This window comes from Prionailurus viverrinus, chromosome B1 (assembly GCF_022837055.1).
Source record: "Prionailurus viverrinus isolate Anna chromosome B1, UM_Priviv_1.0, whole genome shotgun sequence".
Taxonomy (NCBI): Eukaryota; Metazoa; Chordata; class Mammalia; order Carnivora; family Felidae; genus Prionailurus; species Prionailurus viverrinus.
In genome coordinates, this window is record NC_062564.1 from 35381596 (window position 1) to 35492853 (window position 111258).

Below are 111258 nucleotides of genomic sequence, written 5' to 3' on the forward strand. Positions count from 1 at the left end.
CGCCGCCCCGCGACCCTCCCTGCAGCCGCCCGGGCCCCTCCCGCGCCCAGCCGGGCTCACACTGCCGCCCACGCCCCCGGGCCGGCCGCTCGCCCCCCTAGGGAGGGAGCCGGGGGCGGGAGGCGCTGCATGCCCTGATTCCGGCCGGAGCCGGGGACCGCTGCAGAGCCCTCTCCCTCCCAGCGCCGCGCAGGCGGAGGAGAGCCCGGGGGCGCAGTGCCTCCCCTGTATAGGTGTGGGGAGCCAGGCGGGAGCGGCGGCAGGGGCGGGGTGAGGGGCTCGCGGGCGGCGGGAATCCCTCCTTTCCTAAGAATCGGAGAAGATCCGGGGGAGGCCGGGCCCTCCCACCCCCAGTTCTCCGCCGAGCGAAGGGGAGGGGAGCGAGGTTGTCATCCACCCCCACCGCAATGTGCAGCTCGGGAGTTCCTCCCACACGTCCCCGGCCCGCGTGGCCCTCCCACGGAGTGAGGCCCGGGGATCCTCTCTTCCTCCTTGTCAGCACTCCCACTCCCCCTGAGAAATGCACCTTCCCCCAACCCCGACTCCCCAGTCGGGGGGGGGGGGCGGGGGGGACACGGGATTCACCGCGCCCACACGGCCACCGAGGAGGGAATCCTCCCACGCCAAGCCGGTGCCGGTGTGATTCGGGGTCGCTCCCCCACGCTCCCTTTCTCTCCTCCCGCTCTCCCGCGGCCCGGCCGGAGCAGGCCTTTGGGGAACGTAGCAGCCGCCCCCGGAATCTGCTGCCGCTCCGGGAGGTGACAGCGTTCCGGTCGGCAAACTGTAGGCCCTTGACTGCGGGGCGCCGGCAGGCAGCAAAGGGGACAGCCCTGTGGAAGGCGAGGGGGAGGGTAGAGAGAGACTAGAGGAGGTGGTTCAGAGACTGTGGGTTCGGCAGGCTCCTGCTGCAACTCAGTGGCGGGCCCTTCGCAGGCAGCAATAGACAGGGACTGTGCCTGGGCCTGCTGGGCCCTCCTGCCATCCCGTGGCCAAAGGGGGTGTTTTGGAACCGTTAGAGAATTATCAGGGGTTTGGTGCACGTGTTTCCTGTTCCCTCAACTCCATTCCTACTTCTCCACCACCCAAACCGCACATCCTCGACCCCAAAAGTGCGGGTTTCTCGCCTCCCGCGCAGCCGCTCTGCAGCTACGAAGCTCGCGGCCACCGCGCTCAGCTAGGAGTCAGCGCAGGGTCAGGGGCCCGGGGAGCCGCGGGGTGTGGGCGGAGAATCAGAGTGAGGGCAGCTCGAAAGTGCTCGGGATGCTGGATCAGCGATCCCTGACACGCTGGAATCCTCCTCAAAGGGACGCGCTCTCTTTCTCTCAGTCTCGGGCAGGGTCCTAGATACGAGACTCTAATGCGGCGGGAGCCGGGTCGAAGCGCACACCTTCCGGGTTCCCCAGAAGTTCCCAGGTTGCAAAGGGACCTCGCCCGGTGTTTCCAACTCCCCTTCTCCCTGCTTGGGGTGTTGGGGGCCACTTGCAAACAACTCCATCCCACCGCCCCGCGCGGTATCAGAGCGCTCTCCTAGAGCGCACCTAAAATAAACACACTGGCGGCTATTGCTTTTTCCACCCTGCGCTGCGCGCTTTACGCTTTGCGTTCAGTTGCTTCCCTCCTTCCTCTCTCCTCTCGAATTTTCCTTCTTTCTTCTCTTCTATTTCTCTCTTTCTCTCATTTTTTTTAAGATCCGCGAGCGTTGCGGGCGCCGCACGTTGGCTGCGGCCCGCTTCCTGCTTTCTAATGTTCCATTGTGAGGAGCTTCCATTGTGACGTCGCGCCCCTTCGGCTGGGCTTTGTCTGTCCATATATGGGCAGCTACGTCACGGAGCTTTCCCGGGGCTCAGATAAATAGGCTGGTGGAGTTCCCTGGCTGGGAGCTTTTGGGCAGCAGTGAGCTTGCTAGGAAGCGGCGGGGCTGGTGGTGGTGGTAGCAGCGGCAGCAGCAGCGGCAGAGGCGGCGGCGGCGGCAGTGGCGGCGGTGGCGGTGGCGGATCGGGGGGCGGGGGGGCCGCCGGCGCGCATCTGTTTGTGAGATCAATACTGAGGCCGCTTCCAACCCCTCGGGCCGAGATTCCCCCAGCCCAGGCCCACCCCCACCCCCCGCACACGCCCCCCCCCCAGCTTCTTTAAGGCACCAGCTGAGGCACCCAAGAGGATTACCCCCCTTTGCCCTCTCTCCCACCCACCCCAAAAAGAGAAGATCCCCTCCCCTGGCCCACCCCTTCCCCTCTTCCCTCCCCCTCCCCCCGAACTTTCCCTCTCGCATGCTTTTCCCCTGCACCACGGATCGCCTCTCCGATGCCGCTTGCCTGGAAGCTGCGTTAGGAGCGAGCGGCGGCGGTGGCGGCGGTGGCGGCGGCGGCAGCTCGGGAGTGCTATGACCGGCAAACTCGCCGAGAAGCTGCCGGTGACCATGAGCAGTTTGCTAAACCAACTGCCTGACAATCTGTACCCCGAGGAGATCCCCAGCGCGCTCAACCTCTTCTCTGGCAGCAGCGACTCGGTAGCCCATTACAATCAGATGGCTACAGGTAAGGGCGGCGGGGAGGCGGCGGCGAAGCAGCGAGGAAGGAGAGGGAGAGAGAAGAGGAGGAGGGAACGAGCTATCGATGGATGGATGGATGGGTGGATGGATGGATGGTGGATGGATGGATGGATGGAGAGATGGGGGGCGCGCTCGGAATTTTCCAGGGGGCGAGTTGCTTTTCCCACCCACTCCTCCCGCCCTCCCCGATCGGGAAGGCTCGGTTGGCGACGCCACGATAGAGGCTTCGGTTCTCCCGGGTGGGGGCAGCCGCCGACCAGAGGGAGGTAGGTGCGAGCGGCTCTGGGGTTCTCCACTTAAGGGGCGCGATCGCCAGGCTGCGCGCAAGGCGTGGTGCTATCGCCCCCTTTCCCGGGAGGAGCCCAGCGTCCCTTTCACCCGCGCTCCCCCCCCCTCCTTACTCCCTCAGCCTCCCACCCGGGATGGAGCCATGTGCGGCGTGGAGTCCCCGCGGTGGGAGAGGTACTGCGACGCTGCCTTTCCGGGGCGTTCAGCAACGCCGTGGGGGTGTGGGGACGGCGGGGAGAAGGAGGGGGTCCACCGGCGCGGGGGCCGTGACGGGGGGCGATCCCTTGGCCGTAGAGCTTGGGAAGAGTGGCCACTCCCGCCATAGAGGCACGGGCCGGTTTTCCGCCGCCCTCCACCCTCACTAGCCGAGGCTGGGCTTTCTCCCCCCCCCCCAGCAAGAGCCGAAAGCTCCTTCGGGCCTGGAGAAGGCTGGGGCCCTGGAAGGCTGCGGGAGAGCTCCCTTTGCGGGCAGAACCCCTCTACGCGCCGAGGACAAAGCGTCGGAGCGCTCCGGGTCAGCGACCCGGGCGCGGTGCGCACTGGGGGCTTCGTCGGGGCAGGAAAGGCGCGGCGTCCCGGCGCGGACAGGGCTAGGGGAAGAGGCCGAGTTGTGTGCGCTAGAGAGCGAGAGCCCAGCGCGCTCCGGGTCTGAAACTACCTGTAGCTGCAGCTACCTGCCCGCCCCACCTCGGAAACAACAACAATGCTTCTCGCGCGCGCGCGTGTGTGCGTGTGGTACGTGAGTGTGTGCGCGGCGTGTGCGGTGTGTGTGCGGCAGCCACTCCACACCCCGATCCGTAGTATTTTGCTGTATCCAGGTTGCGCCCGGGAGCGCGGCACCGCCCGCTTTGCGCCGGGGCGCAGCTGTCCTCCTACCCCATGCGCTGTTCACTCCACCCGGCCGCACCCTCCACACCTGAGCAAGGACCCGCGCGCCCCGGTCCGGGAGCCGGCTCGGCTTCACTCACCCCTCCCCTCTCTTCCCCGCTCTCCGCAGAGAATGTGATGGACATCGGTCTGACCAACGAGAAGCCCAACCCGGAACTCTCTTATTCGGGCTCCTTCCAGCCAGCCCCCGGCAACAAGACCGTGACCTACTTGGGAAAGTTCGCCTTCGACTCCCCTTCCAACTGGTGTCAGGACAACATCATTAGCCTCATGAGCGCCGGCATCTTGGGAGTGCCCCCGGCCTCAGGGGCACTCAGCACGCAGACCTCCACGGCCAGCATGGTGCAGCCACCGCAGGGCGACGTGGAGGCCATGTATCCGGCGCTGCCCCCCTATTCTAACTGCAGTGATCTCTACTCGGAGCCTGTGTCTTTCCACGACCCCCAGGGCAACCCTGGGCTCGCCTATTCCCCCCAGGATTACCAATCGGCCAAGCCGGCCTTGGACAGCAACCTCTTCCCCATGATTCCTGACTACAACCTATACCACCATCCCAACGACATGGGCTCCATTCCGGAGCACAAGCCCTTCCAGGGCATGGACCCCATCCGGGTCAATCCGCCCCCTATTACCCCTCTGGAGACCATCAAGGCATTCAAAGACAAGCAGATACACCCGGGCTTTGGCAGCCTGCCCCAGCCGCCGCTCACGCTCAAGCCCATCCGGCCCCGCAAGTATCCCAACCGACCCAGCAAGACCCCGCTCCACGAGCGGCCCCACGCGTGCCCGGCGGAGGGCTGCGACCGCCGTTTCAGCCGCTCGGACGAGCTGACCCGGCACCTGCGCATCCACACGGGCCACAAGCCCTTCCAATGCCGGATTTGCATGAGGAGCTTCAGTCGCAGCGACCACCTTACCACTCACATCCGCACGCATACGGGCGAGAAGCCCTTTGCCTGCGAGTTCTGCGGGCGCAAGTTTGCGCGCAGCGACGAGCGCAAGCGCCACGCCAAGATCCACCTCAAGCAAAAGGAGAAGAAGGCGGAGAAGGGGGGTGCGCCCTCTGCGTCCTCGGCGCCCCCCGTGTCCCTGGCCCCTGTGGTCACCACCTGCGCCTGAGGCTTCGGCCCCCAGATCCCCACTTTTCCCCTCCAGTGTCTCCCAGCTGCTCGCCTGAAAGCAGCAGGAAAGCTAGCCACGGAGGCGCAGGGGCCGCGCCCTGGCCTCTCCATGGACGTAAGGTCCCTTGTTCCCCTTCGATGTCCCCCGTTTCCACCCTTTCACACCGGCCAACGGTCGGGGGCCAGGGCAGGAGGCGCCCTCCCTTCGCTGCCCCCCCCCCCCCCCACCAAGGCATGGGGGCGGAAAGGTGGCGTCTAGCCCGCTTTGTTCAGTTCGGATCGTCTTGATCCTGGGGCCGCTGGGCCGCGCCAAGGACCTGCGGGGGACTGAAGGCGGGGCCCGTCCAAGCCTCGCCCGACCCAAGCACCTCACGGTTCCCCCCACGTCTCCCTCGGTTCCCCCTCGAAGACCCGAGAGGGGGAGGGGGTAAGGAGCGCACCAAAGCGCAGAGCTTGCTGCCCGCCGCACGCACGCGCGCCTGCGTGCGGGGATGCGCGCGAGTGTGCGTGCTCGCGTGAGTGTTCTGTGTGTGCGTGTGTGTGCGCGCGCGCGCACACACGTGTGTGTGTGTGTGTGTGTGTGTGTGTGTGTGTGTGTGTGTGACTCTTGAGCTGAGCTGGGCTGTGTCCACCCCAAACTCTTCCCCACATCGGGTCCCCAGGCCGCTGGGGGAATGTCCCAGGTTGGGGGCCTGCACGTGGCCGGATGAGACGGTCTTCCATCTGCTCGGAAATAATGTTTCTTACAGAAATGCCTCGGATGCCGCCGCCGCGGTGCTGCTACCGCCGTTTAGGGTTTGGCCTCTCAGCACCCCTCCTTTTCCGAGCGCTTCCCTCTTAGGCCTCAGGGCAGTTTGATCTGCGGGGAGAAGGAGCGGCCATCACTAAGCCTGCCTTTTAACCAACAGATTTCCTCAACCCCACTTTTTAAACTCTACGTTCCTGAGTTTGCCCTCTGCCCTTTCTCCCGCTCTACTCCCTTCTCTCTAAGCCTTCTCCCATCTCTTTCAAAATCTTCTTCCGGAAAGGCAGGCCTCAACCAGCCACCTTTTACCATCTTTTTGTTTTCTCTCACTCATACCCATTTCTCCTCCTCCCCCCCCCCCACCCTGATGGGAAAGCAGGCTCGTGTTTTATCCTTTGCCATCCCCAACACAACAGGTAGAATTCAGATCTATGTACTTGGGGTGTGTGTGTATGTATGTAGGTGTATATACACACATATATACATATATGCAACATACATACACACAATAAAATCTCTAAGGTACTTGGCTATCCAGTGCAGTGCACCGGCATAAAGAGAATTTGTAGGTATATAAGCTTTAAATGATTTATTTTTTATGAAAAACGTAACTGATGAGATTGTATCTACATAGGTGTGTGTATGTATACATGCACATATATATGTATGTATGTATACCCACATATACACACAGGCACTCATCTCTGTCCAAATTTTCGTCAAAGATATGGGTATTTTTGCATTAATCCATATTGCTGAATGAGGCATATCTTTTCCATACCCCAGTCTCACCTACTCCCCGCCCTACCTCACCTCTTCTCAGGCACCCCCTCCTCCCCAGCACTTCCCCCCCACACAGGGGTGACTCTTTTGGAGTAGTAGGGAAGGTTGCTCTCTGACACAGCTTCCAGCACAGTCTTGACTGAATGTACTGTTCCCTCTTAGCGTGTGGTCACTGAGCTGCCCAGAGAGAAGGAACAAAGGTCTGGAGTTTACAGAATGTCTGTTTTTAAAGTCACTTTATGCGTTTCCCACTTTTTTTTTTTTTTTAAGAAAAAAAAAAGCACCGGGTTTTTGTTTTGTTTTGTTTTGTTTTGTTTTGTTTGTTTTTTGGGTTTGTTTTTGTTTTTTTGGTTTTTGTTTTCTTTGGTGGTGGATAAATAATACTAAAAGGAGTCTAGTGAAAGGGACAAAAAAAAAAATCAAAGAGCAGGGGGCTTGTGAATTTCCAGGTACTTGGACTTTTTGTAGAAGGAAAGAGAAGAGGACGAAGTTTGCCAGGAGGGCCCATATTTTTTCAGCTGAAGGGTAAAATCTTTCTTTGCAGAGACAGTATTTTGCTGAATACTTTTTATAATGTGATGATTATTAAAAACAAAATTTTTGGTCACTTCAAAGCTGGAAGGAGGAATCAAATATCCTTTAATATTTTTTCCTTGCTCCTTCTGGTTTATGCATGCCACTGCATGATCATCTGAGTTTTCCTTTGTTTTAATAAAACTGTTCTCAGACATTTAAGCTTAAACTAAGAGAAAAATAACTTTGTTGCCAAAAGGTTGTGCTATCCAGATTTTTTATATGTCTGCATGTTTTAAAAAACAACAAAAGAAAATGCACTCTAACTTATGTGAACTGAGAGAAAAAAAATCAGGTTTTAAACAGGAAAACCTACGGGGAATGATATTTTTTGAAAGACTTTTGTATAAAGTTGAGTACTTAGAAAAAGACAAACCAGATGTAATATATTTTGTGGATGTTTTTATTTCTTGGATTTATAGTACCTTATACTAAGGTTAACAAAATATGCTTGATATTGTGAAAAGGTGAAATTCTTCACCAATATTTCATTTGCTCCTTTGTCACATTGTTATGCCAATATAATATAGTTAATGAAAACAGCATTTTTAAAAACCGAAATATTGAAATGGTGTAATGTTGTACCATTTGCACTGTGAGCAAATGCTAATACAGTAAATATATTGTGTTTGCTGACAATCAGCCGGCCTATAAATCTCCTTATTTTATTTCTTGTTTTCATAGTATAAAGTTTTGGTTTGGCCTGTTTTTTGTCTCGTTTTGTTTTTGGCTGATGGTTGGCTCGGTAGCTTCCTATGCCTGGTTTTGCTGTGATTGCTCTGTAAATTCAATGTAAAACAAGGAATTTGGCAATGTTAGAAGGTGGTCAGAATTTTGCGCGCTCCGGTGTTTCAAATCCAGTGTTGAGTGTTTACTGTGGTTCTAGGAGGATAGGATTCTCCTCCACCCTTCTGGGAGTCTCACACCGCCAGAGAGATTAGGCAGATCAGATAAACTCATGGGAATCAGGACTAGTGACTGGAAACTTCTAGAACCTTTCTTCCTGGTTTCTAATGGGTATTGAGGGTGGAAGGGAGGGGATCTTCTGGCTTATGAACTATCTCTCTCGAGGTAACAGGGGCACCAGAACAGGACCCTATAGAGTCACTACAGCCACACTGAGTAGTGCTCTTGCTAAAGGTTTTGAAGCCTGAAAAACAGGTGGAGACTTGACAGGGGATCTTCAAGGTTGGCAAGATAACCAGAGAGATTGGAGGCTCTGTTGTGGTCAGATAATTGGGGAAAATCAGATTTAAAAATTATACAACTTCAATCCCACTTGGACAGGACTCTCAAGGCCTCACTGTAGCTGCCTGAGAAAGATGGTCTTGGCTGAAAAAGCTGCTCTTATGAACTACCCAGGGATCCGATGCTTCTGAGAGAAGAAAGAACATTTGGGATTTGGAGAACATACAGGGAATATTTTATATAGCATTAACCCCTTGCATCATACAACTTCTATCTCCCATAAAAGTGATGCTTCCCTTACTCTATGAGCTTTCTTGCCCAGAACGTTCCCCTTTCATAACTGAGTTTATTTGCCAGCCCTAGAGCTTTCGCTCGTTCTCTGAAAGAGATACATACCCTCCACTTTCTTCATGTGCCCCCGTCTCCATCCTGCTCCCTCACCTTATTTCCCTTTAGGTTTTAGAATCCTCTATCCTCCTGAGACTTGTTCTAGAACAGTCTTTGGATGGATCAGTCCTATCTTCTCCCTTTCTTCCTACCTGCCCTCTAAAACACTCACTCACTTGGGCTTCTGTGTCATGTATTTCGCATATCATCTGCCTCATTGAAGCTTAGGGGCTTGGTGTCTGATCCTGGGCTATGTAAATGTAGCACCACGTTGCAACTGGGGGACAGTGTCTCCATGCCTGAAGAAACCATACAGTGACAGGAACTTCTCTTGCCGCCCCAGTCAGGCCCATGACACTGAAAAATGTGGGTGGTATTTCTGTTTGGCTGTAGTTACCAAGAAGTTGAGGGCAGACCAGGGTGGAGGTGGTGGGCTGTGGCCTTAGAAAAGAATGTTTTTGAAGTGAGAGATCAATAAAGAGAATGCAGTATGGAATCTTAAATTTTCTCACCCACACAATTCCAGGTCACTGGCTGCCATCTTGAATTCCCTTCTCTCACCTCATGAAACTTTCAGAATTCCAAACAACCACAGCCCCAAGGAGGTATCCTTTGTTAACAAAGGGCATCCAAGATGGCTGAAAAGTCCTAATGATTGAGCATATAATCCACCTCTATGCTAAACTAGACATTTTCTTTCCAGATTTCTATGTGTTTTTCAAGTGCATATTATCAGAGGAAGATAGCGTCACTGGGTGTCTTCATAGTTAGCATCCAGCCCCACCTGCACCTTCTCTAATCACATCAGGCCTTCAGAGTTACACTTTCGTCAACAGTGTACTATGCTGCATGATTAATAAACTCACTTCCCATTGGTGCATATTACTCAACCCAACCTGGTTCAACCACTGGGTTACTTGACAATATGGCAGCCCGCCTGGCTGGCACCAGCCCTGTGTGGTGTAATCTCTGATTCATACTTTATAGCTAGATAAGACTGTCCCAGATAGCATCATACCAGCAACCCAACCTGCCTGGGTTTTGTAAATATGGGGAGAGGAAACTCAACACTCAACCTTAGGGATGAAGTGGGGAGATGGCAGAGGGAAAGCCTTGGCTTGGATGGAGCTATCATGAGAAAGGATCAATGTAAGCTTTGCCTGAAGCAAAATCAAGCATAAAAGTGTAGAAGAGGTAGAGGCACAGCTCCGTCTGAAGCAACCTGTAAGGTGTTGAGGGGTGAAATGGAAAGATCTCTCTCTCTCTCTCTCTCTCTCTCTCACACACACACACACACACACACACACACACACACCTCTGGAGCAGCTTACTGAAGGCAATGACTCTGCAAAATTTTACTCAGCGAAAGAGGGTTGGGTACAAATGAGATACTTTGTGACAAGTGAGGGCAAAGAATGGAGTATGTTTTTAAATGGTGGTGGCAGTAGTGATGAGTGTGTATAAGTGTGTGTCTGTGTATTGTTCTCAAGTATATCAAAAGGAAAGCAAGGTGGATTCTGACTATAGCAAAGTGGTAGCTTATGGCCAGTCGCTACTAACCCCCTTTTACTAATCTAGAATTTGCCTGCCATAGGTGAGAGGGTTGTGAGCTGCCCTTTCCTGGCCTTGATTGGCTCCCTTGGTGTCGTGGGATAATAAGCAGAGGGAAAGTAGGAGGCCTCTGTGTGTCCCAAAGACTGGGAGTCATACTGGCAAAATCTTAATGACCGGGGGAAAATTACTTTCTAAAAGGTGCCATGAGGTTTTCAAAATAGGTCATAATCCTAAATCTATCCTAAGTGGTCCTTTTTTAGAAAACCCATTCTTTGTGCACAGAGAGGAATGAAGTCTCCAGAGGAAGAGGAAAGAGCCAAGTGAATCTCAGAGCCCCTTGGCCACACCAGCCCCTGGGATGATGCTACGAACAGTCACTGCTCCATCAGTCATCCACAGAGGCCAGAAACATGTCTGGTCTTGTCAGCTTCTCCCAACATCCCAGCTTTTGAAACTTCACCATTCATTTTGCTTGAAGGTTCCTTCCTGCCCCATCTCTCATATTTTCAACAATTGATCATTTTCACAGCCTCTGAAAGAATAGAGGTGGGCCAGGTTTGGGGGCAGTGTGACGAGGCTTTCCCCAACTTGCACTAAAGTCTCTGACATGTCCATGCCAAGGCAGGAAGGGACCAGACCCTGACTCGCTTGCCTAGGATCCTCATTCCCCATCCTCAACATGGCTGCTTCGTCTGGCTCCTGGAATTGGGACACCGCCACCTGCCACCACCTCTGCTGGCCACCGGGGGCACAGTGCTCTTCTGCCCACTGACCTGGGTGTGAAAACATTATTTCTACCCTTCCAGAAAACATGCAGATGGCTAGAAGAAAGGTTTCTGGGCAATCTTACTAAGGAACTAATGCAAACAGAACATGGCCCAAAGCCACGACCAAGAAGAATTAGAGAATACGAGGTTCTAGACGGTGCTGGCTACTGAACAAAACGTTTTCACTTCTAGGTTGGGTGGGAGTTTGGCCACCATATGGTTTCTTTAATGTTGCCTATCCTGCTTCTTGGACTTGTCTCCAGGAAAGCTTCTAGCACATTCTTGTAGGACCAAGACATGGGGCTTCCCTGGTTTACCGATATCCTCCTCTACTCTCAAGGTCCTGGACAAAGGACAAAGGAAGTCACTCTCTGGGCCTCAGAATGCCTCTCATGGACCTCAGGCAGCCCACCCTCTGCCTACAGTCTCCTCCTTCAGGAGGGCCTCTAAGACTCTGCAAGTGTCCCATCCTATCATTTCCCCCAATGATGTTCTCTGGGCCCCGCTCATTCTGCATGGAGCGTGATCACTAATCCTTCAGGCTGGCTCTCCCTGTGAGGCCTGCCCAGGGCCCGCAGCCATCTTTACCTTGGGCCTTTCACAGCGGCATCATGACCTAACCAGAAACAGACTGCCTTTTCTGATGCAGTAAACAGCTGAATGGAGTTCCTATTTGAGTTACCCACTGAGTTCCTACTTACAGTCTTAGGAACGCTCCCATTCTTCAACTCCCTAGAGGAAAAGACTTGTTTGACACTACTGAGGCTGGGGACACCCCAACCCTCCTCAGGGAAAGTTACCCTTGTCTGTGGGCCTGTATTCCCTGGGGTGGCTGCCCACCCAGATACATCAGGTCCCTGTCTCCACCAAAGAGAGATTAGTGACCAGAACAGAACTGGGCCTCCAGGCACATTGGCTTCTTCTCAAGCACACACTGCAAGAGTTCTAGCACTTTCTGCTCCTCAATGTTTTGCCCCTCCAGGTTGTCTAGGTACCTAAAGTTCTTCCATTTCTCCTTGTTCCCTTCTCCTCACTGCTTAGGAAGGTCAGGCCATCTAGGCAGGAAAGCAGAAAACTTCCAGTGCCTGTGTGACCCAAGAGCACTAAGGAAAGTCTCCTTTGAGGCAATTGTTCCTTACTCAGGTTTCCATCCTGAAAATTGAGAGGTGCTGTGATAACCCAGCAGCTACTTGGCTTTTCCCTTGGGGCCCTGAGCCCGCTTTGGAATCTCCACCTCCATCTTAGATCTGAATCTCAGCTCTGCCACTTGCTTACAGTGTGACCTTTGACAAGTTTCTTAGTCTCTCTAAACCTCAGTTTCCTCCTGTCTTAGCTTTGCTGTTATAGAGTCAAATGAGGCAATGTGTATGATGCCTGGTTCATTGTGGGTGCTCCACAAATGTTACTTATCTTCCTTGTCCCTTACCCTGTCCCCTTTCCCCATCCTCCAAACACAGATGCAAGAAAGAAGGCTCTGTCTCCACCAAGGGTCTGTACCCAAACTCAAATACAGTCAAGGGAACCTACGTGTCTTCACCACCCGCCTCCAACTCCAGCCCTCCACTGGACATCTGTATTCTGAAAATGGATCCTCTCGACCCCACCCCAATCCGCCCAGAGGACACAAGTCCTGTCCACTCCCGGCCGCAGCTGCTGTTCATTGTTGCCATTTCCTGGCTGGCTCCTGACCCCATCCGAGGTCCTCTTGTCTCTCTCACTTAGATGGGTGGATGTAACACCTTCCTGATGCAGTATCATCTGCAAAGTTAATTAATGTGTCATTGGGCTGTTGCCTGCTTCCTGATCCTTATCAGGGATTTAAATAAAACACAGCAGCCCCAGTTCCTCCCGTCTGTCCCTCTCTCTGGATCTGAGGCTTGTTCTTAGTCATCCATCCTTGACCTCAGCCTTCTGGCCAGTTCTCAGCTTCCAGCCTCAGGGCTGATGGAACTGCCCCTGCCCAACCCTAGTTTAGGAGAAGAAGCGCCATCCAGAGCTTTAATGGCAGTGATGTTCTATGAGAGAATCATGGACATCAGGGCCCTTACCTCATCCCATCCCCTTAGGTGGGTTCCCCTGCATTTGTAGAGTCATAAGGGACCTTAAGAGGCCACTGAGTCTAACACCCTCTTTTCCAAGTAAAAAAAAAAAAGTGGAGCGGGGGGAGGCCTCCAGAGGTTCTGTGACTTTTCCAAGATCACATCCAATAAAGGAAGAGCCAGGATCTCAGATTCAGACTATCAGTGGGAGGTCCCATGGAAAGCTGCTGATTGCTTCATTTATTTAGTAACTATTCGTTGAGGGATATAGTAGTGAACAAAGAATCCTTCCATTCACAAAGCTTCCCTTCTCCAGGGCAGAAGCAGGTAAAAAACAAACACGTATGTTGGATTGTGATATGTGCTATAGAGGAAAAATACTGCAGAGCAATCGGAATGAGAAGTGCTGGGGAGGGGGTTACAGTGATGTAGGGTGTTCTAGGGTGGCCTCACTGGGAGGGGGCCTTTGTACAGATGCAGGAAGTGCCAGAGGTGGCCATGTGGGCATCTGGGCAAGAAGGGACAGCAAGTATAAGGTCCTGGTGGTGGTATTCTTGAACTATTCAAGGAGCTGCATGGGGCCAGAGTGGCTAGAAAGAAGAGAGGAAAGGGGTCAGCCACAGGAAGAAGGGGAGAAAGCAGGGTCTATGTGAGGCTGCCAGGCCCTCTCCCTCTGCCCAGGCTGCCTCTCCTCTCTGGCCTCAACACTCCCCCTCCCTGCACCGATCCCTGCGGCGATCTTCTTAACCTTACTTTTACATCCTCTCAGAGGCCAGTGATGATTCCTAAACCCTGGTTTGGCTAAGAAGAGAAAGAACTGCCTCCTTCAAGAACCCCAGCCTGAGAACCCTTTCTCTCCCTGTTGACATTTGCCCTACTGCTGAGTCCCTAATAAGACGGATGCCTCTTCCTGCTGCCCAGTCTCAGAATGGGACTCCCCCTGGGCCTCGGCTTTCAGAAATTGCTCCTGCAGAGCCAGCTTCCTCCATCTATGGCTGGACTGGCCATGTTTCTTGCCTTGGCAAAGAGCTGGCAGCTGGCCAGGTTCCTCCAATACAGTCATATTCTCATCCCTACCCCAAGCCTTGAATTTACGAGATGGGACAGCCCCCAAATCACTTGGTCCACTGTATACCTCACCATGAGCTCACTGCAAATCCTGGCGCTGTGGCATTGTATCTATAGACTTGTCCAAGAAATTTCATTTGGAAAAGAGAAATTTCTTCCCTCCTCCTTTTTTTTGATCTTCCATGTCATGTCTTTCCAAAAGCCCCCCTCAGTGTCTGTCTTTCCCCGGCAACTTGCCACCATCCAGGGCTTCTTCACATGTCATTCGCTCATCCATTAATTCAGCAAAACTGTATGGAGTCAGGTGCGTGCCTGTCCATGGGGCTAGGAGGAGTCGCAGGCAATACAAAGGTGAACATGAACAGGACACCGCCCCTGCCCTCGAGGGTCTTCCCTTCTGTCGGGGGAGAGGCAGACACATAAACAGATGGTTTCGATATCCTGTGATGGTGGTCTTTGATAGAAAGACACCTAAATCAGAGCCTGGCAGATCAAGGGTCGGGAGGAAGGAGACTTCCCAGAGGGTCTCAGAAAGTCCTCTTACGTGTCTCTCAATCATAATGAAACCACCAAGGTACTGGGCACTCACTACATGCCAAGCGCTGAGCAAAGGTCTCTTCGTAAATTATCCCATTGGACTCTAGGTAGAGTGGATCAACCCCAGGATGCTCACCTGGTGCCCTGTGGGGCTGCTCACTCTCTTATCGCTTTCCCTGAGAAGGAAAAGAAAGTCCCAGTGGCCCACGGGCCCCAGGAAGCAACACAGCAGCTTGGCATCTCTGGAGAATGCCCAGCTGGCTTGGTGGAGGTTGTCCAACCCAGAAGACACTTCCCTGTGTTATATTCTGGTAGCTTCTTCTTGCTCTAGGGCTGGGGGAGGGCATATGTTGGGAGATCCATCTTCTGATTCTCCTTGGTCTGCACAGAGCATCCCTCTGGCTGACCTCCCTGCCTGTTCCTCAGTCCAGGACCTGAGATGGTGAGCTGCAAGGAAAGGCTACCACACATCCTCTTCTCTTTGGGCAGTTAGAGTCCGACTTCCACAATTCCAAACACAAACCTCTGCTTTCTTTCCCTCAACCCATCCACCTCCTTCTCCTTTGCTATTCACTGGAGAGCTCAGACCTCTCAGCCAAAAGACCAAAGCTCTAGCTTTGGCCCCAGCATCGCTTTTCTCTCTGTGTTAACCATATCAGACCAAGAGATGTGAGATATGACCAAGTCAGTCTCATAACCTGGCCAAGCCTCTGTTCTCCCATCTGTAGAATGGGGTTAATACCCCTATTCTACATGGCTGTTGAGAGGTCTGCTGCAATGTAAAATTATGGAAGAGAGCTATCCTGTCCCAGAAGCCTGAAGAAGAGTGTTGAGGAACACTTTTCTCCTTCTACAGGTGAATATTCCAGGCAGATATTCTAGGCAGAGCTGGGAGCCAGGTCTAAACTAAAGTCACTCTTCTTACTAAGTCAGATGAGGAAACTATATAGGTTCAGATGGGTCAGAGGTGACAAGCCCAGAAATGATCCCTGCCACACTGTTAGAAACCGTACCTTCTGGGTCTGAAATCTTCCTCCAATGAGAATGCATATCATCAAACAGCTGTACATCTCTGGGACTCCTATATGGTAATCCTGCACTGCACCGGGAGTACCATGGTGCATGGTACCATGGTACCAGTCCATGGCTCCTGATCTTGACTTTGATATTTGGACAAAGCTATATGATGTTTGCAAAGCCATAGTCCCCCTCTGGGTCTTAAAGTTCCCATCAGAAAAGTGAGTGGTGCTAGGGGCGAATCCATATGGCTCTTCAAGCTTGGATGGGACCTTGGGACCTGGGACCTTGGAGGTCCCAGGACCTTGTGCACACAAGACCCACCCCTCCACCTCATAGCTGGGGGATGAGCCCCAGCCCAGCAGGGGCAGGACAAGGAAAAGGTCTCTCCTCCTGGGCCCAAACTTGGTCCTACCTGCCGCTGCTCAGAAGCTCTGACCTCTTTCCATCCCTACTGGCTTCCTGGCCTAAGCCAAATATGTATAAGATGCCATTTAGTGAGGTCCCCTGGTCTGGGACCTGTGGCCTGTGGTGCACGGATCAGCCCCGGGTCCATGGACTGGAAGGCGCCAGAGGGTGGCTGGCTCCTGAACAGAGCCACTGCCCTGGGGAGGGAACTGCGGGATTGTGGAGAACTCAGAGTTCTGCCTTTAGGCCTCCACCTTGGGAATTCTTCTAGGCATCCTCTGGGGATATTAGCCCCCAAGAGCCTCTGCCTCTCCTACAGGGGCCTCATCTCAGGAGAGGCCTCCCAAGATGTCCTGAAACCTCATTCATTCCTCCCATCCCCCAAATCCGAGCGCGCTTCCCCCCATCCTCCTCCCAAGCAGGCTGCCCGGAACACGGAACCACCGGCCCCTCCCTGCCAGCTGCCTTCTCTCCTTTATCTTGAGCATCACCCATTTATTCCATCCCTCCCCACATTGGAGCGTCTGCTGGGTTACCCAACCACCCCTAGGTCAAGCCTGTGTCGGATGGGTTGAGTCATTACCTCCATCTCCTCCCCAACCCTTCCAGGTCCCAGGGCTTGGTCTGGTTTAGCAAGCTGGGAGGGAAGGCTTCATCCCTTCCATGTGGGGAGCCTCCGAGGCCCCCACAGGCCTCTTGGGACCAGGATTTTCCTGGTATTTGGCCTAACTTTGTCTTCCCTGGAACAGTGCCTGGTGGGCACTCCTATGTCCTCAGCACTATAGTCCCCCCCCATCACCAACTACACCACCCAACAGATGCCCTGAGTTTGCTTCCCGCCCATCTCTCCACCCCAGCTCCTTCTCTGGCTAGTCATGGAAACTTGGGCCTCGGCTGACACTTCCATAAGATGGGAATAGTAACACGGCTCCCGCCTCAGACGGGACACCGGGCCAGCTGCCTTCCTGAGGCCTCCTTCCAGTTTTCTTAGGTCTGCTCACCCTCAGCTCTTTCTCACCCTTGCTCTAGAACACCTCATCTGCCACCACATGGGATTCTTAGTTCACCATGCCCCTCTTCCCCGTGTACCAGCTGTCCTCGGCTCCTACCTCTCTCCCATCCCCATCCTCCTACCTTCGGGCCTCTGCGGGCTGTCCTGTAAAGGTCTGCAAACAAGTCCAACAAAACCCCTGAGAAAAAGCTCCCAGAGAGTCAGGTCACCGCTTCCCTCTGCACCCTCCCCACATTAGCCAGGAAACCTAGAGGATACAGAGCACAGCCCAGTTTCCCCCTGGGGACAGGAAGGCACAGCCTTCTGGTGCCGGAGGGGCCCTGGGCAGTCCCCTCTGGGTGCGGCCCAGCTTGCACAGCCCCCCATCTGTGTGTGTGCCCCCTGCACAAACACACGCAGCCCCCGCTCAATTCTCCCACAGCCCAGGCTCCCCAGCTTCCCCTCCCCCTCTCCGTTCTCTTTCTGTGCTATGCTCCTGGAACACACCCTCCCGGCCCACCAATCCTACACAAGCCACTGTGCCTTACAAGCCTCAGCTCCAGAATTTCCCAGCTCTCCAGTTGCCCAGCCTGCCTTTGTGGGAAGGGTCTCTGTGGTCTGCTCCCTAAGCCTCTCATCCCTTTCCCTTCCCTAGGAGGAAAAGCAGCCCAGGCAGCCCCTTCCCAGCATCTGGTGAGGGGACAAGAAGGAGGAAGCACTGTCGGTTCTTTTCCCTGAGACTCCTAGATTTTGCACCAAAATGCAGGGTGTGCTCCTGTTTGCATTTTTTTTTTTGTTTCCTTTCTGAAAATAACCATGAAACTATCATTTCCTCCCACTGCCTTTTCCCTATCTTATTTGGATGAGCAGAGTTGCTGGGAGAGGTGGTTTGGAGCCACTGGCGGTCTCCTTCTCTGACCCGGGTCCGGAGAACTCACAGGTGGCTTTCAAGCAGGTGCTGCCAGAGGGGTGCCAGGTCCCACGGTGGGGAGGGCAGGAGCGCAGACACTGAGCACCGTGGATCCCTGTGAGTGTCTCAGGCAGAGACCTCCGGGACACCAGCTTTTTGCCCTGCCTGGTCCCAGAGTTGGCAAATACCGGGAACAACTCTGCCCTGGTTTGCCCTCAGCTATAGCTTCTGGGTGTGGGGGAGGGACCAGCAGCTCAGCCCCCTCCCTTGGCTGACTGGAGGGGAAATCACAGTGGTTGCAGACTCTCAAAGTGGGGGAGGGGGGTCAACACAGGAGAATCTATCCTTAAACAAGAAGGAAAACGGTATGCACGGCTGGGGGTATATTTCTCTTTGTCCATTTTGTTTCCATCCAGCGCCTCCTCCCATTCAGCCGTTCGAAGCATTCAGGCTGAATGCCTCCAAGAAGCAAGCCTCTAAAGATGCCAGACCCAGGTTGGGGTGGTGGATCAGAGAGGCCCGCAAAGGAACCTGCCGCTCATTGCACCTGAGTGCCTTGAGGCCCAGCCCGCTCCCCATGGCTACCTCCCCCAGCCTGTGCTGTGGAGGCACGGGCCCCACAGGTCTCAAGCCTCCCTAACACCTCAGATATGTGGCAGTGGGGAGAGCAGTTAGAAATGAAGGGGCGAGAAGCCAGGGCTCCTTGCCCTGACTACTTTCGCCAGGCACCCCATCCCAAGGGCTCAGGGCCGCCCCGCCCCCCAGGGTTCCAGTCTCCAAAGTCCACTGCTGCTTGCCTTTGTTACTGCTTGAAGACTGCCCTGAGGGAAGGGCCCTGGGGTCCTGGGGGGTGGGGGTGGGGGTGGTTACAATGTCCTCCAAGGCAGGGGAAGAGGTTGGAAGAGGGGCTAATGCCTGGGCAGCACCGAGACCTTGGCCTGGCCCTCTGAGGCAGGGGGAGTCTGTGCCCCCTCAGCCCCCGCACGCTCCACACCCTCCCTTAGCCTCTCTTCCTGGGCACTGCGAGCCTTCTTTAAGAATTCTTTCCTGATCGGTCCAGAGATAGAGCAGGCTAGGACTGGAGGTACACTGGCCTGACCTCAGTGGCACCGCTGGTTCCTCTTGCAGGGCAATGAGACCCTTTCTACATGACCCTTCTTGCTGGGCACCACCTTCTCACTGCAGCTGTACCCTCTGAAAGGCAAGAGTAGTGGTGTCCGCCCCATCCACTGACCCGCTTCTCTGGGTGGGCCTGCTACAGTGAAGACCCCATCTCTTTCTTTGAGTGTCCTCGACTGCCCAAAAGGCAGAACCCCTGATGTGATGCCCTCTCTACCCCCACGGTCCTTCCAAACACATCCTCCCCATGCACCCCTTTGGTCCTGCCCGATCTTCTCCAGCAGGACCCTTCTCCTCCCCCCTCTCCACTCCCTGTGCCAGGCTGAGCTGCTGGGCTATTTGGGGCTTTGGCTGGCCCCGCAGTGTAATCAGTGCCCAAGGATAATTGCCACCTGCCCTGCCGGTGTCTGGGGGCTGTCTCGGCCGCAGCAGCAGGGGGCGGACACTGGGCAGCCAGGCCTGGAACAAGGTCAGGCTAGGGCAGTCCTCCCCACTCCCTAGATCTGCTCTCACCGCGTGTGGGATCTGCAAGGATTCCCTAGGCAAGCCATGCTCTCCTGGGGTCTGTGCTCACCTGGAGCACCCTGTGGCTTTGGCCGAGGGTGGAGGGCTATCCCAGCCAGGGGACAAAAGTCCTAAGGCTACTGTATCACCCACAATCAGCTCAAAGCTTGTCCTCTCTGTACTGGTCTGATATCATTGGGCACCCCTCCTGGCTGCAAGCCAACCTCTGCGCGGTACCACAGCCGGAGTACGGGCTTTGCAGCAAGAAGGACTTCTGTTTGACCATCCCAGGCTCTCCTGTGACCAAGACCGACAAGTTCATTGTCCTTCTTTAGGGAGACAGCAAGGGTTAATGAGATGGTATGTGAGTGAGTCTCCTATAAATGCCAGCTCCCCCCACTGACCCCCCACTTTGCTACTTTCTTTTCTACTCCAAGGCAGTTTACATAACCTGGTTTTAAACACCTGTCATTGTCACTTGGCCAACTCTACGACCTTGGGCAATTCGTTCAGCCTTGGTTTCCTCATCTATAAAAAGGATCCTCAGAGGAGCTGTCTCATCAAGTTACTATGAAGAATACATTATCTTAGGGCGCCTGGCTAGCTCAGTCGGTAAAGCGTGGTGACTCTTGATCTTGGTGTTGTGAGTTTGAGACCCACGATGGGTATGGAGATTCTCTAAAATAAAATCTTAAAAAAAAAAAAAAGAATATATTATTGAATACATGTCACATGCTTCACCCAGCACCAGTAACACTCCACAATGATGGTTATTATTATGGAGAACTGCAAAGAGCAGAGAATGGGGGTGGGGAACACGAGGAAGCCAACTTTGCCACACTCGGAAAAGACATGCCAGGGCTGATGGGACAACCCACACAGCAACCCCAGTGCCTGGACATCCTCCACGGGAGTGAGAGGGACCTCCCTCGGGACTTCTCCTTCTTGCAACCCCGTCTGCTCTGAGGTGATGCCATATAAGCTCCTGGCGGTCATAGAATACCCAGCACCAGGGGACATTTTGGTTTTTTAAGAGAATCAGCAACAGCAAAATCAAGATGAAGTAGCTTTGATGTTGGGAAATGTAGAAATAAAATTGTTTCTTCTCCTTTACTAATATAATCCAAAGGTTATCTGTCCTCATCTTTGGGACTCTTTACATGGATACCCATGAGTGGCTGGCCAGTTGAAGGGCCATTCAGACAAATTCCTTCTTCCCAGGTGGGGAGAATGGGCCAAAGGGCTGAGCCAAAAGAACAGGATTCGCAGGGCCGTCCTGTCCCTCATACGGCCCAGCTTCAACCCTCCCTGCCTTAGTGCCTTCCCCAGAGAGGTGCAGAGCTCCCATCGCTGGCACCCAGGACAACAGGACAGACCGGGAGAGCGCTTTGGCTCCTCTGCCCCATCGGCACCAAGGCAGGAGCAAAGAAGGCCATGCAAGGTGCCCGATACTGCCGCCTTGAGGATGGAGAGGAAGGGAGAATGCTGGAGTATGGGGCATGGAAAGTGGGACTGTACCCACCTGCAGGAACTGCTCAACCCCAGGCAGAGCCCTGAGGCCCCAGCCCTAGGCAGCAACTGTCTAGCCCCACCACAGCCTGGGCCCCAGCCCTGTGTCACAGCCATCCGTGGGCTCCCTCATCCTCCTCAGCCACCAATGCCCCACCTCAGGGGCTATGTCTCCAGTGACTTCCCTCTGTCTTCCCCCTTCCAGGTGTACCCTGGACCCACCTGGAGGAACAGCCACCTGGAGCCATCTCAGACCCTGGGGAGCATGGGCTCAATGCTCCCCCTGCCAGTTCTTTCTAATGGGTGCCTCCTACTACAGGTGAAGCCATCAGGGGGCTGCCCTGGGAATGATGCCTGGGACACGTGTTGTCCAGGGGCACTGTTTCCCCTGCTGGGTGCACTCTTTCTCACTCATGTCTCCTCCTTGGCTTCTGTGAGCTAATCAGGGAGAAGGAGGGGGAGGAGGGGGATGCTGCTCGCCTTCCCCGTTATCTGCAGCAATCCACGGTGACTAATGCTCCCAGTTGGTAAAAAGGCAGTGTAATCAAAACACTTTTTTTTTTAGTCCTTAAAGTTAGTCATTCTCCCAGAGTGGAGGAAAAAAAAAGCCCACAGCAGGCACCATGAAATGCAAGCTGAGAGGCTCACGCTGCGGGTGGAACTAAAGCATTGGCCATGGGAGCTCCCTGTGGGTCTGAGGCTTGGGCTTTCTTCCTCCTGGCCCTTGGATAGCCTTCCTGCACACCCTCCTTTGTCCTTGCTTTCCTCGACATCTGGGCTGTCTGATCCCTGAAGGACTTCCGTGCCAAGTCAGGATCTGCCCTCTGCTCTCACTCACCCTGCCAGGTGCTGCCACCTGCTGGTCCTCAGCTTGCCAAGCTGGAGGAAGCATATAAAAGCGCCCAGGATGAGGCCGAGCGCCAGTCCCTTGTTAGGTGCCTGGTCTCCTGTGAGCCTGCCCTCCAGCCCCAACCCCACCATTCCATTTGTGTTTCTCCTATCTGCAGGCGTCTGCTGCTCCCTCCCACTTGGCCTTGACAGAACTATAGGTTGTCAGAAGTGGTAGGAACTTGAGGAATCACCAGTGACAGGTGATGTACCACCATGGGGAAGAGCATAAGGCTCAGGACCAGGTTGCTTGGGTCAGAATTCCATTTCCCTACTTACCAGCTGTGCTCTGTGTTGATCACAGTAATAGTACCTACTTCACAGAGTTTTTGTAAACAACTAAAACAGAACCACTCACTCACATCGTGAGAGCTCAATTATTAGCTCATAATAAAAACAGTAACAACAACAAAATAATAAAGTAGAATGCACCTTCTTAGTCACCCAAAGCAGACATTGCTAATCAATCACAGAACTTCCCCGCCAATGGCAGACTCCCCAGAAGCCTCAGTATGGCACTCCAGGCAGCCAGTAACCAGCAATTGGAGCTGGCAAGTGGGATGGCACCCATTTGCCATCCCAGATCTAACCTGGACTCTTTATATTACAGTCAAGAAAGATGAGATGCCCCCCAAGGGGGGAAGAGACTCCCTCAAGCTACGTGGAGACAGAGCCAGGGTCCAGACAGTTATTCCTGGTCCTGACTGCTTAGCTAGCGCAGCCTCTGACTTGCCACTCTACCATGACCTTTGAGCCACTGAGGTGTGCTTCCCACCACTGGAAACTCTTACCCTCATAGCTTCCATCTTCCTCCACCCTTGCTCCTCTCCCATGTCCTTGGCCCATGGCTGCCCAAGGAACTCTTGTTCTGAGGCATCTCGCTGAGCAGATACAGAGCCAAGTGGGTAGTGAAGACATATAGAAACCTGAGGGTCTCAGTCATTAATTTATGCTGCAGGAGCCTCCTGGGCACCAAAGACTTTGGGGCTGCAAGGGGGCTCAGCCCACCAATTTAGCCCCTTACCAGTCAACCCCTTGAATCTCAGCCCTTATGTTGTGATGAAACCCCTAATGGCCCGGCTCCAGTTCTGGAATCCTTGCTCTTGGCTAATTAGAGGCTGGCGTGGTGAGATAATCAAAGAGTCAGGCCTAGACCTCTGTGTGCGGAGGGCATATACGACAAGCCCAGAGAGGAGGGTCAGTGGGGGCGGGGGGGTGCTGCTTACCAATTTCTGAATGAAATGCTCCAAGAAGGAAGGGGTGTGGTGGCACAGCTGGTTCTCTGGCTGCTTTCCCTCTGGTGCACAACTTTGTCTGCCCAGGCAGATCTTTGCCACCTGAATACTCTTTGAACTTCAGGCTCAGACTCTGGGGGAGGAAGCCGTGTTCACCAGGCTTGCAGCCAGAAGCATCCACTTCTACCCAAGATCCTCCACTCTCAGCTTCCACATAGACACTGAATTTGCTCCTTTTCCACCCCTCCCCTGAAGGGGCAGGACCAGCCTGTGTGGTGCTGCTCTTTGGTTCTGAAGAAGGACATAGCTCCCACCCCTGGGTCTGGAGACCCTGCAGCTGAGTTTTCTAGGGCAGTGGGAGGTGTTTGTGCTTCCTGCTGTTCAGCTGCCCAGGGATCAATGCCACATGGCAAGTCATGATCATGGAGGGAAGCTTGTGGGTCCACAGGGCAGCAGGGGACCTGGCCATCCATCCTCAGCCTGGCACACCTCATTCAGGCTGAGCAAATGAGCCACAGATGAGAACTCAGAGCAGGGGCACTTTCCTGACAGACTCCTAGGAGGCCAGCATCCTTTCCAGTACCCTCCGAGGTCCTGCAGGCCACATTAAATAGCAGGGATTGGAGGTAAGCAGCCCTAGCTTGGCCGCAAGCTGAATCCTTCCCTTCCAGAAGATTCGTGTTTGGCTTCCTCCCAAGATGTCACTGATTCCTCAGAGCTGCTCACTTCTCTCAGCTTGCTTCTCTGTGCAGGCCCCACCCCACAGGCTTTCCCCATTTTCCTATTTCCTGAGGGCTTCTTCAGTCAACAAGACAGTCAACTTAAAACCTCAGAGTGTTGGCAACTTAGGTCATATCCAACCACTCATCTTCTAGACAAGGGGGTCAAGGCCCAGAGAGAGGATGTGATTTCCTGAGGTCAGTCCTAGTGTCAAAGACGGAACTAGAACCCAGGGCTCCTTCAGACTCTTAATCCAGAACTCATCATTCTTGTCCCATAGGATGTGTCTCCTACCCACAGCCTTGAAACAGACTTCCCCTGGGACATGGTGGTTGCCTAGGCTAATACTTTTAGAAATTATTTAACACTGGGACAATAACTAAGGGATACAGAGTGTGGGGAAAGGAAGAAGCAGGTCGGAGAGCCATCTGCAGGTATTAGAATGTCAGATGGTTCCTAAACCACAGCATCTACCACACCTTGTACACAGCAGCAGGGACTGTCCCTCCCTTTGCCCACTCTGTGCCCTGGCTGCCTTTTGGTGACTTCTCCTCATCTTTATTCTTCAAGCCTTCTCTAGTGCTCATTTTGGCCTGTTTCCTGAGGAAGAACATGGTGATGAAGCCGATCTGTGTAACACACTTGGCTGGAAAACCTCTGTTGAGTCAAACTCTAGACCCTCAAAGATGGAAACAGGAAACACAAATGAGAGACTGTCTCTTGTGGACGATCCTCTGAGCCCCCTACTCCTCCTGACCAAGCCGTCCACTCTGCCCTGGGAAGTCAGGACAAGTAACACATGTCTTCTGTTCAATGACTTAGCTGCTCTCCAAATGACCCTAAAACACTTAAGATCCATTTGAAGGAAGAGAATTCTCAGAGAGAAGGCCCTTGTGGGCCCAGCAATTAACCTGTACAGGCCTCACTGCCTGCTCCTCTCTTCTAACGCAGAGAGGTTCTTAGGGGTGAGGAGGCCAACATGGCCCTGGACCCCAGGCAGCTTCTGAGGCACTAAGGACCTGGATTCTGACTTTGGGAGACCCAAAGCGAGCCGTTTACCTGGAACTCAGTCCCCTTCTCAGCTAAGACAGGTTTCCTCTGCCTGGACCCTCTCCAGCCCTCATCTAGGATTAACCTACCTAGCCTGATGAGCCTTCAGGACTTGGATTACACATTGGTGTCTCCTAGAAGCCTTCACTAAAACCCATGGGCAGCTTGCAGGAGCCCCTTATAGGCAGCCACAGTGCCCTGTCCTTTTCCAACCTATGTTATTACTTAGTTGCCAGTTACTTCTCTCTCTAGGTAAGTAGCTCTGGGAGAGAATAAGGGCAAGATCCTTACTTCTTTTTCATGGTTGTATCCTTTAGGTTAACACAGTGCCTGACACATTGCAGGAGCTCAGTGAATATTTGTTAAATGACCAAGTAAAAAGAATGGGACCATTCACATCGTCTGGGTTCTGTAGAGGGGAGGAGAGGGAAGGACTGGGAGACATGGAGCAATCCTTACTCTTTTTTCTCTTTTGTTGGTTAAAGCTACAGAACATTTCCAACCTGAAAAGCACCTATTTATATTCAGAGCCCTATGCCATCTTACAGAAGGGAATAGATCCATTTGTTTCTTGTAACAGGTAAGGCATGTGTAGGGTACAAAATTTAAAAGATATTAAAGACCATACAGTGAATGTAAGTCTCCCCAGACTTCAGATGACCCCATGGCTCCTTCTGCCATCAACAAATACTGCTACTGTCTCTGGATTAGAAATCTCTTTACTGACAGAAAAACTGAGGCAATAACAAGGTTAAGAGGCACGTGTAGTAAGCGAATGAGAATTTTACAAGCCAGTGTCTCAGGCAGAAAACGCACCCGGGGGTTCCCACGCCGCCAGCACAGGCTGAACCCCAAGCCCCGTGAGGCAATACCCCAGGTCGCGAGCCGGGGCAAGTGCGCGGGACGCCCGCCGCCGCGGAAGGGTTAACTCCCCGCGCCCCGCCCACCCCCGCCTCTTCCGGGCACAGTGGGCGGGGTTCACGTCACATCCTGGAGACTGGCTGAATCCGGAAGTGATCCCTGAGGACCCTGTAGCGGCCGAGGACCCCGGCAGCAGGGCCAGGTTCAGGACCATGAGCTGGTGAGTGAGGCCGGGACAGCACAGCCGCTGGAGCCCCAGGCCCGCCGTGCGCCTTGCCCGCGCCCACCTGAGTCCCTTCGCCCCCGCTGCCTGCCTTGCCCACACGGACCCTCCACCCAGGGTCGTTCGAGGGCCCTTCCTCCGGTGCTTTCCCGGAGGCTCCGTCTGTCGGCAGGACTCACCGGGATATGGGGCGGGGGATCTCCTTGGCCTGGAATCCTTCGTCTGTTTCCTGACTCTTTCTCTTCCAAGCTCGTCCCGTCTTCTCCCAGCTGCTTGAAGTGAGGAACTTTCCCGTCTCCTCCTCTTGTAAATATCCGCTGAGGTGGAGTAAATGCCTTCTTTCTCCCTGTGGGCATCTTTTCACCGCTCCCGCGGCCCCAGAGCTGTAGCCCTCACTGGCAGTCTGGGCCCAGTTCACTGATCAAACAGCCACTCGCTTTCAGATGACTAGCCTTTGCACCACTTAACAGTCTTCAAAGGACAAAACTTGCTTCTCTTTTGGAAAGGTCCAGAATTGAACACCCACACCCACACTCCCAGTGTGGGATTGGACTAGTTTTAATCATTTCCAGGGCCATTACCCACTCACTGCTTTCTCTTGAAAATAGCGGTTGGTAAGCTTAAACATTATGGGGACTAGCAGGCCATGAGAAAAGATGCTAGGAGTCTCAGAGATGTAGAGTCACGACTCCAGAGTTGGAAGGTACGTTGCTATATGTGCTAGGTTCATGGTAGATACTAAATAATATTTAATGGTTGATTTATTTTGTAAGACTCAGTTTGCCCAAAGGGCCTTACCTTCAGGCCCAAGGACCTGCATATCCATAATGCGAAACCTCAGAGGATCCAGCCGTAGTTTGCTTGTCTGAATACATTGACCCCACCCCCCCCACCCCGCCCCGGGGATGTACAAGATGAATCAAACCTTTTGGAATCCAAGGTCCATTAGCATCGGGAACATGTTTGCCACTCTGTCCTCATAGTCTAGCTGTTTCTTTACAAAGTAAATGTGTGATAACTAGTCATGAATGAATGAAGATAGTAGAGTATCCTTCAGGAAGGCTCTTAACGGGCTCACATTTGACCATTAGTGGAGACTAAGCTCTGGCGACAAGCAGCTAATGTCAGTCAGTGTTCAGGACAATTCTGTACTACAAAATTTAAACCATTTCTGTCCCCTCCTCCCTCCTGTTTCTTAGACAAAGATTGATGGACAAACGTTAGACAGGTGGTGCCTGCACACGAGGGCAGCCTGGAGCAGTGCCCTAATAAGCCCCGGTAGGAACTGCTCCTTTTCCCTCCACCTTAGCTCCAGGAGGCCGATTCCGGGGCTAGAGCCTTGAAAGTTAGCTAACTTTCCCATCTTGTTATAACCTAGTTAACGATGGGCAAAGTGGCAATCCTTCAGTTCCCTTTCCTAGAGGAATTACTTCCTTAAAATGTCAGCCTGGGTCTCCCAGCCTCGTGATACAGATGTCCTCTTGCCTGCTGCACCTTGAATCGTTGGAGTTCTCTTGCTTAATTTTTCAAGGTAAGAAAGCAGGAAGTTCAGATGCTTTATATTGCTTACATTGGCATTTACAAATTTAAAAATAAATTGACCTTTTCTTCACAAATCGGGAGGAGAACAGAGCCCAGACCAGCGTAGAATATTCTCTTGGTGATCTGAGGCGTGCTGTTCCCACCCATCTTGAAGAAGCTTTTTTCTGAAAAAGTAGTAGCCTATTTCCTGAGGTCTGTCAGGCTGCAGAGAATTGAAATTGACAACTAACTGTTCAGCAAAAGCTGCGATTTTTATCCTGTAGAATTAACTTATTAGTACATGTGCAGCTTGGCACCTCTTTGGACTGAGGGTCAGAACCAAAAGGGCAGCTTTGTCCCTCAAAGCTGAGATTCCTTTTTCTTCTTCTTTAGAGGGTGACTACGTCATCTCTTACGTGGACCCTGACCCTATCTCCCTGAGAGGGGAACAGCACCGGCGCCTGGGCACACAATCACACTCAGTTCCTGGCTCAATGGCTGGCAAAGGGACCAGGGCTGGGTCCTTCTGATTCACTCCTGGAGTGGTTTTCCTGCTCCCAGAATGAATCCATCCATTCATCCAAGACTGGAATTCTCAGTGGGGGAAGAGACCAGAGTGACGTAGAGCCATCATGGGAGGCTGATGCCCAAGGTCGAGTTCACCAAGCACATGGGGTATGCCAAGCCATCATTGAATAAGGCCTAGGGGCACTCAGCCCCTGGTCCCCAGAGGGTAACCATTGTTCTGGGCTAGGCCAGGCTTTCAAAATGTCACAGTGAGAAATGTCCAATATTGATGCCCTTTGCACACTGTGGATTTTGCATGAAGAGTAAGAGGTCTTTGTTCCTCGCTTCCTCTGTGCATGCAGTCCGCCCACCCCGTTTGTTTTGTGGGTACCTGCTGCCTTCCTGTTCATCTGCCCATGCATTCACCCACTGACCACCCACGTGTCTTTAAGCCAGGCTGTCCAGTGGTGTGCCCTGCGAGGAAGGAGGCATTTTATGTTCATATGTCAGATCACTGATTCACCATTTGGGCTTAAGTCAGGTGCTTCCCTCTCCTCTCCTTCTGCTGGTCTCCTCTCTCTTCTTATGTGTATGTGTCTTTATTATTGTATGGAGGGAGAATTCAACAGAATTAAGAAGAATCTGGCTTATTTACCTGGCTTCGCTGTCTTCAGGGGTTATAGCCTTCCCTGGAACCACATGCCTTGATGCTCTTTGGGTTCAATGTCAAGGGAAAAAGTAGTCCTGGAGGAAATCTTCCTATACTAGGGATCCAGAGGTTTGACTCAGAATGAAGGAAATTAGAGTCAGTGCAGATAAATGTGGCTGGGAGGTAGAGGGCTGAGTTCAGGTTCTGGTTCCCTCCTTCACAGTGTGGCCTGGTCAGGCATTTAACCTTCCTCGGTCTTGTTTTCTCCACCTCTGACATGGAATGGATAATCCAAGCTGACGCTGCCACCCAAGCCTGTTGTGAAAAAAATGGAGACTATGCAAATATGATTGTTTTCTGACTCTTCTGGGCTCTTCTACCTCTGTCTGCCCCTTAAATACTGGTATTCCTTGGGACCTGTCCCCCCCATGTTCTCACCCTATATGCCCTCCCCATCATCTTCAGGATAAAGGCCTGACTCTGGGCCATAACTTATAAGGCCTTTCTGGATCTGGCTGTCCATGTTACTCCTGTGTCTCAGCTTTCCCTGGCCTCTCGTGCCTCTGCCCCTCGATATGCATTGTTCCTCTGCTGCAATGCCCTTTGCTCCCACCCCTCACCGCCTCATCCACCAGGCCAAGGTGCACTCATTCTTCCAGAATAAGGGCAGGCTTTGCCTCTTCTGAGGGTCTCCCCTGAACAGCCCCCCATACCCCACTAAACTGAGCCGGGTCCCCTTGCTCTGACCCTCATTAGTATCTGTACTTGAATCGTTGGTTTACTTGTCAGTGACCCCCTAGTCTGCAAGTTACTGAGAAAGGGACTGTGGCTTGGTCATCACTATATCCCTAGTAGTATTCCCAGCAATCAGTGCATGTTTACTGAATGTATGAATGAGCACTTTTTTTTTTCCATTTCCTGGCTTGCCTCAGCTCAGGAAAAGTTTTCAGATAAAAATGTGCAGAACCTATAAGCCACTTCCTCAAATGAAGAGCCTCTAAGCGTGCTGTTGTTAAATCAAAGAGGGAAGAAGTGGCCTCAGCGCCTCCCTGAGGCTGTCTCTGATTGTTCTCTCCCCTCTCCTCTCCACCCCCTCCCCAAACTATCCTCTTCTGAACTTGCATAGAACTCCTGTAGCACTTCCACATCCTTCCAGGGACCAAAAACGTGTTCCTATCCCAGACAGACTCCGTGGCGGCAGAATCTACAAGTTCTTCACGTTTGTGTATGCGCACTGTTTGCACATAGTAAGTACCTAGTCAGTAATTGTTAAATGAAATTAATGGACTATAAAGGAAAGAAGATAAACTGCTGGGTTAGTCTGAACCATCCATTCTGTTTCAAACATGTTCTCAGTGGAATCTCTTTTCCCTCTAGTATTACTCTTGCTATCATGCATTCGTATAGTGCTTTTACCTTTTCAAGTTTCCTTCCCATCCATTATCTGATTTCGTCCTCACATCTACCCTTGGCAGTATGCAGTTCGGGTCTTATTATCTCCCTTTGACAAGTTATTAGAATTCACTCACGGAGTACCTGGGAGAGCTAGAACTAAAATCTGAGTATTCTCTGTGCTTGAAAAGTGGAAGACCATTCCCAAGCTGATTGGGTCCCAAAGGACGCTATTTTACTTTGCTGGTCTGTGTGAACACTACAGGTTGGTAGTGAATTACAGGAAGTTGTCAGTTTTCACATGTGAAGTGAAGAGGAAGTCCTGTGTCCTGCAGACCTCCAGGTGTTCTGGACCATGTCAGCTTTGTGGTACTCTGAGGCCTCCCCGCCTTGGGTGGCCCTCCCACTCACTTCGGACAGGCCAGACTCCCCCCAGGCTTTTTCTTCTATACCGAGCATGGTCATGCCCAGAAGGCAGGGACCCCCTTGAAGAGTCTGTGAGACCCTGTATTTGACGTTGCTTTGGGCACAAATGTAAAACATCTCACTCTTGTTCCAGCTGTTTGTAATGAGAGGGGAAGGGGCTCTTTCCAGATTTGGGAGTAGTTGGAAAGAGGCAAGTATCTTGAATCCCACAGCTTCTTCATCAAAGATGTTTTCTTCTGTGTTACACTCTTGACGTATGTGTGTTGAAGTGGCTTTGGAGTTGGGAGTTAAGCTGTTGCTTCCCCGAACCCACTATTTTGGTAGCTAGCCCATTAAACAGGACCCAGGATAACATGTTGCACACAGATAATGCTCAATAAAATTTTTGTTGATTTAATGCTCATTGAACATTTATAATGTACTAGGGCCTGTGCTGATACTTAATACTGGTGGACAGTCAGAAGGCTGTAAGAATCGATACTTATCTTCAGCCAGTGTCTGGAAAGTGCCCGGGATTCATAGGAATGACAGCCAATAAATGTTGGTGTGGCATCGTCAAGAAAGATTTCAGAGGATGTGATTTGTTACAGTGGGGGGCGAGGGGTCCACATTAGAAGAATAGTGTAGAAAAGGTGTGTGGAGATGGAATGCATCAAGAGTATTTGGGGTGGACAGTCAGGAGACCAGCTTGGGTTTAGCAAGTAGTGATTTGGGTAGAGGCTTCGTTGATGGCAGTTGGGGCCCCACTGTCAGTACTCTGAGTGCCATGCTGAGGGACTGACATTGAGCTTAAGCTTTTGAAATTTGAAGGTTTTGAGCAAGGAAGTGGCATGGGGAAACCAGTGAGTTAATCAGATTAATTTGGCAACAGTCTGTACTTCAGGCAAGAGGAAGAATGGAGCCAGGGGGCTAACTTGGACAGTGGCTTCCAAAACTTTTTGACCACAACTTGCAGTTAGAAATACCTTTGAGGGGCTCCTGGGTGGCTCAGTCAGTTAAGCATCGACTCTTGCTCAGGTCTTGATCTCAAGGTCGTGAATTCAAGCCCCGTGTTAGGCTCTGCGCTGGGCATGAAGCCTAAAAAAAAAAAAAGGAAAAGAAAAGAAAGAAAGAAAAAAACCTTCATTATTGCAGCACACAAAAACATTTATGCTTCAAATAAAAGTTTCACATGGTATATGTGTGATGCATTCCTATATTTTCTATTATGTTCTATTTCATTTTTAAAAGAATGATGCATTTCAATTGATCCCATGTCTAATTTGGACCCGGTGTGTTGTGGGCAAACACACTGGAATAACGTATAGCGGTTTACATGATTGATGAGTGATCCCATTTAGAAACACACTGATCTAGGTGTTTATTACAAATATTCAGGCTATAAGCTAATAGCTATGACTCCGTGTTGTTGGTTTACTTAGTTGTTTTTCGTGGGTTATAATAAGAAATACGGAAGGGGCAACTATGAAGAGCACCAGCCATGTACTTTATAAGAACTTAATCCATAGATGTGAAAAACGTCATCACTTTATAGAAAAGAAAACCCAAATGGACAAAAGCCTATACCAAGATGTTGGTTTCTTAGTAATCAGGGAAAAACACATTAAAGTAACAATGAGATGCCATTTCACAGCCATCTGGCTGGCAAAAATTTTAAAGTCTGGCAATGCCAAGTATCTAAGGATGAGAATCAGGAGGAGCTCCCATCCACTGGCATCAGGTGCAGGGTGGCGTAGAGCGTGGAGGTAAAAATTGACACAATACAATCACTTTGGAGATTTCTACAGTCACCCAGAGAAACCTGAGCTCTCCTGCAGCAGGTGAGTGCAGGGGAGTATTAGTTGCTTCATTGTTTATGATGTCCAGCCTATATGTGCTGTCTTTACATAATGAAACACGTAGTCAAAATGAATGAAGTGCAGCTATATCTATCAACACGGACAAATCTCAGAAACAGAATGCTGGTCATAAAAAGTTAGTTTCAAAGTAATACATTCAATATTGTGCTATTTTTATAAAGTTCAGACCTATAAAACCATACTGTATTGTGCTCACGGATTTAAACAAATGTAGTGAAAGGGTGAGAATAATACATACTAAATTCAGGGTCGTGGTGACTGCTAAGGTCATGAGGAGAGACAAGGAAATGGAATCAGACTGCATCAACAGTATCTGTCTGAGCTGTTGCGTTGCTTAAAGAGTAAGATTTGAAGCAAGTGTGGCTCAGCATTAGAAACGCGATAACAGTAGGTGAATACAGGAGTATTTATTATGTATTCTAACTTTCTGAGTGTTGGCAATATTTTATAATACTCTCTGTTAACTTTTGTCATGCCTAGCCTGACTGCCATCACAACTAGAGCTGACCTCACCGCTCATAGCAAGGGAATTATTGCCTCCTACGGCTGGTAGGTGAGGATGTCCCAAGACAGTGGGCCTAGGAGCGAGTTTCCGAGTTTCCATCTCAGCCCTCCTCCTCCTCCTCCTCCTCCTCCTCCTCCTCCTCCGGCCTGCTTCCAAACCTTCAGCAGATAAGAGAAAAGGTAGACTGAAAGCTCTTTGTACAATCCTTCGTTGGTAAGAGACAGAAGTGAACATGAGATTAGAGCTCGTGCCTCAGAAGCTAAACAACTGGCCCGGCACTTCGCAGTCTGTGGGCATCTGAGCCACCGTGGGCCCATCAGCATGGAAAGCAGGCCCCTGAGGCTTGTCTCCGGCTTGTGGATTAAGCAGAAGACTTTCACCTCGCAATGCCTTCTGTTTCCCTTTTATAACATGGGAGAACCCATTTTCTAAAGAGCTACAAAATAAACAAACAACCTCCCTCCCTGAATTGCCTTCTTTCCTCCCTTTTCTTGACCTTTAGATGCTCCATCAGCCTCCAGACTTCTGTGACAGATCCTTTTACTACTTGGGAGGAAGTCCCCATTCATTGTTGGCAAATGGATTCACTTGGGGGGGCCTGGCAGTGGCTGAATGCCCCCCAAACAGAAAAGAATTGTTTCAGGTTTCCTAACCATACTTACCTCTGTGTAACTGAGTGTGAGCCACCCCCTTGGGCCTCAGTTTGATCTTCATCATCAAAATATCACCACCACTGCCTTTACTGCCAGTACTTACAGGCTGCTGACCTACGACAGGATCTGTTTTGAGCACTAAACTCATTTGGCCTTCACGGCGACCCCACGTGATAGCTATATTATTGTCCCAGTCTATAGACAGGGAAACTGAGAGACAGAAAGGTTAGGTAACTTGTCCGAAGCCTCACAGCTGGCGGCTGGCAGAGCAAGGACTTAAAGCCAAGCAGTGTGGCTCCAGCGCGCCCCCCTATCCAGCGCAGTGTCTCTTGTGAGGAATACAAGAGTGGACCGCTTTAAATGAGCGGATGTTTCTGAAGTACCCAGCCCAAACCAGCAATAGTAGATGCTCCATAAATGGTCACTTTAATTGGATGATTTCTGTGATCTCACGTTCTGTGAGATCACACTGACCATTCTGTGATTCATTCTGTCTAAACTTCTCAGAGGTCAGCCTGGGGAACAGTGGGGAAGAAGGGATCACAGCTGAGCTGGGGGACTGTTCTAGTCCAAGTGACAAGTCAGCCAAGTCACAGAGTCATGCCTTTTATTTTTAAACACACACATACCTCCTCGGACTGGTGGCGAGTAGGGTAGTGTGTGTTGCTCTGGTTTTAGATGTGGCTAATTTCGAGGAAGGACTGCGGTGGGGGTTGAGAGGGGGCGCTGTGGTCAGAGGTGCTGGAAATGGGTATTTTGCAGCTCAGTTCATTTCCCCTTGTGATGGGGTCTCTCACGTCCTTGCTCAGGCTGAACTTTGTGTGGCCAGTTGGCATCATGGCCAGCTGGCCCTGCAGAGGGGATGACACCCAGCAAGCAGCTGTTCTGCCGGAGCCGGCTGCCTCTCCAGAAGCCCTGTCCGGGCCCCCGGCTCTCTGTTCTCTCTCCCAGTGTCAAGGTGGCGATAGCCTTGGTGGGGCCTCAGACCAGGGAAGGCAGTGACCCAAGGACAGGGTAACAGAAGGGCCGGGACGGGGGAGGGGCTTGTCCTTCCAGCCTTCAGAAGCTGCTGCCTCTCGCCCACCTTCCTGCTCTTGCCGAGACAGTGACTCAGGCCCAGACCACTCCCCGGGGAGCCAGGATTTCAGCCACTATCAGCTGCCGCCTACTCTTTGCTCAGCCCTCCCTCCGTTCTCACCTCCCTCACCTCCTCCCTGCCCCCAAAACTGTGATCCATCAGAAAGTGTGGGGTGGCATAGACTGAATCATTTCAGGGTTCTTGCCACCCCCAAGCCAGGCCGAGGCTTATTCACATTCAGCAGAAACAATTCCAGAGGCCAAGGTGAAGACCAGGGAAGAATGTGTAGGTTTCAGCTTCTTTCCACTCATCTTTGTAATGGAAGCAGAGGACTCTCCAAAGAAGGCGGGGCTCGAGGGATCTGCTGGGGTGACCAGGGGATCCCCACCCAACTGCCATCTGGGCCTGCCTCTTGTCTCTGCCTCTGCAGCAGAGGGGGTGGGGAAGCAAAAGATTGAGAAACCTAGCAAATTGAAAATGCAAAAGAGCTGTTTTTGTAAATAGACATTACACAAGAGCAGGAGCTTTTTTGGAAACGTTTTACTGAGACAGACAGAATTAGCCAACTCGCATCGTGCTGCTAATAGAGATATTTACTGTTTGAAAAAGTGTATTTGTAGCTTTGGAGAACATCCTGTTGACTTTTCTTTATTGTGAAAGTAAATCTTTCCCCCTTTCCCTCTGTATACATAGAACTTTTTTTCTGTTTTGAGGTGGGGCATGTTGGGGGTTGGAGGAGAGTACGCTTGAGAGAACTGCTCTCTGCATTTTGTTGCTCAGACCAAAATATCCCTGCTCCTGCCCTCCGGTGCTCATATTTACGGAATGGCAAGTAGAACCAAGTAAGGAATCCTACTCCAGAGGCCGGGAGCTCAGAGCCCTCTTGATTTCTTCCAGAGCAGAGACATCCTGTGGGGAGCAGGCCCTGTCTTCTCTCCGGACCTCTGCTTACCCACCGCATGCCAAGGGGAGAGCCTAAGGAAAGCTGTGAGGAGGAGGGGAACTGAGGTCCCGAGGCCCAGTGAGCCTTCCCGGGTCCTGGAGGACTGTCAGCCTCGACCCACCACCCCAGTTGGGCCGAGGAGCCGCTGCGATGCTGTTGCTCTTGCCACACGCCTTCCAGAACAGCTGTCTGTCCCGAAGAAGTCCCTAGTGCCACAGGGGGAGATCAGGGAGGCAGTGGCAAGAAGAGGCAGAAGAGCGGCTTGAAGGGTGGCTGTTTTGCTCTTTCTACTCGCTTTCCCGTCGCCACCTTTGACTGCTTCAGTGGTGGTGGGGCACCTGCCCCAGTTTTCTGGCCCTTTCTCCGACAGAGGGGAGCATATCGACCATTTGGCAGCCTTGGAATAAGCCCAGGAGACTCTTCTCCCTTCATATTTCCTCTTAAGCTCTTTGAAATGTCGGTTTTCCCTAAACCCACACTCTGATAACGTCACCTGGCTTTACTGTGGACGCCAAAGGCCACCTCCGTTTCCTCGGTCTCCATGAGTGCACTTTCCCCTTTTTAGCTTTTGTTTGAGTCGGATAAGGACTGGGAGACCCAAAGACAGTGATATTACCTTTATTTGTTCTTTCTAAAGCCTTATATGAGAGTAATTTTTTTTCAGGAAACTTAAATTAGAGTGTGGTATTATATAGGGCCCTTGGGGCCATGTACTTGTTTATTTGTTGAATCATTTATCCAGTGTTTACTGTGTGCGCAAAACTAGACCATGAGCTCCATGAGATCAAAGAATGAGTTCGTCTTGTTCATCCTGATATTGCTAGAACCTAGCAGAGTTCTAGGCATAAAGGAGGCCCTCGATAAATATTTACCGAACATCCATTCAACGAAAGGTTGAAAATAACACTGTACCTTGTACGGTACTTACGGGAGTTGCAAAGAACCGTAACATTCAGTCCCTGCACTTGAGGGGCTTATGTGGCATAATCAGAAAGCAAGATGCATACACAGCAAAGCTAGTTAACCTGACCCTTTACCAAGCAGAATTTTCTTCAGTAAGGAAGCAGTGGCTCAGTCTTAGGAAATACGTTCGCACAGTTCATCACAGTACTGGGTCAAAGAGAGCAAACTGGTCATCTAAATGTATGCTGAAAAAGGCACTGTGATATAATTTAAAAATCCAATCTTTGTGTCTTTTAGGAAACTAGAAACAAAAAGATATTTCCTTGCTATTAGAAGTCTTTCTGAATAGAACCAGTAGCCTTCTTCCTATTTAATAGTGAAAGATCAGATTCGAACCATTCTTACTAAAGTCAGAAACATTTTTCTCCAATTTCTGGCCAATGCTATAACACACAAGGCAAGAAGTGGGTATGAAACATTGAGAAAGAAAAAGGAAATTTTACCATTATTTTCAAGTGATATGACTTGTCTATTTAGAAAATCTAATCTGGGGGTTTTTTTCCTACCTGAGTTTCTCAGGCTGTATAACTTAAGTATATAGGTGTGATGAATGGTTTCAGGGTAAATATTTAATACCCAATGGCTTTCGTGTGTACCAGGCCAATAAAATGAGAAAGAGAATTCCATTTGCAATACAACCAAAAATTAAAAATCTCGTGGAATGTACCTAAGACCTGTGTAGGGCTAAAAATTTCACATGTAAGTGTTACTTTGGGATCTTGGTATTAAACAAAATAAAAGTAGAGGACCTATATGGAAAAACTCTTAAGACTAAAAGACCGAATAAAAAGACTTGAATAAATGGAAAGAAATGTTATGGCCCTGAATGAGCAAATGTAGTATTTGTAAAAATGTAAGATCTTCAGAAGTTAATCTATAAATATAGTGCATTTTCAGTAATAAGTATCTTGATTTTGGAGGGGGGCGCACCACCTATGATTTTGAGGTTCATCTTAAAAAGTAACACAGGGGAGGGGCGCCTGGATGGCTCTGTCGGTTGAGCTTCCGACTTCAGCTCAGGTCACGATCTCATGGTTTGTAAGTTTGAGCCCCGCGTCGGGCTCTGTGCTGACAGCTCAGAGCCTGGAGCCTGCTTCGGATTCTGTGTCCCACTCTCTCTGCCCCTTCCCCACTTGTGTTCTGTTTCTCTCTGTCTCTCAAAAATAAATAAATAAATGTAAAATAAAGTTAAAAAAAAAAAAAGTAACACAGGGGCACTTGGGTGGCTCAGGAGGTTGAGCATCCAACTCTTGATTTTGGCTTAGGTCATGATCTTGCAGTTTATGAGATTGAGCCCCATGTCGGGCTCTGCACAGAGCTCTCTTGGGATTCTGTGTCTCCCTCTCTCTCTGCCCCTCCCCCCCAAATAAATAAACTTATAAATAAATATCAAGACAAATTAAAATAGCCAGTAAATTACCTGAAAATGAAATGTAATGAGAAGAGATCTGTTTGTCTAGAAATTAAGAGCTGTTATAACCCTAAATAATTAAATCTGTGTTACTGGCCAAAGAGTAGACAGGTCTGTGGTATGGAATAGAAGTATTTAACCCTAATAAAATGATTTGTCAAAGATAGTTTATTTTTTAGATTATGTTAAAATAACTAAACAACTGGCTGGCCAACATTCAAACTCTAAATGGAGTGATGATTTAAATATAAAAAATAAACCACTAAAGTTCATATGAAAATGCAAGGGACACAGAGTAGCCAAAACATTCTTGACCAAGTTGGAAGGCTCAATACTTCTCAATCTTGAAACTTACAACAAAAGTCCAATAATTAGGACATTGTGGTACTAGCATAGACATGTAGATCAATGGCATAGAATTAAGAGTCCAGAAATAAACCTTTACATTTATGGTCAGTTGATTTTTTTTTTTTTTTACAAAGATGCCAGGACAGTTCAATGGGGAAGGAATAGTCCTTTCGACAGCGTCAGGACAACTGGATATCCACATGCGAAAGAATAAAGTAGGACCCTTACTTCACACCATATACAAAAATTAACTCAAAATTGATCAAAGACCCAAATGTAAAAGCTAAAACTATGAAATCATAAAAGGAAAACATAGGGGTAAGTCTTCATGACCTTGAATTTGGCAGAGAATTCTTAGATGTGATACTAAAAGCACAAACAACAAAAAAATGGATTAGACTTCTTCAAAACCTAAAATGTTTGTGCTTCAAAGCATACCATTAAAAGAGTGAAAAAAAACCCTCAAAAATGAGAGAAAATATTTGCAAATCATATATCAGATTAGGCACTTGTACCCTAAATAAAGAACTCTTACAGCTCAACAATAAAAGAAGATGGGGCGCCTGGGTGGATTAGTCAGTTAAGTGTCCGACTTCGGCCCAGGTCAGGATCTAATGGTTCATGGGTTCAAGCCCCACATCAGGCTCTCTGCTGACAGCTCAGAGCCTGGAGCCTGCTTCAGATTCTTCCTCTCTCTCTCTGCCCCTCTCCCGCTCATGGTCTGTCTCTCAAAAATAAGCAAACATTAAAAAAAATAATAATAATAAATTTTTAAAAAGACAACCCATTTTTAAAATAGGCAAAGGGTTTGAATAGATGTTTCTCCAAAGAAGACCTACAAATGACTGCTAAGCACATGAAAAGATGTTCAACATCATTAGTCATTACAGAAATGCCAATCACACCACAGTGAAATAGCCCCCAGAGTGGCTAAGATAAAAAAGACAATGACAAGTGTTGGTGAGGATGTGGAGGAATTGGAAACTCCATACACTACTGTGGAAATGTAAAATGGCGCAGCCACTTTGGAGAAGTCTGGCAGCTCCTCAGAAGGGTAAACAGGTAAACGGGTAAACGTGGACTTACCATATGGCCCAGCAGTTTCACTCCAAGGTATATACCCAAGAACAATGAAAACATATGTCCACACAAAAATATGTACACAAATGTTCATAGCAGCAGCATTCATAATGGCCAAAAAGTAGAAACAGCCCAAGTGACCACCGCTCAATGAACGGATAAATGGATAAGTGGATGTGTGGCTAAATGTTGTGTATCCCTGCAATGGACTATTATTCTGTGATAAAAGAGGGATGAAGGACTGATACATGCCCAAAACATGGATCATCCTGGAAAACATTTTGCTGATTGAAAGAAGCCAACACAAAAAGCTACTTATTGTATAATTCCATTGATATGAAATGTCCAGAATAGGCAAATCCGTAGAGATAGTACATTACTGGTTTGCCTGTGGGCTGGAAGCAGAGGAGAAAACGGGGCATGATGCTAATAGATACAGGGTTTCTTTAGGGGTGATGAAAATGTCTTTGAAATTAGATCATGGTGATTGTTGCACAACTCTCTGAATATACCAAAAACAACCAAATTGTACACTTGATGAATGTTATGGTGTGTGGATTATACCTCAATAAAGCTCTTATTTAAAAATTAATAAACCAGCTTCGAAGCAAAGATGACAGATTGAATACGTACATGTAATTTATCTCCCTCACAAATCCCACAAAAAAAGCACAATAAAGTGATTTTTTTTTTTTTTAAGGCATAGATCTACAAATTCAGGGAGGATAGAGACATCAACAACATTTGGGAATTGGAATGCAGTTGCATGCAGTAACTGACTTAGTTCCAGGAAAGCCAGATCCTAAACTGGCATTTAGGAAAACCACAAGCCATCATGACTTACATCACAGAATCCTCAAAGGGTCAGTAATCGGTGGCACTGGGTACTTCCAGAAGCGGGGTGAAGCCGAGCTCTCGGATCAGAAGAACTGGTTGAAAGCTGTTTCTGAGTAAGTTTAGAGCCCTGCCATCTCCTCTCCAACTTCGGTGTCCCTGGGAGACTGTCCCTGCCTCACCCTAGCAAAAGAATGAAGGGGCCCCACCCCTTGGAGAGTATGAGACAGGGAGTTCCTATACTAGGCACACAAAGGTGGATTTACTATGTAAAAACTATTTAATAAAATTTAAGCTTCAGGGCCCCTTGCTGGCATGGACCTTGTCCAAGACCCAGAAGGAACCTTAGCTGTGTGTTCACATGATCCTGTGTTTTTGCAAACATCAACAATGTGTTTATACTGCATTCAGTTAAGAAAACTTCTGCCTTCACTTCCTCCTTTTGCTACTTGATACTACCCCTCATGTCAGGCAGCTTTGGAGTAGCCTAGGCCTTTTGGGATGCGACTGGAGGGTTGAATTGGAAATATGCTGTTTTAGCTGCAGTTTGTAGACATTTTTTGAAAACTTTGATAAAACTGTGAGAAATTTCAGGTTCCTGAATTGGAAATATACAGAGGGCACCTCTCTTGGTGATCTTTAAATGTATTTAAAAACTAAGGGAAAGGGGTGCCTGGCTGGTTCAGTCAGTAGAACATGCGACTTGATCTCAGGGTTATGAATTCAAATCCCACATTGGATGTAGAGCTTAATTTAAAAAAAAAAAGTTGTACGTCTTTCACAGTGTTATATAGATCCATTGTATCTCAATAAAGCTGGGGAAAAAATTTTAAAGAAGAAAAAAACTAAGGGAAAAGTTGGGTAAAAAATAACAACACAAAACAAAAGTGACACAGGTGAGCAGTTAAATCAGGAGATATTATTCTGAAATCAAAGTGCAACAAAACATTTTCAAATTGTACTCAAACCTAGTCATTCATTAAGAGAATGAGATCAGGGGTTTGCCTGGGTGGCTCAGTCGGTTAAGCATCTGACTTCAGCTCAGGTCATGATCTCGCAGCCCATGAATTCAAGCGCCGCCTCAGGTTCTGTGCTAACAGCTCAGAGCCTGGAGCCTGCTTCGGATTCTGTGTCTCCCTCCCTCTCCGCCCCTCCCTCATTTGCACTCTGTCTCTCTTTGTCTCTCAAAAATAAATAAACATTTAAAAAAAATTTTTTTAAGAATATTTCTTAAAAAAGAATGAGATCAGTTTTTTTTGTTTTTGTTTTTTTTTAAACGTTTATTTATTTTTGGGACAGAGAGAGACAGAGCATGAACGGGGGAGGGGCAGAGAGAGAGGGAGACACAGAATCGGAAACAGGCTCCAGGCTCTGAGCCATCAGCCCAGAGCCCGACGCGGGGCTCGAACTCACGGACCATGAGATCGTGACCTGGCTGAAGTCGGACGCTTAACCGACTGCGCCACCCAGGCGCCCCGAATGAGATCAGTTTTAAAGAGGAGCGATGGTTTGATAATCTAGTTAATAAAGAGGAGCAAATCATTAGAACACATTGATAAAACAATTTAAAGTTCTTAACATGAAAGATAACGAAGATGACAAAACTCATGATGGGCCCTCCTCCAGTGACATCAGGAACAGAGAAGCTGGTTGCCCCCATTAATTCAGAGAGTGGTTAAAAGTAGTCATTATACAAGAAACCTTGAAATGTGTCCTGAAATCTTACAGTTTATTTATGAAGGAAACGAGATTTTCCTAAGTTTTACAGCGAAATTTTTATTATATTTATATATTACTGGTAAGCTGGAAAAAAAAGCTTTTCTGAACTGTCAATAATAGAAAACAAGTTTCAGTCAACCATACTAGAGGAAAGGCTGAATTACCTTTCTTTTCTCTACGAAAATGATGTTACCCACTCGGTGTCACATGAAGAGGCAATCATAGACTACGCAGCCAAAAAATGCAGGGAAATGAATACAGAGGTGTGTCAGGCAGATGATTAATAAAATTTTAGGTTATTCTTGAGTTTTTGATTTCATGTTATTTGTCAGCTTTTATAACTTGTAATTTATTATGTTCTTTTCTCTGTCTAAATAAACACTCTCATGCCGATTTTAATATTTTTTAATGTTTTTAAAAGATTTTATTTTTAAGTAATCTCTACACACAGCATGGCGCCCAAACTCACAACCCTGAGATCAGGAGTCCCACGCTCCACAAACTGAGCCACCTAGGGGCCCCATCCAATTTTGATATTTGTAAATTCATTTTCTTTAAAAGGCATACAAAATCATATAAGCTTCGGGCCCACAAAACACAGATCCACTGTAAGCCCAGCTGCGGGCAGGACTGCCATCCTGAAGGCAGGAGGGTGAAGTGAAGAAATGCGTGGGGAGTGCTGAGACAACCCTTCCCCTCCCCCATGGCACCTGCACGCATGGCATGTGCTCGAGTGACCTCTTCTACTCACTGAGCTCTCGGAACAACTCTGCTGGGCCTTTACTCCCATGGCGAGAGACTGAAAAATTCTCTAGGAAATCTTACCTGCCCAGGAGTACAGATACTGACATCAGGGGCTCCCCACAACACTGCTCAGCCAGGTCACTGCACACAGTACACAGACAATATCTGAGCGCTCACAGCTTCTGATCAGTTGTCTTGTCTCCAGTCCCGTATGTGAGCAGACACCCAAGATTACCACACTCCCAAGGGGAGTGTTTGGTGTGAAAAATGGAGGCAAAAGCAGAAAACAACTTGAGGGGAAACTGAGACGGAAGGAAGGCAGAAGAAACTTTTTGTAAATCCGTCATTAAGATCATCAGAGAGAGATGGGGCGCCTGGGTGGCTCAGTCGGTTGAGCGTCCAACTTTGGCTCAGGTCATGATCTCACGGTCTGTGAGTTCAAACCCCGCGTCAGGCTCTGTGCTGACAGCTCAGAGCCTGGAGCCTGCTTTGGATTCTGTGTCTCCCTTGCTCTCTGCCCCTCCCCTGCTCATGCCCTGTCTCTCTCTGTCTCTCAAAAATAAAGAAACATTAAAAAAGAATTTTTTTAAAGATCATCAGAGAAGCCATCCATGAAATAAAACAAGATACCATAAAAAAAAAGGACATCCTGAAAAGTAAAAAGACCTCTCAGAAATTAAAAATATGTGGGGCGCCTGGGTGGCTCAGTCGGTTGAGTGTCCGACTTCGGCTCAGGTCATGATCTCACAGTTCGTGGGTTCGAGCCCCGCATCAGGCTCTGTGCTGACCGCTTGCTCAGAGCCTGGAGCCTGCTTCAGATTCTGTGTCTCCTACTCTCTCTGCCCCTCCCCCATTCACTCTTTGTCTCACTCTGTTTCTCAAAAAATAAATAAATGTAAAAAAAAATTAAAAAAAAAATTAAAAATATGATAGCAGAAATGAAAAACTTTACAAGTATTAGAAGATACGAAGTGTTGAAAAATAAACTGGAGAAGCAACCAAGTTGGGTCAGCACTGGAATTACAAGAATTTCAGAAATAAATGGGGCACCTGGGTGGCTCAGTTGGTTAAGCATCCAAGTTTGGCTCAGATCATGATCTCACTGTTCGTGGGTTCCAGCCCCGCACTGGGCTCTGTGCTGACAGCTCGGAGCCTGGAGCCTGCTTCAGATTCTGTTCCTCTCTCTCTCTCTCTCTCTCTCTCTCTCTGTTCCTCCCATGGTTGCTCTCTCTCTCTCTCCTTCAAAATAAATAAACTTTAAAAATTAAAAAAAAATGAATTTCAGAAATGAGAAACAGAGAAAATGGGGGAAGACACGAGCCACAACAAAGTTTTTTTAAGCCCAGAACGAAAGATTACAAATTGCCAAATTGAAAGAATTTGGTGCGTATCCCAGCACAGTGAGTGCAATTAGACCCACGAGGTACATCACTGTGAAAGTTTATACCACCAGGGACAAACATGATTCAAGAAGCTTGCATGAAGAATGGGTAGGTTGCCTACAAAGGATAGAAATCGGAGTGCTTTAGACTTCACCACAATAGCACTGGGAAATGAGAAGGCAGGGAAGCAAAGTCTGTGAGATTCTGAAAGAAATGAAGTCCAACCTACATTCTATACCCAGTCAGACTAACTGGTGTGAGTCAGAGCAAAGAGGTTTTGGTTATGCAAAGTCTCAAAAGGTGATTTCACACACACTTTTACTCTGCCCCAACGAGGAGTAAACCAGCAAAGAGGAAGACCCGAATTCCAGCTGTCAGAATTCCTATAGGAGGCAGGAGAAGGGCGAGCCTGGGTCTCCAGCTCTACACCAGGGGCCGAGGCTACGGGTCCTGACCGGAGCAGCTTGGAGGCTGCCTCGGACACCGCTTCAAGAAGTGAATACCTGACACGAGTGAATGTATTAAGAGTAAATTTAGACAATAAATACATAGAAAATTCAGCACGTGAAAGAAAAATGACAATTTTAGGAGCAAAAGCATGCAGTGTTATTAGTTACGTATTGCTGTGTAACAAATTCCCCCACAACTTAGCGTCTCCAAACAACAGTACCAGTTTCTGCAGGTCAGGAATTTGGGAGTGGCCTAGCTGGGAGGCTTGGCTCGGAACTCTGCAGCTTCTGAAGGTTTGGCTGAGGCTGAAAAATCTGCTGGCTGCCACATGCAGGAAGGACAAGAAATCACATTATTCTCCCAACAGTTTACTTATTGATCTGACCAAATCACGTAACTGTATTGAGAAGAAGAGGAGATTCGGATGTGCCTTTGTGTAACGGGTAGAAGCCTGCAAGAGCTTGGTCAGTTGGTTGGTTTTGTTAAATCTTCCCCTTGCAAAAGAAAAAGTCAGCAGCTAGTGCCTAAAACCTAACCAGAGATAGAAATAGACGCATTTTTATTTAGAGATGCAAAGGTACGTGCCAAAAAACCCAGCAGAGTCGAAAAGTGCTTGTCTTGGGCAAGTGAGATTAGGGCAGGGGGAGGGAGGATAGGACCTCATGTTTCACTCAACAAACCTTGTTGTCTTATTAAACCATGCACACGTGTAACTTTGATAAAAGCAAACTCAGATTAATTCCACAAAAGGGAAAGGCAAACGCTAAGCCAGAAAAAAAATCCTGATAAACAGGCCAAAGGGCTAGTGGTAAAATGTAAACCATTTCAATCTTTTAAAAAATGTAAACTGTCTCAATCTGCCTCCAGGGCAATTTGGCAAATGTATCAAAGCCTTAGACATGTATATATCCTTTGACCCAGCAATTCCAATTCTAAGAATTTATCCTATGTGACTAATCCTTGATGTACACAAAGATTTAGCTATTAGTGTTTTTAATAATAGAAGAAAAATTGGAAACAGTTGAAATGATCATTAGTAAGTGATGTGGATCACAAAAATAAAATAGGGATATATAATGAAATACTAGGTAGCTCTTAACAGGGCAGGCTGATGACAACCACATCTTGGCATATAGAAGCCTTTATGATATGTTTAGGTTTTTTAAGTTATATAAATATGCATATGTACACATGTCCATGTATTTACACACAGATTCAGGGTGTTACTGTTTCTGTGTGTGTGTGTGTGTGTGTTTCCATGTTTTCCAAGTGTTTGACACTGATCAGGTGTTATTTTTGTAGTCAAGGAAAAAAACAAGGGATTTTTTTTTAGTTTATTTGAAAAATACGGAAAGTGCAAAGAAGAAAACAGTAGTCACACTCTTACCACCCAGAATTAACCACTATTAACATTTGGCATATTTGCTTCAGATTTTTTTCTTTCTGCAAACTTTTAAAATATAATTAACACCAAAACATTAGCCTTGGTTATCTTTAGATATGAGACCGTGCACTGTTTTGGTTTTTTCCTTCTTTTCCTTCCCTTTCTCCCTCTCTCTTTCTCTTTCTCTCTCTCTGTCTCTGACTTTGCTGTATTTCCCAAGTTTTCTCTGATGAGTATGTTTTACTTTTTAAATGGGTAAACTTCAATTAATATAAAAGGTAGGCTATTTTTTAATGCCAAATGAAGTCTTAGACATTTAGAAGAAGGTAAGCAAGGTTTTGGACTTGAGGACAGCTTTGATCAAGCTGGGAGAAGGGAAGGTATTCCATGTGGGTGTAATGGCCATGTGTCCCAGTTGCCCTGGACAGTCCAGGTTCTTTACCTGTTGTCTCAAAGACATTATCAGTGACGTTTTGCACTCAGCCAACATGATACCTGGAACCTATCATTTGTTCAGACAGAGCCGGGTCAGCACAAGCCTCCTTCCTCCCGATAATGCTGCCCTCCTCATTCCTTGCATTTCCAGTCTTTTCAAGAATAGTGAGCCCCTTTGAAATTCCACAGTATTTTAAGGTTAGGTATTTTGATCAGATGATTTTCCTTAGTTCCTTCAAATAAACATAACAAATTCATGGCGAAGAATAGCAGAGAGAAAAGTGGATTGTTTACTCCTGGTTCAGTCGTGAACCAGCAGAATGACCCTGGGCTAGTCACTGGACCTTTCCAGATTGGTTTTCTCATCTACAAAATGAGAGGGTTGAACTGGAACAATTTCTATGGTAACTTGCAATTCTAAAAATACTGTGATTCCAAATTAAGATTTAGAGAGGCTGTGGCACCACAAATAATGGCATCTAAGTTCTTCATTTCTTTATAGCTAGTCTGTAGTACTAGACTCCAAGTTAGAATCATTGTGAAGACCACTCTGAGAATTCTGTAGAATTTCACCCTGCCCCCATGTTCCTGGAACAGAGATTCAGTTTAGAATTCAAGTTTCCATCTCTGTTTTAGAGTTTAAGAAATAGCTCCAGGGGCGCCTGGGCGGCTCAGTCAGTTAAGTGCTGACTTTGGCTCAGGTCATGATCTCACAGTTCATGAGTTCAAGCCCCACGTTGGGCTCTGTGCTGACAGCTCAGAGCCTGGAGCCCACTCGGGATTCTGTGTCTCCCTCTCTCTCTCTGCCCCTCCCTGCTCACGTTCGTCTCTCTCTCTCTCTCTCTCTCTCTCTCTCTCTCTCTCAAAAATAAGCATTAAAAGAATTTAAAAAAGAAAGAAAGAAAGAAAGAAAGAGAAAGAAAAAGCTCCAGAGAGACCGTGATTTGTTCGCATCACAAAACTAGTCAAAGGCAGAGATCGGTTTTCTGATTCCTGGTCCAAAGCTTATTATCCCACAACATGCTTCGTGCAGGCTCAATCTTCTCTCAATGCCACTAGGACCTCATTTGCACTGTCACCAAAATAGTCCTTGAGGGCAGTTGTTCACTGTCCAAAACCATTGTGTCAGTCAACTCCAATCCCTGATTTGGGGAAAAGTAACTGGGGACACGAGGAGGGGACTATGGCGCTCAGCTCCCTTAACCTCTGTTCTTTAGATTTGAGGAGGGGAAAGAGCAATTTCTCCCTTTCTCTTCTTTTCAGTTCCAGAACTTACCTTTCCCCTGGTAATTATATAGCCACTGATTATTTGTTTACAGAAGCCACGTGAATCAGCCAGCCCCCAAAGGGTTAACGCTCCCAAATTACCGGGCTGGGTTAACAATAAACAGGATGTCCTCCAGAAATTAAATTTAAACCACTGTGACTCAGGCTGGCCCATCCTCTCGACCGGATCGTTGTCTGGGGTTATTATCGGTGGTTAATTATACCATTGGGTTTAGCAACAGTGTTGGTCAGTTTGGGCCAAGAGAAAGCAGGCTTGGGCAGAAGGGGATGCGGAGGGAAGGGGCGGGTGCAGCGGTGGAAGCTGGAAGCGGGAGGTTTGAAAGGGAGGGACTGCAGCGTCCTGAGCACTGAGAGAAGAGTGGGAGTGGAGTTGTGCCCTGGGGACTCTCCTGCTGACTCCCTGTGCCCTGAGCTGATCCCAGGGGTGCTTCACTCACTGCTACCTTGGGGGCTCTGGGGAGCCTCTTTTTCTCCAGCAGTTGGCATGCACTGTGTTTGCTCCTAGCGGGACCACGCTTCTCAGAATTGTAGAATCAGAATTTTTCATGCCTCAAGGAAGCTTCTGAATTATCCAGTCTAACCCTGTCCTTTCACAGAGTGGGCAATGAATCCCAGGGCAGTCGTTACCTGCGAGGGGGCAGCCCGCTCCTTAGAGTGGGAGGCAGTGGGGAGCAGTGGAGGGGGGCCTAGATTTAGAGGCTAGATTCTTGACCCTCCTTCTGTTATGCCAAACTGCCTTCCATTTCCAAGTGGAGAACCTGAGGTGCAGAGGACAGACCTGGGCTAGATTCAGGTCCCTCTTTGAGTTAGCCACGTTTCACATCAGTTCTCACCAGAAATAACCCAGCCTGGCTGGGCCTTAATGCCCTGTAGTGTGTCCTTTGTCTCCAGCCACATAAGAAGTCCTCTATAGAGAAGTAGCGAAGCACCTAATACAGATGATAAGTGGTTCTCATGGTGTTTTTAAACGCTTGTTTTCAAGGATGATAGCTGCCCCAGCGAGCCTGTAATTCTGACTTTGCAGCTCCTCAGGACACAGATTTACAATGACTGTCTGTCGTGTGGTATCTCCCCTTCCCTGCCCTCCCCTTTGCAACGTGTTTCAACACCCGGCTACTAGTAGGAAAAATGCTCTGGGGCAGAAGGTGGTGCCCAGGACTTCCATCCGACACTGTCCATGGGAAGATCACCCTCCAGAGCCCAGCCTGGCTGCCGACGGCCCTAGATCCACAGGGCGTGTGGTTCGAGTGCCAGGAGCAGGCCACTGGCTCTCGTTACCCTCCAGGGAAAAGTGGCCTTGACTTCATCAGTTCTTTTCAGCTACATCCTTCCCCGTTTCTCCTAAAATCCCTCTTTGTCTCTTTCTCTCCTAGGATTCCTTTCAAGATTGGGCAGCCCAAGAAACAGATTGTCCCTAAAACAGTGAGTAACCCGATTCTTTCATTCTGAGACTCCATCTGTCTCACATGGTCTTTGCAGAGAACCAGAGGTTTGATTCAGCACCATTGTGGGGCTGGGGAGGGCAGAACCCGGGCTGCCTCATTCCCAGCCGTGTCGCTCTGGAACCTCACTTAGACTGGGGCTTGCAGAAGCCTCCTGGCCTGGGACATCTTCCTTCTGCAAATCAGGCTGGCTCGTCCCCATCCTGGGGCAGGTGGAGGTGGGTGACAGGTGGGTGACAGCCCATCTCTGTAGTCTGGCGTGGCACTCTGCACTTTCCTGAGTGGGCTCCTGAAACCTAGGCCCCTGCCAAGGACATGTCCCAGGCCTTTATCTCCAGCCACCTCAGGCTGTGTGAAGACCAGGAAGCTTCTCCAGGAGGCTCCAGGTCCCTTTCTCTCCACTGCCAAAGGAATTCTTAGCTAGGACCCAGAGTCAGGAGGGCATGATTGAATCCTACCTCCTTGAGAACCCACAATTTTTATCTCTATTAATCTCCAGAATGGGAGAGGAATCACAGATTTTTAGAAAGTTTAGAGCTGGAAGCCCTTACAGATCATCTAGTCCAACCTGATTTTCCTTACGAGAAAACCAAGGCCCACGAAGCCACCATGACTTGCTAAGGTTGTAAAAAACCGAACACTAGGGCAGCTGGGTGGCTCAATCAGTTAAGCATCCAGCTCTCAAGCAGAGCTGCTTGAGCTGCTCTCTCCCTCTTCCCCTCCCCCACTCATGAGTGCTCCTAAGACAAAAAAAAAAAAAAAATTTTTTTTTTTTTAAAACCCTAATACCGACAGAGCCGAAATTGGAACCCAAGTCGGAGTCTCTGTTCAATGCACATTCCACTGCTCTATGCTGCCTTACTCAGGCTGTGAAGGTCTGCCGAGGTTTGGGAATTCTAGTAAAGAATGGCCTCTTGAACTCCCTCACCCCCAAATCTAATCAGGCTGTTGGTTTCACCGTGGGAACCCATAACTGTACAGTATCTCTCATTGTGACAGTTCCAGCAACTGTCAGCCTGCTGGAGCCCCTGACGGTTCTCCTTGTCTTAATAACCTCGGCCCTCCTTGGCTCAGAACTCAGGACTACAGGAAAGCTCCTGCTTCATTTTGGCAGGAAGGGAAGTTCAGCACACATCTGACCAATGGCTCAGTCTTTGGAAAATCCAAAGGCAGGCCACTTAAAAGGAAATGGGCTGCGTTTCTCTTTCAAGTGAAGGCAGGCCGAGGACAGACTGAGAGTTTACCTCCCATGCAGAGGCTGACCATCTGTGGAGGCTCTCAGCTGAAGCGCAAAGAATCTGGGCGTGCAAATGTTGGGCTCTAGCCGGCTACAGGAAGTGGGAAGGTGTGGCTTTGTGTCTCCAGAGTTTAATCCAGGGCAGATCTGAAAGGGAAGTGGTTTTGAGAAGGGTCTTTTATTCCCAGAGCTCACTACCAAAAAACAAACAGGCAAACAGAAAACCCTCCCAACACCCTTACCTCTATAGAGATAGCCGTTGTTCTCTACAGAAAAGTATAGGTTAGAATTCAGTTTCTAGCTTCTTTGCCAGTTTGTTGACGGAAAGATCTCTGGGTCTTTTAATCTGAGGAGTGGCAAGGACTCCCCAGAGGAGGGACAAATGGACAATCCCAGCACCTATGGATGGCCCTACAGACAAGCCCACAGATGGGCCCGTGGCTTCCCTCTTCCCCTCCTCATGTCAGTCTTGTTTGGGATGGAACTGCAGTCCTCTGACTTCTGGAATCTGCTCCCCCAGTCAGACTGGGCACCAAGTAGTGGTTAAGAAGCCAGATGTGGTAGGTTTCCTGCCTGGATTCCCACCGGCTCCGCCACATGCTGTATGTGACCTTGAGCAAGGCCCTTTACTGTCTCTGAGCGTTGGTTTCCTCCTTCGTAAGTGAGGATCTTAGTACCTATGCCACTGATATAGTATGAGTCTTGTGTACATGAGGTCATGTGTATGAACCACTTCACACAGTGTCTAGCACATGATGAGCCCTCAATAAATATTAACTACCTTGTGGGAAGATAGTTGATTTGACTCTTTAGAAACCACCGAGGACTCAGCCTGTTCCAAGCAGCCGGATCCCCTACTACAAGGAAATGGTAGGCTGGGCCTTTGATCTGTCACAAGGAATCAAAGCCGACTTAGGCTTTGGAAGAGAGTTACTTGCTCCCTCAACTCCCCAGAGGCACCGAAGTATAGGGAGCGAGAGCCTGCCTCTTCAATCTCGTTCTCTGCCGCACAAGCCCCTCCGGGCCCCCATCATAGGCCGAGCCCGGGCAGCCGTCTCAGCGCCTCCGGCAGCTGCCCCCAGACAGTGGTGACGCGCTACCGTTCTTGCCCAGGCACCGTCAGAGGCGCAGATGTGGCTGCCTGCTGCCTGGAAGTCATGGCGCCCCCGTCATGGGAAGAAACGCTCACGTTATCTTCAGGGAGTTTCAGGAGGTTTTTGGCTCAAGGTACCCAACTGTCAGACACAAAGAAAGCATTGTGTGTTTGCTCTCACTGTTCTTCTGCACCCAGGTTATTAACACGAATTCCATTGTTGTCAAGGCTCTGGCGAGGGAATGGCATGTTCTCTGCAGGGGCTGGCCACTGGATGGAGGCGGAGGGACAAAAGCTCGCCCACCTCCCAGTCCGAACCCTCCGCACCCTCTGCTTACACCCCTCCTGCCCCACCAGTCCCATAAGGTAGCCGGAGCATCTTGGCATGGCAAAAAGCAGCCGCTTCCCCGTCCGTAATCTTCAAGGAGGGAAGAGCTCTTGGAAGCAGGGGTCACCCTGGGTCTCGCACACGAAGGAAAGCACACTCTTAGACTCCGAGCTAGGCAGGCATGCCACAGCGTCGGGACAGGGGAGCATCCTGCCACACGGAGCCCCCACTTGAGGACAGTCTCCACTTGCAAAGTGGAGAGCCTCTCAGCCTCATTTGATCATGTGGTAACACATGATCCACCAAAGGGAGGCTGCTTTCCGCTCCTAGCACCCCTCCAAGAGGGGGCTTCCGAGATCACCCAGTGTGCCCTCTGCCTCAGCTCTGATCCGACACGGCTTAGCTCCGGGGCTAGAGCCGGAGCCCTGCCTGCCGGTCTCCTTCTTCACTTCACCCCGAGCGTCCGTTTGGGTGAGACCTCAGCCCACTCATTCATTTAATGAATATTGACTCCTGGTCCATGCCAGCCTGACCCTAGGCGCGGGGGTAGAGCGCTGAGCAGCACAGTCTCACCCCTCCACCTTGAGCCTTTGCAAATGCCCAGAGCAGCGGGCCGTCTGGTGCTCATTCTCCCTTCGCTAACCTCACCGCCCGGCCCGGCCCGCCCTGACCCGCTGACAGCCGTGCACATGTGTTTGCACTTGCATTGTTGACTGGGGGCTAATCGCCTTTTTGGCAAAAGCATCAAGCGTTCAGAGATGTTCAGATCTTCCGTGTTTGGCTGTTTCCCTCGGAATGGAGATACCTTGCACTAGGACTCCAGTGTGTCTCCTTATTCCCTTATCCATTATCCGAGGGGCCAGAATCCTGGTGGTGTTGCCTCGGATCTTTCCCCAAGGGAGGAGAGCGATCTTGAGAGCAACCCACACCTGGCTGCCAGAGGCAGAAGGGGGACACGTTCATGAACATCTCAGGCTCTCACGTGGCCATGAGCAGCAGCAGAAGGATCGAACTCCACCCTGACATACTTCTCAGCTGCCGGGGTAAGACCTCAAGCGGCTCCCCAACCAGAATGTTCCAGCCCAGTTGGAAACCCGCAGTCGCTCGCTCTCCGTGCAAGTCCAAGCATTCCCAGCCAGGGGGACCAGGTGCTCTCTGACATCCCACACACGCACCGGCACACTTGGGGATTGCAAAAGAGAGCGCCAGGAGCCAAGGCCAGAGCTCTCTGCGCCCGCCTCCCTCTGGGAGCACCCACTGCATGTTCTTCATCTTTAGAAAAGCTGGAGTCTGACCAGAACATCCTTGACTTTGTCTTTTTGGAAAAGAATACTTTTAATACGTAAAGACTCTGCTTAGCCGTCACATCCTACAAAATAAGAGGGGTGATATGTCCAGTTAAGGGAGGCCCAGGTGTAACCCCCGGGCACAGGATCCTGGCTTAGCCCAAATCAGCGTTCATCCCAGCTATCAACTGACCCCGTGCTTTGCCAAAGGGCCACAGACCAGTCTGCACCCCCAGACTTCTCTGGGCACCCCCAGCACCCCAGTGCATGGGAGAAGAACAAGGAAACCCTATCCACAGGCCAGGCACCGAGCTCTGTGCTCTACACAGACGGTTCGGTGATCCTCTAAGCAAGCCAACAAGACGGACACTGCTACCCCGTTTCCTTGGCAGCCACTGAAAATCTTCCCAGGGGAAGGCCGAATGGAGTTATCCCATTCCTCTAGAAAAGTACGTGAGACTCAAAATGTTAGGTAGTGTTTTTAATACTGCACAGCTGGTATCAGAGTCCATCTGTCATCTGTCTCTGCTCGTTCCTGTCCACCACCTTCCTCGACGGTGTTGGTGGAGAAAGGGCTGGACCGTCCCAGCGCGGGCTTGCTGGGCCCGGGCGAGGCCTCGCTACCCCAGAACAAATCTCCCGCCTGCATCCCGCCAGACGCTCTTCCGGCCTTTGGCTGAGACTTTGATTCCTGCCCAGCTACACATCCCCTGGGACAGGTAGCACTTTAAGCTTTTTTCAGGAGCATACACTTTAGTGGGAGCGAAGTTTGAGCTTCCCCTTAAGAGCAGCTTTTGATGGATCATAGGAAGGTGATGATGAAAACATTGGGTTCCTGGATGGAAAAACAGGGGGTCTGTTGAAAAGAGGGCAAAGACTGTAGGGTGGGGGAAACCGATGGTGAATTTTACTTCACGACTTTGTGTCAGACCCCAGGTGCTAGGGTCAGAAAGTAAAAGGAAAGACCCTGTGTTCCTGCTTCTAAATTTTACATTTCAGTTGAGGAACGTGAGGTGTGTCCATGCAAGGGCGACATGTGGTTGTGCCCCGGGACCTTAGCTAAGTAGGTTCTCCATGCCATTCTCTAGCCCCCGTCCTCCACGGGGCTGTCCATGGTTTAGGTTAGAGGTGTATTTGTTTTATCTCCCCTGCCAGGACCCACATCTGTTTATTCACCAGAGCATCTCTCTCACCTGGCAGATTGCGTTGCACTTAATAGGTGCTCAATAAATGTTTGTGAGGTTATTGAATGTCATTTTAAAAAGGGGGCCGGTGCTGAACTAGGAGTCTGAATTCTAGCCTTGGTTTGCCTCTGACTAGCCCTGAGTCCTTATATAAATCACTGCCCGTCTCTGGGCTTCGTCCTCTGTGTTTGTAACATGAAAGAATCGGCCTGAATAATGTTTTGCTGCTCTGTGACTGTGTTGAGTTTACCTAAATGCACATGAGTGTGGGGTCCGTGGGCTTTCAGAATGCTTCTTCATGGGGCACTGTGACGGAAGGGTGCGCTGGCAAAGAACAATGGGGCCTTGACACTTTCCACAGCTTTGGGCTCCGTGACCTTCAGCCTGCTGTGAGAGTGAGGACCAGGGTTTAGGGCTCTCACTGGAAGGCATCTCAGGGAGCAGCCAAGAAGGCACCTTTCTTGGGTCGTGGCTTTAATTCATCAGCAAATACCTTTTCCCCTTTTTGGTAGAATGCTTGTTAAGAGCACGGGCCTTGGAGCCAGGCTGCCTATGTCCAGATCCTAGCCCTGCCACTCACTAGTCGTGTGAGCTGGTGCAGTATATGTCCCCTCTGTCCTAGGGAGCTCCTTGGTGCAGTGAGGGCCACAAGTACACCTGCCTCTGCAGTTGTGGGGGAGAAGCCGTTCACAGAAGCATGCGGCGAGCACCCTGTGAATGTTAGCTACTCTTAATTGAGCGCCTCAGCCCAGAGGCTCAGCACGCCGGCCAGGGAGCTCTTGCTGCCTCTGCAGAAGGGAACCAGGACAGGCCTCGGTCCCCTCCTCTCGGCTCTCAGGTGTCATATCCCTCACAGGCCACTCTCCTGAGAGGCCATTGCCAGGGCCCCGTTTGACGGATGGAGAAATTCAGGCACTGGATGTGCAAGTGACTTTCTTGACTTCACCTGACATGCAGGTGGCAGAATTGGGATCAGGACTTACACCCATCTGATGTCAGTCTTGCTGGCATCGGGGAAATCTGGTCACTTATCAAGAATTTTAACAGAGCCTTGCCGGTCAGTAGCAATAGTATTTGTGCTCGGTACATTCCAGCACACAGAGCGTGCAGACAGGACATTTCTTGGTCCACCCTGAACCTCACAGTTGGTAAGCCCTGTGAGGAAACCAGGGCCAGGAGTAGGAGGGGACCCGCCTGCTTCCCCCACTGGGAGTCTCAGTCACATTCACATTCCGAGCACCTCACCTGCCTCTCGATGGGAGGGGTGAGGAGAGAGGGAACGCAGCCCAGCGCCTGGCTCCCTGTGGTAGAGGAACAGAGCCACAATCCGCTGCTACTTGCCTGGCTGGCCCATCTGGGAGGGGAGTCTTGTGCCCTAAATCAAACACTTAATTAATTTGGGAACACAGGGATACTGTGTCGTTAACGATCTGCTGGAGCTTGTATGAACTGGACCGTGTTGTTTTCTGCAGCTGGGGGGAGGGTGGAGAGGGAGTTTCAGTAGGCTGGCAGATTTTTTCCAGCGTGTTGTCATTTCTCCGATGATTGAGTTATCTCTTTGGTTACAGGTGGAGAGAGATTTTGAAAGGGAGTATGGAAAACTCCAGCAGTGAGTGTCAAAGCCCAGAAGGATGGAGGCTGGGGGGAGTGGGGGGGGGGGGGCGAGGGGGGGAAGGGCAGGAGCCTTCCACCAGGTCTCAGTTCCCACACTGCCCCTTCCGGCACCTCCATCAGTGGGCCGCTCATCTGTCCCGTAAGTGCCGCGGGAGCAGAGGGCAGCTCAGTTCACAGCCTGCCAGAAATTCTCCCCCAGCTGATGGCTATGTGACAGTCGTTAACTCATAGCCTTTGGGTGCTTGGCCTCATGCAGAGCCGGTAGCAGCCCTTCAGTCGGTGGGAAAACTCCCCATGGAGCAGGGGCCCCCTCTCCTGGCAGGCCTTCCAGGGCATCAGGCTGGGCTTCACTCAGGTAGATGGGAAGGAAGGGGGCTGAAGCAAGCTGACGATGCCAGGTGCCTAAGCCTGTGCCCCTGCCTTGCAGGCTGGAGGAGCAGACCAGGAGGCTGCAGAAAGACATGAAGAAGGGCACCGATGCTGATCTGGGTAGGTGGCATAGTCCAGAGCTGGGCCGGGCCTGGCCGGGTCACGGGTGGACCTCTGCCCCTCCGTCACGTCAGGGCTGGCTCCTGTGGTCTGTGCACAGATGCTCATGTCACCGCTCATCCAGAGGACATGGGTGGGTCTGAACACGACTGTCCCTGGCATCTCCAGACTACGTGTGCAGCGAGCCAAGGGTCTGATTACGGAGCCCATCTGTTATTTGTTTTGTGGATAGTTCCAGGTTCCCTGGGTGGCATATTTATCGTTCGCCACTGCCTTTCCAGTACAGGAGAAGCTGTGACCTATTGCTTCCTTTCTTTGGTACTTCTCCAGGTAGACTGCACTATCAGAGCACAGATGAAGGGAAGGTTGCGTTTTCAGAGTGGGCAGCTTTGGAAGCTGTGGAACGTCAGGGATCCATGAAGTGGAGAGCATGGTTTTCCCCACAAGAAATCAAAATAAATGGGGGACCCCTGGGGCCCAGGGTTCCTGGCCTCGTCCGCCCCCAGTGAGAACTAGAATCTGGGCAGAGAAAGCCCTCCTGAAGCAGTCACAGTCAGTGCATCAGGGTCACCGGAAGGCCCGCCACGAGGCAGATTGTCCAGCCCACCCCCAGGCAGTGCTGAGGCAGCTGGCCCGGGGACCCCATTTTGAGAACCACTGCCCCAGACAATTGAGGGAAATCAACTGCCTGGACAAGATCTAAAATCCCATTCTGTGTTCCCAAACAAGATCATCTGTGCACCGCCAGTCCCTGTTAGGTCTTTGTCGACCCTTATATTTTGAGGTGGCATCAGGGTTCCAGAGACCCATGTGGAGTTGGAGACCCACATTCTCTTTAAGGTTCAAAGACCACCAGCCTCCCAATTGGTGCTGGGCTGGCCACACCCTCCCAGTCCCTGAGAGTGGAGGCTCTATGGCCCTGCCCTGCGGCACTCACTCACTCACATAGGCCAGTGAGGACTCCCAGTGGGATTCCACACTGTTAATTGACTTCAGATGGTTCGAACAAAGACAGAGGCAGAGGCCTGAAGTGTGAGGGTTTAGGAAAGAAAAGGAAAATTGGGAAGGAAGTCTCCCCTGCCCTACCTTTTCAGGATTTTTTTCCTCAAATATTAAAAAGTAGTGGAAGAAATTTTTCAAAAACGTTTCCAGTTTTGTCCCAAGTTTCTATCCTTTAATTATACTGTGTGTGACCATTTCATGATCCAGTCCAGTTACACATGATGATGTTTGCTCCTAAGCCTACAAAGTCACTGCACAGATTTGAAAGAGGGTTCTTAGCTCCACTGCCTCAACATTTCTGGGAAGTATATATTTCCAGGCTTCTCCCATACTGTGCCTGTTTGCTGGGTGACTACAGCAGGCTACCAGATTAGAGGGAGGCCCAGGACAGGGCGCTGCGTGAGCCAGTCATCCACTGTGGGCTTCTCTGCTGGCATATGGAGGAGCCTGAGTGGAGAGGGACCCGCTAGGCTTCCGTTTCTCCCACCGGAAACAGAGAAGTAGGCCCTTGGGGCCAAGGAGTAGGCGTGTGGGGCCAACGCACTCCTCATATGGCAAGGCAGGGGCACATCTCTGGTTAACGAGAGTGGACCTCATTTCATTGATTCAAAGACATTGTTTCACTTTTAACATCTCAGAAATCAACACACCGTAACATAATTCGCAGCATAGTTTTTCTTTCTCAATGGCTATACATTAATGGTGTGTTACCGTCTTAAATTCAGTGGCATAAAGTAGTGAGGAATACATTCAAAAACTTTTCTCCTGAAACCCTCAAACTGGTACAGACACTATGGAGCAAGCATGCCCCTTCTCCAGTCTCTCTGCCTGCCCCTCTAGAATTTTTTTGTTTGTTTGCAAATAATGGAGACCCGAAAACTTGTATGGGACTGAGAACCCCAGAGCTGCCAATAGATCTCCATCCTGCCTTGGAGCTGCCCTCTGATTTCCAGGCTCCCCATATCCCCATATCCTCTGTCAAACACGGTGTAGAAACATGTGAACAAGGCTACAGCAGGGCAGTGGCCTCCATCTGTGGGGAAATGGTACCAGAGAAGACCTTTAACAACATAAGCAGATACCGCAGCAGAGCCTTGTGGGGACTGCCCACAGCTGTCTCCAGGCGGATCACCAGGAGAGGAGTGGGCGGCGAGGCGGGTGCCCAGGGTCTAGTCCTGGCTCAGCACTTACAGCTGTTTGACCTTGAGGGAGTTATAACCTCTTTGGAGCCTCACCCTCCTCATCTGTAAAACGGGGCCAAAATACACTACCTGAAATGTCTCCTGCGTTGTATGAGCCCTGGATAAAACAGTGGGGGCACGGGAACCCTGCAGAGGCAGGATGGAAACCTGTCAGCAGCTTTGGAGTTTTTGGTCTAAAGTACAAGTCTTTCAGTCTCCATTACGTGCAAACAAAAGTCTACAGGGGCAGGAAGAGACTGGGAAGGGGCCGTGCTTGCTCGGTAGGGTCTGTACCAGCTCCAGAGGCTCAGGGGAAAACAAGTTTCTGAGTGTATGTCATTGAAACCAGGGGTTGCCTAGCCACACCAAATCTGGCCTCATTTTGTCAATAAAGGGGCATTGGAACAAAGCCACACCCATTCTTTAGGTACTGTCTGTGGCAGAGTTGAGTAGTTGCAGCAGAAACCATGCAGCCCACACAGCCTGCCATCTTGATTTCTAGCCTTTATGGTATGTTTGCCAGCCCTGGAGGGGCACACTCTTACTCTCGTCCGTGAGAGGGTCCCAAACCAAGCTTCAGGCCCAAACCACCTGGAGAGTTTCTTTAAGATACATGTTTCTGGATTACAGACTTACTGAGATGGACTCTTTAGAGCTAGAAAATAGGTATTTTTTACAGCTTCCCACCCAAAGGATTCTGTTAAAACCCAGAGTTTGGGAAATGAAGTCATTGCCAAAGGTAAAGGTGCTCCGAAGAACTACCCAGAGCAGCCTCAGATGGTCAGGAGCGAACACCATCCAGTAAGGACCGGTGACTTTCAGCTTGTGGTACTCTGTAGCTTTTCTGGCCTATGGCCGGGGTGGCGGTCAGGGTATGGCCGCTGGACTGAGGAAGGATAGGGTCCTAAGGACAAGATCTTGAAGCCTGTCCCTTCATAGGTTCACCGAGCTTTGACTTCTTACAGCCTTATCCAAATCTGCTGTGAAGATATCCTTGGACTTGCTCTCCAATCCCCTCTGCGAGCAAGACCAGGACTTCCTGAACATGGTGACAGCCCTGGACACAGCCATGAAGCGGATGGACGCCTTCAACCAGGAGAAGGTAGCTGGGGTCTTGCTCTCCCCCTTCCCGTGGCTTCTGCCTGGGTGGAGCGCCCGTGCAGAGTCCTCCCAGGGCTCGGTCTTCCGACACCCTCAGTGCTCTGACGCCCGTGTGTCAGGAGCCCCGTGAGCTCGTTCCTGGACCTGCTTCGGCACCCTGTGCTGCCCGTGACTCCCACGAGCTCGTATCGCTCACTGTGAGACCCCGAGGGAGGCAGGGCAGCTCTGCTCACCCGGAGCCCCTCACACATTCTGTAGCTGCCCACCCAGCCTACTTCCTGAGCACGGCTGTCAGCAGCCTGCAGACGGTGCTGGCGGGAGGAGAACAGACCTGGAACAAGAACAGTACTCCCTGCTGCCCTCGGCGTCCTGGCCATCGTCGTCCTCTCCGCCTCGCTCCAGCTGCGGAGTCAGGGGTGCCCCCCGCCCCATCTCATCCCCACCCAGGGCTCTCAGGACAGCCCTGACTGTTCCCTTTCTCAGGAACGTAGATCCTCCCCTTTTAGGAAGAGTCTGACTTCCCCTTGGTCTTGATTCATTGGGTCTTTCTTTCAACAGGTGAACCAGATCCAAAAGACCGTGATTGAACCCTTAAAAAAGTGAGTAGTGGTCATCTGGGGACCACAGGCCTGAGGGAACTAGGCTGGGGGCGCTTATTGGAAAGGCAGGTCAGCTGGCCGACTGGGGACCGAATATCATTTCCAGCAGCCTAGAACCCCAGACTCCCAGGGAGCTGACCGGAAACCCAACAGGGACGCTGGCGATGTGATCTGTGGCCCCAGAGCACCCGCCCTGCCCAGTGCGCTCAGTGACTTGTGGTCTGCCCCAGCAGACAGCCTCTAGTCAGTGGTCACTTTGCCATCTTTCCCTCTGTTCCCAACTGAGAGCCAGAGGTCCCGGAGCTTGCTGAATGAAGCGAGCAGAGCGCTTGGCCAGCCCTCAGCCGGGATGAGCAAGGCCTTTCATCTCCCCGCCGCACCGGGAGAGCAGCTGCCTGCGGCGCCCGGCTTCGGAGATGTGGGGGTGGCTGCACATGGGGAAGGGCGCAGCAGCAGGGTCCTGCCTGGGAAGGTCCCCAAACTCGTGACCCGACAGGGTCAGAAATTCTTCTGCGAGGCTCATCTTCTCTCAGGCAGGCTCTGGGCAGCGATCAGACAGGCCTATCCCCCGGTCCCCTGAGGTGGTGGGCTGGCGGGGGGCGGGGACAGGCAGGAGCATTGCCTTGAAGCTCCACATCACTTCATCTGCCCCCCTAGCCTCTCCCAAACTGACTCTGACCTAGAAAGGCTCCCGCTCCAGCCCGGCAGCTGCACTTTATTACCTCTTCTGTGGTGGTCCCTGGCAGCTGCCTCACCAGGCCTGGGTAATGAGGCTCTGCTAATTACCATTAGGCCTGGATCAGGGCCCGGAGGGAGATGAAGAGAGCAGGTTTTGGTCCTCTAGCCCCTGGCTTTGAGGTTACTGAGCTCTTCACTCCCTGTTCGGGTCCAAGGGGTGGGGTTAGGGAAAGCTCTTTCTGAGCCAGGCTGTCTGGAGGCTCGGCCCACCCTCCTTCCCTGGGCCCCTTCCCCTCCCCTTGCTCGGGCCCAGGTTGCAGGGCCACACGAGGAACTGGGTGCCGAGGAGGCTGGTGGCTCAGGAGGGAGGTGGCAGCAGGGGCTCCGTGGCTGGTGGCGTTCTGACCGGGTCCCCAGGACCGAGCGTTCGCAGTTGGGTGGGAAGGACCACGGGCAGAGCAGACCCTGCCCCTGGCGTTCCAGGAGCTGCCACAGAGACACCCATGGCTGGCAGAGCTAGGCAGGGGACACCAGCTCAGAGAGCTAGGGGACTGACTCCAACCTCGATTTCACAACCAAGGAGGCGGCCTTGAAATCTGATACCTGGCTTCTAGAGCCAAATGGAGAGAAATCCCGGCTGCTTCCCACCGCCCCAGCAGCCCACCACCTGCCAGGAAGGTGGGTGAGTGGCACAGGAGGCGGGCACCATCTCCGCAGCAGATCCGCTGACCTCTGCCTGAGCCCCCCGGGCCTGCCTGCCTACCCGGCCGGCTTCTCCATCCCGTAGCCGACATGCGATCTCCCCCAACCACATAAAACCGGCACTGCCTGTTGCCGCCTCTTGCCAGGAGAGAAGCTCCCAGGGACCCCAGTACCGGAAACAGGAAACTGCAGCTTTCCTGTCCTCTGATGAAGAACATCACCACATGGCCACCCTGCCGCCCCCAGCCTCCCCCCAGGGGGCTCGGCCTCTAATCCCCCAGTCTCTGGGCTGTGTTCACATGGTCGGATGGGGATGCTTTCAATTTCCCTTTCCTGGTGGGTGGAAGATCCCGGCTGTGTGGGCACAGATTGAGGAATGGCAGGCATTCCCCACCAGGGCCGGCTGCTCCCAGCCTACCTCCCAGCCGGCCTCTTTCTCCCTCCCCCTTTCCCTCCTCCCTCTCACTGCCTCCTCACCCCACTGCTTACCCAGGGGAGGCAGTTTGGTTGAACCTTAGGACAGTCACCTGGGCAGAGCTTCAGTGAGGGTGTGGTGTAGGCCCAGCCCTGTTCTGCTTTCTCTGGAGGGCGGATACAACACAGATCTTAGGAGCTTGTGACCCAGTGTTGAAGCCATGATGGCGCTCTCAGGAAGAAAGACCAGGATCGTCCATAAATGCCGAGGGGGCGCTTTGCAGTGGAGTGGGGAAAGTGCTGGGCGGGCAGTCCCAGCTGGCCCCCAGCCGGCCCATGACCCTGGCCAGCGCCCTGCTCCTCCAAATCTGTTTCCCCATCTGTGGAAGGGGAGGCCTGAACCCAACCCCTGCAATGGCATTTAGTTGTCGTTTCTGTGCCTTTGATCCCAGCCCTGGGAATCAACCCCAGGTGACAACTGAGGGCGAGCGAAGAGACGAGTGCTCTGGGGTCAGAGGGCATCCGGAACTGCTCAGCCACCAGCATGGTGGTCGTCCCGCCTGGCACCCGCAGAATGCATCCCTGGTGCTGCCCTTTTTCCTAATAGGAGGAAACCCTCCACCTGTTGCTTCCTGCCCCATTTGTCCTGTTCGTGCCCACTCCTCCCAGGCCGCCAGCAGCATGGACAGCAGAGGCCCGGGCACTGGGGCCACCTAAGCAGGCCACTTCTAATGAGAGAATGAGGGTGGCCACTGGTGGCCTCTAGTCTGGTTGGAGTCAAGAGGGTGGTGGTGGTGGTGGTGGTTTCTCAGGCTCCGTTGCACCTGCTTCCTTGAGTCACAGGCCTCTCAGCTGCTGGTCACACTCCTCCCAGGAGGGGAGAGGGGCTTGCCTAGCAACTGAGACCCCCTCAGAGCTGCCGCCTGAGGCACAAACAGTGAGGCTGGTCCCTGCCCATGGTCTTATCTGTTCAGACCTACCCAGAATAGGGGACCTTTGTCCTGAAGGTACTGCTCCCCACACCCAGTTCACACAGCAGCAAGGAGGCTCCTCTGCTGGCAGATCAGTCATTCAAGTATCGATTTGATGACTGATTTGTCTAAGGGCATGTCTTACCCACTTCTAGCCTTTCCAGTTAGGTAGTGAGCCCATTAGGTCACCCAGTCAGTTAGAAGGACTCATTTTAGTGTCCTTTCTTGGGGATAAGGCTTTTGTTTGACCAGAACCTACTGCCTGTATCTATACCCTTGGCTGGGGAATTCAGTGCTTTGGTCAAATTTATGTTCTCTGTTCTCTGGCAAAAATCTTCATTACTCTTATGTCACGGGCACTCGTGATTTGTTGGGGCTTTTAAAAACCAAATTCATGATCATGCTTCTTTGAGAGGCAGACTTGGAAAATTGTTCTTCCTGTGGCATGTGAACTGCCTAAAGATGGTCCGGGAGCTGACGGGCACCTCCAGCCCCAGCACTGTGGAAGGGGAGGTCCCCACAGCATGTTGTCCCGGCCGCTCCTAGAGAAACCCAGTCTTCTGGCCCCGAGTGCCCCCTCTGTGCCTCTCAACCCCGAATAACCACTGTGCCACCATTTTCCTCAGTTGCGGGGCCCGACCTGCAGGGTAGATGCCTCCTGCCGCCTCCTGCCCTGCAGGCTTTGCTCGCCAGGCAGCTGCCCCATCTCTTCCCGTCCAGTTCCAGAAAACCTGCTTGCAGGCTTGCCTTGCCTTCTCCGACACTCCAATCAAGGGAAATACAGCGTCCCTGCCTGGGATGCAGTCCTGCCCGGTGTCTGTCTCAAGACCTCATTGCTCTTCCCAGTCAAAGATGATAGTCATCACAAAGATGATGCCCACAGGGGCCAAAAGTGTCCGCTGCCACTCTTTGTGAGTGGCCCACTCCTCAGCATTTCCCTGTGGTCCTTTTTAGTCCCGGTGGGGCAACAAGATGTCCTTGAGTCATTTTCCTCAAACATCTGGTTCAACGGTTCAGCCATTTCAGTGGCAGAACCCGAGGGTTCCTGCTTTTCTCACGGTCAGCTGATAGAAATAGGCCAAGACTAGGTTTTGACTGCAGTTGTCACTGCTAGTGACACCATGAGGTGGCAGGGAGGTGCCAGAGAACTGGGATGCTTGAGCTCTCTGCTGGACAGTCACTATCCTGGTTGTGACCCTGGACAAGTCATGTCATCTCTCTGGCCTCAATTTCATTGATTGTGTTAAAGGAAGATGTTGGACAGATTATTCCCAAGAGTCTTCAGCTCTCCCATGCTCTGTGACAGGTCTCTGTCATGTGCGCGGTCATATGAGATGGGTGGGGAAGGGGCAGTGGCCATGCCAGTGGCTTTCTTGCATTCCTGCCCCTGTGGCTCACTCTGATCAGTAGAGTGACCCGACTTCTCTCCTGTGGCCTTACCCCAGACAGCATTCTCAGCAGTGGGTGCTCCCCAGGGGCCACGGCCTCATCTGTCTTACCCACGTGAAATCCCCAAGACCTAGAACAGGGTCTGGCACTTAGTAGGCACTCAGTATGTATTTTTGAATGGACGCCGAGCTGCTGGGCTGCGGCTCCAAGAACAGCCTGTATCCGACTGTGCGGCAGGTTTAGCAGTGTCTTCCCGAGCCTCAACATGGCGGTGAAGCGGCGGGAGCAGGCCTTGCAGGACTACAGAAGATTGCAGGCCAAGGTGGAGAAGTACGAGGAGAAGGAGAAGACGGGGCCAGTGCTGGCCAAACTCCACCAGGTACCAAGAAGGGAGAGGTGGGTGTGGACAACGGGCCCCGTGGGTCACGTGTGGCAAGTTCCTCCTTCACCTGGGGACCAGCTTTGGGGGCTAGGAGACCAAGACACCAGATGTGATCCCCACCCCACCCCCACCCCCAACGTACACATCGTGCCCCCAGCATACACTCTGGATAAGCTACCAAGAGCTGTGACACCCAGTGTCTTGTCCCTCAGGCCCGAGAAGAGCTTCGGCCTGTGCGGGACGACTTTGAGGCCAAGAACAAGCAGCTCCTGGATGAGATGCCGCGGTTCTACAACAGCCGCCTGGACTACTTCCAGCCCAGCTTTGAGTCCCTGATCCGAGCGCAGGTGAGGCGACTCCCCACCCTGCCCCAACGGACGGCGAATGCTTGCTCCCCTGGGAGATGGTCCTGGGCTTTGTAGACACCCTCGCGCCCGTCCCCGCTTCCCAACTGGGAGGGTGGCTTAGCCGTTCTCCGCCAAGTCAGCAGTGCCGCCACCCTGCCACAGACACCGCGTCTGCCGTCTCTGACTCTGAGCATTTGCTGGACTTACCGCCTGGGCTCCTCCGTTGCTGTTTGGTGAATCACAGCCCCAGGATGAGACCCCTTTTTGTTGAATGGCTTTTCCCTCAAGTTCTCTCTCTCCTCTCATTGTACCACCAGTGGCAAGAAGAGAGCCACTCTGTCAACACCTCACTTTGATGGGCAGGTTCTTCTTGCCTGGTGTGCTCAGGTCTGGCACAGAGGCCTGCAGGGCAAAGGCCCACACCCCTGCTTCCCCGCTCTAGTTGCTCCTCCTCGCTAGGCAGGAGACCACAGGCTCTCTTGACTTCTAGCAACCCTTGAAGGGTTCCCTACATCCTGGGGAGGGCCATGCTCAAGGCCTCTGCCTGGGTGCCAGGCCACAGGGCACCTTCCAGTGGAAAGGCAGGCCGGCCTCTGGCCAGGTGTGCATGGAGATGCCCGGGATAGCACCGGGGCCGGGCAGCTGGAGGGTGGGAAACAGGCTAAGGCCTCCCACCACTCGAGGGTTTGAGGACACAATGTCCAGCTGCATGTAGCTCCTGCGTAGCAAACCACCCCCCCGCCCCCCAGCCCTGGCCATTCTTCAAACCGTTCGCAGGGATTGTTCTCCCCATTGTAAAAGAGAGGAGGTTAAGGTGCCAAACCAAGAGGTCTCTGCCATGTGGGACCCCCGCATCAGCCTCCTGCAGGCACTCAGCATCCTGCCACCTTTCCCACCGTTCCCCAGCCGGTGACAAAGCTAAAGACTCGGCCCCCTCCTGCCCACTTCGGTGCTTGGCCTGGGTGTCTGGCGCCCTCTAGTGGACACACTCACTCCTTGCAGTCAACAAGGTGACCGAAGCTGAAAGGCCTCAGGGTACCCAAGGAAAAGCCCGATCCTTACCTGCCCAGCCTATCAGCCTTTGGAGACACCAAAACCCATGGGGCTGCACACCTGTGCTCAGAACCCCGAGCAGGGTTGATGTTGGAGCTGGAACTTAGTGACCATGTTTTTGGCCGCTAGGGAGAAATGAGGCAGAGCACCAACATGCACAAGTGAAGGGGGGCGGGGGGGGGGGGGGTGGTGGTTCCACACCTGCCTCCAGAGCATTCTCCTGGAGACGAGGACTTCCTTCCAGAGGCTCAGCCTAGGCTGTGGAGGAATGTGTTTAAGGAGACCTGTGCTTTCCCTCCCTGTGCCACCACCACCCCTGCTCCCGGCCCCCTGCATGCTACCCTGCCCCCTCCATTCTGTTGCTCACTGGAGGAAGCTCTAGGGTGCCCAGACCTGAGGTTAGGGGCTAGGGATGCCCCGTAACCGGGCAGCGGGGTGGATAGGGACTGTTCACTGCCTCCTCAGCACCAGCCTCCCCCTCCCGAGGCTGTCGCTGCCATTAGTCACTGGAGAAGTGAGCATTCCTAGTGACTCAGCCTGCGCAGTGCGGCTCTGGGGCGGGGAGTGGGGGTAGGGCAGACCATCCCCTGCCCTCTCCCGGCCCTGGTCTACGCCCCGTCCCCTCAGGGGACAGCAGCATTTGGAGACCCTCATTTAGCTCCCCTCAGCCCAGTGGAAATCTAGCTGTGGGGTATGAGAGACCCCTCCTCAGAAGCAGCTGAGCCACGGCCCTGCCACCAAACCTGCCACTCGGCCTGGCCTTCCCAGTGACAGCACTCCACTGTCTAGAGTGGAAGCAGTGTCTGAATAGAGTTTTGAATAGTGTGGATCACTTTCACGGAAGTGTTTGCCTTTGGTCAGGAGGCAGTGGCCCCTGGTCTGAGCAGCCCTCAGCCATCGGAGAGTTGCTGAGGGGTCTCCCCTGTCCTCAGCACACCCCCACCCCACTGCCACAGGCCTCTCCCATCAGCCCCGGTGCCTACACACATAGGGACACGGAAACAAGCTGGTCTGCGAACCCTGCTTTCCAGCCAAACAGCCGAAGCGTGATTAATGGAACAGGTTGGGAAGGAACACGCAGCTGGGGGGGGGGGGGGGGGGGTCACCTTTCTCACCTTTACCTCTAAGACTCTCAGGGTTCTGGGGTCCAGCCACGCCCCTTCCCCATGGACAAAGGTCTAGCTTCTTGAAGCACCTCGGGTCAGTGCCTGACTCCCTGGCTTCCCCAGGACTCGAGGAGGGTCCTGCCAGTGCCCTCAGCCAGCCCCAGGCTGCGCTGTCCTATATCTCCTGGCACAGGCCCCAACGCCCCTCAGCTGCCTGGAGGGCTCCAAAGTCAGAACCCCCACCTCCATCCATCTCACCAAGGCCCCCTTGCCCCCCCTCCTCTGCCATCCTGGCAGCAGCAGTGGACGTTCCTGAAGGGCTGGGGTCTGTGGCTTCAGTTTCCCTACTTGCCCTGCAGCTTCAGGAGATGGGCTGAGAGGAAGGGCAGTGATGGAGGGAAGAGTGGAAGCCAGCCCCCTCCACCCAGCCTGAGCGCTCTGCTTAAGAGAACAAGCAGCATGTGGGCCTCTGGGACGCGCCCAGGGGGTGCAATGCTGAGGGGGCCTTGTACCCCAGGAGCCCAGCACCTGCCAACCTCCTTCTCCATCCCTGCCTCCAGGTTGGGTACTACTCTGAAATGCAGAAGATCTTCGGAGACCTGACCCAGCAGCTCGACCAGCCTGGCCACACTGATGAGCAGCGGGAGAGGGAGAATGAGGCCAGACTGAGTGAGCTCAGAGCCCTCTCCATTGTGGCTGATGACTGAGTCCCCACCACCGTTTCAGACTCCTGGGATACAAGTCAACCTTTCTGGTCTTAGCCCTTGTTAAGCTTAGGCTCAGGCGACAGCGAGCAAAAGGCTCTCCCCCGAGAGAAGTATGGGGACAGCAGTAGCCCCTGTTCTACCTCACGAGACCTCTGCAGTGAGCCTGGCACCAGGAGCCCCAAGCAGGGTGCTGCCTCCCCACCCATAGCAAGAACCCAGACAGGTAAGCAGCACAGAAAAACTCCAAGGGCTTTGTTTCCAAAAGAACCGTCCAAAGGGCAGCCTGGCCTAGGACCTGAGCAAGCTTCCAGCCTTCAAAGGCACAGGCTCTGTCCGCTCACCTGAGGTCTTAGCCTTGCCTGCACGGTTGTGATCTCACCTACCTCCAAAGAAAGACCCATCCTTGGGAGTCCACCCACCCTCGTTGCCTTTCCCCTTCAGACTCTTCTTTTCTGGGAGAGGCCCAAGACACTGCCTCTCCTCTAGCCCAGACTCCCAGCATGATAAAACCTGGTTTCACCCACTTCTATCCCTTAGGTCAAGTGCAGAGAAGAACCCCAAGCCTTGTAGGTTCCCTAGGAAACCAGACTGAGCTCATGTAAATAGGCTGTCAACCACACAAAATGTCACAGCCTGATTCACAGGCCTCAAAGCAATAACAGTGGGTTTGTCTCACCTGAATATTTGGAAATTTTATTTTTTCAAGTAAAGTTTTCAATAAAATTGCCAGCTGTTACTGTGCTGTAACTGAGGAGAGAAGAGAGCCACCCCAGGTTTTTGTCAGGGTGGTGCTGCCCTCTGCTGAGCTGACAGCACCCCTGTGGCATAGTGTCTCTTGACCAGCAGGGGGCAGGACCCAGAGCACCCTGGGGCTCGTCTTCCTGCCACCGGGCCCCACCTTCTGGAGATGCTGCACCCTCCATCCAGCAGAGGCTAGGCTGAGGACTAGAAGGAAGGGGGCAGCACAGGGAGACCTAGAAGAGGAAGAAGGTAAGAGCTATGGAGGACACTTAGCTTGTTTTTGACTTTGGTTTATTTAAAAAACAAAAAGCCAAAAAAAAAAAAAAAAAAAAAAAAAAAACCAACTTTATATACAAAGTCAAACTGAAACCACGGATTATGGAAAGAGGCGAGACTTCCGGGGAACAGGGAAAAAGGCTGGGCCAGAGCCAATACCACATTCTGAACACGGGGAGGTGCTGGTTTCTTCTGGCAAGTCCAGGGTGGCTGGAGCACAGTGCTCTCTGGCAGACACAGCCCGACACCAAGAGTTCGCCAGCACAGACTCCATTTCTGCGATGGCCAAGGAAGACCCTTCCCCTAGGAACCTGCTCCTGTACCTGGCAGGACTTGTGCCATCCAGAGGAAGGGCTCTTACCCCCTGCCAGAGTCCACGTCTGTTTCCTCAGTTTATTGGCATCAGACCTTATGACATACTCGAAAGCCTTTTCCTCCCCTGTCTTATTCTAAACTGGAAGAGGACAGGAGAAAAGTCAGCACAAGACTAAAGGGCCCCAGGAAAAATCCCAAGGTGGAGGGCAAAATGACATTCGAGGGGTGCAGAAGGTGTTGGATTTAGTTGTTAAGTGGAACCGGGGTTCCTCACGCATCCGTCCCACATAGCACAGACCCCACCCTGATGGCCTGAGCTCCTCTACGGAGGCTGAGCATAGGGGTCAGCCACCCCTGCCTGTGGCTCCCAGGTCCTGCTCCAGCTTCTTTCTGGAACCAAAAGGGCTCGAACGTCAGCAGGCTCCATCGCTGACCTCACGGGAGGACAGCTCCTGCACCAGGCCCCTCAGTTGTTAGGTGCCGGCTCCTCCTTCTCTACCCAGCTGTCCGCCTAGAACGAGAATCAGGACTCAGGACTCAAGAGAAAGGGCCAAGATGGGAGGACAGCAGCACTTCCTCCCGGGAGACCAGGCTGCAGCTGCTACCAACCGATTCCCCAAGAAACCAGTAGGTGGAGAAGGCGAGGCGAGGCAAAGCCCCGCAAGGGCAGGAGGACCGACGTGCTGGCTGGCTGTCACCTGTCACCCCAACCAAGCCTCCCGAATGACGAATGACCGTCGGCCGGCTCTGCCCTTAGAGGCTCACCTTTTCCACCATCCGCTGCATCTCCAGCTGCAGGGGGGTCAGGCGCCTCCGGAACTCCTGGAGCAGTCGCTGCAGCTGGTTCTTCTGCCGCTCGGCCGTCCGCGCCGTCTCCTCGGCCTCGGCCAGCCGGCTCCGCAACTCCTGCATTTCCGCCGCCAGTGTCTTGTTGGTTACTTCAGTGGCTGAGAAGCGGTTATGGCTCTCCTCTGGGGGGGAAACGACAGAAAGACCGCTGCGAAGCTAAGCACTGCCGCACAGGGCAATAGGCCCGAAGCGTAAGGAGGGACCCCTCTTAATCTCCACACCCACGGCTGCACGTCGTATGTGTGCCGGGTCCCTGCGGCTTCGGGCACTCACCCAGCTTCAGTTCCAGTGTGTGAATCTTGTTCTCCAGGTAGAGCCGTCCACTGTCCTGCTGCTCCGCGCGCTGCAACAGGTTCCCCACATTGATCAGGCTGCCGTTGTGGGACACCAGGCCTTTGTGTTCCGTGGGGGCGGCGCCTGGCTTTGCGCTTTTCCCAGAAGGAGGTAGCAGATCCAGGTTTCCTAGAAGGGGCCGAGAAAGAGATAGAAGGAAGAGTTCTCAGGAGAAAGCAGCGTGCCCCGCCCATCCTCCACAGAAGGCTACAAGCACCAGGACGCACCAAAGAGCACCTCCTCAGGAAGCCCACCGTCTGTGCCCTCCTGGCGGCTGTACTGAAGGCTCCGGTACTGGCAAATGTTCTGGGTCACCACCCTGCTGACCAGCTGTTTGGCCTGCAGAAGACATATGCCCCAGACACCCACTGATGAGAAGAAGCGAGCCCTTGCCCCCATGGTATGCAAGTGCCTAGAACTAGAGCTCTCTGAGCCACCCACAGGAGTCCAGTGTCTGCATGTAACGTTAGGGGAGGCCGTCTTGGAAAGGGCGGAGAGGATGTGAGAGAAGGCACCTGCTCTGCACTGAGCCGGAGCCCAAGGGTAAGCAGGATCCTCTCCAAGTCCCGCCGGTGCAAGTAGCCACACCAGTTGGCGTCAAAGAAGACAAAAGCAAGGAGACAGTCCAAAGGGAGCACGGCAGAGGGGTCCAGCTCCTTGGGCTGCAAGAGAAACGAGGATGGACAAGATTTACAAAGAGTTCTTTCAGCGGCTAAAGCGCCTAGGATGTAGCTGACCTAATGACACCGGGGCACCCTTCCGCCTGGAGACAGGCCCCCAGGCCACTTTTACACACAGAGGAAGTGAGTGCGCTCCTAGATCAGATACCTCACTCAGATTCACCCAGATGGAGATACTGAAGTGCCCTCGATCCTATGAACACCCCACTCCATGAGCCAAGAACCACATTCTGGTTTTTGTCAACCGGAATCAAATGGTAAAAGTTTCCCTCTCCCAGGAGTGAGTCAGAGACCTTGCTAATAAGCCTCACGGACTCTTGGGGGATGGAAGAGAGGTCTCACCATGTCCTGAAGAGAAGAGAACTCCATCTCCGATTGGTTTGAGGCAACCGACCGGACCTCAGAATCCTCCAGCTTGGCTCCTGCTGCAGAAAGCCTGAGATAAGCTTGGAGCAGGGACCACACGGGCCCAAATCCCATAGCCGTAACAGGAGAGCAGTCCAGCCACAGAGCCAGGAGGCCACTGTGTGGTGCCTGCACGTACCGAACTCCTCCTCTCCGTCGTCCCTCAGGAGCAGTAGTTCCGGATCAAGTGCCATCTCACAGAGGTCCTCAGATGCCTCACCCCGGGGTTTCTCTTCTTCCTCTCCCCCAGAAGATGGAGGTTTGGGCAAAAGCCCATCCTCCTTCTAGAAACAGACCCGGATGAGAACGGTCATCTCTAACTGCTAACAATTAGAACAGCCAACAGTTGAGCATCAACCGTGTTCAGGCACCGTTTGTACACACGTTCAGGGTTTGTACACACACTCCCATTTACTGCACTTCATTACGTGGGGTTCAGAGCACACCAGGGCGGCTCCAAGGCACCCGGAGTTTTCTTTGGGAGTCAGTCACGGTCCCATAAGAAATTATATGTGTACTTGATGGCATCAGGCAAGAAACAGACCTATGTGCTTTAGAAAGGGCTAAGAAGATGCGGCGCTCTAGTTAACCATCAAGCAGCCCAAACACCCATCCTCCCCACAGCATTAGTAACCGAGGCTTCTGTGCCACCCTCGCAGGCCAACCACGCCGCCAGGCCCGCCTCCCCTCTCCTCAGCACACCACCTCCTAGCTGCACAGCCAGGTGGGAGAGCGAGGTGCCCTGCTCCCGAGGACATGCCAGGTGGCAAGGCACACACGGGCAGCGAGAGGAGTGGTGAGAGGAGCCCCGTGAGGCCCCCCAGCAGCGCCTGGTATGGCGCAGCACTACTGTGTGCAGCCCCAGTGCCCGTGCAGGGCAGCAGAGGTACTCACCGGTGGGGCGTCTGACTCGGCAGCTGTGCCCTCACTCTGTACCTCATCCTTGGACTCCTTGGCAGCCTCTTCCTTGACTGCTTCTTCTTCCTTAGCTGCCTCCTCTTTCTCAGGTTCAGGTGGGGCCACAACCTTTTCAGGAAGGCTCAGCAGCATCTTATAAATCCTATAGCCAAAATCCCTCTGCAGCATCTCCAGAAACAGTTCAGCCAACACCATCACCTGGTAGGAGAGTCAGCAGAGGTCCCCGAGCATCAGGAAAAGGGGAATGTTCAAGCCCTGCCGTCCCAGATACCCTACTGCACAGCCCACCCAGACTCCTACACTTACTTCAAAAGAGATCCTTTCTTTTGGCCTCCGGTCCTCCACAATACTATGGAGGGACAGGTTTACACAGCCAGGGCGTGCCATGACAGCAGGTTCTAGAGGGGGTGGAGGGGCCTCTGGGAGATCGGTGTCCACTTCCTGCTGTGCGGTGGCCTCTGGGTTCTCTGCATTCTGTTTAGAGGCGTCTGCTGCTTGCTCTGATACATCAGCTGCCTGTTCCGTTGGCTCTGCTTCCTGTGACAAAAGCCAAGAGCGGTGACCACCTGGGCCCAGGGGTCAGGGCATCTACTCTGCCCCCTTATTTGTAAGGCTCAGTCTTACCACGGACACCTCTTGGGGTGGGGGAGCTGCCTCTGCAGCTTTCTGCTGGCACAGGGCCTCCCACTCTTCCAAAGTAGGCATGATGGTCCAGACGTCTGGCAGGTACACCACCACAGTCTGGAGCCGCCTCGGTGGGCCCGGCTGTAGGTACTGAAACTCAGCAAAGCGCCACCTGCTCACAGCAAAAGGAAGAAGGAAGAACTGACCCATGACCTTCACAAGCAAGTGCTTCAGTCAACACTTAATGAGCACATACTGCATACGAAGCTTTGAAAATACAAAAACAAAAGAGACCAAGTCTTCAAGAAATGGTTCATCAATGGAGAGACTTGCAAATAAGGAGACAATTACTATCCAAGGTGCTACAAGCAACAAGGACCACTAATATGGCGGAGGGATCACATCTGATGAGCCTTGGAGGGTCAGCTGGCCCTCAACACACATACACATTCCTAGTCATGCTCATGACCAAGGTGACCGTCACTGAGGGCCAGAGGGAGGAATGAGGTAGGACTAGGACACAGAAGAGAGCTAACAGGTCAGAAAGGCACAGGAATTTGACCTCCTGAACAGTCTCCCCAATACAGAGGGCCAGCCACAGACAAGCCTGGGGCAGCCACTCACCACTTTGTGCAGGTGCTCAAGTCAATGCCGGTCTGGGCTTGCGCACAGCGGATAGCGGTGCGGACTAGCACCTGCGGGTCGCCCTTGGGGTCGAGGCCATCCAGAGAGGGAGACCATTCACCCCCAACCAGCACCGCCTCTTCTTCTTTCCGGCCCAGCAAAAACTGCAAAAATGGATCCGAGATTAAAAACACAAAACAAAAACAAAAACCCAATTACCTGGATCTCCCGTGAGGCAGCCTACACCCCTGAGAGTGAAAGCAGCAGGATGTGGTGAAGAATCCCCCACACAGGGTGGGAAGCAGGGAGGGGTGGATCTCTCTACCCATGAACGTGAACCAGCCATGTAACTTTTTCTGACAAGAAGATCCTGAGCCATACGGTCCTGGTGAAGTGAGTGGTAGTGGTATTTCAGTTCTGAGACTGCTGGTTTCTACAAGTTCACGAATAGGAGCCAAGCTGCCGAAAACCTGACAGGGCCTGGACATTATCAATGACTGCATCCTGCCTCACGGACACCAGCTCTTACCTTAATCTGCTTCAAAGGATGTTCTGGTGTCTCCCTTGGCTCAGCCATGTCATCCACAAAGAGCATGCAACAACGATACAATTCCTCCAGTCCCGGGGAAGAGAGCAGCAGTACCTGTGCAGGGGCAGCGTGAAGGACACACTCGAGAGCTTTCTCAGCCTCCGACAACGGGACAAAGCGGCAGGACCTCAGCCCACTTACCTTGGAACTATAAGCGGGATCGCTGTCTGCAGGGATGGGCTCAGCACCAGTGTCTGGAGCTGGCTCCTTCTCAGAAGATACCTGGATACGGCTTGGATGATGGAGGGAAAAGGGCTGGCTCAGAGGAAAGGCTGACAGCCAGCTCAGACACACAGCCAGAAAATCTGAGGGAACCAGGAGGCTGCGGTAGCGGCGCTGGAGTTCTAAGAAGTCACAGGTGGGGCTGCAGGAAGAAAGCAAAGATCCAGACTGGGCAAGGCTAAATTATTTTTAAAAATGGAACCATATCATGAGTTTAGGCCCCACGTCAGGCTCCATGCTGACAGTGTGGAGCCTGCTTAGGATTCTCTCTCTCCCTCTCTCTGCACCTCTTCTGCTCTCTTTCAGAATAAATAAATAAACCAAAAAAATAAAAAATAAAAAATGGAACTATAAAAGACTTGGAGGGGAAAGGGCAAAATATTTTCTAACCTGGGAAAGAAGACGTCTCTGAAAAGAAAAAGATGGAGATTTGACCACTAAAATGCTTCAACTTCTAATTGCAAAATAAAGTCAAACTGGAGAAGAAAAAACAGAAAAACATTTACAATCCACGACAGCTAAGGCTCAACCGTCTTGATATGAGGAGCCCACAAATGACTAACAGAAAGTTGACAAGTCTGAGAAAACTGACATCAACAGATACTTAACAGAAAAAGAAAAGAGACTTAACAGCCTGTGAAAACATGCTCTATCTCACTTAAAATTAAAGAAATGCAAATCAGAGGATCACTTTTCACCTATGAGACTGACAAAGATCCAAACGTTTGACAAGGGTACACCGGCTGCAGCAGGAGGAAACAAGTACCTCATGCCCCACTGGCGAGAATGTAGATCGACACAGCCTCTTGGACAGAACTGGCAATATATGTCCAAGTTTAAAATCAGACCTTTGAGCCAGCTACTCCAGTTCTAGGAACTGATCTCAACAGAATACTTGTGCCTGTTCACACAGATGTTTGTAGAAGAATGTTTACTACAACAATGTTTAGGATTAAAAAGTGAAAATGGAGAACTGGCTAAAGTGTCTGTCCATTCAGTGGAGTATTGTCTAGTTGCTGAAAAGAATGCAACCCCAACCTAATAAATGTTAACATGGAAGAAATTCCGAGATGTATTAAGTGAAAAAGCAAAATACCAAACAGTACATACAAGAAGCTTCTATATACATTCAAAAAGACACATTGTGTGTGGCAAATTGTTCGCAGTCACATTTGGACTGATGTGAGGAGGCTCTACATGCAGCCCTGATGCAGGGCTGATGTAGGGACCACACTGTCTTGTGAGGCAGGTGGCTCAGCATGGAGCACAGGAGAGGTCCTGCCTGGCCCCGTGGACAGGAAGCGGTGATGCCAGGTAGAGCGGGAACAGCCCTCTTTCCCTTCCACCTTGAGCAGTAGCCAGGAGGCCACCACCCCACCTCAGCTCGGGCTTAAGTGAACTTTGCTACTGGGGCAGTGGCTGGAGCCCTGCCTCTCCACTGCTGGATGGAATCTGGAATCGCTCATCTACCTCTGTCAGTGAGTTGCTAAGTGAGATAGGTAGGCTTGCAGGCCAGAGTCCTCATACACCGTACAGCACTTGAAAAAGGATTGAGAGGTTCCCTGGAAAACGAGTCCCAGGGCTCTTACGATCTGTAGTTTCCACTTGAATTAGAACTAGTACTGGGTACTCGAATTTGAATTGGTAAGCCTTAACGATAACCTGGCAGAAGTATTTCTGGTGATCAAATCACAGAAGTTCTATCAGGGAACCCATGTAAGTGGTACTACGCTGGTCCAAATTTGAGACTTAGAAATTAAAAAACTGTCACATTAAAAAAACAAACAAAAAGGTCCAAGCACATGACCCCATATACACACAGTCTCTTGCATAGACTGTATTTCATTTACACAAGAAGCTGTTACCAGCTGTGAGCCTCAGCCCCCACCCCAGCCTTGCCACTCACCTGTCCACAGTATAGGGAGTGAGATGGACCCGGTAAGGAGGCAGGTCATGCCGTGGTTTCTTAGCACCCCAAGGCTCTCCACCAGCCCGCTGTTTGCGTTTCTTGGAGTCATAGTCATCGCTGGAAGTTGGCCCGTCACCGGAAGGAAGAAACCACACTGTTACATTAAGATTCAATACACTGGCATGACAAGGAAACAGTCTGAATCCCCAACATCAAGGAAATGGATAAAGAAGCCATGCCAACAGCCCTATGACACATAGCTATAAAGTTATTAAAATGAGTATTTAAATATTTCTAATAGCAGAAAACCACCCATGATAAGCAAAGACTAGTACAAAGTAATATGTATACAGTAGTGCCTCAACTGTGCAAAATAACCTTTTAAAAACTGAAAAGAAATAAAGTATTGGGGCACCTGGCTGGCTCAGTCCATGGAGCATATGACTCTTGATCTCAGTGTTGTAAGTTTGAGCCCCACATTGGATATAGAGATTACTTAAAAAAAAAAAAAAATCTTAAAAAAAAAAAAAGTATTAACGATGAATGCCTCTGGTAAAACTTGTAATTTTATTTTTTATATTTTCTGAACTTTAAAAATTACAGTGAACATATAATTTTTTGAAACGAGCAAAGATTTTAACTGATTTCTAACATGAGACACATATATGCTACCATGCAAAGGGTTCTATAAAGCAAGTTTTATTAAGAGACCATTCTCGTAACAAACCCTTAACAATACACGTTAAAGTCAGAAAAACACTCAAACCCTTTGGTCCAGTAATTCCACTCTTGAAAATTTATCCCAAGGAAGTTAATTCAAAAGAAAAACAGAGGTTATAAACAGTGGAAAAAATTCAAACCAAGAGTAAGAAAACCATATTCACATCCAGCAACACCTGAACTTTTATAGTAAATAAATACAATAATCAAACAGCCGTTAAAACAATCGTGAGGATTAAACTGCAATATGGAAAAAAATGTTTAATCACCTTAATCATAATGTATAAAAATAATTTGGACTCTAGGGCACCTGGGTGGCTCAGTTGGTTAAGCATCCGACTCTTGATTTCAGCTCAGGTCATATCATGGTTGCAAGACCAAGACCTGAATGGGGCTCTGCACTGACAGCATGGAGCCTGCTTGGGATTCTCTCTCTCTCTCTGTCTGCCCCGCCCCCACACTCACGCATGTGCGCTTACTCGCGCTCTCAAAAAAAATACTTAAAAGATAGTTATGTGGACTCTAAAATTAAAACTTTTTAATTTTTTAATTAGAGTCATAAAAAGTGTGTTTCTCTATAAAGACCAGAAAAGGACATAGGGAAAAAAGCAGCCGTAAATAATTTCTCTTTTCAAAATTATTTTCTAAAGGTGTTTAAGAATGGTTATTACCTTTAAAGGGAAAGAGGAAATGACTCATTTTTATACTATTTTGGCTTTATATAATAGCATGTACTACTTCATACACTTCTATGATATAATACTTATTATAGTTATCACTACGTTATGGATTCAATAAATAAAAATAGAAGAGGGGTGCCTGGGTGGTTCAGTTGGTTAAGCATCTGACTCTTGATTTTGGCTCAGGTAGTGATCTCATGGTTGTGAGATCTGGTTCCTGCTTAAGATTCTCTTTCTTCTGCCCCTCCCCACCTCTAAAAAAAAGTAGAAGAGAAAAACCTTTAGACCATTAAAAAAAATGCCAGTTTGATGAGGGGAAAACAAACTCCTGTGTCTCTAGAGAAGTAAAATCAACTGTCAGGTCTTCCTGCCCAGGTAACTGGGCTGCCTGCAGTCTATTTGCCAGAAGGCCTCTGCTCTTCCCCTCAGACCTGTCTGCATTGTTTCCCTTGTCATTACGGCCCTGAGCATCTAAGTTCATTACATTTAACACAGAGGGTTTTTTTTCTTTTCTCTATCTGCCTGGCTCATTTCCCTGCTCATTAGCATCTCCATCCAAAAGCTGCCTTCTAATCTCGCCTTTACAGAATGTCAGCTTCCACATTTCTAACACAGTAATTCTGACAGCTCTCTCCAGCTCACCCATGACTGGAGTGAACTCTTTGGGAAATGCTGTCCACCCCTAGTGAAACCGGACGTCCCACTGAATCCTGGAATCAATGGCCAGTTTTCTCTCCTGACTGTGAATCGTCAGGAACACATTGGAAAGCAGTACCAGTGAGAGACATCTCTGTAACCTCAGCAGGATACTGAGATGGCATATCCCGCTGGACACACCTGTCCAAAAAACCTCAGTAGTTCAGTACTGGCAGTCCAACGGAGACACTGTTACCTCCATCCCAGAACCTGAAATTTAAAATAAAACTTGGCTTCCAGCCAAAATGCTAACACAGCCTGACTCCTTTGTAAACTGCTGTCGTCCCAGAGTGACCGAACTCCTACTGCCCCCTTTCCTACTTTGCAAATTCTCTGCACTGACTAATGGTGTATCTCCCTGCCAGTGGTAATGTCTCCTTTCTCTAGAAACCATAACACAGAAGCATTATGGCAAAAGTAATACCAACAGGCCTTACACAGGGCTTAGCATGTCCAGGACAATCAAATGCATATGACTGTACAGAAAGACTGAATTTGAACCTAAAGCAAAAAGTCAACAGCAGCCATTGATTTCCACCCAAGCTACATTATCCCTGAGGGCACTTGCTGGGATTTGGTAATAAAGCCTTTAATAAACTCACAGAATGTGACAGGTAGAAACTCCTTGGAAACTGAAGACCAGGAAAATGCACAGGGACAAGGAAGGGGTGCAGGTGTATGCAAAATATATACCAGTCACTTGAGAACAGGACAAAGTGTTTCATGTAGTGGGGACATGGTGGAGAACTATCCTAGATCTACGAGAGAACCATCCTCCTAGTTAGAAATCATAATGACCTAGCCCAAGGGAACCACCACTAGCTTCAGCAGACTATGCCCTCTGCCTAAACTTTTTCCCTGAGTTATTCCATGCTCCTTTTAAGAGTTCACATTGGAGTTCATTCTCAGCCCTCATCATGTAATAATCTACTGGCATCTGGAGATCTTCCTCATCAGTAGAGTTCTCACTTCAAAAAAGAACCTGAATATGAGAGACCTTTCTGGAGTGACGGAAATGTTTTATATCTTAACTGGGGTGAGGGTTACATGGGATTCCCCATTTGTCAAAACTGGATGAGATTTGTGCATTCCAACCTATATAATATTTGCCATAAAACATTTTTTTAATTAAAAAAAGGTAGAAGGCAAGGAATAGATGGACGTACAGATGAAAAAGAATGGAAAATATTGATACTTGTTGAGGCTGGATGGTGGGTATATGAGGGTTCATCAACTTTTTGTTTGTTTTACCTATATTTACAATTTTCCATAATAAAAAATTAAAATGAGGACCAACAGAAGAACTAAAACCAGTCTTAAGCAAACCAGTCCAGAGCTTAACTCTTAAGGATAAAAGCGAAACCTTTTAGAGAGAGAGTAAGGTGGGATAAGGACACAGGAGCTAAAGGGAATAGGCAGCATGCTCTCGAGGTCCCTGTAGCTCACGGATGACAGAAGATGGCCTAGGACACCTCCAAAGTCCCAGAGTCACTATGCCGGCTGCAGAGGGGCCATGAATCTATCTGCATGTTCAAGGCACAGGCCTGGGCTTGAGGGCAGAGTGCGACATACACATTTACATTCTAACACTACACTGATGTGTAGCATATATAAACAAACACGTTTTATATCAGCAAATAAAACCTACACTACAATGTTATGTTTTTTGGACAATTATCATTTTCTTGATAGTTTTGATTTTTTGACACCTCAATCTTAAGGACTAAAAATAAAAGAGAAAATTATGTATTTTAAAAATTCAATATGGTATTTTGAAAGCTGAACTACATCAAATCCCTGCTTGCTGAACCAGTTTATATAGTTCTAATATTTGCATATACATCTCAATGCATCAGCCTGTTTCAGGGTAAAGGGCCTAGCTAGAAAGAGAAATCTAGCTGCAGAAAGAGAATGTTAGCGTCAACAGGTGGCAGAGAAAGGGACACTGTTCCTAGGGGCAAATAAAATATCTTCCCTGCTTAATCATTCTCTTACCTTCGGCCCTGATCCAATCGTCCATGAGGGCCCCGAGCAGGAAATCTGTTCAGGTGGCTCAGATGAAGTGTGTGGGATGTTTGGAAGAGACTCAGAGCTGCAGAGAGGAAATGGTTGGTGACTCAAAAACCCTAAATATCTGCCCAACTTCCCTGTCCCTTTCTTCCAGTGACAGAAGTACCCACTTCCATTCTGAGAGCAAACCTGAGAATTACAGGCCCATTCAACCAGAGTACCCTATAAAGGCAAATCCCAACATCCACGCCACTGGTACGCACGCTTCTGAGGAAAGAGCGGGGGAATCCGGTGAGGCTGGAAGATCAGCTGGGGCTGAGCTCCCAGAATCCCTTGCTTCTGGCCCAGGGCTGCCACATGTAGAAGGGGAGGTGCTGGGGATTTCAGCAGGGGCTGCAGAACAATAACCAGGAAAGTCAGGGCATCCCATGGTTGATCTGCTCACCACCTTGGAAAGATGCAGCCCCACCTCTTGACAAAAGTAAGGTTCTCGCCCAGCTTTCAGGGCACAGGGGCTTCCCTCCCTCCCCTTTCCAACGCACATGCCGAGGAAAGATGGATACCTGGTTGGAGAGCGTTTGCACCTTGACAGCATTCCAGGGCACTGCCTGGCCTGGGTTGTATGCAGCCTTCACCAGCACCTTCTCACCCAGCTGGGGCAGCCGGCCCTTCACCACACTGCCAGCACACAAGCCAGGAGACCCAGTCAGGAGAGAGACCCTGGCCAAGCCACCTTGACTGCCCCTATGAGGCCCTTCCCATCAAGATTTCTCACACCTTGCATAAAAACAGCAAAGCAATGGCTTCAGAGGGGTCCCACCAGCATGGTGACAGAACTAAACTGAATAAGCATTTCCAGAAGGGGACTAACCTCAAGCCTACCTTAGCTGAAAAAAGACCTCTTCATCCACCACCCCAAAGTAGTCATGCAAGCTGGTAACAATGCCAGTGAAGACCCGCTGCTTCTCCCCACCCTGTAAGAGAATAGTGCAGTTTGAAAGTCATAGAGAGCATCTGTCCACACTCTGCCATTAGCATCTCCTCTCCAGCCAAACCGCACCGGGCTCAGCAGAGTATTGCATCAAGGTTCACATGAAGGAGGCACGCATGTGCAATAGTTATAATCTACTGTGGAGGAATGGGGGGAGATCACGCTGATTCTAAGGTCACCAGCTGCTTCTAGGATTTCCAGTTTTCTAATTCCCAGAAGCAGCCTAAAGATCTCCCTAGAGCCAGGACTTCGGACTCCCCAGTCAGAGGTGTCTAGTCACCTCCATCCTGGCTCAGGCCGGGAGTGTCAGGAAGGATGAACATAGCAATGCAAGAATGAAAGCACCAGGCACCCATGCATGCTGTGGTAGTCTTGAGTGTTGGAACTCACTAGAAAAAATGCCCAACCTACCTGAAGGTGCCTGGCATTTTGGGACAGGTCTGTGGCCACAGGAGGAGTGAGCAAACCAGGAGGAGGACCCAGAAGAGATGTTGAAGCTGCGCCTATGTGGACAGAGAAGCAACCTCCAGGAAGTGCGCCTACCATTTTGAGCACTGGAGTCAGCTCAAAGATACGGGAGGCCCAAAGAGCAAAGTGGCTCTAACCAACTCCTCCACAGGGTTTCACTGGCCACCAAGAGCTCATCTCCTAGTTTCCTATGAAACGCTGGCAACCAATCACACTCCACCAAGGAAACCCCAAAAGCCACATTTTAAAAGACTATCTCCAAAGCACGAACTACTACCCAGTTTGAAGCCGAGCAGGAATAAAGGTGATCACCTGAGAAGTTGCGTCCCCCTGGAAGCGGGTTGATCCGCTGGCGCTTAAACTGGGACATTGGGAATGCTGTCCTCTTTCAGAGTCTTAGAAAAAACCTTTAATTGAAAAAGCAGTGTTAACAGCTTAGAGGGAAATTTTCCACCGAGCCCTCCCCCCGCCCCCCACAAAAGTAACTGAGATCTTAATAAAGGTGAGGTGGGTACTGAAAATGAATGGAGATGGAGAGAACATAAAGAGGGGCAGGAAATGAAAAAATTACATTGTTCCAGTTTGCCTTCACAATAACTTAGTGGTGGGTGATACTGTCAAGCTATCTGAAAGAAAAGGAAACTGAAGCTCAAAGAGATTAAGAGACTTGCCCAGGGCCACACAGAACCAGTTGGTGACAAAACTGAGACTCGCACTCAGGTCGCCAACAACTTAACGCTCCTCTCACTATGCCACACCACCCGCAGATGCTTGGGTAGAGTCGGGGGGATTGGAAAGAGCCCCAGTGACATTCATTCATTCAAATATATCCGCCAAAATGCTCCACGCAAGGCCCGGAAAAATGGAGGAGGCTGGTGCTGGAGAGAAGGTGTGGGCCCTCTCCCCGGAAGCCCGGCCCGTTGTTCCCCGTACGGGCTGGTAGGAAGGTAGCCCTGTGGCTCGGCCGAACGCGAATCCGGCAGCGCGCCCGCCAGCGCTCCTGCTCCCGTGCTCCCTGGGCCTCCGCTCCCGCCTCAGCAGCCGCCGGCACCGGGCCTCCCGGGCCGGGCCGCGGCGGGGCCACCGTGGGAGGACGAAGGCGCGCGGTTTCTCCTCCTCCCGCCCGCCCCCAGGGCCGAGGCCGTTGCCAGGGAGACGGGACTTGCAGTCCGAAGGGGGGCTCGGCCCCTTCCGCGCCCCGTGCATCTTTGCTGCCCGGCCCTCGCAGCCCCTCGGCCGGGGGAGGGGCGAAGGGGCAGAGGGGCGGCGGGGGCCCCCCCAACCCACCTGCGGGCCAGGGCCGCGACACCGGGGGGACAAAGACACCCGGAACCACCACAGCCGCTGCTGCCGCCACCACCGGAAGCGCCTCTCCGGAAGCGCGACCACTGGTCGGAAGCTACCACTCTCCCGGATATGGTCCCTCCCTCCTCTCCACCGACTTCTCCCTTCCCCCACGCCGGCCTGCCATCCCGCTCCAACTGTGGAACGGAACTGCACCTTCCCCGATCGGATGCGCGTGAGGAAGCCTGGCCTCCGCGGTGTCCTCGCTTTAGTGTCCCATTAGAAAAGCAGGCTTTAGAGCATTGGTTCCTTGTCCAAAGACAGCAGGAGCTGGACCCCCAAGTGGAAGAGAGCACCTACCACCCCACATCTGGCCTCATTCTGGCAGACCCCAGGGCTGCAGCCGCAAGAGAACCAGCCCCTCCTGAGTAAACGAGGAGAGTGCCTGATCAGTGTCATTTCTAGGAGACGCCAGGTTTAAGCCAGTGACCTTATCCCTAGCCCTGTCCATTGATAACACACACACACACACACACACACACCCACACACACACACACACACACACACCCTCCTCTCCTGCCCTCTGAATATCTACAGGAGACTAAACTTTTGCCCTTTCTCAATTAGCAAACATATAGGAACCTGCCAGACTGTAGTAAATAAACTACCACAACATTTTGGTAGACATAATGTTCTCAGAAAGATTTCCTTTAGGAGTGCGTGGGTGTCTCAGTTAAGCATCCGACTCTTGATCAGGTCATGGTTTCATGGTTTGTGGGCTGGAGCCCCACATCAGGCTCTGCTTGGGATTCTCTCCTCTCTCTCTTTCTCTGCCCCTCACCCTGCGTGCACGTGCACTCTTGCACTCTCTCAGAGAGTTTCTTTAAAAAAAAAAAAAAAAAGGAAATATTTCCTTTAGTCCTCCCAAGGCTGGAAGATTAGGTCAGGAATTAGTGCCCTAATTCCCAGGAAACCTGAGACTTCAGTAAAGTGACCTGCTCTAAGTCTTGCTGCTAATCACTGGCCATTTTAGTCTCCATTAGCAACCCCAGTCCTCCCTTATCCTCTGGCCTTCCCATCATCCCTCCAGCTTGGCCTTCTTCCAACACCCATACCCTCCCCCTTCCTGTTCACAAAGCACTCTGAGACAGTTTCATCTCGTTTTATCTTCATTAATAAGACTGTGAGGTAGGTAGGGCAGGTATCATTAGACCATTTGGGAGATTAAGTAGGAAGCTATGAGTCTAGAGTCAAAAGCTAGAATGAGTCTCTGGTTTCAACTCTGATGTGTTAAGGTTATTAGGGACCAAAGCAGCTAAAGGCAGACCTTGAAGATTACTCTGCTATTCTCCATGTTGTCCCTGACCTTTCTATTCCAGGTTCAGTCTTCAGGGACTCTGCTCCACAGGCAAGACTCAATGCAGAGGAACCCAAGATAGCACCCTTCTCTGTCTTAGGGCTGCCCACGAGGGTGTGAGGAGGAAAGCAAGATTCCAAATCAGTAACTGCCCACTGAGGAATGAAGGTGGCCATCCTTTACCTCACCCAGACCAACCCTTTGAATGCATGATTCAGAAGACATGGTTGGATCCAGCCAGTTCACAACAGTGACAGACTTGCAGAGATACACGTATCACTTTGCATAAATACACATCTGCGACATGCTAGGCCCCAATAGATCACCAGGCCAAACATGCTCCATGGACTCCTGATAAATAAGTTAGTTCACATTGTCTAGGCCCAGGGATTTCTGGCAACCAGCAAGGCGCCCAGGGGCTGCCACACCCTGGGGCCACTCAGGGAACCAGGGCTCCTCTGCCAGGCTGCCCAGAGGAGAAAGGTCCAGCCTTCTCCTCAGAGAGAAGGGTGAGCATCAGCAGCTTTTCCTGGCAGTGCCCAGAAACAGTAACAGGGCAAAGGGCGAGGAAGACGACTGCACTGCACACCCCTCCACCCAAGGTCATGTCCCTGCGCCAGGAATTCTCAGCATACAGAAAGGTTTTTGGCTCGTTGCTTCTTAACCACAAATGATGGCATAAAGGTCTTCCGGAGGGGCTGGAATGGAGGTCTTTCAGGGACACCCCTTGACTCAATCCTGTGAAAAAGGAAAGGAAGCATTAGGCTAGGAGGAGGAAACAAGGTAACAATGGCCCCAGAGTTGATGGAGCATTGCTTATCTGCCGTGGGGAGCCTGGGGATGTTGACGTAGTGCTTCTTATCGCCACAGAATTATTCAGCATTATCCCCCATCATCTCCTGTGGGATCCTCTGTGTCCCAACCTTGCTCTCCCAGCAAATCCGGGAGGTGGCCTAAGGTTCAGCTGTGAGGGGTGAAGGCTTTTGCTGGGCTTGCATGAGGGAGACTCCCCATATGCTGGTCCTGGCTCTGTCACTGCCTTGCATGCATGTAGATTCAGAAAGCGACTTCCTTCCCCAGCCCAGTCCCCATCCTCTTCATCTGTAAATGGGACACTTTAACTACTTTGTTTCTTCCACCACCCTCGCCAAGACTATCTACACCTCTCAGATTTCAAAGGGACAAAAAAAAAAAAAAAACAAAAAAAACCCACAATTGGCACTACAGTCTCAGCTTCTGGCTTCATCAGGCTCCTTCCTTTGCCCTAACCTGGGCTGGGCCGCAGGACTCACCTTGGGGCAGGCCCATCAGGAGGGGCAGAGGACTCAGAGTGTTTCGAGCTTCTCCAACGGATCCGGTTGAGCAGGACCTTGACCTTGTTCCAGTGGGAGAGATCCCGCTGAGCAGAGCGTGAGGGGATCACCACAGAGTTCCTCCCCACAACATACCCCTGCCTGAGCTCCCAGAGATAGCAGTCGCCACAGCCAGGACTGCTCCAATCAGGAATTCTGTCATTTTCCCAGAGTTTCTGGCCTTCAGGGTATCTACAAACCCAACCACCCCCTACCCCCGACTCCATCCTGTATCACCTGCCTCCACACATACCCATCACCTACCTTGTGTCCCTGGGAGGATGGAAAGATATGAGCTGGCTCTGCTGAAGCCTCTAAAAGCCTGGGAGGGTTGGCACCGGGAACCCCTACCTTTAGGGGTGAAGCTGTGTTGGCCCCTTCAGAAAGAAAATCCCATTACCCAGGACCAGAAACAGGAAGCCACCCATCAAAACCAGGACTGAGGAGGTCCGCCCGGGGTGGGGGGCCCTGGGTTGGCAAGACACACAGGGAAACAAAATGGCAGCTCACCTGTCTCCTGGGTCTGGCTGAGCAGTTCCTGTACCTCACCGCCTGGGGCACAAGAAGGTGGAGGCGAAGGGTCCAGGGCTGGTGGCAGTGGCCGCTGCTGCTGCTCCCCCCACTCCCCCTCCACCGCTTCAGGATCCTGTGCACAGGAGAGACGGGTACTCAAGACCTGACTAGATGGCTGAGTCTGTTCTGAAGGCAGCCCTGGTTGCAGAGCTCCCAGCCCTCCTCTGCCTCCCCCACTCACCTGCCCGACCTGCAGCTCGCTCGCCCCTGGGGGCCTCTGGGTCTGCAGCTGCAAGTAGAGCTGCTGGAGCCTTGCCATTTGCTCCAGCACTAGGCACAGGTGTTCCAGATAGCGGAGACCCTGCCCTGGGAGACAGGCCCAGGCCTTAGGCCCCAGGCCCCCCACCTGTGGGACAGAGTGAGGTAAGGAAGACTTCTGAACTCAACCAGACTCCCATCCTAGGCAGTCAGCAGATGGGAACAGAGGGGCCAGGGAGAGGAGGCACACACCCCTAGCTGGCTTCCCAGTGCCCGGCCAGGCATACTGCCAGGCCGTCCCCCATACTGCTCACCTCCACACAGCTGGGAGTGGGCTGAGGCAACAAGCCGAGACACAACCCATCAATTAGAGGCAAGGAATGCCCCACCCCAAGAGAGCTCCAAGGAGAAGTCAGGGAGGACCCACCAGCCAGCAACCCACCCCTCCATGTAAAAAGACCGTTTCCACTGCACTCTTCACCCAGCCTGAGAGTTGACACTCACCACCTCTGCTCCTTCCAGACCTGCCTCTAGGTCAGTTTCTGCCTCAGTGGCCTCCTGTTCCCCTGCTCCAAAAGGGGGCATTTCACATTCAGGCTTGATAGGTGGCTTCAGGGAGTAGTGGTGTTGTGACATGCCGACAGGTGAAGTCGGGAGCTGGCAGGACCGCTCCAGCACCTGCTCCAGCTTACGGTTGGCCAGGAGCCGGCTCAGGTGGGCAGGAGGCTCCATGGCAGCAAGGGCCGGGGTATCAGGGCTCCCTGTGGGCTCAAAGTCCAGAGAGTCCTGAGGAAGACCTGGTGAGGTGGCCAGGGGGCTGTCCCCAACCACCATCTCCACTCCAGAGTCCCGAGAAGCCAGTTTGAGAAGTGGCTCCTGCCTCCTGACACCTCTCAGCTGGCCATCCCCTTTCCAGGAGTCCAGGGAGCAACCTTGAACAGCGTCCGGGATCCTTCGGTAGGTGCTGCTGACTCCAGGTACTACACAGCTGCGTGCCAGGTCCTCGCCAACCCCATCTGCAAGGACAGTGAGTATCAGGCTGGGCAGGCTGCCCTGAACGCCCCCAGCATTCCTGGAAGCTGGCAAAATTCCCAGGGGAGGAGTGTCCTGGGCCAGAGGTGAAGGGAGGGGCCAGGACTGGACAGCCACAGCCCCGCCCAGATATCTCCCCATCCCTGGCTGGAGAAGGTAGGACAAGATCCCTTCACAAATAGTCTTTGTTGAGGATCACAGACCCAGGATATGGGCAAAGCCTTGCAGGTCCTATTTATCAACTCCTTATATGGCCACCCTCCTTTGAGGGAGTAGCTGCTTTCTTCTGGGGAGCCCTTGTGCTCTGGAGCCTAGGGTCAGCCTAAGACCTCCAGGTCATGAATGGGGAGCCCCAGTCTCTTCAACTGCTCCCCACCGGGCAGCATGGCTACGACCTCCACCCCCACCCTCCAGCTTTCAGAGAGACGGGAAAGGGCACAAAGCAGGAAGCCTGGGGTCCAAACTAGCATCAGGATGCAAGATGAAGTCTCTCCTGGAGCTCCTGGGGGAGAGTAATAAAATAACAACAGCTATAACCATTGCGGGCTTCTGTTCTTTTAAATGGGAAATAGTGAAGATTTTGCGGAGAGTTGGGGGGAAAAAAACACACCCAACTGGAATTAGGAGGGGGTAGGAGGAGTAGCAGCGGCAGGGGTTACCCACGCGCTGGGTCCCCAACTGTAATAATGATGCACAAACTACAGCTGGAGAGGATGGAGGGCCGCCCACGTCTCACCGCCGGCCACGCAGGAGAGCTGGGTGCCAGGCCAGGCCCCTCTGGCCAAGGAGGTCAGCCAGGAAGTCTACCTCGGGAACGGGTCCGCCGCCGCCGCTGGCGGGGGGGGGGGGGGGGGGGGCTTTCGGACCTGCCGGCCGGGGCAAGGGCTGGGCGGAGAAGGATCCAGATGGGGAATTAGAAGGAAGTGGAGCCCGAAGGGAGTGGGATGGAAAGTGGTGGCTGACTTAACGCCCAAACCCAGAGAGTCTCCAGAGTGCGAGGAGCCATCACTCAGCCCGTCCGAAGGGAGGCGGCGAGGACGGGCGCCTGCGGCGGGGTGTCTGGGCTGGGGCAGGGGACACAGACCGGGGCCCGGGCGCGGGAGTCGGCTCCAGGGCAGGAGGCCCCGGCCGGCCTGGGGGTGGGCGACTCACCCCGGCCGCCGAGCGGCTCCACGGCGAAGACGCGCCGCCGGCCCAGCATGGCCCAGTTCCCGGCCCCGACGCGGCGCCCCGGCCGCGGCCGCTGCAGCCGCCCCGCGATCCCGGCCCACGTCCCCCAGCCGCTGTCGGGCGGGCGGCTTCGCACGCGCGTCCGGCCCCGGCTGGGCGCGGCCCCCGGACACTCCCCGCGGGGGCGAGGGGAAGGGGCGGGCAGGGGGGAGGGGCGCGCAGGTGTGCGGGCGGCTGGGGGTGGGCGCGCCGAGTGGGGCCGTGGGGGGTAGGGGCGGGGGCTGGGAGCCGGGTAGCGCGGAGCGCGCGGGGGAGCCGGGAAAAGGCCTGGGTCCCCGGTCCTTCGGGCCCCGGGCAGTCCCACGCTCCCGCCCCTGGCCGGGGAACGGAAGCCCCCGCCTGGGGACGCTGTCTGGCTCGAGGTGCGGGGTTACCGGGCACCCCCCCACCCGCGGTTCACACGCTGGTCTGTCTTCCTGCCGCCGAAACGAAGCTGGGAATGGGGGTGGAGGGTCGGTAGGGACTGGACAGCCGCGCGGAAGGAAATGGAGTCCCACGTGCTGGCTGCACGCTTGTCCCTGCACTCCCTGCTGTGTGCCTGGGGCACGTCACTCAGCCACTCGGAAACCTGACGCGATAGAAGGGGGAAATGATTCCTGTCCACGTGGAAATCCTTTCCAACAACTGCAGAGCGCCTTGTTACTAGATCTGATCCCCTCCTCGTCCCGTACCTCTCCCGCACCCGAGCACCCTAAAGCTGGGGCCTGGGGGGGCGGGGGGACTTCACGATCTAGGAAAGTGAGCCAGGCGAACAGGGAAGCAGCCTGAAGGCGATGGAAGTGTGAATACTTCCCTGTCCCCCAACCCCAACCCTCTTTTGGCCCTTGGGATTCCACCAGTCCCCACCCTTAAAGGGTCCCAGCCTGCTTTCAAGCTGGTAGCCTAGGGAGCTGCCGAAGGTGACACAGCCTGGTGACCAGAGGGCTGCTGGCCTCTAAGAAAACCTCATCCTCCTGAGGAAGGGGACAGGGCTGGAAAAATCCCAGCAGGACCCAAATCCCCTGGAGGCAGATAAAGAGACTGGTGGACGTGCAAACTTGCACCTGAGCCTCTGGGGGAGGGGCTGGAACCAGAGCCCTTGGGAGGAAGCAGCTGTTAACTGGGAGGGAGAAAACAGTCTGCCCACCCCTTCTGCTCCATGCTCCTTCATACCCTTCCTCAAATACCTTACACAGGAACCTTTGCCAGAGAGCCACAAACTGTAAGGTTCCGACTGTAGAAGATGGGGAAACTGAGGCCTATAACCAGGTCTGAGAAAGAATGAGAGCCAAGTGCCTGAATTACCTGACATCTCTTAACACCTTTTCAGGCCAAGCCCTTCTCTGCTAGCCACAGGTCGTCTGGGTGGCCTCCTCCTAACCCTGTCTTCCTAGACAGCACCCCCACCCCATTCCTCTTTCCCAGATACAGACAGGGAAATGAACGCAGGGCCTGGCAGGAACTGCTTCATGCAGGTCCCACAGGATGTGTGGCACCAAACCCCGCAGGCAGTGTCATACCCCACCCCAGCCCTCCCTGGGTCGGGGAGTTGGAGGGCTGGCCTATCAGGTGGCTTCCTTCCTCCAAAGTGAGAGGGTAGGGAGGGAAAGGGAGGGAACCTTTGTCGGATCTCGCCCTGAATTTGGAGAATGTGGGGCTAGATTCCAAGCGGTCTCCCTGGTGACTCTGGGGCAAGAATGCATCTGGAACAGGAAGCCCAGCCAGCAGGAATGTGGTGTCTCAGCACAAGGCTTTGTGTGGGCTCAAAAGAACCCCCACCCCCACAACACACACCCAAGCATACTCCCTTCCGGGTGGTGGGCTCCTGCACTGCCTGACCCCCATGTAGATGTGCCTGAGCCCTCATCGTGCTGGGGATCCCTCGCTGGGGGCCACACCCTTCCCTCCCATCTGCCTTCTGCGGCCCTGACTGGAGCAGCCGTGTGCCCAGAGCACAGCCACACCCTCGCTGCCCACCTGATGGGTGAGCAGCTGCCCTGAGTTCCTGAGATGCATGGTGGCTGAGCAGAGTCATTCCCTAGGCTGAGGCCAGGGATGCCCAGCTGCCCCTCCACCTCCATGGGGAAGTCCCAGCTTCAGGAAGCACATTTCCTGCAAGCTCAGCACTGAGCTATGCCCTGTGGGAGGAAGGGCAAAGCCAAGAAGGCAGAGGGCAGCTCCTGCCAGAGCAGAGATGGCTGGGAGCCATGGTGACCTCCCTGTGGCCTGGAAGGCAGCCTCTGGTGATGGAGGGGCAAGAGCCCCCACCCCACACCAGAAATTCAGAATTCAGACTCCAGGTTCCTTCCCCAGCATGCACATCCCCTTACCAAGTAGGAGTCCTCGGACCAGTCACTTTCCTCCCTGTCCACAGTTTCTTCATTTACAGAACAAGGAATACCTACCTCTGTAGGTGGGTGATTAAAGCACTCAAAAAGTTCGTGCTGTTAGAATTATCTACCTTTGTGGGGCGCCTGGGTGTCTCAGTCAGTTAAGCATCCAACTTCAGCTCAGGTCATGATCTCACAGCTCGTGAGTTCGAGCTCTGAGTTGGGCTCTGTGCTGACAGCTGGGAGCCTGGAGCCTGCTTCGGATTCTGTGTCTTCTTCTCTCTCTGCCCCTCTCCCACTCACGCTCTCTCTCTCTTTCAAAAATAAATAAACATGAAAAAATTATTTAAAAAAAAAGAATTATCTACCTTTGTAACTTAGGAATGTCACCTTCCCATCTCTAACTGAAGGTGGCTATCTTAGATGCTCTCCCTGGGAACCTCTAACTTGAATCTGTCATCATTTCTGAGGTTATTCCCCAAAATGCCAAAAAAAAAAAAAAGTAGAGAGTACAGTACTGGATAAATTGCAGTCATATAATTAGGTGGTCTCTCAGGGAGCCCAGGGGGTTCAGTCAGTTGAGCATCCGACTTTAGTTCAGGTTATGATCTCACAGTTTATGAGTTCCAGCCCCGCATCAGGCTCGCTGCTGTCAAGACAGAACCCACTCTGTCCCCCTCTCTCTGCCCCTCCCCCACCTGCACTCTCTTTCTCTCTCAAAAATAAAGGTTAAAAAAATTAGGTGATGTCTCCGCCCCCCAACACTGGGACACAGGGGGTGGGTGCTCACAGCTGGCTTGGGGTGGGGTTGAGGGCAGGGGTAAAAGATCAAAGACAGACCCCAACCTTCTTTGACAAATGGGTTTGACTAATAACTCCCATCTCCCAAAGAAGTTTGCCCCCAAGCTCGAGCTGGCTGTGTAGCGGCAAAGCACTCTGAAACCCTCCGACCCCTGGGAGGAGAGCTGCCTGCCACAACTAAAGAGGTGGATTTCAGCCTGAACCCGTCCAGCCTTCGAAAGGCATTCAACAACTCCCAGGCATACCCATTTCACAAGGGTCTTCATTCCCTACTTCTTCTCCTCTACTCCTCAGAACACCGCTGGCCCTCCATGTTCATATTCCAACCCACCCTTTCCAACCTGTCACTTCCCTGCTTAAAATTTTCAAAATGTTCCCTGAGCCTCAAGGTGAAGTCAAACCATTTCTTCTGGCATTCAAGGCTCCCATCTCCCTTTCCAGTCTTCTCTTGGTACCTCCTTCAGCCGCTGCCCTAAACTGAGCATTCCACCTGCACTCACCCCTGGCAGTGGACGTTTGTCTCCTCCACCTGCCCAAGTCCTGTTCGTCCTTACACACAGATGGTCTCTGCTCTGTACTCACAGGGCATAGGGCATGCCTGAATGTGCCACATCCGCTCTTAGCACTCATTGCCATGTAGTATTATTTCATTCATGCCAGCTCAGTGGCTGCCACTTGACTATTACCTTCAGGAGTAGATTTCTGTATTCTCACTGTGCCAGGACCCAAGTGTTTCCAGAGGGGTGAATTCCCCTTTTGCAGGCATTCTCCCCGGCCATGGGCTACATCTGACACTAGGTGGCATCAAGGAGACTATCCCATTGCCGACCAAAGTTCTGGCCCCACCCACTCCTGAACCACAGAAAGCCTTGATCTTTTCTATGAAAATAAAGGCAGCCATCCAGGCAAAAGGTGAGACAGTTAAATCAAGGTGTAAATTATATCAACAGGTGCCTGAGGAGCCAACACCAACAGTCCACCGAGATTCCTTCCCAAAAGAACCAGACAGCACAAACACCCTCTGGAGCCCAGCTTTGACCTTTTCTGTGAAAATAAAGCTGAGGCTATGGCCCATTCCTCAGGCTAACTGGGGAACAGGGTGGGTCTGGAGCACTCATGCACCTTTCTGAAATGTCTCTGAGATTAGGACTGGGGGTGGTGGGTGAATCAAGCCTAAAATCTGGTAGGGGACCACTGCCCCCTGTGTCAACTCAAACATACCTGAGGGCAGGCACACCTAACACTAGTCACCCATTATTTTTGTTTCTGGGTTTTTTGTTTGTTTGTTTGTTTGTTTGTTTTTCAAATCAACTACCACTGAAGCCAGCAGGGTCTCCCAGGGAAGGGACACACAGAGCAAGCCTGGCTTGGATGTGAGGACGTTTGGGGGGGTAGGTCCTTCAGGGTGGGGCTCCTCTGGTGTATGCTTCCCAGGCAAGACTAACCTGCAGCCCAGTTCAAGGTTATTGCTGGTGATTATCTTTCTCAAGTGCATGCAGACAGCCTTGGCGGAGTGCAAAAGATACTCTACATGTTGCCCCCACTCCTGCCCATCCGGCTCATCTGGGTAGGTCAGCTGGGCTGGCAGCATTCACCCCAAGTAGAGCGAGGGGCACCGAGTGCCAGCCCAGCCAGTGCTGGTGGAGCATGAGACTGTCACTGAGCCAGGCCTGGATAGCATGGACATCCAGGCCTGCCTCCTGTTTGCTGCCCGCCCTCCGGCATTCCTCCTCTTCTCCAGGCTCCGGATGAGAAACTCATTCCTCTAAAGTACCAGAGATTATCCCAGTAAAACTGGCATCTTTATATGAGTCCAGGAGGGGCACCTGGCGGGCTCAGTTGATGGAGCATGCAACTCTTAATCGTGGGGTTGTAAGTTCAAGCCCCACACAGGGTGCAGAGATTACTTAAAAATAAAATCTTTAGGGGTGCCTGGGTGGCTCAGTCGGTTAAGCGTCCAACTTCGGCTCAGGTCATGATCTCGCGGTCCGTGGGTTCGAGCCCCGCGTCGAGCTCTGTGCTGACAGCTCAGAGCCTGGAGCTTGTTTCAGATTCTGTGTCTCCCTCTTTCTCTGACCCTCCCCTGTTCATGCTCTGTCTCTCTCTGTCTCAAAAATAAATAAATGTTAAAAAAATTTTTAAAAAATAAAAATAAATAAAATAAATAAAATCTTTAGAGGCACCTGGGTGGCTCAGTTGGTTAAGCATCTGACTCTTGGTTTCGGCTCAGGTCATGATCTCACAGTTGGTGGGATCGGTCCTGCGTCGGGCTCTGCCAGTGCAGACCCTACTTGGGGATTCTCTGTCTCCCTCTCTCTCTCTCTCTGCACCCTTTCCACTCATGCTGTCTCTGTCTCTATCTCTGTCTCTCTTAAAATAAATAAACTTAAATAAATAAATAAATAAATAAATAAATAATGCAAGCCTCTTCATTAGAGGGTGTCATGTGGTGAAGCACCTGGTAAGGTTTGGTAAGGTTTGGGGATGTGGGGAATAAAGGGGGAAAATTATGTCAATAAAAACTCTTTGCCCAGTGGTAGACAGAGTTCATCCCCAGGGGCAGAGGCAGAGAAGAAGAGGAAAGAGCTACTTTGTTTCATCCATATATGTATATTTATAGAGTTCATACGCTGAAAACTTTACAGAGTGAATACCTTTAACCTCTGACCTATCCCTCTCTTTCTACATATTTATCTCTGTATCCCAACCTGCTTAATCCCTGTTGCACAAAGATATCCAATGCAGTGCCCACCTCACATTTTGGTGCACAGCCTGTTCTACAGGAGGAAGTGAGTATCTAGCAGAGGCCTGGGATGGCGAGGCTGTCCTCATCCACAGCCCATCACAGGTCCCAGGCTCTAGCCTCACCCAGCCTGGAGGCAGGGGCCCCACCACCAACCACCACCCTTCCATGCCAACTTGCTATTGGTACACAGGTGCCTACGCGGTCTAGGGCAGGTTGAGAACCTAGCCGGGTACTCAGGCGTGGGAGCTGAGGGCGGGGGGCGAGGAGTAGCGCTGACGGGCATGCTTCTCGCAGTACAGCTCGTCTCCGACCCAAAAGTGCCCACGCATCTTCAGGTTCAGCCCACAGTCCGCACAGGTGTAGCAGCCTGGGTGGCGGTACCGCCCCTCCTGGATGCGCACAGCCTGGTTCCTGCAGGGGCAATGCAGAGGGGAGAACCATTAGCCTGGGGGAGAGGGGGGGTGGGGGAAGGCAGGGTGATAGCATGATGCTGCCATTCTCATCCCCGGGGAGCCTAGTTCCTGGCCAGTTCCAGGCCCACAGTCAGGACCTGGAAAGATCTCCAAATCTCAGACAATGGACTCCCCAAGCCTTCCTTCAGGAATCTCACTTCAATAACCCCCAACCACCACCTCCGGGACTTCTAATTTTTAAAAAAAAGGGGGGCACCTGGGTGGCTCAGTTGGTTGGGCATCCCACTTTGGCTCAGGTCATGATCTTGTGGTTCATGAGTTTGAGCCCCATGTTGGGCTCTCTGCTGACAGCTCAGAGCCTGGAGCCTGCTTCAGATTCTGTGTCTCCCTCTCTCTCTGCCCCTCCCCCTCTAACGCTCTCTCTTTCTCTTCCTCTCTCTCTCAAAAATAAACATTAAAAAAAATATTTTTTTAAAGCTGTTTGTCCTTTACACATAGGCAAATAAACTCGTCCTGAATTTTCCGGGTTGTTAATGGAGCAGTGGTCCTCTGGGTTTGGTCCCAGGTACCGGGACCATAGCACTACATCACCTGAGGACAAGTTGGAAATGCAAATGCTGGGGCCAGAGACCTCCTGAAGGGGAAACTCTGGGGTACAGGCCAGCAGTCCCTCTAACAAGTCCTCAGGGACTGTGCAGCTGCTCTTTGAGAACCACCACATACAACACTTCCCTTGTGTCTGCACGGCAGGCATGCATAGTATCCCATTCTGGAGCTGAGACACTAAAGCCTGCAGAGGCTAAGGGATTTGCCTAAGGTGAGTCATCTGACCGTCAACATGGCATGTAAGAAATTTATGGCGGAGCGGGTGGACTTTCAGCACTTTTCCAGAGAATGTGGCTGCATTACAATGCCACCCTGTGAGGAAAAATGAACCTACCTCTGGAAAAGTCATCCCTTTCCAAAGGGGGTGAGGAAGGGGCAAGAACAAAATTTTCCAGGAGGAGGCACCGCATCTAGAGGCAGATCTCCAGAGGCCTTGAGATTATTGCAGAGAAATCAGAAGCGTCGTTTCTTACTCCTCCCAGGAGGGAGGAAGAAATCAGGGAGAAGGGGATGTGGCAGGAAGAAGCCAGCAAGACATTTTAAGAAGGCTTAAAATAACCAACATAGCCCATCACAGGTCTGCTGTGGAAACACCCCTCAAGGGTCCCTGACTGGTGTTGACTCCTCCCGGGGGCATCCCGTGCCCTGCCCCGCCCCACACCACCCTGTCAGGGTGTGCCTGCCTCCCAGGCCGTAGACACTCACACAATGCTGGTGCTGCACTTCTCACACGTATGGAGCTTGGGCGGGGTGGCCAGGGCCCTGGAGGTGGGCAGGGAGGACTGGGGGCTCAGCGAGCTGGGCAGGAAGGCAGGTGTGCCACCTAGGAGGGGTGGGAGCAGACGGACACATCAGAGCTCGTCCACTGGCCGCGGCACCGGGCTGTGTTTACTCACTCACACTCCGCTAGCACGGTTCCCAGGAGACTCCTAAAAGGTGCGCTTCCATGCAGACCCCTGAAGTAACACTGGGGGTGAAGGCGGGTGGGTAATGGAGGAAGGGACTGATCATGGCAGCTCCCTGGCTGAGGCTGAGTTGGCCCAAGCTGGGGCAACCTGAGGAGTGTCTGCACGGTGCCTCCCACGTCCCGCCAAGCAGGCATGGTGATATTGATTAAAAGATGCTGCTGATAGATAGTAACAGCGCCACAACACCGCTATAAAGTTTTCAAAGGGTTCTTATGGGCACAGTTGCATGCGAGCCTTGGAACAACATGAAGATGAAGCACAGATGTTACTGGGCAGGTACGGTCCCTGTTTGCAGCCAAGGGCTCCGGGACTCCAGCGGTGAAGCCACTGACCGTCTGCACTCCCCTCACCCCGGGGCCTCTCCCGGGGCCTGCCAAGGCCTCCGGGTCATGATGCGCAAGGTCTGCTCCAAACCGTTTCACCCTGACCCCAGTGAACACCCCCGGAGCTAAGTGTCAGAGTTGGAGCCAGCCACCAGATACTGTGCTGGCGAGGCTGCTGATCCCGTAGTCCTGAATGTCCCATCCTCTGCCTCCCAGAAGCCACTGCCCAGGCCAGGCTTTCTCATCTCTCCCCTGGACTAGGCCGGTGCCCCCCCCCAACACACACAGTACAACTGCAGCACTGACCACACCTCAGGCGCTGGGTGGGCCTGTCTGTCTGCCCTCAGCCTCCACACTCTGCACATCACTGGCCCATCAGACAGGCACAGTGAATGTCTGTCGAGCGAACAACTGAATGGCTGGCAAGAGCCCATATCTCTTATGCACTTCAGCATCTGATGCACTGCCTGGCATCATTTAACCAGCCCTTCTAGGTGAGGGCACTCCTCAGCCTGGCACGTGAGGCCAGGACTTAACCTCTGAGACCACTCTCCATGCTGCCAGGCCCCGCTGTTCTCTCTCGCTCCCACACCAAAGCCCTCCAGCTGCCAACCACTGCATGCCACGGCGCTCTCTGCCACCATCTTAAGGCCCTTTGTTAAAATCTTGATCTTTCTTCAAGGGTCAAGTCAAATCCATCTTCCTCTACGAAGCCCACCCTGGAGACCCAGCCCCCACAGGGCCCACCACCCACCTTTCTCATTCCCCCTTGGCACTTTCCTGACCCCAGCCAGCACCTCTGGGTCCACCCCTACAACACCCACCAGACTGAAAGCTCCTTTAGTGCAGGGACTCCCTTGGAGCCTATTCCTATGATGAGCACTTAGGAAATATTTGTTCTGTATCATGTCCAGTCAGGGTCCAGGGGTATCCTGCAGGAATCTCCTTCCTGCACCCAAGCCCCCAAGGGGCTCACCTCTCTCTTCAGCCTCCAGAGCCTCCTGCAAGAGCCGAAAGGAGCTGGACTGTCGGGGGGCCACCCGCCCCTCACGATTTTCCTGCAGCATCTTGTAGACTTCTGAATCCTCCTCCAGAAGGCGGCTTCCCCCCTCTGAGTCCACACTGCAGGGACAGGAGCGGCCAGGAGTGAGGGTTCCTTCCCGGGTATGAGGACCAGCAAGAAGGCAGGGAAAGAGTGTCCAGGGGAAGGCATTCTGAGGGAATTCAGAGGATTCAGAGGAAAGCCAAATGGGCTTAAAGTGGCCGGGGACCTCCCCCTGCCCAAATCCCTCTCTGGAAAGCCAATCTGTCTCTTGCCCCTCCCAGGCCCTCCAGGATTCCGCCCCACCCTCCGGAGTCCACCGGGTACCTGAGTCTGGGACTGGAGGAGTGGGGACCCGGGGAAGGCGGCAGCACCAGCACAGCCGAGTCACCAGCCGAGGCGCGGGTGAGGCTGGCCTGTGGGACAGAGAGGCACCAGGGGAGGAGTCAGTGGCTGGAGCCTTTGGCCCGCACACCCGTCTGGGCTGCCGAGCCAAGCCCGGCTGTTCCCCAGGCCTGACACCAGAGGGCCCCCAGCTCTTGCTGACCAACAGGCCCTCAGGCGCAAGGGCCCAATACACCAAATCCTACCCTCGGGGCACTAGGGAGTGTTCTGCTCATTCCCAGAAGGGGAGAGAGGCCAGCACCCAATTATGGAGGTGTGAAGTTTCTGCAAGGAGATTGGGCAAGGGGCAGAACAAGCAGAGAGGAAGAAAGCAGATGCTTTTGCAGTGAGAAGAAAACACAAAGGGATGGAGTGAAGGGCCCAAGGACCCGTCTTGGAGTCAGGGATGGGGCAGCACAAGGGACCTCTCTCCTACACACACTTCCTCTCCTAAGAGGGCCCCGGGGTCTGGGCTGACCAGCCTCTTCTCGCTGCCCTGGGAGGTCTAATTCTGCCCCATGGAGCCTTGGGGGCCAGGCCCATTCTGGACCCACACCCCAGCAGCAGCTCCCCCTCCCCAGGTGTGTGCTATCCATCTTGGGCTCTTTTCACTTGCCGTCTACCTGGAAATCTTGCCTTCAGCCTCATTGTTGCTCTGCTTTCTGGCATGCACCTCTCTCTGCACCCTCCCCTACTACCCTGCCCCCTCTCCACAGCCATCCCCCACGGAAAGGGGAACCCCAGAGACAAAAAGACAGGCCACCGTGCACTAGCTGAGGGCACATTTCCCTGGAAAGCCAACTTTCTTCCATTTTAAAATTCAAAATCAAGGACAAGTTATGGGGTCAAATGGTAAAACTGCATGGATTTTAAAGCTAAAAACAGAAACTGCAGAGTTTTGAGAAGAAAGCCCCAGACCCTCACTCCCCCAGCCGTCTTCCCCCAGTCTACATTCCTCCTACACTTGGTGGCCTGCGGTCAACTGACAGACGGTAAGATAATTTCCTCAGGAAGGACAGTCAGCACCAGTTACTTAAGAACGACATCCCATCTCGCTGTCCTGAGCCAGCATGTGCCCTGCACAGGGGCAGCGGCTCGCAGGGAGAAATCCGCCCAGGCTCCCTTTGTAAGCCAAGTTCTCATGCCAGCCAGAGGGGTGCTGTCTTCACATCTGCTCAGCAAGGCGTGTACCTACCCAGAGGTGGCAACTTCCAGTTTCCAGAAGGGTACTATGGAGGCTGGTGGTGTCCTGTGCCTTGGACTGAGCGCAGCCTCAGCCAGCTCGAAAGCCAGCAGCAAAATCACGGCCACGGCAGACACCTCATCTACACTCACCTCTAACCCCCTTCCTCCTTCCAGACCATTGTGCCCTGAGAGAGAGGAGCCCAGCTCCCTTACTGGAGAAAGTTCTTCCCTCCCTCCATCCTAGTCAGCCAGGGATACCTGCCTTCACAAAAGGAACCTTTCATCTCCAAGTCCAGCAAAGCTGTCCACCTGCCCAACAAGAGCTCATCTGTGGCCAACACCCTTCAACATGTGTTCTGGGGAACACAGGGATGTTAATGAGTGAGTGGCAGGTTGGGGTGGGGGGATTCCAGGAGAAATTCTATAGTTAAACAAGTTTAGACAACTAATAAAATTAAATCTATTTCTCACGGGACTTCTTAGAGTCTTTTTTTTTTTTTTTAATTTTTTTTTTCAACGTTTATTTATTTTTGGGACAGAGAGAGACAGAGCATGAACGGGCGAGGGGCAGAGAGAGAGGGAGACACAGAATCGGAAACAGGCTCCAGGCTCTGAGCCATCAGCCCAGAGCCCGACGCGGGGCTCAAACTCACGGACCGTGAGATCGTGACCTGGCTGAAGTCGGACGCTTAACCGACTGCGCCACCCAGGCGCCCCACTTCTTAGAGTCTTTAAGGTGCTAAAAGTACACAGTGACTCCCAAGAGGGAAGTGTGGGACCCCGACACTCCCACACCATCTGACCACAGCCTCACTGGCAGACCAGAATGCAAACTTCATTGGATTAGGAATATCTGTTTATCCACCAACGAATCCCCAGAGCCTGGGAAGGGTGCCTGACACAAAGCAACTGCTCAATAAAAATTTGTTGAAGGAATGATCACGGTCCTTGGGGCCAAAGAAGGGAACCTGGTGCATGGCGACTGCTTATCCAAGGTTAGATGGTAGAGGTGGGACTAGCCCAAGTCTCCCTGCCACCCAGCCCAGGGCTCCTGCTTACACCACATGGGTGGTCCTCAAATCTTTGGATGCATCAGATCCCCGAAGGCTCCTTAAAACACAGACTGGTCCCCCTGTCCACACCCTCACCCCTGCATCTGATTCAGTAAGTCCAGGCTGAGGCCTGGAAATTTGCATTTCTAACAGGTTCCAAGGTGTTGCTGCTGCTTTGGGAGACACTCCCTGTACCACCAGCATCTCCCCTTTGCCCAAGTTTGGGACACCACAAGGAAGAAGGCCAAGATGGATGGGCCCTCTCCAGCCACGCCCTGGGCCAAGCACATTCCCAACTGGTCTCATCCCAAAGATCTTCCAGAGAAGCCCCCCCTCACTGGGCCCAAACACGCCAGGTCTTGCTTACACACTGCTTTCCCGTCTCCCTGGCTTATCATTCTCTAATCTAAACCCTACCCGGTCCTACCTCTGACGTCCAGCAAAATTCCTGACAAAGCCTTCTCAGGCCACCCAGCCCACATTCATCTCTCCCCTCCCAGAATGCCTCCTGCTTTTATAATTAAGACCACACTGTTTAGTACTTAATTGTTCCAAAACTGCTTTACATGTTTGTCTTATCTCCCCAACTGCATTTTAAATTCTTTAAAGACGGGGATCTTATTGAATGCATTTCTATGCCCACATTGCCTGGCAGGCCACCTGGTGGGCCCATAGCAGGCCACTGGGGAGCCCCTACTGTGCAGCCCCCAGTGAAGCCCACTCCTTCCTTCTCCAGAGCCCCCAGTTTCTAATTCCCTCCCCCAGCCATCTCCAAAGACTCTGCTTTCTGGAATGCAGAATCAACCGGAGGTAGGATTCCAGCAGCTGGGCCTCATCCCTTTCACCCCAAAAGCTGGACATGCCCCCCACCAACTCTGCCCCCAGCAGCTGTGGCCCAGGACTGTTGGCCGACTCAGTCCCTCACTTCCTCACCACCCCTGCCCTTAGAGAGGAGAAATGCTAAGGGAGGTTCGGGGGGGGGGGGGAAGGCTGTCACTAGTTCACAGTGGGACCTGGGAGGGGGGCATCCAGGGTAGAAGAGCAGGGAGAGGGGCAGACAGAGAGTAAGCCAAGTGCTACTTGAGGCAGAACCACAGTCCCATTGGTGGTTCTCTGGGCTGAGTCAGACAAGGAGGAAGGGGGATGGGGTGATGGGAGTTGGGGGCAGGCATGGGGCTTGGAATGGGGAGGAATGTGTTCAAGAGATGCAGCCAGAGCCAGAGGGAACCATCCCAACAACAGCAGCAAAACTATTTCAGCCCTGGCCCAAGAGAAACACTCAGGAAGGGAGGAAGCTAGCAGAAGGGGGGAGGCGGCAAATGGGAGTATAAGAGGTAGAAGGCCACCTGGGACTGGCAGGGCAGGGCCCCAGGCACAGGAAGTGTGGCCTACCACCAGACACAGTGGCCTTCTGGCTCAGGAGAGGGGCATGCTTGTTGCTAAGAGATGAGGCGCTGGTTGCCCAGGTGGGACCCGCCATCTGCAGCCCAATGGGTGCCACTGGCAGCCAGCCAGGACGGGAGGATCTATCCTCCCCACCAGGTATTCTCACCGGTCGACTTCTGGGGTGGCCCCCGTAGGAAAAGCGGTCAGCAGCAGCCAATCCCGGGGAATGTGCCAGGCTCTGGAAACTGAAATGGGGGAAATGGATGATGTGTGTGCCAGGCGTCCCACCCAGCCTGCCTCAGGGAAGAGGAGGGTGCCCTCAAACTCCCCTAAACCCAGTTACGCAGCCTGAGAGGCCTGGTGCAGACCCTGTGGCCGTGGTGCTCACCCCCTGGGCTCACCTGCGGCTGACAACAGTCTCTCCAGGGAGGGCCTGCGGGCTGGTAGGGGGCAGGGCAGAGAACGGGCTGCCGGGCTGGGGGCTGGAAAAGACTGGGCTGGAGCAGGAAGACCTCAGGGAGGACTGGCTGTCAGTGTGCGTCCTCACGGAGCCCTGTGGAGAGAAGGACTGAGAATGGGGTACCTGTCCCCTACCAGCCCTGCCCCTCAGGTCTCCCCTCATTTTGGGGTGCTGGAGTTCCCCGCAGAAGGCACCATCCTACCTGGAAGCGAGTCGCCAGCCCTTCCACAGAGCTTTCCCCATTGGTCTGCTGGGGGGAAGCAGCCCGAGACCTGAGGAGAGGGTAGGGGGGGAGGCAAGTCACAGCGGTCCTGGCCCCCCACTAACAGGATAAGGGCCACAGATTGCAGCTGTTCCCACAAGATTCTCAAGATTAGTACAAGGTTCAAAACATTTGGACATCAGGCTGTCAAATTTCAACTTTGCCAAATTGAAAACAAACAACTATTGTTAACAACTACCATCATTTCTCAAAGGAATGGAAGGTTTAGCATCAGTATGTAGAATTTCAGCGAAAAGTTCAAAAAATTCAATTTTAGTAAAAACTCCTCCTATTATCTCTTGTCTTTTTTTTTCTTTTCTGTTTTTTAAAGTTTACTTATTTATTTATTTTGAGAGGGAGGGTGCAGGCGGGGGAGGGGCAGAGAGAGGCGGGAGAGTCCCAAGCAGGATCCATAGGCACTATCAGCTTGGAGCCTGAAGTGAGGCCCCATTCTGGGCCTTCACACGGGGCTCAGACTCATGAACTGTGAGATCCTGACCTGAGCCAAAATCAAGAATCAGATGCTTAACCGACTGAGCCACACCGGTGACCTTTTTTTTTTTTTTTTTTTTTTTGAAGTAATCTCTGTGCCCAATGTGGGGTGGGGCTCAAACTCAGGACCCTGAGATGAAAAGTCACATGCTCCACTGACTGAGCCAGCCCAGAGGCCTTTTTCTTTTCCTTCCTTCCTTCCTTCCTTCCTTCCTTCCTTCCTTTCCTTTCCTTTTTTTTTAAATTTCATACAGACTTTGTCACTGGTCAGCATCAGCTTGTAGATCAACTTTGGGGAAGATTGCTGATTTCACATAAATAATTCTTTATCTTTCACCCATAGAAAAACTGAAGCCTAGAAAAGGAAAGTGAGTTTCCTAAAGCCCAACAATGGCTGGGCCAGCTGCTCACTCTCCTCTGCCCAGCCAGAGGCTATTCCCCACCAGCTTTGCTGCTAATGGCTGGAATATCTTGGGGAGGATCATTCCTGGTCCCTTCTTCTTCTTCTTCTTCTTTTTTTTTTTTTAAATTAATTTATTCTTGAGTGAGAGAGAGAGAGAGAGAGAGAGAGAAGAGAGAGAGAGGGGGAGGGAGCATGTGTACTGCATGAGGGAGGTCAAAGAGAGAGGAAGAGAGAGAGAATCCCAAGCAGGCTCCACACTGTCAGTGGAGAGCCTGATGTAGGGTTTGAACTCACCAACTGTGACATCATGATCTGAACCAAAATCAAGAGTCAGATGCTTAACCAACTGAGGCACCCAGGTGCTCCATGGTCCCTTCTAAACATTTCTCCATAAAACAAAGGGTGGAGCCAGCCCCCCTTCCTGCAGGACCTGGAGAGCCAGGGCAACAAGCAGGCCCAGCTTTCCACCAATCACCAAGGCAGCCAGCAAGAGAAGAACCCCAGGAGACCCCCTTCAAAGCCCTTCCCACTGGAGCCTTGAACAGGAGGACATTGGAGGGCTGGTACTAGCTGAGGGTGGAGAAAGAGCCTGCCATGTCCCAATCCCACTATACCGTTCCTGGTTGTCTGGCCACTTCTAGAGAGGTCAACAAGAACCTCAGTCACCACACACACCAGCCTCAGCCTCCCCAGGGAGGGGTGTGGGATCAGAGTGAAGGGAGCTTGGGCCTTGGCTCCAGTCCAGAGCACTGCTTCCTGCCACAGAGCTCTGGGTGCTCAAGAGGCTTCCTGAGGTGGGGAAGACTAGGAGGGTTTAGGAGCAGGCCGGGCAAGGGAAAGAAGAGGCAGAGAGTCTTGACCTGCCCAACATGGAGCTGGAGGCTTGGAGGGACTCGGCCAGGCCCACTCCCTGACGGGACTGGATCCCTCTAAGAGGGACCTGAGAGGAAATGGTGGTGTCAGCAGCTCCCTGTCCCTCCCCCACCCGACTCTGCAGTCTCTTGTAGATTTTGGTCCCCTTCCCAGCTGCCATGAGGTACTACTCTCCACCCTCCTCGTCTGGGTCCCACTCCTGCAAACACTCATGAGTCTGAGTGGCATGAGGGAGTCACTAAAGGGGCCGGGACATCATGGGAGCCAGCTTCTACAGCACTGTGGGATGGTAGAGGTGAAGAGAGGGCATGGAGCCAGGGCCCAGAGAGAGCCCAGTGGGGAAGGGGGGGGGCGGGCAGAGAGGCAGGAGGTATCTGACTCAAGTTCAAGGCCCGCCCAGAGGGTTCTCCTGGCTGGGGGATCTTCCAGCATTCCTTCCCTGTGACTCACTATGATGCCCCACCCCAGGGAGCCACCTGTTCCCCTCCCCAACCCAGGCTTCTGGACTGAAAACCCAAGCCCAGGAATCTGCCTTCACCAACACAGCCTGGAGAGGCAAAGGGGAAGGACAGAGGGGTTCTTTGGGGAATGAGCCTCCAAACTCCTCAACCTACTCCCCAGGACGTGAACAAAGGCCATCCCCTCTTGGAGGCAGGGGCCCAGGAGACCCAGCCTAAGGCACACCTTTCCCCTCTTCAACCCACTTCATGCCCACACCCTGTGCCCTGCACACTTGGGAACCAGTCAAACCCGGGCATCCAGGTGGCTGATGCCAGCCTGCCCTGCCCATGGCTACATGCCCAGCTAGGTACAGGGACACCCCTCAGCCCACTCTAGACCGTCTAAAGATGAGCCAAAAGGGCCCAGGAAGGCCGGGCTGGGGCTAAGAACAGGGGGTGAGGGCAGCCACTGTGCAGCGGGCTGGTGAGGGGAGGGGAATGCTGGCAGGCCCAGCAGTGGTGGAGGGCCTACCGGTCTAGCTGCAGCCTCAGGGGTGAGGGACTCTGGCGGATCTTGCTCTGGGCCTCAGCATGAAGCATACCCTCAGCACTCTCCCCGTTGATGGCCACAATAATGTCTCCAGGCCGGAGGTCAGCAGCCTCAGCCTTGCTCCTCTCAGTTACCTGGAGGGGATGAGAAGCAAGTGGTCTGAGGCACCCCTGCTCAGACAGTGATGACATTCATGTAGGGATGGAGGAGAGGGGATTTCTCTCTGTCCTGCCCAAGAAACACAGAACCTGGTTTGAACCAGACTGGCCTGTGTCCCCCTTTGTCTCTCTGCACAGCAGTGTCTGCCCAGCTTATCAGCTAATCCCCTCCAAAAGCTGGAGTGGAACCCCACCCCCCACCCCAGCACTGACACTCTAACAGGGGCCTCCAGAAGAAATGGCAGAGTTTCAGGGACTGTGCTTGGAAATACTTTTGGATAGAGAGCCCTGCCCGTGCAAATCACACCATGCAGGTGGCTGCCTGCACACAGGCCTTCTGCATGAATGCTCCCTGGCCTGGGCCTGGGTCAAGAGGAAACTGCCAAGAACTTGGGGCTCCTGTTCTCGTAACCTCCCAAAATGGCTGCCAGCAGGTATGGGGTTGGTGAGCAAGGAGAAAAGAGCAGGCCCTGTACTTGGACCAGCTCCCTTTCACTCCCTAGTAGTCTGCTCCTGAAGTGGTCACCACATCCCCACGGCAACAGGGCCCAGGAGCCTGGTCCTCCCCAGGCTAACACTCCCAGAAGCAGGCCTTCTGGCTCCAGAATTAAAAAAGAAAGGCGCCTGTGGGGACCAGGTAGACAGAGTAGACCCAAACTCTGGGGGTACCGCCTTAGCTCCTGGAATTAGCCCTTACCTTGGTCACCATGATAGGTGTGTGGAAATCCCTGCCCCCAGTGATCCGGAAGCCCCAGGGCCCTGGCCCCACCACATCCACTGTTAGGGCCATATCTGAGGAAGAAGGGATGGAGACACTGTAAGGTGAATAAAGAGGTAAAAGAGAGGGGATGACAGGTCCAGGGAGCAGCCAGTCAGGGGCTGGGCGGGTGAAGGGGAGGGTAGAGGAAGTGACTAACTCCCTCCCTCCCCCCCCCCCAGTTTCACTTCCCCCGCCCTGGGAAGCCGTGACTCTGAGTTCCCCCTTCACCGCCACCATCTTCAGCAAAGCAACTCCCCAAAGGCAGGCTGGCAGGCTGTTAGGGTGCCTCACAGGGCCTTTTGCCGGAGAACAGGCGGCAGGGGCTAGCAGGTGGTAGGAGATGTCATGGTTTCCTGCCTCTCCCCCTCCCCCACCACAAGGTTAAGTCCCACCAGTGCTGGCTTCCGGTCCCCAAAACTGACTGCACAAGGTACTTCCTCCCCACTCTGGGGGAGGGCAGCACTCTGGGAACAGGAGTGATAGCAAACAAGGGGGTGATGCCACCACAGACTCTTCAAGTAGTTGGCTGGATGGGGACTGGGCCAAGGTCTTCAGAGGGGCCTCCTGGCTGCCTGCCTGGCCCCTGGCGATGTGGTCCAGATAGGCAAGACTGGGCTTCCCACCTCCTCCAGGGGCCTGCTGCCCTCTGAACAGCCCCGGCCAGGAGGATGGGCTCATCTGCCAAGTTGGGCACACCCACCCCCTGGCAGTGGCCAGCAGGTTGAGCTGATTGATGCTGCCTGCTAGCTGGGGCCACAGGCCTCCCATCCACTGCCCCCTCCGCTGGGCAAGGGAGTGTCCTTGCACACCAAGCCCTTGTAGGATTTCCTGAGCCTCTAGTTATGGAGCTGGGAGCCAACCCAGGCAGGAAGCTGCAATGCCAGCCTGGGCCACCACCCTACCCAGCACCCACCCTGGGGCTGCCCCTGGGGAGGCCCAGTGACTGCAAGTGCTGCCAATCAACATCAAAGACACTAGGGCCACTTCCCGTGTTTAGGAACCTGGGCAGAGGACGCCCAAGCAAGAGGAGCTGTCTGCCCTCTCCCCGGTCCTTGGCTTCCCCTTTTGCTCCGGACTAGCCCCTGTCCCTGCCTAGGTCCCTAGGTTGGCGCTGGCGGTTCATAGACGCTTTGGAGTCTCAGACCTTTGAGCCTGCCTGTGGACTCCGCGCCCGGGGCCCCGGGGAGGTGCCCAGCCCGTCGGCCCGGCTCTCCCAGTTCTGGCACCTTCTGTGCTCCGAGGCCAAAGTACCCACGGGCCGGGGGCTGGAGGAGGAGCGCCCGGGACCAGGAAAGCTCAGCACGCGGGGCGCACCAGCCTCTAGGGAGGCTGCAGGCCGTGGGCGGAGGAAAGAGCCGAGGCGCTGAGAGCTGCGCAGAGGGGACGCGGCGCTCAGAGCTGCGAGGTCCCCGGAGCCGGGAAGCTCGTCGGCCGTGCGGACGGTGCGCAGGTGGGCGCGCTCACCTGGCTCCCGCTCACCTGGCTCGCTCTCACTCGTCGGGCTGGGAGGCCAGGCCCGGTAGGGAAGGGAGGGGAAGGAGGGAAGGTGTGGAGACACCGCCGCTCCCGCTGCCGCCGCTGCCGCCGTCTGCCCGACTCTGGGGAGAGCCCGCCCGGGGCTCCAGGACCTGCCTCCGCCCATGTGATCCCGGAGCCGCCCCTGCCGCCGCCCCTGGCCGGGGAGGACGCCTCCTCCGCGCAGCCCAGCCCCGGCGCTGCCACCTGGCCCGCACCCCGCGGGGGTGTGCGGGTGGGGGGGAGGGTCTCTCCCTAGAGCCCCCTGAAGGCTGCGGTCGTCGTCCCCGAGGTGCCCTTCTCCTCCCGACTGCCCCCTGAGGGTGCCGCGGAGGCGTTCCGGTGACGGGTCGCGAGCCCCACTTCACAAACAGCTGAGACTGGCGCCCCCCCCGAAGCTCCCCCAGGCCGGTGGCGCCCACCCGCCTTCGAAGGGCCCCTCGAGCACCCCCACACCCGGGGCTGGGGCGGGGCAGGGCCGGCTGGGTCTGTCTGCGGTCCGCCTGGCATCTCCGCCCACTCCAGGCTCCGACACAGGCGCGGATGCAGCCCCGACACCCACAGATCCCCAGCCCCGGCGCCTCTCGGACCTCTTCAACTCCGTTCCCCAACGGCCGGCGTCCCGGCTAGTCGGTGGTGCAGACTGCTGGGGTTTTCGGGCTGCTCAGAGCTTCCCTGTTTGAGATGCTTCTCAAGCCTGCTCCGCTCAGGGAGACCTTCCAGGCCCAAGAGATGGAGAGACTGCTGGCTGGAGGGCGCTGGGCACTCTCCCGGGCTGATGCTCTTTCCGTTCCTAGCTGCCCTCCCCTCACGCTCTCTGCTGCCCCGCCTGGGGTGGGCCAGCCCCAACAGTCACCACTGGCCCTCGCTGCCCATGTGGCCAGCCCTCTGCCAACCACCTGGAACCCAGGCTCTAGGGCTCTGGAGAGGACAGCCGAAGAAAGGCCCCAGGCACCAGCTCAGTACCATCTGGCAAATGGTTCCCCAGAGCCATACCTGGCAACCCTCACCCTGGAGACCTCGGGACCCACCAGAGCTGGCTCTGGCATCTCCCACCGGCCTCCAGTCTGCACTGTCTCTGTCAGGCTGGTTTGTTTTCAGGGAAGCACACCTGTGGGCACAGCTGTAACTTGCCTGCTTCAGGTATGAGTCAGTCCCTCCAGGTTCCCTCTGCAAGGAGTGCCCTCACCATCCCTCTCGCCAACCTATGCCCTGTGTCTCGTCCTCCTTGCACTCACAAACCCGGAGACTCTGGGTCTCCCTCCCACAGCCTCTGTCCTCTGTGTGCTTAAGCCACTCTCCCACCAACCACTCCTGGGCTTCCTGGAATGGCCACTTTGCCTGGTACATCGGCTCTACCTCCCCGACTAGGCTGGAAGCCCTTGAGGGAGCAGGAAGCTGCAGGACAGGCAAGCACAGCCTTGGGGTCACACAGACCTAGCCTCAAATGCATGATCTGCTTCTTATTGTGGGACTTTGGGTAATTTCCTCAGTTTCCCCACAGGTAAAGTGAGCATAATGCATACTTTAGCCTTCTGTTGCATAGACTGTCCTCTCATATAAAGCTGCTGGCGTGCAGATTTCTCTTAGGGCAGGGTGGGGGGATTGGTTCACTGCTCCATTCCCAGAGCCTAGTACAGTGCCTGGCACACAGTAGGCATTCAATAAATGTTGAATGAATATTGTTTGAAATGATTGAATGGATTAATTTCCCTTCCTTCACCCCCAATTTGTGGCAGGGCCTCTGTTTTACACCTCTTTGTGCTCCTGACTTTGCACTGGTCTCTAGAAACATCTACAGGTTAATCTACAGGATTTCTGCTCTGTGGGCCATGCAGTCACAAAACTCATGACAAAGACAAAGTCGTCCGACCTAGGGACAAGGATCCTGTGGAACAGAAGGGAGTACTGTCCTGCTCTAAGCAACTCTGTGGCCCTGGGCAAATCTATCAGCTCACCTCTCTAATGGCATGAGCATACCCAGTGGCCTACAGCCCTTTCTGACCCTGACCCCACAGGTCCCCCTCACCCCTCAGGCCTGTGATCCTCCGGTGACCTCCTGCCTCACACCAGGTCAAGGCACAGAAGTAGTCATTGTACAGGCAGGTCTGTCGTGGCAGGCAGCCCAGGGGCGTAGGGTTGGCTTGCTGGGGAGGTTTCAGGGATCTATCAAAGAGGGTGTGGATTTGGTTTCTGCCCCAGGGAAAGGAAGTCACAACCCTGCTATCTTTGATGAGGGCATCAGGGAATGTGGAGAAGCTGGGACAGGGGATGAGGAACAGGCCAGTGGGTTCCTGGACAAGGCCAGTGGGTTCCTTGCACAAGATGGGCTGGACCTACCAACTTAGAAGCAGATCACGGTGAGGACCAGGGTGGACAGAACAGATGGTGTGCACGTAGGTCTTGTTCTTCCAGCTGCTGTTTAACCAGTGTTGGGGCCCAGGCCACACCCAGGCTATGGCCCTGTCGTTCACAGGTCTCCCCCACCCCCATCCCGGCAGAGCAAGGCACCAGCACCTCTTCCCACCCACAGGCCTGGAAGACAGGATTGCCAGGAAGTATATAAAGGAGGCCCAACCTGGGGCGGCCCCAGGGAAGTCCTTGGCCTCCTGCATGACCTTCCTTCTCTGGGACAAGGACTGCCTGGGCATTTGATACACTTTGTGCAGACAGGTGGCAAGAGTCATTGGACCTGACTTCACAACCATGTGGCCCAGACAACTTAATTTCTCACCCTCGGTCTCTCGTCCTATAAAACAGAATCATATACCTGTCATTGAGACGCTTACGTCAGAGAACACACGTGTAGCACCTCATGCCCTGCTCAACTCCCAGCACCTGCCAAGGACTGGAGTTTTCTTTCTTGGCAGAGCAGCCGGCCCAGACGGTGCCACTGCTGTCGCCTAGCAGGATCCACCAGGCCCCAGGACTCTGAAACCTTGGGTGAGAAGAGTTGCTTCGAGTAAGCTGTGCCTCACCACTCCCAGCTTCCCGCAATTGATTGCTCAAAAACCCGAGCTCAAAGAAGAAAGTAAACAAACACACGAGAGCTTTGGTGTGGAACTGGAGCACACAGAAGGAAAACATTAGGAGCAGAAGAGCTAGAAATGTCATCTAGTCCAGCAACCCCATGGCCACTCCGGAATCAAAACAGCCTGCACACAAGGCCACATTCAGCTCCCATCTCTGGTTTCTCCCCACAATCAGGCCTTGCCCTGGGCCCTGTGACGTGAGTTCTCTCTCAGCATTGCTTGTCA

At 52.4% G+C, this 111258-nt stretch overlaps 5 protein-coding genes and 1 long non-coding RNA gene across 16 annotated transcripts; 3 read left to right on the top strand and 3 right to left on the bottom strand.

Annotated features, from left to right (window-relative positions):
* Nucleotides 1-795: 795 nt before the first annotated feature.
* On the top strand, nt 796-7764 carry EGR3 (early growth response 3). Its single transcript, XM_047856096.1, has 2 exons — nt 796-2534; nt 3834-7764. The coding sequence occupies exons 1-2, from the start codon at nt 2381-2383 to the stop codon at nt 4841-4843; spliced, it is 1164 nt and encodes a 387-aa protein (XP_047712052.1). The 5' UTR covers nt 796-2380; the 3' UTR covers nt 4844-7764.
* A 1912-nt stretch (nt 7765-9676) lies between these two features.
* LOC125163861 (uncharacterized) lies at nt 9677-12683 on the top strand. Its single transcript, XR_007151572.1, has 2 exons — nt 9677-11833; nt 12300-12683. It is a non-coding gene; the product is annotated as an uncharacterized LOC125163861 (long non-coding RNA).
* Nucleotides 12684-25817: 13134 nt separating this feature from the next.
* On the top strand, nt 25818-68519 carry BIN3 (bridging integrator 3). The gene is made up of 9 exons (XM_047856097.1): nt 25818-25918; nt 48865-48913; nt 55630-55670; nt 56103-56164; nt 59313-59449; nt 60007-60047; nt 64439-64580; nt 64796-64930; nt 67650-68519. The coding sequence occupies exons 1-9, from the start codon at nt 25911-25913 to the stop codon at nt 67794-67796; spliced, it is 762 nt and encodes a 253-aa protein (XP_047712053.1). The 5' UTR covers nt 25818-25910; the 3' UTR covers nt 67797-68519.
* Nucleotides 68520-68832: 313 nt separating this feature from the next.
* Nucleotides 68833-83287, bottom strand: CCAR2 (cell cycle and apoptosis regulator 2). 4 transcript variants are annotated; one of them, XM_047856086.1, is made up of 21 exons: nt 83134-83287; nt 82159-82253; nt 81790-81881; nt 81270-81361; nt 80951-81065; nt 80651-80780; nt 80373-80469; nt 76279-76398; nt 74292-74514; nt 74091-74204; nt 73562-73725; nt 72938-73109; nt 72620-72850; nt 72290-72511; nt 71535-71679; nt 71333-71412; nt 70826-70972; nt 70538-70649; nt 70251-70439; nt 69894-70099; nt 68833-69639 (listed from the first exon to the last, which is right to left on the bottom strand). In XM_047856086.1, exons 2-21 carry the CDS (start codon nt 82214-82216, stop codon nt 69595-69597), a joined length of 2754 nt encoding a protein of 917 aa, XP_047712042.1. In that variant the 5' UTR covers nt 82217-82253; nt 83134-83287; the 3' UTR covers nt 68833-69594. The 4 variants fall into 4 exon arrangements, with proteins under 4 accessions (XP_047712042.1, XP_047712040.1, XP_047712041.1 ...); XM_047856084.1 differs by having other exon boundaries at nt 71333-71415; XM_047856085.1 differs by lacking the exon at nt 83134-83287 and adding an exon at nt 82518-82996 and having other exon boundaries at nt 71333-71415.
* A 990-nt stretch (nt 83288-84277) lies between these two features.
* CB1H8orf58 (chromosome B1 C8orf58 homolog) lies at nt 84278-89466 on the bottom strand. Of its 3 annotated transcripts, none has more exons than XM_047856090.1 (7): nt 88796-89466; nt 87116-87627; nt 86595-86759; nt 86351-86486; nt 86105-86217; nt 85781-85863; nt 84278-85226 (listed from the first exon to the last, which is right to left on the bottom strand). In XM_047856090.1, the coding sequence occupies exons 1-7, from the start codon at nt 88842-88844 to the stop codon at nt 85115-85117; spliced, it is 1170 nt and encodes a 389-aa protein (XP_047712046.1). In that variant the 5' UTR covers nt 88845-89466; the 3' UTR covers nt 84278-85114. The 3 variants fall into 3 exon arrangements, with proteins under 3 accessions (XP_047712046.1, XP_047712045.1, XP_047712044.1); XM_047856089.1 differs by having other exon boundaries at nt 85781-85887; XM_047856088.1 differs by lacking the exon at nt 88796-89466 and having other exon boundaries at nt 85781-85887; nt 87116-88366.
* A 5107-nt stretch (nt 89467-94573) lies between these two features.
* Nucleotides 94574-108697, bottom strand: PDLIM2 (PDZ and LIM domain 2). 6 transcript variants are annotated; one of them, XM_047856095.1, is made up of 10 exons: nt 108592-108697; nt 106424-106518; nt 105551-105702; nt 102751-102820; nt 102490-102641; nt 102255-102333; nt 98409-98497; nt 98016-98161; nt 96454-96571; nt 94574-95140 (listed from the first exon to the last, which is right to left on the bottom strand). In XM_047856095.1, the coding sequence occupies exons 2-10, from the start codon at nt 106514-106516 to the stop codon at nt 94963-94965; spliced, it is 1077 nt and encodes a 358-aa protein (XP_047712051.1). In that variant the 5' UTR covers nt 106517-106518; nt 108592-108697; the 3' UTR covers nt 94574-94962. The 6 variants fall into 6 exon arrangements, 5 of the variants coding, with proteins under 5 accessions (XP_047712051.1, XP_047712048.1, XP_047712047.1 ...); XM_047856092.1 differs by lacking the exon at nt 108592-108697 and adding an exon at nt 107966-108121; XM_047856091.1 differs by lacking the exon at nt 108592-108697 and adding an exon at nt 107951-108114.
* Nucleotides 108698-111258: the final 2561 nt, after the last annotated feature.

Coding starts and splice junctions, on each gene's coding strand:
- CCAR2 (XM_047856084.1), bottom strand. CDS start 82,216: ATGTCCCAGTTTAAGCGCCAGCGGATCAACCCGCTTCCAGGGGGACGC. Junction 73,110..73,561: donor TTGAGCACCTGCACAAAGTG/GTGAGTGGCTGC, acceptor TGCTGTGAGCAG/GTGGCGCTTTGCTGAGTTTC. Junction 70,973..71,332: donor TCTCTTCTCTTCAGGACATG/GTGAGACCTCTC, acceptor TTTCTCTTGCAG/CCCAAGGAGCTGGACCCCTC.
- BIN3 (XM_047856097.1), top strand. Junction 59,450..60,006: donor ACGCCTTCAACCAGGAGAAG/GTAGCTGGGGTC, acceptor TTCTTTCAACAG/GTGAACCAGATCCAAAAGAC. Junction 64,931..67,649: donor AGTCCCTGATCCGAGCGCAG/GTGAGGCGACTC, acceptor CCCTGCCTCCAG/GTTGGGTACTACTCTGAAAT.
- CB1H8orf58 (XM_047856088.1), bottom strand. CDS start 87,784: ATGGGGAGATATCTGGGCGGGGCTGTGGCTGTCCAGTCCTGGCCCCTC. Junction 86,487..86,594: donor GCGAGCTGCAGGTCGGGCAG/GTGAGTGGGGGA, acceptor TCCTGTGCACAG/GATCCTGAAGCGGTGGAGGG. Junction 85,888..86,104: donor CATCCTCCCAGGGACACAAG/GTAGGTGATGGG, acceptor CGCTCTGCTCAG/CGGGATCTCTCCCACTGGAA.
- EGR3 (XM_047856096.1), top strand. CDS start 2,381: ATGACCGGCAAACTCGCCGAGAAGCTGCCGGTGACCATGAGCAGTTTG. Junction 2,535..3,833: donor TTACAATCAGATGGCTACAG/GTAAGGGCGGCG, acceptor CGCTCTCCGCAG/AGAATGTGATGGACATCGGT.
- PDLIM2 (XM_047856095.1), bottom strand. CDS start 106,516: ATGGCCCTAACAGTGGATGTGGTGGGGCCAGGGCCCTGGGGCTTCCGG. Junction 98,498..102,254: donor GCCACCCCAGAAGTCGACCG/GTGAGAATACCT, acceptor TCTGTCCCACAG/GCCAGCCTCACCCGCGCCTC. Junction 98,162..98,408: donor TCCTCCAGTCCCAGACTCAG/GTACCCGGTGGA, acceptor CTGTCCCTGCAG/TGTGGACTCAGAGGGGGGAA.